The 130,927-nt window shown below is 35.2% G+C and overlaps 5 protein-coding genes across 7 annotated transcripts; 2 read left to right on the top strand and 3 right to left on the bottom strand.

Annotated features, from left to right (window-relative positions):
- Nucleotides 1-5,580: 5,580 nt before the first annotated feature.
- Nucleotides 5,581-66,961, top strand: LOC117333087 (protein yippee-like 1). Of its 3 annotated transcripts, XM_033892216.1 has the most exons (6): nt 5,605-5,679; nt 20,736-20,800; nt 34,664-35,007; nt 42,156-42,199; nt 58,241-58,349; nt 60,399-66,961. In XM_033892216.1, the coding sequence occupies exons 3-6, from the start codon at nt 34,903-34,905 to the stop codon at nt 60,486-60,488; spliced, it is 348 nt and encodes a 115-aa protein (XP_033748107.1). In that variant the 5' UTR covers nt 5,605-5,679; nt 20,736-20,800; nt 34,664-34,902; the 3' UTR covers nt 60,489-66,961. The 3 variants fall into 3 exon arrangements, with proteins under 3 accessions (XP_033748106.1, XP_033748107.1, XP_033748108.1); XM_033892215.1 differs by lacking the exon at nt 20,736-20,800 and having other exon boundaries at nt 5,581-5,679; XM_033892217.1 differs by lacking the exons at nt 5,605-5,679; nt 20,736-20,800 and adding an exon at nt 29,039-29,201.
- Nucleotides 66,962-71,901: 4,940 nt separating this feature from the next.
- Nucleotides 71,902-77,364, bottom strand: LOC117333481 (chitin-binding domain protein cbd-1-like). Its single transcript, XM_033892792.1, has 4 exons — nt 77,194-77,364; nt 73,391-73,541; nt 72,774-72,919; nt 71,902-72,050 (listed from the first exon to the last, which is right to left on the bottom strand). Exons 1-4 carry the CDS (start codon nt 77,234-77,236, stop codon nt 71,965-71,967), a joined length of 426 nt encoding a protein of 141 aa, XP_033748683.1. The 5' UTR covers nt 77,237-77,364; the 3' UTR covers nt 71,902-71,964.
- Nucleotides 77,365-87,305: 9,941 nt separating this feature from the next.
- LOC117333689 (chondroitin proteoglycan 2-like) lies at nt 87,306-90,837 on the bottom strand. The gene is made up of 4 exons (XM_033893109.1): nt 90,661-90,837; nt 89,876-90,023; nt 89,180-89,325; nt 87,306-87,687 (listed from the first exon to the last, which is right to left on the bottom strand). The coding sequence occupies exons 1-4, from the start codon at nt 90,713-90,715 to the stop codon at nt 87,569-87,571; spliced, it is 468 nt and encodes a 155-aa protein (XP_033749000.1). The 5' UTR covers nt 90,716-90,837; the 3' UTR covers nt 87,306-87,568.
- Nucleotides 90,838-93,336: 2,499 nt separating this feature from the next.
- Nucleotides 93,337-95,890, bottom strand: LOC117333021 (chitin-binding domain protein cbd-1-like). The gene is made up of 4 exons (XM_033892134.1): nt 95,747-95,890; nt 95,418-95,565; nt 94,406-94,551; nt 93,337-93,843 (listed from the first exon to the last, which is right to left on the bottom strand). Exons 1-4 carry the CDS (start codon nt 95,790-95,792, stop codon nt 93,758-93,760), a joined length of 426 nt encoding a protein of 141 aa, XP_033748025.1. The 5' UTR covers nt 95,793-95,890; the 3' UTR covers nt 93,337-93,757.
- A 22,512-nt stretch (nt 95,891-118,402) lies between these two features.
- On the top strand, nt 118,403-120,821 carry LOC117332368 (angiopoietin-related protein 2-like). The gene is made up of 2 exons (XM_033891254.1): nt 118,403-118,695; nt 120,194-120,821. Exons 1-2 carry the CDS (start codon nt 118,554-118,556, stop codon nt 120,787-120,789), a joined length of 738 nt encoding a protein of 245 aa, XP_033747145.1. The 5' UTR covers nt 118,403-118,553; the 3' UTR covers nt 120,790-120,821.
- The last annotated feature ends 10,106 nt before the right edge of the window (nt 120,822-130,927 follow it).

Raw genomic sequence — 130,927 nt, forward strand, 5'->3', positions numbered from 1 at the left:
AACCAATACATGTAAATGACAAGGCTATTGGGAATTATGATCCCAACAATAATATGTAGTTTGGATGGTAGGAGTATACATGTATATATATCGACGTCAGAATGATATGTCAAACCACGTGACCTAGTGCCACAGTAACAAGTAAACATCCGACACGATGTATTGGGTCATATATCATGGCAGTAGTCTACACTCATCACGTAGTCCCTACTCAACACTCTATCTCTCAGAGGTGACCGATATGTGATGGTCAGGTCAGTGCGTGTTAATGTTTCCTTCAAATAACTGATTTCGGCCAGACCTAGATATCGGTTAATTTTACACTATATGGTTACCACTGCTTTTACAGACTTCTTGCGCTACAAATCTATATTACGTGTACTCAACACCACACAGGAAGAGGAAGTGAAGCGATATGGCTTTTTGATATTAAATAGTCTTTTTTCTGTATAGAACAGATTCACACGTTTTCGAAGATGAATTACTAAAATAAAACATGTATTGTTCTGTAAAATATAAATAGGAGAAAGTGAGTTGTAAAGATCAGTGGTTCCCTTTTCCAAAACCAAATACCGGTATATATCTACATGCTTGAAATTCAGCCTAGATCCAACACCTTGATAAGCAAGGAGTGTTTTGCAGACACAACTTTTTCAAGTTTTATTCAAACTTTGGGCCATGGGCCCATCAGTACATTAGAACACTATTCTCACATTGGCCGTCCATAGAATGGTTCAGGTACGCGTTCAGATCCAGAATGAATTCCAGACAAAAATCTCACAGATTTTAAAAACGATGCTCCTGACAACAGTTTTATAGGTAAACATATTGTCTACTCAGAACGCTGTAGTTGTTATGTGGCCATGAAAAGAAGACATTGAACATTCCTACTAGAACATTCTTTATGTTTATGGTGCATGTAGGATGTGTCTTTTTTTCTCTCGTGAATTTTCCCGGTCAACCACACCACTTTGGAGTACATATCTCGGTCCGCCAGGAGTACATATCTCGGTCCGTCAGGAGTACATATCTCGGTCCGCCAGGAGTACATATCTCGGTCCGTCAGGAGTACATATCTCGGTCCGCCAGGAGTACATATCTCGGTCCGCCAGGAGTACATATCTCGGTCCGCCAATACGGATGCATATCTCTATGGAAAGAATGTTAACCTCTGCACCAGGCATTTCTCCATCTTTGTACCTCATCACGTTTACAGGCAGGAGTATGCTACCAGACATATTAACGACCATCGATGTCCCCCATATTTCAATAAGATTTTGATGTCGACCATAAAAGTGCCTCATAGTCTACCTGGACGTCTCTTGAGAACCTTGGCTGTGTTTTATTCGTTTGGTTGTTGACATCTGTCATGATAACCGTGTAAATTGGGAACTAGTTTAAGTGTTACCTAACATTGAAAGTCACGCTTAGCTTAATTGAAGGCAGAATAGTTACTTAATTGAAAGTCACACTTCGTTTAATTGAAGGTAGAGGTATTAATTGAAAATCAAGCGTATCAGGTAGCTGTGGTGTCTTTGATTTGATGTTCTTTGAGTTGTAATCAACCAACGAAGTCAATCAGTTTCTGGTAATTTAAAAAAAAAAGACAATGTATCATCATCATATATCAAGAAAAAAGAAAAAAAGTAAATTGCGATATCATCATATTCTATCCTAAGCAGATCCAGACGTCAACTAATCCTCAGCCATTTACTGATCCTCAGCCATACACTGATCCTCAGCCATATACTGATCCTCAGCCATTTACTGATCCTCAGCCATACACTGATCCTCAGCTATATACTGATCCTCAGCCATTTACTGATCCTCAGCCATATACTGATCCTCGGCCATATACTGATCCTCGGCCATATACTGATCCTCAGCCATTTACTAATCCTCAGCCATATACTGATCCTCAGCCATTTACTGATCCTCAGCCATTTTACCAATCTTCAGAAATATGTACCTCGCACCAGGAAATGAATTCTGTTACATTTTATAAGAATGAAAAGACCTACAGAACGGACATTAAGGGTCAAAGAAGTCAGGAAATTAAGATGGAAACCGGTGAAATTGTGTGATAAAAAACTTACGGAAAACGAAAATGGAAATGACAAAATAAAGACGGATGAAAATGCGGAAGGAAGTTGATCAGAAACACAAACAATGGAACCCTGGAGTCTAATAACGGGAACACAACTAGTAATACAAATTAGCTGGTTGTGAGGTCAATACTGAAACAATATCATATACCTGAAGTTAAATTTGAAAGTATGGCACCTGGAGTATTCCAGGCAATACCATGATTGTACGTATCCGCTGCCGTCTGCTGTGGTTTTTTTGAGTCTTTGTAATGTATATCCCATTGTCTTTGTAGATAATGAGACTGTCAAGCAGTAATAAAATGATTATAAAATGTCTAAGTAGCATTTGATGTCTTGCTTGAAAGTTATCATTAACTTAACCTATTGTGTTGGAAGACAGCCGACTAGGTCGACAACTGCCTTCCTGCTAGGTAATAATTGACCTCGTTAGTAGTTAATACCGAAGGTACATCTACGTCAGAACAACTACCTCTCTATAAACACGTTGTTCTATTTGGAAATAATGAAAAATAAATGAAACAATTTCTGTTAAGATGTTTGATAAACCCATATTTGCACTTTTACAATATTTAAATATCAGCCTGTTGTGACGGTAAAATGATCAAACGTCTTTAAAAGATCGTAAAACACACGATTAAAACTTGTATTGTCAGTGACAGAAACAATGAACAGCGTTATAATAAAACTCCATTTTATGGTAAACAGACAGAAATTCAGATTTAAGTACGTAAAACACATCATTTCCTTTTGATTAATTGAAGTACGTCTTTCCATTATTTCAGAAATAAAATTCTTTTTATTATTCAAATCAATACCAGCACATTTCAATGACATCTCGAGTTTGGTTTGTTTTTGTTTAACGTCCTATTAACAGCCAGGGTCATTTAAGGACGTGCCAGGTTTTGGAGGTGGAGGAAAGCCGGAGTACCCGGAGAAAAACCACCGGCCTACGGTCAGTACCTGGCAACTGCCCCACGTAGGTTTCGAACTCGCAACCCAGAGGTGGAGGGCTAGTGATACAGTGTCGGGACACCTTAACCACTCGGCCACCGCGGGAGCATCTCGAGACAAACAATGCTACAAATCTAATTATCAGTTCCACGCCAACAAATTCACTGCATAGAACCAAACATTAACGCAATGTATTCGACTTATCCACAGTATTGGACATAAGGTAGTTCGACATAAGTGAGTTTTACTATAATACTCTGTAATTAACAGCCAGAAAGCGGTTCTCGACGTTATTTCGTTCCGGAGGAATGGAGTCCTCGCCAAAGATATAAGATTGCTAGAGGAAACAATAGTAGCGTTGTAACCGTAAAGGATTGATGGATGGGGTGACATTTTTCCTTCTCCGAGCCGGCCACCTTTCCTATATTAAGTATCAAAAACTGCCATTATATCTAATGCAACATTTATCTTTCGCAGGAAAGTGTTACAGAAAATATGGTGATGTCATCAATATTGATATAGAGTGTGAAATTACATTTTGCTATGGAATTGAAGAAATAATTGTTTTTGAATTTTTTGAATCAGTACCTAATAGAACTAATGGTAAAACCTTAGTTTGTATCCTAATAGAACTAATGGTAAAACCTTAGTTTCAGATACAATAGGGTGTGTATGTTGTTATACCGTTGTTGTTGTTGTTGGTGGGGGGCTGATGTGTGTGACACAGGGGGGGGGGGGGGGGGGTGATGTGTGTGACACAGGGGGCGGGGGGGGGGGGGGGCTGATGTGTGTGACACAGGGGGGGGGGGGGCTGATGTGTGTGACACAGGGGGCGGGGGGGGGGGGGGCTGATGTGTGTGACACGGGGGGGGGGGGGGCTGATGTGTGTGACACGGGGGGGGGGGGGCTGATGTGTGTGACACAGGGGGGGGGGCTGATGTGTGTGACACGGGGGGGGGGGGGGGGGGGGGGGCTGATGTGTGTGACGATCTCTCGGTGAAATTCCAATACTGACTGAACATTGGACACATTTCGAGTAGCCATCCTTCTTCAACAACCTGAACTTTTATATCAAGCTTGTAATGCGATATCTGGCTGACCCAAGAAACTTTGTGGCGATATATGCACAGCCTATAGAAGTCGTACTTGTTGTCGATTTCTTTTATTTTTAATTATTTAACGAGCAGTAGATGTGAAATTATTTTTTTCACATATTGGCATCGTGATATTTGAATTTTCGTTGTTATGATCAGTGCTGTTTGGACTTCTGTATATCAACATTTGACCTCGGTATCTTCTTTATTATTATTTATTTTTAGTTTGTAGGTTTTTTTTTACTTTTAGGTTTGAATTTATTAATTTTTGACAATGGGGAGGGGGAGCGATAATATTTTGTATCGTTTTTGTGTAGCATATTTATCTGATGTAACATTGAGAGGGGTCGGTCCTAGTTTGATGTTAAACCTCTAATATAGAAGGAAGGTTCTCTCCTTAGGCTACATGTACACTGGTGCCTGATGATCCTGATGAGTATACTGTTCTCTCCGTGCTTTGTTTGACATATATATCTATAACTAATAGAGGCAGCACTGTGACAGTATATAGATTTTATATGTCTTTTTCCTCTTTGGTTTCGTTATCAGCTTTGTTAAAGTTAGTCTTCTCGGTGAACATAAAAAAATCATTTTCATTTTTTCGTCCTTTCTTGAAGTTTTCATTCTTGCTTTCTTGATTGTTTCATTTCATCTACCGTAATGATTTCTTCGTCATTTGATTTAAACTTTGTTTTATTTGTCAATTTCCATTTTTGTAGCCTTCCTGTTTCTATTAGAGAGAGCTTGTTTTTTTTTTATACCTCCTGTTTCTGTTAGATTTAAGAGGCATTTTTTTTTTGTTTATAATGAATTTGTCGACATCCATATACAATTGTTACTCTAAATGAATACTTATTTATACCAATATATAATGATTAATGAATACTGGAAACTTAATTAATGGTTGGAAATTGATTTGTGGATATATATTTGTATATAGGGATCCCGTTGGTGATATTAATAATTCAACGGGTGTCCATACTAATTCAATATGATCAATGTTCTAAATGGTGTAGTTACTATAATATATCATTTGTAAAAAAATATTACGCATACTTAAAATAAATGAACACGCTTATAATATAATACATGTCGCGTGTCATTAAGACCTTGTTATTAAGAGTGACACTATCAGAGAGAAAGATTCAGCTGTATCCACGCGCACAGTACACATATAAACGTACACTGTATTGAAATCGCTTATTATACAGATATTTTGTGATTATAATAAGCCTGTCATATATCATGCAGTATCTGGCCAGTTTCAAAGCCATCATAAAGGACGATAGCATAAAGCCTGTGTTTATACAGCTCAACATAATATTATCTTCAACAGATCACGGCCCTTTGTTGACATTTTCACATCGATAGCCCAGCAGTCACATGGCTTTGTTTACGTTGCTGTGAATATCACGTGACTTGTACGTCACCTCATTTCCGCATAGACCGAAGACATAAACACTGGCGACCTCGCAGTCTGAAGAACGGTGCTGGAGGAAGTATTAGCGATCATTTTTTCAGTAACAGTGAGTATTTCATTTGAAATCCCAAAGAATAATATCCAGTGAATTCATCTGTTCAGTTTTAGGTAAGAGCAGACATCTCTGTGTTACATGAACTGCGGAAAATCGCTGCCAACTGCTTTCTTTTTTATCCAAGGAGGCCATATTTTCTGTGTATTGCCAATGATTGAAAGGCGCTAAATGATAATGTCATTTTACCTATTACTTTTAATGATATGTATAAAGACACACGGGGAAATAATGTAAATAATGGTATCGATACGGCATTAGAAAAACGTTTTACTGTTGTTTCCACCAATCATCAGAATAGGGAATACACACTGGTTGATGTGTATGCAGACCTAACGGGACAAAGCCAGCATTTCTTTGTTTTGATCGTAAACATGTGGCACAGGAACAAAGAGTGTCATTCAGTTCACTTTACGGAGACTGACCTAAGGTATACAAAGGACTAGCACATGTTTATCATACATATGGGTCCATATATTTAGTTTATATCCGACACTGGATACTGATGAGGTTAATACATGTAACCTACATGTATGCCTAATGGAAACAGAATGCAGATCAGAAAAATATGAGAATGTATTGATTTTTCATATTTTTTCATATTTCACAGTTAGAGGGTCATTTTAAGCGATGGCTTTGTTCTCTGTGAAACACTGGTATAGAAGAATGAATTTTTCAAGGAATTACATTTTACATGTTTATTGTTGACACTGCATGGTCATTATAATTACCTAGCTTGGATGTTGTAGGATAATATTTGCATGCATTATTATTAGCCTTGTAAAGTCATGAAATCTTTTATCAAAACTGATAGTTTGGGAAAACAAATGTATTTAGCATTTTCATTTTTTTTTTCTAGTACAAATTAGTTTTTTGACATGATATCAGTGATCATAGCAGTGATATATTTATACACTTTATATCTTTGGGACATGGACCATGCAGCAGTCTCAGCATTGAGGTATATCTGCTGTGACCTTCTGTGGTCCTTTGGGTATAATTTGATTGTATTTGAAAGTGCATGGCTCACATCGTTACATATGGTGCATGTAAATTATGTACAAATTCTTCTGGAACAACAGATAAACATGTACAGTTAATGATGCTACCATTTGTGTGTAAACAAATAAATGTATCATGTTTTTTTTTTAACTGTAACGTGATTTAATTATTTGGGGTTTCCAGGTTTGATTTTAGGTATTGCTTTCTTCAGGTGTCAATGTTAAAAACTGTTGGGGACTCTTTGTCATAACTTATTTTCATTCTTTTATATAAATGCGAGTCATCTTCAGTACCTACTTTGTACAAGAAGTCCAAAGTAAGAATCGTGTAGACCTAAAAGCAACTTGTTGATGGAACTTTATAGATCCCTATACAGATTCAGACTAGCTGACTTAATTGATCCTTACCATATATAGATACAGCACTTATACTAGCTGGCACTGCAAGGATGATTGATAAGGTGTTGTGTACATGTCATATGGCTGTAAACTAGGCCAAGGGGTTTCCCCTTTGCTATGTCAGGACAATTCATGTGTATCTCATGTATATGTATGTCTAGATGATGTATGATTCCTAAGTTGTCTATAATATACCTGGTAGGTTAAATCTATCATATTTGTTCTTAAATACCTATACCTGGATACCTGGATATCAGATTTTAGGAACATGAACTGGTATCAAATTAAAAAAAAAAAAAGCATTTTCTTTCCTGAAACCTGAAATTTGAAAATATTTTAAAATGCATTTTGAAGCTTTATAGTATCGCCTCTACATATAAGTTAAAGTGGTATTTTATGTCAACAATGCTGTATTATCACTTTTGGTTCATAAAGCTAGCCTAAGATGTTCTATATGTGTTCTATTGTAAAATGGGTTTGGAACTGTTGAATAAGTATTGGACTCAAAATATCACATTTTCTATAAAAATGCTGAAACCATGTTAGCTATAAATTCCTTCTAAAACTTACCTGCTTAACTCAAAGAAAATAATTATTTTTCATCAGAAGAAACACAGATTGAACATGTAAATTTTATTTGGGGCATGTTTTAATTATGAAAAGTTTAACATGTATTGAAAATCAGAAGAGAACTAGTACTGTTAAGACATGCTGGCACAGGTATAGAGGAAATTTTGCAATTCAACAGAAGATGTGACTGAACTCGTTTTCCTGTTCAATTTAATTCAGATTGGAACTAATGAATATGTTTGATTTTCAATGAAGTAGAAGATAAGGAATTTAAAATCCTGAAAAAAACCTGATTAAGTTTGCTAAATGTATTATAAACAGGATTGAAATCAAATTGAGACCATGAGATTTGATAAAAAATTGAATACCTTCTTAAATGCAAACCAAATTAATTCACATTCTTCTTATTAATCTAATACTCACACACATTCTATTAGGCCACGCCAAATTAATGAGTTGTTCTTTGGGAAATTGGAAAAATAAGAGAGATTTTAAGAGGTGAAGGGTCCTGATGTCGTGCGAGCGATATTTTTTTATTTTTTATTTTTTTAACTTGTATATTAATCCAGATTTCATGTACAAATAACTAAAAAACAATAATTAGCATTTTTAAAAATCCAACAACTATTTATGGATATAATGTTTCTGGATAAAATTATGCTTGTGTCATTTATAAAAAAAAACAAAAACAGAAAAATACCATATAAAAAAGCAGAATATTTGTGAATAAGAGGAATATTTTTGAAGAATTCACAACAAATGTGAAATATTAGATAGTTGACTCAAACAACCCATTTTCCATCCACCCCACAATGATAACTTATATGAAATAGCCATAACAAAATATCATCGAGCTACATTTTCAATCATGTAATGCAGTGAAATGTACAAAATGAGTAATATCATACCTAAACAGAAAAATGGTATCGCGAGTTAAATGAGTTCATCCCACTAGACCTGCAACTAATATTACATGGAAGTCCTGATTTAACAAAGGAAGAAAGCGAAAAAATATGTCTGCACACTCAGCAATATATTCGTGATACAAACACTCCCTCCCTATCAGCTCTAGATCTCTTTCCCTTCCTTTAGTCAAATATGTCCCTTCAATGATATATATGTATATATAACTGATGACAGCGTCTGATCTTTCTCGATTCATATGGCATTTGTGAAACGGATATATCAGAAGGAAAGGAAAGACAATAGTGAAAGCAAAACATGGCATGAGATATGATGAACATTGAACAGCTGAAAGTATGAAATAGTGTAATGTCAACAAATGTCAGCTGAGTCGAGAAAGAATACTCACTCTGTCTAAAACCAATACATGTACTTTAAAACTTTCTTGTTAAAAAATATTAATTATTATTCTTCAAAAATTGTAAATTAAATTGTATATGAAGGAGACTTCTACATTCTCTCCTTTCATTTCCCTCTAATTATCACCCTATCTCTACTCTTCTAAAACTAACATTTTCTAAATAAAATCACTTAAATTTATGTAAATTCTAATGTCATCATGTGTAAATGTTTATGTTGTATACTAGCTGTTTTTGGGAAAGGGCTTTATATAAGTTGGAAAACTAGTGCCTGATCCCTTTGTATATTTATGATACAATAGAATATGTTTAAACTAAACCTAAACAGAACAGAGGAAGTAAATGAACTATAATAATTACTCTTGACTATTGATCATATTACAATGAATTGCAATACTAGATCTCAAAGCGAAATTGTATACATCCTGGAAGATAGACGGAATACAATACTGATTATTATATTAACAAATTTACATTTCAACTCTGCACACCCAGACAGAGCAATGGTTTTATATGATATTTCTATCGATTCAAGTTTCAAAGGCGTAGCTGATATTTTAATCTTCTCCAGATTATCTAATGGCATGTCAGATGCTGCGCTGCTTGATGAATAAATTGTAAAATGTTTCATCATCGTTAGCATCGATGGCCGTGTTAGACATTTGTGCAGCAGCGCCCCTATGTACACTTACTATCAAAACATCCATATTAATTCTAAAAGTACGCTCGAAGTCGGTTTCTTGTATTATTTATTTAGTTGTGGACCTATATTTCGTCTTCCCTTGTGGTTTCTGTCATCAATTTTTTGTTATTATTCATCGGAATAAACGAGACGTTTATATGACTCGTGTTTCAAGCGTCTAGGTGTGTTATAAATGACCGAGAAAAAAGATGGAAGACAAAATTATTTTTTTTTCGGATTTGCCATTTTTTTTCAGAGGTGCGCAGCAAAATTTGTTTTTATTTTTTTCTGGACATGGACATTTTTGAAGTGGGATTCCCGACGAACAACTGATTAATTTGGTGTGGCCTTATTGAACATTTCTTGTAGACTGGAAAGGTATTGGATTATAAAATGTTATTTTAGTACTTTTAGGAATAGTTAAGGTAGATGGAGCCCACAATGGCATTTAAATGAAAGTGGTTCACAAAACTAAGGCCTCATGTGTTATACTGAAGAGTAAAATGGGTGAGATTTTGATCCTGTTGCTAGACTTGGGAGGATGACTATCGGAATTGATTTTAATCAATGACACTTGTTCTGGCAGTCTTTTTTGCAATGAGAAAATATAGGATTTTAACTGGCTGGGAAGTGGTCGTAGAAGATGCATATGCCCAGTATACAGTTTTTCAGAAAGACTGCCCATATATTCAGAAAGACTCTGCCCTATATATAGAAGATGAAGCATAGATGATACCTACACGTATATTTATTATCATGTATATGAATCATGAATTAAGAAAGTACCAGTATGCCCCAATTTTTTGAGAAATTAAGTAGAAGATAATAGATAGTGGTTGTATAAATTTATATTGCAGATACAGGATAGTTGTGCCTCTTGTTGCATTGGGGTATTTATCCTTAAATATTCCTGCGTCCGCTAGTTTAAAATGTGGTATCAAAGTATGGAGATAGCTTATTTGTTAACGACTTTTAGCTTAAAAGCACACTTTTAGAATAAAACATTTAGAAAAAATGAAGAAGGGCTTATTAGTGGGCAGGGGCTTATTTGCGGATAAATACGGTAGACTGTTAGAGGTGGTGGGAGTTGGTAGTTAGAGGGCACTATCTGTACATACACAGATTTCAGTGATTGATTTTCAGGCTCCATAATTAGCTACAGCAGTACATGAGATAAACCCTGGTACCTGTCGGAGGTCGGAGGTCGTTTAGGGATAATCACAGGCTAGCGAAAGTAACCTTGGATGAATGTAAAGGCACTTGTGGGCTATATTTGGATATTTCCCTGTTACTGGGTCAGACCTATTTTGATCACAGGCCTGCTTTTGACATTCATATGTCCTTGTATCGATCAGCTACATATTGAGTAGGCATGTATTCAGGTATGGATAAGTTAATAGTAACTTGAGACCATAAAGTCTTGGATCATGTACAACAGAGTTCCTCCTGGAGCTAATTTTCTGCTAATTTTCTGTTGATTTGTCAAGTATTGTATCACAATCTTGATGAAAAGTCTATGCTTTTTTTTTTTTTTTTTTACAGTTTTGTGTTTACAAACTGAAGATTGCATTGCCCATCCTGAAATTTTTTTGAGAAAAATAACAAATTAAATATTACTAATAATTTTTCAATTCTCACATTACTGATCAAGAAATTTATCTGTAAGGATTTCATTGATTAGATATATATAATTATAGTTATTGTTTTTATGCACTGGGGTGAAAAAAATAACTCTGAAATATATGATTACGATTCCTGATCAGCGGCCTCTACCATATACCTCCTTACACAATAAGCTATTGATCGATAAGAAAAGGTGCCAAATATAGCTTCTGAGTCGTGCTTGTGGGTAAAACAGGAATCAAATATATGGTAATGCTTGTGTAATCAAGTCACCATCTGTCACTGGTGGTGAGGTCGCGGGATACAAGGGTCAGTAGCTCAGGCTATGTAACATCTCTCAAAGTCAAAATATTGATCAAACCTGTCAGTATATATGGACTCACATATATGTCTGCCATTGGTACCAAAATCCAAATATTTTGGGAGGAATTTTGCATTTGAAGGAAAATTTTCAAGCAAAACCTAGTTATTGAGGATGATCTTGCAGTGGTTAAAAAAAAATTCCTGTCAGGGTATCTTATAATGTTACAGTAACAAGGTGACAATAACGATCATTAGATGGATAAAGGAACATCATGCCAGAAAATACTGCCTACTGTTCTGATATGTACAGAAACCTTCTAATCAGTTGTATTACCTAAAACAGACGTCTGGAATCATGGTTGACCCCAAATAGCCGGCTACAAATACAATTTGTGTTATGAAAGGTTTGTGATAGAGAAACCGTATACATTTGGTAATGTTGCTATCCACCGTGGCCATGGAGCAACTCGGTTTCTATGGGTATTAGTCAGTGGTGTCTGATCTAGAGTAATAGCAGAATGCCAATTAAATCTGTTTGGTACTCAAAGTTCAATTTAGATCCGGACTTTCAAGAACTTGATTTGGTTTTGATTCACAATAGGGTTATGTAATTATATTTAGTTGCACAAATTCTAATTGGATGACAGCCAAGTCCTTTTCCTGCAGTCACAATGAGCCTTTCATTAATATATAGGCAATAAACATAATAAAATGTGTGTTCACATTAGTATGGAACTACTTCATTACCTCCTGATGTAAGTAGAACTGGGACATATCTACCACATTGTATACTGTACATCTGAACAGTCACTCCACAATAATAGCATTGTGACAAGCACCTGTGCTAGCTGGCTAGATAAAGTGGCAGTAATGAGTGTATAATTAGTATGTTATATAAAACGTTTTGCTTAATTGATCCTGTAGATTTCAGTTACCTATAAATAGGAGGACATGATTTAGAAAGGATGCTGTAGGTGCTAATAGGTTATTTATATACTGGGACTATTTTGGGTCAACGCCCACTAGCGTTACTTACACCAGTGTGTAGTAATGGAGGATTTTGACCCATAGTGATTTATGCGTGGTCATTTTTGGATGGCCATGGCCAAAGAGCAATGACCTTTTGACAATCACATCTACTCCATAATACCTTCATCTGTGTGAACCCTCCAGGACATGTACAAGGGATATAGATGTAAATAGTGAGTTTGACACAATGGTATCTAAATCCTAGTGCTTATCTCCCAAAGGGGACATCCTTATATTCTGAATGCCCTTTAGTCCAAGGCCTGATGGTTCGAAGGTCTGATAGTCTGAAGACCCATTTAAGTTCAAAGGAGACCCAATAGTTCGAAAATAGGTAAATAGATACATATTAATATGTATTGTATGGTGATGTTGATAAATAGTTTAATGTCAGCATTACTTGAAATTCTTTCTTAAATTGTTTTTGAAAAAAACTTATTTCTAAAAATCTGTAATTAGTTTAAAGGAAGCTTTCGTAGATAAAAAAACATGGTGCGAAAAAAATCAACAGAAATGGTGGGAATAAAAAGAGAAAAAATAATGTGTGGCATTCGCAAGAGTTCTTGGCACGTAGGCAGAAGTAAAAATGGCAAATCACACGTAATGTGTTATTCTTTTCTTATGCTCATGATCACTTGGGAGGCAGTTTTTTTTATCAGATAACGATAAAATTGTGTTGACCAGTCTATTCAAAATAGCACTGTTTTGTGTAATGTTGTAAGGACACATCATCAAAGATTATACTACTGATCCCTGCGCTTTTTGTCACGAAGATTTTTTTCTTTCTGTTTTTAATTTCATTTTTTCTTATATATATTCTGTCATACTCGTGATACAGGTTATGTTCAGTGGGAAACCATTCAGACATGTATATATAGAGGTTACACAACGAGTGGTTGTTGGATATGGAATTTATTTCACACGAGTAAGTTATTTTTTAAAAGTTACAAAAGACACGAGCTTTAGCGAGTGTTTTTTGCAACTTTTAAAAAATAACTTACGAGTGTGAAATAAATTCCATATCCAACAATTTCGAGTCGTGTGACCTGTTTCTACCACAATAATATTGGCTTGAATCAAAGGGAAACGTGGCCAAGTATAATTTCGCGTATGCAAATAAAGTGTACCGGTGACGTCCGGGACCCGGTGATGTGACGTCATTAGATTATTGATGACGTCAATAACAATTGCAGCTTGGGTCAAAGTTCACCGTGTTAGCCAATCGAAATGCGTACAGAGTTTATACCACGTGTGGTATAAACAGATTGTTAATCAACGGCTGTAATGATTAACTGATGGTCTGAGAGTTGAATAACACAGGGTATTGTGGTAGAAAACCATTTATCCACTTTACAGTATTACGTTTGTAAGGACTATATTGGGCCTTAAGATTAATGAGCATTCAGACTATAGGGCTTTCGGAATATAAGGCAGTTAGTTACCTTGCCAATAGGGTGCATTGGTTGAAATGGAATACATGTATTAATATTTGTAGTGGAACTGAAGACTCAGGGCTTAATTGATACCCTAAGTAACCCAAGGATCCGATCCCTAGATCACGTATTATTGACCAACTAGACAAGGGGACTAGTTTCCTGGTGGCCAGGTATAGCTCAATTTGTTAGACTTTCGGTCTATTTCAGTTGTACACTTGTGTGATAATCAAGGCCTGATATATAGTATAATTTATTATTTTCACGTTTTATAACTTTTCTAAAAAAATCAATATTTTAAAAACTTTTTGTCAGAAATTTGTTTTATTCATAGGAATGAATCTCATCAATTATGAAATGCTACACGTACATAACATTAACTTGAATTGATGTATCAACATTGCAGCCTGCTCCAGTTGTATACACAGTTTGTGGGTGACCTAGTAAAGAAACATTAGGGGTCAAAGGTCACTGTTCACGTGTAAACAGATGTCTGTATCCTATATACACCACGATTTTGCTCATCTGAAGTGCTTTAATATTGATTTGAGCAAGATATTGTATACATAAAACCTAGCTCATTAGAATACGTACTGCATGTTAAGAGGATCATCAACATGGTTTTAAATTGTTTTCTGGAAGACTGATTTGTTTTTTTTTTAATGTTCACTAATTAATGAGTTTGTCTTCTAGGTTACATTGTCAAGAGTCTTAAAAATATACTCTGTGGATGTAGAATGCCTGTGTGTCTCAACTCAGTACAGACATGATGCGATATGATGATGTTCATAACTGGAATGGTTGATTCAGATGAGGACCGTCGAGGATCGATAACAATACAAATTTATAGGTGTATTTCTCCTTGGAGCTGAGATTGGCCCAGCCCCACTCCGTCATTCTGTCACTCGTCATTCTGTCACTCGTCATTCTGTCACTCGGTGGCTTTCATTATAATAGAGGATATTACATAATGTCGATGTTCGGCAATTTAAGTTTGAACAGTGAGTGGAGTATTTTTATACTTAATTTGGTTCCAGCTGCTTCGACTTCGATTCTTTATGCAGATGACACTGAATACATTTCAGTCAATGGTATCCCAGAATATCTAGAGAGTGTATATTTCAGTCCATCTTTGAATATGGGTACAGAAATAAATGTTCAAAGATAAAAGATTGAGATGAGGAGAGTAAAATGCTTCTTTTCATTGCTTGACAAATTATTCTGGACATACACACTGTACATATTGGTGCTATATATGTGTATGGGCCCTACACTGTACATATTGGTGCTATATGTGTATGGGCCCTACACTGTACATATTGGTGCTATATGTGTATGGGCCCTACACTGTACATATTGGTGCTATATGTGTATGGGCCCTACACTGTACATATTGGTGCTATATGTGTATGGGCCCTATTTCAAAAGAGTGGAAATGACCCCAATCACTGTAGTATAGCTATTATAGAGGAGTACATATATATATACATATAGATATATATGCTTGAACAATTTGGATCTATGATTTGAAACAAAAAACCCAAAAAAACTAAACAAAATGAATTGTTTAATTTAAGTTGAAAACATGGTATATAATGAACTTGCCTTTCGATTTTCAGCTATTTCAGTACAAAGGAAATATCCATCATTTCAGGGTTTTAAATTGAGATGAAGTGTACATTGTAAATTTGTGGTCTCATTAGTTGAAAAAAGCAGGTAAATCACCCAAAATGGGTTATTCTGTATAAAGCCTGTGAATCCAGAGATGAGCATTGTATGGTTCTTCTACCAATTCTGAAAACACGCTTGGTCTTTTAAATAGATTATAAAATGTCAGGGGGTCAAATTCTGGTGTTAATGTGGTAAGTCTGTCATTGCAAATTGCACTTACATTCTATAGACACAGTACTAGTGATATAACACAATATGATAGATACAGGATTATACACAATAGGGTAGATACAGGATTATACACAATAGGGTAGATACAGGATCATACACCATATGATAGATACAGGATTATACACAATAGGGTAGATACAGGATTATACACAATAGGGTAGATACAGGATCATACACCATATGATAGATACAGGATCATACACAATAGGGTAGATACAGAATTATACACAATAGGGTAGATACAGGATCATACACAATAGGGTAGATACAGGATTATACACAATAGGGTAGATACAGGATTATACACAATATGATAGATACTGGATTATACACAATAGGGTAGATACAGGATTATACACAATATGATAGATACTGGATTATACACCATATGATAGATACAGGATCATACACAATAGGATAGATACAGGATCATACACAATAGGGTAGATACAGGATTATACACAATAGGGTAGATACAGGATTATACACAATATGATAGATACAGGATCATACACAATAGGATAGATACAGGATTATACACAATAGGGTAGATACAGGATCATACACCACATGATAGATACAGGATCATACACCACATGATAGATACAGGATCATACACCACATGATAGATACAGGATCATACACAATAGGATAGATACAGGATCATACACAATAGGGTAGATACAGGATTATACACAATAGGGTAGATACAGGATCATACACCATATGATAGATACAGGATCATACACAATAGGGTAGATACAGGATTATACACAATAGGGTAGATACAGGATTATACACAATAGGATAGATACAGGATTATACACAATAGGGTAGATACAGGATTATACACAATATGATAGATACAGGATCATACACAATAGGGTAGATACAGGTTATACACAATAGGGTAGATACATAGAGGTTACACAACGAGTGGTTGTTGGATATGGAATTTATTTCACACGAGTAAGTTATTTTTTAAAAGTTACAAAAGACACGAGCTTTAGCGAGTGTTTTTTGCAACTTTTAAAAAATAACTTACGAGTGTGAAATAAATTCCATATCCAACAATTTCGAGTCGTGTGACCTGTTTCTACCACAATAATATCGGCTTGAATCAAAGGGAAATGTGGCCAAGTATAATTTCGCGTATGCAAATAAAGTGTACCGGTGACGTCCGGGACCCGGTGATGTGACGTCATTAGATTATTGATGACGTCAATAACAATTGCAGCTTGGGTCAAAGTTCACCGTGTTAGCCAATCGAAATGCGTAGAGAGTTTATACCACGTGTGGTATAAACAGATTGTTAATCAACAGCTGTAATGATTAACTGATGGTCTGAGAGTTGAATAACACGGGGTATTGTGGTAGAAAGGATTATACACAATAGGGTAGATACAGGATCATATACAATAGGGTAGATACAGGATTATACACAATAGGGTAGATACAGGATCATACACCACATGATAGATACAGGATCATACACCACATGATAGATACAGAATCATACACAATAGGGTAGATACAGGATCATACACCATATGATAGATACAGGATCATACACAATAGGGTAGATACAGGATTATACACAATAGGGTAGATACAGGATTATACACAATATGATAGATACAGGATTATACACAATAGGGTAGATACAGGATTATACACAATAGGGTAGATACAGGATCATAATTATACAATATGATAGATACAGGATCATATACAATATGATAGATACTGGATTATACACAATAGGGTAGATACACAATAGGGTATAAATAGAAGTAACAGATAAGTTCCCCTGACCTGTGAGTTTGATAAAGGCTGTTTATATGCTGAAGTGTTTGTTGATAGTTTGGGATTATACATACAATAAAGGTGTTCAGAGGTCACCGAGTGATTCCAATTGTTTGTCTGAATATCAGCTGAGCAACAGCTGTATGAAACTTATCCTAGTATTAAACGTCTTTGTTTGGTAAAGAGCTTATTAGTTTGAGTAGTTAATCATACAGAATGGCTGCTTTAACTAAACACTAGTGGAGGCATTGCACAACAAAGGCAGTGATCAAACAACCAGAGATTAGCATGGGCAGACAAAGGGTAAACATTATAGTCAGCTTTAGATAGAAAATGTAATCCACAAATCTATTTTTATGCTGGCTTGACCCCTGATCTTGACAAACAATACACGAAATGTTGTATAATTATCCGACATACACAGTAGTGTGTGGATGTTTATATTCAGTGTTCCCGTTATAAGACAATGTAGGATATGCCTCAGTCTACAAAATTATTTTATTTCAAGTCTCTAGCTATGTGCGCACTAATATTAGATGTTCATGATCATTGAATTAGCAAATGGATATTACAACATATTTAGATATAATTTGTGATAGAAATTAATATCACCCTAAAACAACCTTAAAGCAAATCATGGGTGGGCGTATTACCAGGCATGCATGGGCTTTGAGAGGTAATATTCCTGTGGATCCCGGATATAACAATGCAACTTTTCAGTGAAATAACACACTCATTGACTTTGTATGTTTGGAAATTTTATTATACAATCTGGAATTCTTTTGTAATTTAGATATAGTCATTTCTTTGTGAGAACTATAGCTATGGTTTTAACTTGTGGGTGATGCCCCTTGATGATGAATACCCCGAGATGCCATCATGTTTACAACACCAAAAGCAAGCTATACATTTCCTTACGTATCTTTGAAACATCATCGATTATTTCAACTTCTGTAGACTTTAAACAAGGTTCTTCTTAATTGAAGTTACAAATTCAATCTCCAGCTGAAATTGAATGTGTAATTTACTGTCACTAAAATGGTATATATTGTATTAAAAAGTAACATTCACATAGATAATGTTTATATATAATATATAGGTTTCCATGGATTTCGGAATAATCAAATATTGGTGAAGCTTCATATAATGTATGCTCAATGTTAGACTTTAGGTCTTGAAACTTACAATTGATATCTTTATTGGAAATTCAGTCTAACTTAATTAAAAGAACTGCTTCCATATCTATAATAATTAAGTGTTGATGTACATATATGTAACTCTTCAGTAAAACAAATTTTGTCATGATCCTGATGGCCAGTGAATTCAGACTACTGACATACTGAATAGTTACATCTGAATGTGGTAGTCACCAGCTACTACAAGGAGACCAATCTGATAAAGACTCTGTTTATGAGGTGATTAATGTCCCTGTCATACTACTGTGAGTTATGCTGTTTATCCAGTAGTATGTCCACACACCACTATGGTCGAAATATATAACCTTGAGACAGGTGTACTACTACTAGACAAACAAATTCTATACAGGTAGAGTTAATTCACAGACAAACAAATTTACAAGTAATTTTACCATCTTTATCCTTAAATCAACCCCCTCCCTTTGTTTAAATGTTTAGTATTAATGTTCGGGGAGGGTTTATTTGTAATTTAGCTTACTATAATAATGTTAAAATTGAAGATTCTTCAAAAATGAAGAACAGGGGCTTAATAATTAAATAGACAGCTAGGGCTTGTTTGCAAATGAATATGGTAACAAAACATTGCAGAAAGAATCTTGGTTAATAGAAAAGTTTAAAAAAGTAGTTTGAGTGACCTTTTCTGTTTTTGCTATATTAACTGTTCAAGTACATTCTGATATAATTATAGACAGGATCTAATTTGTGTGCATATATGCATTTGATATTAGAAAGGGTGATCTAAATATATCATACTAAGTAACATCTGTACTTGATAACTTTGTGTTAAATATTCCTTAATCAGTCAATTTAATTGATGATTAATCATGACATCTTGATAGCCATGATTTTCATGATTCATCTGGTTTCACTCTAAAAAGGGAAACATATATTCCAAGTGCTATAGAGATTCAGAACATATATCTTAGAAGTGTTTAAATTAACAATATAACTCCTTCATTTTACCCTAAACTACATAAAAATGTTTACATATTTTAAAATATCTGCCACATTTTGCTCCTTTTAGACGTTACTGTGACAAGGACAGATTTTAAATTGATTCTCTAGTGTTGAACCATTTATACACTAATAATGATCAATTCAAGATCCATGCAGCAAGATTTAATGAGACACACGAATGTGAGGATGCTATAATGGACTGTTACAGAATCACTGATAATTTGATCATGCAGTTATATAATTATATATGTTATCAGCTGAGATTCTATAGAAATGAAGGCTATCATTTCTTTTAAGCTGTGATCATGATCCTCTAGAAAGTTACAACTGAACTATATAATATTGTATAATGACTACAGAATGCATTTGCTGACCATTATGCTTTACCTTTGCAACACGACTGGGCTGACTACTCCAAGGAATGAAGCAATTATTTAAACATTTTATTTTTCTGAATGTACTAGTTTTCCCTTTTGTAAATAGCCTACCATCATCAGATGGTAAATTGCCCTGTATCTGTGGTCTGTGGTCCATCTGTCATCCCCCCTGTCTGTAGACAATCCTTGTTTTTGCTATTTCTTTAAAAGTACTGGAGGGATATTTCTCAAACTTCTTGTGTAGGTTCCCCTTGCTCCATAGATGTGCCAATCCAATTCAGATTTTTGATCAGAAATACAAAATGGCTGTCAAACTGCCATCTTTTATCATGAGAATTGAAGATTGCTATTTCTTGAAAAGTACTGCATGGAGTGATATTCTTCAAACTTCATGTTGAGGTTTCTCTTAGTCCCTAGTTGTGCCAATTCAATTTGATTTTTATGCCCCTGCAGATGACCCAATACCGTACCTATTCATGTCCAGTTGGGAAATCGAACCTCGGCCGCCTAAATGAACGGTAAGTGTGTTACCACTTTGCCACTCGACCACCATCCAGTGCTTATACAGCTTGATAGACACAGACTGACAGTGACCGACTTCGATTACCTTGTACGATTATCACCATGGAACTATAAAAAAACTATGAAAAATAAAAAGTCTGTCAGATCCTAAAACGTTACCATCATTTATATTGTTCAGCAAATCAATTTGACTTAGTAATTCATTTCCAATTGCCATTAACCTGTATATAATGTACATTCATGAACATTAAATACAGCCAAATAAATACTTAACAAATATTACATGTATCAACCTGATATATATACTGAAATATAATGTATAGAAGTTTTTAATACATAATGTTTGCAAGGGATGGATGCTGAAATGTACCGCGTAATACACACATGAAATATTAACCCCATGGAATTTAACAACTTTATTTTTTTTTATTAACTTCATTAAACAACTTTACAGTATATAACAGCTGATCCAATTAAACTACATGTGAGCTGTCAGAATTAAATTCCCATATATCTGATATAGGTAGGCTAAAATGTTCTGGGGATCGATGCTCTCATACATTTTCCTTAATGGATCACCCGATCTGTGGCTAGGGGTTTCTGGAATATATAACATATCTGTATGGAGTGTCATTGTAACGCTTATTTTATTTCCTGTATATTCTCATTCATTAGTGAAAAATTAAACTTTCATTCTAAAGAAGGTGATGTGAAAAGTTTCATTGCAGTTACTGTGATGTAACCTTGAGATAACTTAGCTCTCCCTGTTGGGTACTGTTTCAGTATCATCTATATATATATATATATCTATATCTTCGGCTCACCAACACATCGTGTATATGATACATTGTGCTAATAAATGTATCATATACACTATGTGTTGGTGATCCGAAGATATAGATTTGAATTTCCTGTCGTAGTTGTACTGAGAGAAATATATATAATATATGTACAATTCGTTTCCATGTATGTAAATACATTGCGATCCAGGTATTCATATCATCTTATGGACGACTTCCACAATGATCATGTCAGGGTATCGGGCTGACCATCACTGCGCCATTGAAGCGTTCTTTCTTAAGAACGCCGATGTGGCGCAGCGGTATAGGCTGCAGGTATTTCTGGCTAGGCGATTGGGTGCCGTAGATTGTGAATTCGAGGCCCGGTCAGGGCACAAATCAAAAAGTTGTCTTCCTTTGTCATTTGTGTTGCTGTTACAAGGTAATGAATTCATAACCGTTTAATTCTGATATCTGATGCAAATAGGCCTGACTGTCTGTCAATGATGAACAAACACTATTGTTAAACAGCAATAGCTCTTGTATTGTTTGTATTGCTGCCATCTTTCCTTCTACAGGAAGTAAGCCATATTTATTGTGATAGTTATATAATATCTTTATGTTTAGATAATGAAAGTACTTTCGGTATCCACAGGCGGGATCTTACTGTCCCCATGCAGTTACTCTAACTGTATCGGCCAGATAGTTAATATATTAATGACCGTTTAGTCTGGAGTTTATGTAGCTGCTGATGATGACCAGCATTTAGGATCTATAGCATAACATACACAGTATGATAATATCTCAAAAAACCAACCCCATAACAGTTGCCTTTGAGAAACATCTGGCTTTAGCTTGATAAAGGAGTGTAGTGATGGCCACACAAATGTGTTGCTATGGTGATACAGATGTGGTGCCATGGTGATAAAGATGTGGTGACATGGTGATACAGATGTGGTGACATGGTGATAAAGATGTGGTGACATGGTGATACAGATGTGGTGACATGGTGATACAGATGTGGTGACATGGTGATACAAATGTGGTGCTATGGTGATACAGATGTGGTGCCATGGTGATACAGATGTGGTGACATGGTGATACAGATGTGGTGCTATGGTGATAAAGATGTGGTGACATGGTGATACAGATGTGGTGACATGGTGATACAGATGTGGTGACATGGTGATACAGATGTGGTGACATGGTGATACAGATGTGGTGACATGGTGATACAGATGTGGTGTCATTGTGATACAGATGTGGTGCAATGGTGATACAGATGTGGTGACATGGTGATACAGATGTGGTGACATGGTGATAAAGATGTGGTGACATGGTGATACAGATGTGGTGACATGGTGATACAGTTGTGGTGCCATGGTGATACAGATGTGGTGACATGGTGATACAGATGTGGTGTCATGGTGATACAGATATTATTCCATTGTGATACAGATGTGGTGTCATGGTGATACAGATGTGGTGACATGGTGATACAGATGTGGTGACATGGTGATACAGTTGTGGTGCCATGGTGATACAGTTGTGGTGTCATGGTGATACAGATGTGGTGACATGGTGATACAGATGTGGTGACATGGTGATACAGATGTGGTGACATGGTGATAAAGATGTGGTGACATGGTGATACAGATATGGTGACATGGTGATACAGATATGGTGATACAGATGTACACGTGGTGCCATGGTGATACAGATGTGGTGCCATTTTGATACAGATGTGAAATAGTGATACAGATGTGGTTCCATGGTGATACAGATGTGGTTCCATGGTGATACAGATGTGGTTCCGTGGTGATACAGATGTGGTGACATGGTGATACAGATATGGTGATACAGATATGGTGATACAGATGTACACGTGGTGCCATGGTGATACAGATGTGGTGCCATTTTGATACAGATGTGGTGAAATAGTGATACAGATGTGGTGCCATTTTGATACAGATGTGGTGAAATAGTGATACAGATGTGGTGCGATGGTGATACAGATGTGATGACATGGTGATACAGATGTGGTGACATGGTGATACAGATATGGTGATACAGATGTGGTGCCATGGTGATACAGATGTGGTGACATGGTGATACAGATATGGTGGTACAGATGTGGTGCCATGGTGATGCAGATGTGGTGCCATGGTGATACAGATGTGGTGACATGGTGATACAGATATGGTGACATGGTGATACAGATGTGGTGACATGGTGATATATGTTTTGGACTTGAGTGCCATGATGATTTGTATACAGGTGTAATGTAGATATACAGGTGTAATGTAGATATACAGGTGTAATGTAGATATACAGGTGTAATGTAGATATACAGGTGTAATGTAGATATACAGGTACAGTGCATTCCGCTTAATCGGGTTGCCTATTTGCGGGGACTTTTTACCCGATTAACCGACTTACCCGATAAGCCGAAATGCACGTCGCCATCTTGGATTTGGTCCGTAATGGTAGTCAGACTTGGGTCGATTTTGGATGAAAATATTTGCGTTATTATTGTTAATAAACGGTGTTTTTGTTTGTGCTTTTACTGATGTCAAATTGTCAGATTACTATTACTAATTGTATAAAAATGTGTGTATTAAAATAACAAAACCTTAATGATTTTCTTATTCGCGGCACAGTACAATCGTAGCACCTCAAATCGGGGGGTCATACATCCCTGTTTCATCCGTGTGTTCCTAATTTGACATACGATCTAAGGACTCGCCGACAATTACATCTAAAATCATTTATGTTTATCATAGAGACATTCTTATGTTCGCTTTGAAGTTTAAAATATTCCATATTATTTCCAATTACCAAAGCACAGAGATCGGAGAAACCGAGTTTATTTAGGTCGTTTCCTGTGGTATAAATTTATACGAACTTGACACTGGCAGTCACTGATAAAACAACACGAAATCCAATGTAATGTTTTTATTAACCAGTTCTAATCCTAACCTGAATAGGAATTATGAGCTAACGTCGGGCGTCTGTCATTTTACTGCTCGCTACTGATTTTTAACTCACCTGTGTATCGGTGTCGTCACATTTCCCCGTGGCGAACCCCTCACTTTGGATTCGCCACATACAGTAAGCGGTGATATCAATCGATCTGTAGCAATATCAGACCCAGGTAAAAACCTATTGTTTTGGTTTTTGCTTCGAAGATTTTACATCCCAGACGTAAAAGTTTAATTGTCTAGTCGCTTAATTATGCTTTTAAAACCCCATTACGTTTTGCCTGCTGCTGACTCTAAAAATAACATTTAATTTTACCCACAATTCTTAGTCGACTTCCTGTTGGGGAAAAACCACACGAGGCAGAATCAACAACAACACAGTTCTGAACATGACAAAACCCCGACATAACATTACCGTTTAAGGTAATATTTAACTGTTTTTTGACATTTGAACCATCAAAATTACACTATTTGTTGATAAATGTCTAAAACTTAAAGAAATACGCGATGACTTTCGTGAAAATCGGAGCATTTCTATTTTTTGTCCCGATTGTTCTATTCGAATAACCGAAAAATACGACTTTTCCAACCCAATTAAACGAATTTTTTTAACATGATTTAAGAGAAAATGGTTTTGGTTTTTGAAATTTTACCCAATTAAACGAAATACCCGATTAAGCGTTACCCGATTAAGTGGAATGCACTGTATATATGATTCAGATGAACATATGTACAATTGTGATGTCTGAAGACTGGTAGAATTTTCAGTTGTAATCTTTTAGTGTGAAGTCATGCATACAATAGTATGTATCTGGTGCTACTTGTAATATGTAGCATACATGCTGGGGACAATGAATAATTTACACATGTTGTATACAGTAAGAGTGTGCGGTTATACCCAAGGGGTCGACACTCTCACAAAATATTTATCCTGCCAGGTAAAATTGTCTTTTAAATTTGAACCTAATGAACTTGCTTGTAAAGAATTTAAGTTAATTGGTACATTGGTAAAAATTGTACCTTGTGTAATACAGTGTACTGAAAAATGTGGGTATTACATGTATCGTCATAGATTCCAATGAGGCATGGTACGTCACATCGAAGACGTTTAATTGTGTCAGTTAATGTTGCAGTCAGAGCCCTTCTTCATTGAACATTATCTAAAAGTAGGTAGATTGGAAGTATCTTAGGTTGGATTTTGTTACATTGTCTCCTGGGTCCATTTAATATTATATCATTTGCCAATAAGATGAATTGTGTCACTCCAGGAGTCATTATCTTATATTTACAGTCTCAACAGTAAGGATCATCTGGCCAGTGGAGTTTTATAAAGTTATCTAATATATAGTGATTTAAAAATGTTCTCAACACAATATAATTAAATTATATGACATGAATATGAGAGTAATTTTTATAATCATTATGAGAGCCACTAAATCTCTACATCAGATCATCTACTAGCTGTTAAGCGACCTCATCACTTAAGCCTCGTCCTACAGATTGTCACGTCTAAACTTGGTCCATAGAGTAGAAATCAGGGGAATCATGCCCTGAAGGCTGAACTGCATGATGGCCTTACGGTACACAGATGATCCATTAAACAGTGGACTAGAGGAATATCCAATTGTCTGGATTTATCTGATATTCACGGGACGAAATGTGTGATATTAATATCCGATTGACTGTACAGCCACCTTGCATTGTGGTATAGAACTGTTGTGGAAGTGCTGTACACTTTGGCTCTCCAGAGTGATAATTACTCTGACGTAGCTGGTGGTACTGTTGATCACGATCCTGGTGCCTACCCAGGATAATGTCAAAGGATTTCCTCAAATAAGCTGTGTCCAGTAGAAATTCAGGGATTATTACACAAGTGTTTAGATATTCTTTTTGATAAAACTAAACATGAGAAACATATTTGGGTAGAAATTGAGAGAATGTGTTGGCTGGAACTCCAGGTAAAACTTATTGTGTAGGTAAATTATAGGTAGACATTGATTTTACACCAGGCCTACTGAGTGGAACAGGACAGTTTACTGTGTACTGGTATGAACCACAAACCATGGCCAAAGAGACATGAACAAGCTCTATGTCAGCTTTATTGGTAAGTCAAATGAGACTTTTCACAGGTTGAATGTAAAATATTCAAATAGATGTCTAGGATTTAGAAAAAAAAATTTGATCTGTTCAAACTTTAACCAGCTAGAGCCTATGTAAGGTGAAAGCAATCAATGTTCATATGTATGGAAAAGAACTAGAGAGGTTATAATATGTTGCAGCGCTGATATTGTCCTATGTTGCAGCCCTATTGATGTTGTCCTAGAATATCATGGTCAGTGTAGTTATATTGTTATCTTACCCTATAAAACACCTGTTATATGATCATGAGCATCTGTGTTTACCTATACATGTACATGTGGTTAATCATTTTACACTGGATATTGAGCTGGTCACTGTTGACAAGGGCGGTTTGTACTAACACTTACAAAACTCTTCATTTTCAATTCTGGCAAGAAAATTAAAATATTCTTTGTCTGCTTCATTAGAACATGCAGTCATTGTAATTGGGGAAGAGTGCATCACATTATTGTCGGCCAAAATAACTAGTTGTCCATAATTTCCAACAAGGCAGTGTTTCTTCCAATCATCATGATGGTATTCAGGAGATAATGTCTTTGCATAAATATCAAATTTTAATCAATCTTTCTTGATAGAAATCTTGTATCAGTTACTTTGATTGACTGTGACCCTTTATATTAGCTGGTAAATCTCTTCTGTCAAGTGTTTCTAAGTTGTGGGTTTGGCCAGCTTCTGACCTTTTCGTGGTTTGGTCCCTGTAAAGACTTTGTTGCCAAGCTTTGTACAAACATGCTGTGTGTGCCTTAATGCATGGGTCATGATACTCAATTCTGAGTTTGAGAATGGTCAATTCAAACAAAAAACAAGGAAAAGTATTGTGGATTTGTTTATTTTATTATTCATAATTTCAGATGAGCAGCTCGTGTAGCTTGATCAGTATAGTTATAGACTGTCAGTCTCGGAGTGATCAGAAGACATTTAGTATCTGGTTCAAATCTCAACATGGCATACACAGTTAAGTTTGGCTGGTCTTAAACATGCATTATATGTAATGATATGATGAGCATGTGACCAGTATGGAAGACCTTGTGTTTACAAGAGAGTAGGAATTATATATAGCTATATTGTTTCTTACATATACATACTGATAGATATAGATAGTGGGCAGGACTGGGAATGTGAAATGTATACACATGTGTATGCACTACAAAACATTGGACTAACAACAAAACAGCCTTAGAAGTCGGACAAGGGTGAAGATTGTACAAGCTGCGGATTATAGATCTGTGTGGTCTACAATGGAGAAAACAAGGCTAGCATATTATACAGATATAAACTGAGGTCTATGTATTTCTGGCAAACACTCTTTTTTGGTCTAAATGGGAACAATAATTTTTCAGGTAAAATTGTCTTTTAAATTTGAACCTAATGAACTTGCTTGTAAAGAATATAAGTTAATTGGTACATTGGTAAAAATTGTACCTTATTGTGTAATACAGTGTACTGAAAAATGTGGGTATTACATGTATCGTCATAGATTCCAATGAGGCATGGTGCGTCACATCAAAGACGTTTAATTGTGTCGGTTAATGTTGCAGTCAGAGCCCTTCTTCATTGAACATTATCTAAAAGTAGGTAGATTGGAAGTATCTTAGGTTGGATTTTGTTACATTGTCTCCTGGGTCCATGTAATATTATATCATTTGCCAATAAGTTGAATTGTGTCACTCCAGGAGTCATTATCTTACAGTCTCAACAGTAAGGATCATCTGGCCAGTGGAGTTTTATAAAGTTATCTAAATATAGTGATTTAAAAATGTTCTCAACACAATATAATTTAATTATATGACATAAATATGAAAGTAATTTTTATAATCATTATGAGAGCCACTAAATCTCTACATCAGATCACCTACTAGCTGTTAAGCGACCTCATCACTTAAGCCTCGTCCTACAGATTGTCACGTCTAAACTTGGTCCATAGAGTAGAAATCAGGGGAATCATGCCCTGAAGGCTGAGCTGCATGATGGCCTTACACAGATGATCCATTAAACAGTGGACTAGAGGAATATCCAATTGTCTAGATTTATCTGATATTCACGGGACGAAATGTGTGATATTAATATCCGATTGACTGTACAGCCACCTTGCATTGTGGTATTAGAACTGTTGTGGAAGTGCTGTACACTTTGGCTCTCCAGAGTGATAATTACTCTGACGTAGCTGGTGGTACTGTTGATCACGATCCTGGTGCCTACCCAGGATAATGTCAAAGGATTTCCTCAAATAAGCTGTGTCCAGTAGAAATTCAGGGATTATTACACAAGTGTTTAGATATTCTTTTTGATAAAACTAAACATGAGAAACATATTTGGGTAGAAATTGAGAGAATGTGTTGGCTGGAACTCCAGGTAAAACTTATTGTGTAGGTAAATTATAGGTAGACATTGATTTTACACCAGGCCTACTGAGTGGAACAGGACAGTTTACTGTGTACTGGTATGAACCACAAACCATGGCCAAAGAGACATGAACAAGCTCTATGTCAGCTTTATTGGTAAGTCAAATGAGACTTTTCACAGGTTGAATGTAAAATATTCAAATAGATGTCTAGGATTTAGAAAAAAAAATTTGATCTGTTTAAACTTTAACCAGCTAGAGCCTATGTAAGGTGAAAGCAATCAATGTTCATATGTATGGAAAAGAACTAGAGAGGTTACTATGTTGCAGCGCTGATATTGTCCTATGTTGCAGCCCTATTGATGTTGTCCTAGAATATCATGGTCAGTGTAGTTCTATTGTTATCTTACCCTATAAAACACCTGTTATATGATTGTGAGCATCTGTGGTTACCTATACATGTACATGTGGTTAATCATTTTACACTGGATATTGAGCTGGTCACTGTTGACAAGGGCGGTTTGTACTAACACTTACAAAACTGTTCATTTTCAATTCTGGCAAGAAAATTAAAATATTCTTTGTCTGCTGATGTGCTAGTATTGTTACCTCTCTTCATTAGAACATGCAGTCATTGTAATTGGGGAAAAGTGCATCACATTATTGTCGGCCAAAATAACTAGTTGTCCATAATTTCCAACAAGGCAGTGTTTCTTCCAATCATCATGATGGTATTCAGGAGATAATGTCTTTGCATAAATATCAAATTTTAATCAATCTTTCTTGATAGAAATCTTGTATCAGTTACTTTGATTCACTGTGACCCTTTATATTAGCTGGTAAATCTCTTCCGTCAAGTGTTTCTAAGTTGTGGGTTTGGCCAGCTTCTGACCTTTTTCGTGGTTTGGTCCCTGTAAAGACTTTGTTGCCAAGCTTTGTACAAACATGCTGTGTGTGCCTTGCATGGGTCATGATACTCAATTCTGAGTTTGAGAATGGTCAATTCAAACAAAAAACAAGGAAAAGTATTGTGGATTTGTTTATTTCATTATTCATAATTTCAGATGAGCAGCTCGTGTAGCTTGATCAGTATAGTTTATAGACTGTCAGTCTCGGAGTGATCAGAAGACATTTAGTATCTGGTTCAAATCTCAACATGGCATACACAGTTAAGTTTGGCTGGTCTTAAACATGCATTATATGTAATGATATGATGAGCATGTGACCAGTATGGAAGACCTTGTGTTTACAAGAGAGTAGGAATTATATATAGCTATATTGTTTCTTACATATACATACTGATAGATATAGATAGTGGGCAGGACTGGGAATGTGAAATGTATACACATGTGTATGCACTACAAAACATTGGACTAACAACAAAACAGCCTTAGAAGTCGGACAAGGGTGAAGATTGTACAAGCTGCGGATTATAGATCTGTGTGGTCTACAATGGAGAAAACAAGGCTAGCATATTATACAGATATAAACTGAGGTCTATGTATTTCTGGCAAACACTCTTGTATAATGAGTCAGTAAACTGGTGTCTAAGCAATAAGTTGGTCAGTTGAAGCCATCAGTTGAAGCATCCTCCCTCCTACTCCATCCTACTATCATTTGAAGCATCCCTCCCTCTAGTTACCCCATCCCACCATCAGTTGAAGCATCTCTCCTTCCTACTCCGTCCCTTGTCATTTGAAGCATCCCTCCCTCTAGTTACCACATCCCACCATCAGTTGAAGCATTCCTACTCCTACCTTATCCCATTGTCATTTGAAGCATCCCTCCCTCTAGTTACCACATCCCACCATCAGTTGAAGCATCCCTCCTTCCTACTCCATCCCTTGTCATTTGAAGCATTCCTCCCTCCAGCTACCCCATCCCGTCATCAGTTGAAGTATCCTTCCCTCCTACCCTATCCCGCTTTCAGTTGAAGCATCTCTCCCTCTAGCTAGCCCATCCTATCATCAGTTGAAGTATCCCTCCCTCCTACCCCATCCCACCATCAGTTGAAGCATCCCTCCCTCCTACCCTATCCCACTTTCATTTGAAGCATCCTTCCCTCTAGTTACCCCATCCCACCATCAGTTAAAGCATCCCTCCTTCCTACTCCATCCCTTGTCATTTGAAGCATTCCTCCCTCCAGCTACCACAACCCACCATCAGTTGAAGCATCCCTAATTCCTAGTCATTTGAAGCATCCCTCCCTCAAGTTACCCCATCTCACCATCAGTTGAAGTATCCTTCCCTCCTACCCCATCCCACCATCAGTTGAAGCATCCCTCCTTCCTACTCCCTCCCTTGTCATTTGAAGCATTCCTCCCTCAAGCTACCCCATCCCACCATCAGTTGAAGTATCCTTCCCTCCTACCCTATCCCGCTTTCATTTGAAGCATCTCTCCCTCTTATAGCTACCCCATCCCACCATCAGTTGAAGTATCCTTCCCTCCTACCCTATCCCGCTTTCAGTTGAAGTATCCCTCCCTCCTACCCCATCCTATCATCAGTTGAAGCATTCCTTCCTCCTACCATAACCCTTTGTCATTGAAGCATCTCTCCCTCTAGCTACCCCATCCTTTCATCAGTTGAAGTATCCCTCCCTCCTACACTATCCCGCTTTCATTTGAAGCATTCCTTCCTTCTCCTATATCCTTCTGTCAGTTTACACATCCCTCCCTCAGTTGTCAATCAGCTAAATTGAAACTACATCCTTCTACATGTATATGATAGCTATTACCATACATGCTGATATTGTTGCACTATTCTACAAGTTTCTTAAATGATTTTCTCCTGCTAATTAAGTCAATACTCCCTTTTACACCTAAACATTCCTGGTAAAGAGAAGGATACTGAGCTACATTGTCTCTGCTCCACACTAATGAAGTATGTTTTTCCATTTGTCTGCAGAAGTATAATATGGCTGCTAATATATATCCTTACCTTTTATCTTGTATAATTTTGGGCAAAATTAAGGCAGTGAGTCGTGTCTGAAGGAGATTTCTTCGGAAAGACATCACAAATCAATAAGTACATATTTATAAAAATAGAATACAGTCAAAATTGTTTTAAGAAACCCTCCAAGCGATACTGGAAAGAGGTCACATATGACAAATGGTCTCTTCATTAAATCACCACTATTCGACAAAAGGCTAAGAAAGACCGTATACAATAATTATGTTCGTTTCATCCAGAAGGTCGTTGAATTCAGGTAGTTGCTAAGGCAATTTTGAGTATGTCTTTTTCACTACCAGTGACACAAATTTTTAAAGACAGTTATAAATAGCTATATAAAATCTAAAAAGAATATTCAATTCATATCTACTATATTTGTAAAAACAGGAAGTTTAATTTCCAAGGCTGAACCTTTTGCAAATGGTCATTTTTGAAAGTCTTACATGCATTGTAATATAAATATTGTAAAGCTGGTTTTAATCATCAGGACATATTTATTTGTGTAAAGTCCGTTATCAATAATTAGGAATGTAGGCAAAACTGTTACTTGTGACTTACAATTATGTGCCATTGATTTTATCACTTAATGCTGATTATAAAAAATGGCCACTGTATGACTTAATGTGACCTTGGTAATATCTATTTGACCTTGGAAAGTCATGATCAGCAGCCACAAGACCTATTGTCTAGCCAACATGGATTGATCTTGATCGCCACTATAGGTTATAGTGAGGGACGTGTGGCCAGATCGTGACTAAGTAGCAGTAGTTCTATAGCAGTCATGCACCTACAATGATGTAAATGACTTACCATATTTGGTATGATACATATCATGTAGACATTGTATTATAAGTCCTTTTAAAGTGTTTTTGTTAAAGTTAGTAGTATCACAGAAGTACTTAACTATCCACCGTTTTATTGTTTTCCTTCCCAGTAAGATTTGGGAATGTCTCTGGTGTAGTAATTCTTTATGTCAGTAAACGCAGACCAGAATTTGTATGGATATGAAAGGCCATCAGTGATGATGGACATTGCTCCGTGTCAATTTTGTGCCATTACCGGCCATACAAAATCATTCAGAGTGCTGGCATTTCTTCTGACCTGTTTTAAAGGGCAAAAGTTATACATATAATAGTGCAAGTCAACCGGAAAACTATGAGCCAGTAATTTAGAAACTTTCATGGACACGAATGATGACCAAACATTGAATTAAAATATTCATAGAAGTTGGATTGTGTTTACAACTCATTGTGAAGTAAAAATAAAAAAAACCTGAGCAAAATAAAATACAGTGTTCTTTGTCTTTTTTATATACCATATTTTACAGTGTATAAGCCATGAGGGGCTATACTAGTGCACTGAAATGGGCAAAAATGGGGAGGGAGGTAGGGGGTGTATATGCATGACCCTATGCAAGAGGGATAATTTCGGCTGTCATCTTAGATTAGAGTTTGGAAGAGGATAGCCCAATCTACATTAAAGATCTATGACTGAAATAGTCTATAAAAATAATTCAATACACTGTTTATACCATTCATATAATTCAATACACTGTTTATACCATTCATATAATTCAATACACTGTTTATACCATTCATATAATTCAATACACTGTTTATACCATTCATATAATTCAATACACTGTTTATACCATTCATATAATTCAATACACTGTTTATACCATTCATATAATTCAATACACCATACCATTCAGATCTTGACAATGAATTACAGCCGACAAGGAAAATCCTAAGTTGTATGGTTTGGAAAATGTATTGTTTTCGGTCACCGCATAATTTGTGAAGCCAAATAGAAATAAGGATTGGAATTCGTTAATGTTATTTGTTCAGTACTGTTTAACACCTTTCCTAGTCGTGATACTGTGAAGCATCATAACAGCATCATTGGTTATTTATTGTTATAAAATATATCCATAATGTGTGCTGTTGTGTAACATTAGTTGATTATAAGTGCTGGTAAGGTTTATCTATTAACCAATGTGGAAATTTTAAAACCATTCATCACACTTACAGTACCAGCTTCTTTGAATTCCATAGGGGATATTGGGTGTGTTAAAAGTTTCAAGCATTACAAGAAGTACATTTGGCTTTTGACAAAATAGTTCCTTGAAACTACACATTTTAAATTGCTCCTTTTTGAGAACCAATTGCATTTTAAAAAATATGCAATATGAGTTTTCACTTAAATTTATGTTAAAATGTAGGTTCTGAAATATGAGTCTCCCTCCCAGAGGAATGTTGGTAACAACCCTGGTAAAATGTATGCCAGTATAGTAGTTAAGCCGAGATTGTAATATACTACCTCTGAAATATTCAGGCATTGTAAGCACCACGTTACCATATGTATGAATCAGATTATCATCCTTTGATTTACCATGTTTGATTGAAAAAATGAAAAGCTGAGAAATTGGAAAATTTATGTTGAGATGGCCAATTGGGCCAAATTCTGATGACTCATTTATGTTGTGGATGAATCACTGTATGACATTTTCTTATTAGGTTCTCCTCCATTTTGTATTCCAAATGTTGGGCTGATTGAACCAAACATGGAATTCATTCACTATATGTATATGTTTGAACCAGGAGAACGTGACACAAGGCATGCTAAGAGAACATGTAGTCAAATTGATTTTTCCTTCCATTACAGAAAGTGTTGGTGTTGAGGTGTAGACCCTGCGTTTAGAAGGTTTGCTGAGACAGAGGAGGCAAACACACCCAGACCCACCTGACAGTGCCAGGAGATAGTTATAGACGCTGTGGTACAGGTGCCACATGAAATCAATTCTCACACTGTTCATTAAGAAGAAGTTAAGAAGAATTGAAAGGTGATAAAAGAAAAAAACACACAACTTTGACAAAAAGTTTTCATGTATTTCATCAAGCAAAATGGTGAAAACATTTCAAGCCTACCTGCCCAACAAATGTCACCGTACCTATAGCTGTGTGCACTGTCGAGCTCATCTGGCTAACCATGATGAGCTGATATCCAAGGTATTTATTGTTTTTGTCACTTATATACATGTATAGTCAAAACCTAATAGGTAAATGTACATATTTGGGAATCCTCATATTTTGTTTATTATCAACCTTTAACAGCTCAATCCAATGATCAACTGTTGTACCCACAATATTTGCTATAGAAAATATAGATATAGAAATTGTAATTAGTGCAATTGTCATTTAGGGCAATGCTGGTTATTGAGAGCAAATAGTGTAGAAATGAGAGTTTTACTGATTCAAATATGATAGTACCAGTACAGATGTTGTATATCAAACAATCTCCTGTATCAGTATGATCAGCTAAAATCCCTCTATTTTAATTAAATGTCTGTTTTAATTAAATGTCCTCTCCTTATATGCACTATCAAATGAGATAACTGATATACCGGCTATCCCAAAGGTTAACTCACTCAGCTGCTATAGCACTGAAAGGATTGAAATGTCAGAAAACAAAGGAGTCAAATAAAATGATAATGGTAAAAATAGACAGTACAACAGGTAAATTTGTTATATAATGGGCAGCAAATTTCCTTCAGGAACATACACTATTGAACTGTTGGCTATAGGATCCGATTTGTAGGAGTGCTGGCCAATACTACTACATATTTAGCTCTTCGTCATATAAAATCAGCCAATTTGTGATTCTTTATTCAACAGCACATTTATCCAATTTATTTAGTTCCCTGCTTCAAAGAACAGCAAGCATCAATTCCTGAATATTAAATATTGCGTATGATATAAATATTGTTGGAAACAATTACGTGCAATTGTTGCAAGGATTGTTTTATTCCCTTAGGATTTCATTTCTTCAGTATATTGTTGTATATGTAATTCCTCAGTTCTGAAGTGAGTATAGTTTGTGGCTCTAAGTCTCCACTACCCTTGTGTATGTAGTTTGTGGGTCTGAGGACCTAAGTCTCCACTACCCTTGTGTATGTAGTTTGTGGGTCTGAGGACCTAAGTCTCCACTACCCTTGTGTATGTAGTTTGTGGGTCTGAGGACCTAAGTCTCCACTACCCTTGTGTATGTAGTTTGTGGGTCTGAGGACCTAAGTCTCCACTACCCTTGTGTATGTAGTTTGTGGGTCTGAGGACCTAAGTCTCCACTACCCTTGTGTATGTAGTTTGTGGGTCTGAGGATCTAAGTCTCCACTACCCTTGTGTATGTAGTTTGTGGGTCTGAGGATCTACGGTCTCCACTACCCTTGTGTATGTAGTTTGTGGGTCTGAGGATCTAAGTCTCCACTACCCTTGTGTATGTAGTTTGTGGGTCTGAGGATCTAAGTCTCCACTACCCTTGTGTATGTAGTTTGTGGGTCTGAGCATCTACGTCTCCACTACCCTTGTGTATGTAGTTTGTGGGTCTGAGGATCTAAGTCTCCACTACCCTTGTGTATGTAGTTTGTGGGTCTGAGGACCTAAGTCTCCACTACTCTTGTGTAGGTAGTTTGTGGGTCTGAGGACCTAGGTCTCCAGTACCCTTGTGTATGTAGTTTGTGGCTCTAAGTCTCCACTACCCTTGTGTAGGTAGTTTGTGGGTCTGAGGACCTAAGTCTCCACTACCCTTGTGTATGTAGTTTGTGGGTCTGAGGACCTAAGTCTCCACTACCCTTGTGTATGTAGTTTGTGGGTCTGAGGACCTAAGTCTCCACTACTCTTGTGTAGGTAGTTTGTGGGTCTGAGGACCTAGGTCTCCAGTACCCTTGTGTATGTAGTTTGTGGCTCTAAGTCTCCACTACCCTTGTGTATGTAGTTTGTGGCTCTAAGTCTCCACTACCCTTGTGTATGTAGTTTGTGGGTCTGAGGACCTAAGTCTCCACTACCCTTGTGTATGTAGTTTGTGGGTCTGAGGACCTAAGTCTCCACTACCCTTGTGTAGGTAGTTTGTGGGTCTGAGGACCTAAGTCTCCACTACCCTTGTGTATGTAGTTTGTGGGTCTGAGGATCTACGTCTCCACTACCCTTGTGTATGTAGTTTGTGGGTCTGAGGACCTAAGTCTCCACTACCCTTGTGTAGGTAGTTTGTGGGTCTGAGGACCTAAGTCTCCACTACCCTTGTGTAGGTAGTTTGTGGGTCTGAGGACCTAAGTCTCCACTACCCTTGTGTATGTAGTTTGTGGGTCTGAGGACCTAAGTCTCCACTACCCTTGTGTATGTAGTTTGTGGGTCTGAGGATCTACGTCTCCACTACCCTTGTGTATGTAGTTTGTGGGTCTGAGGATCTAAGTCTCCACTACCCTTGTGTATGTAGTTTGTGGGTCTGAGGATCTAAGTCTCCACTACCCTTGTGTAGGTAGTTTGTGGGTATGAGGACCTAAGTCTCCACTACCCTTGTGTATGTAGTTTGTGGGTCTGAGGACCTAAATCTCCACTACCCTTGTGTATGTAGTTTGTGGGTCTGAGGACCTAAGTCTCCACTACCCTTGTGTATGTAGTTTGTGGGTCTGAGGACCTAAGTCTCCACTACCCTTGTGTATGTAGTTTGTGGGTCTGAGGACCTAAATCTCCACTACCCTTGTGTATGTAGTTTGTGGGTCTGAGGACCTAAGTCTCCACTACCCTTTTGTATGTAGTTTGTGGGTCTGAGGACCTAAGTCTCCAGGAGCCTTGTGTAGGTAGTTTATGGGTCTGAGGACCTAAGTCTCCACTACCCTTGTGTATGTAGTTTGTGGCTCTAAGTCTCCACTACCCTTGTGTATGTAGTTTGTGGGTCTGAGGACCTAAGTCTCCACTACCCTTTTGTATGTAGTTTGTGGGTCTGAGGACCTAAGTCTCCAGTAGCCTTGTGTAGGTAGTTTGTGGGTCTAAGTCTCCACTACCCTTGTGTATGTAGTTTGTGGGTCTGAGGATCTAAGTCTCCAGTACCCTTGTGTATGTAGTTTGTGGGTCTGAGGACCTAAGTCTCCACTACCCTTGTGTATGTAGTTTGTGGCTCTAAGTCTCCACTACCCTTGTGTATGTAGTTTGTGAGTCTGAGGACCTAAGTCTCCACTACCCTTGTGTATGTAGTTTGTGGGTCTGAGACCCTTAGTCTCCACTACCCTTGTGTATGTAGTTTGTGAGTCTGAGGACCTAAGTCTCCACTACCCTTGTGTATGTAGTTTGTGGGTCTGAGGACCTAAGTCTCCACTACCCTTGTGTATGTAGTTTGTGGCTCTAAGTCTCCAGTACCCTTGTGTATGTAGTTTGTGGCTCTAAGTCTCCAGTAGCCTTGTGTATGTAGTTTGTGGGTCTGAGGACCTAAGTCTCCAGTACCCTTGTGTATGTAGTTTGTGGCTCTAAGTCTCCAGTAGCCTTGTGTATGTAGTTTGTGGGTCTGAGGACCTAAGTCTCCACTACCCTTGTGTATGTAGTTTGTGGGTCTGAGGACCTAAGTCTCCACTACCCTTGTGTATGTAGTTTGTGGGTCTGAGGACCTAAGTCTCCACTACCCTTGTGTAGGTAGTTTGTGGGTCTGAGGATCTAAGTCTCTACTACCCTTGTGTATGTAGTTTGTGGCTCTAAGTCTCCAGTAGCCTTGTGTATGTAGTTTGTGGGTCTGAGGACCTAAGTCTCCACTACCCTTGTGTATGTAGTTTGTGGGTCTGAGGACCTAAGTCTCTACTACCCTTGTGTATGTAGTTTGTGGCTCTAAGTCTCCACTACCCTTGTGTAGGTAGTTTGTGGGTCTGAGGATCTAAGTCTCTACTACCCTTGTGTATGTAGTTTGTGGCTCTAAGTCTCCAGTAGCCTTGTGTATGTAGTTTGTGGGTCTGAGGACCTAAGTCTCCACTACCCTTGTGTTGGTAGTTTGTGGGTCTGAGGACCTAAGTCTCCAGTAGCCTTGTGTATGTAGTTTGTGGGTCTGAGGATCTAAGTCTCCACTACCCTTGTGTATGTAGTTTGTGACTGTAAATTTTCAGTTTTAGTGCTTGGTAAATTCCATTTTTTAACCTGAAAGCTCTAATGCTATATACAATTTTGATGAACCAGGTCTATGACAATTTAGTATTGTTTTATTCAGTGACATTGGCCATTGAAATTGCAGTTATAATTGTGTAATCAAATTTGTAACTAATTTGGACTAATTTATTTGCAGTGAAAACTTTGTAATTTTCACTTCAAATAGAAGCCTTTAGAAAATTGGAGTTTTAGATTAATTATTTATTGACCCCATGAGGGGTCAACTGTTATTCTATACAAACTTCTTGCTTAATTAAGGAAGTCTTATCCAGCTTACGCCAAGTAGTCATCCAACTCGTTCTCATTCCTGTATTTCATTGTTTACCCATGACAGTTTAATTCACACTTCATTGTTACTGCAGGAAAGTTTTACTAAATACGGCAAATATTTTATGTCTTACCCTAGTGATAACAGTACAGGACTTGCAGGAATTGCTCTAACAGTTTCAGAAAATAACTATTGATCCTGTAATAAACCCACCCACGCCTATGGTAGTTCTGTTAAGATACTAACAAGTGCTAATTCACTGTCCTGTACAAAGCCCATCTTAATTGTATGCCACCTGGGCTCATTACAAGATTAAGGTACAGTAACAGGTATTTCTATAGGAAATGTTCATTTGCGAAACATTTTTGTTCAGTTGCTTCTGACAGATTATGGCTGATATCCTGATAAAATATTACAATTTAAATATAAAACCCAAACCTTGTCTGTATTCATTATGTCTGTCCTAAAATAAAACTGGACCTTTCAAATCAAGACCAGTATATACATGTATCACAAAATAAAAAAAAATCCAAATAGTCTCTATATTCATTGTATTTCATAAAATAAAACTGGACATTTCAAGTAGGACCACCATTTAATACCATAATATACCCGTAGATAAAAAAAATTAAATCTTCTCTATGTTCATTAATGTATTTGTTACAAAAAAAAAATCTTGAGTTTCTCAGTTTCTGTATCTGACTCATAACAAACAGAAACCTGGAGAAGCGCCTCTTGTTTTGGATGGTGTATTGATTAGTCTGAGCCTGGAACTTCCAACAAGATTTAGTTTATACTGCTTCATACTGTATATAGGCAGGCTATTTTTCAAATCTAACCTAATAATTAACATTTTAAAGATTGATGTGAACTCTCTAGTCTGGCTACAGAAGTAGGCCATTGGACGAGATGTTTCAGTGTTATAAAGTACATTTAGTGTAACGTGCCCAAGCTATACTCATCAGTATGATCAAAAGTAGACTGGCCATGCATGCACCAGTCCCTAATTTCGGTAAATAATTGCCTTGCTGAATTCTTTTACTAGATTATCTCCCCTAGTTTCAAAATTTGGGGTCAAATTGATCATGCTTATACTTGAAATAAAAAATTATGAAGTTCAATTATATTCACATTTAAAATTTTCTAGAGACAGGCAGCAGTATAGATCAGAATGCTAAGGTAATTTTTGTGAGATTGTAAGATCTTGATGCTTGAGATAAGATTTCGGAGAGGATTTGTTGCAATTCACCATATGTACTATACTAACTGTATTTAGGGATGGGGTGGGCTGGGTTAGGCTGGGCTGGGGTAGTCTTATATGTTGCTCTAAATTATTGGTCTGCCTGTATATTTTCATTTTTATTTCTCAAAAAGGCCCAAGTATTTATAATTGTTTTTGAAATTCTTTCATTTTCAAATGATAATTCTGAATATTTAATTTCAGTCCCAAACTTGAACTTGAATTTAATGAAGCTAATTGATGAACCTTTTCTGTATTATCACTTTTAATGGGATTTGTTGTAAGTAACTACCAGAAATAAATACAATTTCGACAGAATAGACTCAAATTTAGGTTTCTAAATCTAAATTACACAAATGGACTAGGTTTCTAAGTCAAAATCACTCGGGCACACTTTCCCATTTACGGTTAGATTCTAATTACCGGGGGTAATTCTTACAGGTTGTAAAATGTAGGTCAGACAGAATGGGCTCATAGATCTTAATTGTAAGTGTATGGATTCAAATTTAAATGGATCCTGTTCCTGTTTTTATGTAAAAGTCTAATGTACAAATAATATAATGTAACTGCACATGGAAATTAAATTGACAAAAGATGGATTATCATGATGCCATTGGAACCGAAGAGACTTCCAGCATTTTAATTACTCCAGAAGTGGTATATATATGATTATATGTGGTATGTGGGCATAAGGGAATAAACCCTTTGGAAGTAATCTATTTTCATAATGTTCTTAGTTTCAGTTCAAATTTCACAAAAGTGCCATCATGTTATAATGTTTCCAACATAAATGAAAAAAGTTGTACATTAAATATGGAACACCCATGTGGAATATCTGTATATTTTCATATGCATCCACATTTTTGCAGAGTGTGACATTGTTGTAGGTATAGACAAATAATGGTAAGTTTGATTAGTCATTTTAACTTCATGGCTTGACAGAAACAATACATTTATAGCAGCATCAAGATTGCATAGACTTCTTCTAAGGAAAATCTCACCCTCATCCAAGCATCATCATGTGATGAATGAAAGGGATTCTCTGTAATGAAAGCTTTAGCTATTGGAATCTTTAAGTTCAAGATGATGACGCGACCTCTATTTAGGAGAGTTAACCTATAAAACTTATATTACCAATCATAAAAAGTCACCAGAATGAAAATCTTCAGTTCCAACTTGGCTCAAGCTGTCAGATCTCCATGTATTAAGTATAGAGAACATTTGATGTAAACTTGGAGAGATCTAACTAGACTGTTTTATCAGGCACTTCCTCAAAGACAATATATTTTCCTTGTGACTGTTGTCCCTGATGCCTCATCTACTTTAGATATTGATAGTGTAAATGGATATGGCTGCATTATATGATTCTTACATTCCCTGTCTTACCTCCTTCAGAACAGCTTGCTCCATTACAGTGCAGGCCTCCTAGAAATTCTCTAGAAAATCCGTACATTAATCTGAAATGAAGATGGTATATATATGTACAGTTATCCTATTTATTACAATGGTTTGGTTTGGTGTTTAACAGCTATGGTCATTTAGAGATGGTGTTAATGTTACAAGTATTTTCTACTGTATATGAACATAGAAAAACTCGTAGATTATCATTAGTGTTTAGATAGGTTCAGTTTCTTAAGTTTGTAAATTTGGCTTTATTTATATATTGTCACTGTTCCTTTTCTGTTGCAGTCATTCCAGGGTAGCCAGGGAAGAGCATACCTGTTCAACTCCGTGTAAGTATACATGCATACATTATAACGCTGATTACCAGTACCAGAACTCAAGTCTAGAAGAGCTATGATATAAAATTAAGCTGTACAAATTATCGTTAGATAACATCTGGAGGTTTTTCTGACAATGCTTGCTGGTTGAATACCTTGGCACCTTTGTTTTACTGAAGTGAATTAAGCCACTGACCTTGTCGTGTTAATCACAGATCAAATGGATATGGATATATGTCTGTTCCGTGTGATGAAACAGGAATCTGTACAACCCCATACTGGTGAATGGATACTTTATGAATGATCCAGATTTTGTGCCAAAGCGACAGATTTATAAGTTTATAGAGGGTCATTACGTCTATATAAAAAGCGGTACATCACAATGCTTTGATTATATTTTAAATGTCTTGGGGGCTCAACAATTTTTTTCCCAGTTCAGACATAGGTCCAATTTGGGTCATTAATTAATTTATTTTTGATTTACAAGTGATTAAAAAATCAATTTGAATTTGCTGTTCTATCCAAAAGTTCAAACATTTACCTACATTTAGGTATAATTGTAGAGATAAAGGTTTGAATACTTACAGAAGTGTGCCAATATCTTGTGGGAAATTGTAAGCAATACAATGACACAGCTTTAGTATGATAGCCAGGTACAGTTGGTGGCAGCTGGAGTGTTAGCAAATCTTAGCACTGCTATGGCAAAGAGACAGGTGACAATGAAACCTATTATCATTTAACAGTATTAGGGTACCATCACAACTACTGAAACCTCAGAAATTACACAAATCTGACAATGAGGACAAAAAACTTCCACATAATTTAGTTTCATAGTTTTATTTTATTTTAGAAAATGGAGTCAGCTAGTGCATGCTATTACAGTTCATTGATATTAGGGATAGAAAACAGATATTTGTCATTTTGGAAAACCTACAAATGTAATGCAAAAGACATATATCTATTTATGTCTACTTCCCATATATAGTCATCAAACTTTCAGTTGTCTAGCTGACTCAAAAAGGTCCGCTGTAAATCTATATCTGTCACTAGTCCATATCATGACTGAATGGAAAGTGTAATGTTTAGAGCAATTCTTTGAATAGTCAAACAAACATGTCAACACATGATAGGTAAGGGAAGCAGGGATACTACTATCTAGAGATGGAAAATTCATAACAGATTGGTTGTAACTTGTTGCTATAACAGCTGATGCAGTAGTGATCTTGATGACTTTTCCGATCAACATGGCCTGGAGTGAACCTCTATATTTAAAGACAACAAATATGAGTATGTCTGAAATGGTAAACGTACATGTACATTGTGAGGTCTTTGTAAGCTATTCGGAGAACTATGTTGTTGAATCCCACATGTTTATGATTATGACTTTTCAGATATCGATGTAGGTTGCATTGTATAAATTGTTCAATAATTCCCTAACAACCATGCACATCTTTGTTTTTTGGTTTCTAGTACAAATCTTGTAAACTCCTGAAGAATTCAGTTTATGATGTATGGGATTGATTTCAAAACCCCCTGAGGCAGCAGTTCAGTAACAAAGTGTCTATTTTGTACAAATCTCCTGTCAAATCAATACAAAACACTTTACTTTGGTTTAAAACTCTTCTGTATATATATATTGCAATTGAAAGTTTGTTGTCAGTTCCCTCCATGCTTTGCGGAGAAATCACAATTTATATGACAGATCTCAATGTTTGGGAAGTGAAGACAATATCTGTTAAACAGTTAACATTAAAATGGAATGGCCGAAATGAGAACTTATACAGAGGACAATCTTTGGATGTTGATCTGTATATTGAGTCCTTTCTGATTCATACTTAATCCTCAACAAGACAACAATTTATGTTATGTTCTCTGCTGGGTTTCTACTTGATTGCAATACCAGATAAGGAAATGTGCCCTGTATACATAGCCTGGTAGATATTATATATGTTGTTTATATTGTTCTTAAATATGCCAGGAGCTTTTACAAGAAGTGTTTATATCTGCATGGGACCACAACACAATTTTCACTTGGTGCCTGGCTATTCTCAACTTTGATAGGTGTGTCTATTTTTATACATTTCCACAATTGTGTAATGGGGATGATATAAACAAACCGTACTCCAAACCCCCAGCCACTGTTTCCGGGGTCTGAACTGTTTCCTCCAGTAACCCATGATTGTAAATCTTCTTCATCTTTTAATCCCTCTTACCTTAGTACTTTATAGCCATCTGTTTTGTTTTTATGATATTCTTGGCTATTTTAAGGGATATTTGTAATGAAAAGGGGATTATATATATGAACAGATACTTTAGTTTAATGAAATATTTTGAAATTTACTACCTAATTATAATTACAAATTTAATGAAATATTTTGAAATATACTACCTAATTATAATTAATTCAACAATCCCTAGAGCTCTCATAACAATTCCTAGAACTCTCATAACAATCCCTATAGATACTTTGGAAAGATATGGTCTTATGAATTAATTCTCATATGATTGCAGACAATCAATTTGTCGGATACGACAATACCTTTCCAAAGAAGGCAGTTTGATACTTCCATTTTAAATTTATATTTTTCTTATATCCAACCTGTCACACTGTTATCACATTCCAAAGTAAAATTTTGCGCTGTCAGTGGGACCTGTTCTTTTGGCATCATCACTTGTACTGCAGGCGATTCTTTTCCGGTAAAAAAATACAGTTCGTGAAAATGAACACTTAATCATCAATTTAATTTCAACATTTTAATCGACATATTCCACTGTGAGGATAATCCCTTTTAAACAACAAAACTACGCAAATTGTTGCAAGTTACGATTGCTCAATGAGATTTTTTTTAAATCAGCACAAATTTTCGTGACGATAAAAATACACATACATGCACATATGATGTAATGATGCCAGACAAAACAACATCATTAAGTGATGACGTTAGGACGTCATATCACTACATCAATGGGAATTATGATCATAAGAGAACCTCATTACTTTCTACTTTGTTTGGTTATGTTACATAATGACAATGCAGAGCAAATAGAAATATAATGTTATATAGCTCTGACAAAATGTATAATATATATAGATACCATCATGTCATTCTTACGAATTCAGTATCGTTAGCCTAAGGTGTTGTGTTATATAGCTGAGACACTTTAAATCAACTCTACTTAAGGTGTATAATCAGGCAGAAGTTAGATAAGGGAGGAGGTCTCCTGAGTTCCATAATCATCAAAATAATTATGTAAAAACGAGATGGGGGGGCGGAGAAATATGGGTGATAACATCAGCTGATACAAAGTGGAATACCTATACTGCCAAACACTGGTTATAACTGTAGTCCATGCTAGTACATCTCTACATTGCAGTGAAAATTTGAATTTTACTGAAGATGAAGCTAATTATACATCTGTAAATAAAACTAAAACAACTTTAGTACAAATCTTGGAAATTCGGGCCATGTATGTTAATGTTTGTCACATCATACGATCGTGAAGTGAGATACTGTAGGGTTATAGTCTCCCTCCTGACCAACATTATATACTGGAGTAACAACTTTACAGAACAAATACATCAAAATATATGTATGTTTATAGTTTCGCAGGCAATCGACATTTGGAATCATGTATCATAATCAAGGGCCAGTGATCAATATGTAACATCAAATATTATCATTAAAGTAGTCAAAAAACATGATAATATCATAATGGAACATGTGTCACTTCTCCAGACACAGCAGTCCACATCTTGTTACAATCCGTGGGCACGTTTGTTTATAAATAGAACAGACAGGGTTCATGAATGTAAATTGCGTAACACTATTATTGTTGTTGTGGTTTATAGCGGTTAATATATGCACACACAGCTTTTCCTGTGTGTAGTAGTGCTTACTTACGTGCTTATTCTCACATATCGGGGATATTTTCACCTTCATGTAGATTTACTTGTTTAAGTATTAAAGATTTAACTTATCAGTCACATCAGTAATCAGGTGACACTCTGGTGTGGATAGCATTAATATTATAACCCAGGGGGCCAGGTTGTACCCAGTATCCAAACACTTGGATACACCAGACTTTCATGGTATATTTATAGAGTTATATGGCCCTTTACAAAAGTTCATTGGAATATTCTCTTTATATATACATAATGATTTAATTGTTTCTCAATATTTCACTTATGATATTTCTTTGTGTTTCCCATGGAATTAAAGCTATTAAAATCTCATAAAACCCAACATTATTTCCCATGTTACTCATGGGGTATGCCTAATGCTTCATGTAATTCAGCAGTCAGGCCTCACCACTGCAGTCAATTTACAGAAAAATGTCAAGAAAAGACAGTGTTAATCCAATTTGAACTATATTGATCGGAACAGTGTTGACACAATGGCAAACAGAACTTTAGATTTGACCACTTAGGAGCTGTTAATGGGATCTGTGCCTCCTCATCAAACTAACTAGATATGTATAATAGATTATTGATTGTTGTGTCACCAGAAATGGCGACATGGAGCAATCTGTCTACATTTGGTTGTGTCTACAGGAAACTGTTCAAACAACCAATTGAGTTCCCTTGGGCAAACAATATGCTTCCTTACTGAAAGTGTTTGCTTGCAATGGAATTGCATTTCAGGTCTCCAGCTCCAAGGTCAAGGTCATTGACACTATAAAAGGAAACAGGTTCGGGACAAGATCGCTTCTATTTCTTAAATGGGAAAGTGATTTGTCTGCATGCATGATCATAATCTTGTCAGTTGTAAGCACCTGTGGTCCATTTCTATGGAAAGATAGTTTATTTTGAGAAAAAACAAAAACACTTAACTGAATCACAGCATTCTGAGAAAATTCTGTCTAAATAAAAATTGTATAATAGATTATATAATAAGAATATAAATCATGGGATCTTTTGACCTGAAGCATAGATTATAAACTTAATTGATGTATCCAGCTGTAGTTACGAGCCGAGCCGTAAGTTATAGACATTTGTAGCTTCCTACAGATGCATTTTCATTATGCCATGACCTTTCAAAGCCATGACTAAGAGATTTGTGGCTATATATATGTACAGATATAGGTAACAATATGTCCTATGCCCTATTAGGGCCATAACTTGAAGAGATTTTGTACAGATGTAGGTAATAATATGCTCTGTGTCCCTAAGTATCATGGCCATCAATACCACAAGACCAATGTAACAGCTATTCTTTGATAATTAGAAAAGGATCATTATTACTAATAAGTATATTTTACAATTTTTGCCTTCATTAGCAGAATATGTTTTCAATACATTGATTATGATGGATATCATTATTTGATGACTAAAGAAAGAAAGAATACTGATGCTCTGAAAGCCAAGAACTATTATCAATGTTGTCTGTTTCAGCTTAGTATTCAGAAGGTAGCTTGAACTGTGGTTGATTTCCCATTAAAACCATCTATAACTTGAGTTGATCCCTTGTGTGTATTACACAGTTCCATCAGTGTACACGAGTGTCAGCACTGAATTGGTTAATTGTATGGCACATGCATGGTGGTCACACGAAAAGTCATTCTTCAGTCGAAAAAGTGAGAAGACAGATTGGAATCTGTTAAGGAATTTAGTGTTAGAAGGAATGAGGTAGCATGTCCTTTATCATTACATGTACACAATTCATCCTCTCACATTCTTAACAAATGGAGATATTTTCTTTCGCTGCCCAATCCATTTATATAGTTGAATGGAAATAAATGGATGTTATTTCAGTGATCAATTCTATTTAGCAGCTAACTTAGATTAAAATGTCGCCTATACTGTGTAAAAGTTAGAAACCACTTTACATGCTTTATGTAACTGCTAGTGAGCTACAGAAATAATGACAACTTTATTTCCTGAAGATAAAATACATGGTTAGCCAAAAGCTTTAAATCTTCCACATGGTACTCAAACTGCAAAGCTCAAAGTGTCAGAAGAGTGGGCTTGTATAGTGTGTTACAGAGGGTTTTCACAAAAACAGGCCTCGTAAAGTACACTGTACCATATCTATCCTCAGATAAACCCCTTCTCCTAGTGTGAAAGTTCAACGTAAATTTAGGGGATCAGGGCTAATTAGTCCCCTATGGGTGAAACCGGAGGGACTAAATTGTTTCCTCCTCATCTGTCTATAGTCCATCTCTCTCCGTCTGTCCCCTCAGTTTTCCGCATTTTTCTCAACCATGCTTAAGGTATGTTGGTGAAAGTTGGTATGTAACTTCAGTATGAGTTAAGCTACAGATCAAGTTTGAGTTTTGGGGTCTTTGGGTCAAGGTCACTATTACGATTTTTAGCGGGTGCCGGTAGTGGACATTTATTGCTTTTTGGCATACTGTTTTAAAAATTGATGATTCTGCAAAAATGGAAAAGGGGGCTTAATTTTCGTTAGGGGCATATTTGTGTATTGATACAGTATTGACATCACTTGTAAAACATGGCAAATATATTCCACACACAGTATTTATAGTAGGTATATTCTTCTTGCTTTCCTTGTAAATCTGTAAAACTACTTCAATCAGGCATAAAAAAATATAAAAACTACAGAAAATGCAAAGGTATCATTTCTAAATGTCAATGAAGAGTAATCATTATTTGGAACAAGAGTGACAGGGACGCTCCTAAAATTGAACATGGTTGTTACAGAGCTATATCAGTCGTGGATCTGATTGAGATAATCTGATTCCAAACACAAATTACTGTCTGTGTCAGGATCTGTTAAACTTGTTGTCCATTACTGTATTTGTGAATGAATTGTAAGGGTTCAATAGTAGGCTTTACGAGACAAGACGTCTGTTGTAATGATTTAAATACTGACATCATTCCTAAAGCTGTCGTCTTCCCTAGGCACAGCGACCCTGCTCTAATGGTAAATACAACTTATATATTGAACTGGCAAATGCTTAGGGAATACCATGAAAATGAAATGGATGTTTTAGGTATAACAGCAGCCCTGCTTTTAGTATTGATTGTGGTTAAATTTTCAGCATTGTGCCAAATAATCATGCCAACTGCTTTACTAGATACTACCCCTAGCTCTTTTTTGGTCAAGTTGTGTTTTTCACTTTCTCCATTAAATAACATTTACATATATAACCATACAGTGCAATGAAATAGAATGTCACAGTGAGATGCAGAATGTCAAAATTTATTTCATAATCTGGAAAATTTCCATGTGCAATCTTCCATTTGGTATTCATGTGCATAACTTTTCATATTTTCAATTTTTTTAAATTTTGAAGTGCTTCATATAGCTCAAAATCTAATATACATGTATTTATATTTTTAATTTGTCTTTAATAATACAAGTCTTTTTAAATAGAAAATTCCTGACCATCGATCGCCACTTTAAGGCCAGAAGGGTGTTGGGCCAAAAGGGTTCAAATGGCCAAACATTTTGTTCTTTATCAGAAATCCTAGAATTAAATAAATTTTCAAATTTAGTACATAAATATTTTACAGATATATTGATTATAAAACTATTGCTAGGAGATTAAAGGTGACTTTCTGCCAGTAACATTCCACGGTGGATCTAATGTAGAAGGTAGATTCATGGAGAAACGTATCCATCTTAATGATCTGTGTGATATGTAAATATTAACTCATGTTGTGTTGAAGTGAGTAAAATTTTTAATGAAAGCATGCAGCAATCCATGTTGTGTGGCAGCTAGCTAGCAGATTTCAAGACTGAATTGTTGAGGTCTTTTCTGCAAAATGATTAAGGAAACCAGTTCTAAGATTGCCCAACAGGAACGTTATAAGAAGGTCTTGGCATTCTCATAAAGGTTCCATAGGTCTGTTGAGTGATGGAGAAAATGTTCAGAGAAGTTTCATCACTAAAATTGGACACAGAATGGGAGTTAGTGATTAATATAAGTTTACATATCTTGTTTCACACTTGTTAAATGAATACAGTTTCCCCATTATTGGGTTGTGTTTGATTGTGTTTCTGTATTCCTCATTTTACTGTAATTAGCAATGACTGTGTTCTTTCATTCTTTATATTTGTTTCTCTTATTAATTCTTATTTGGGGGCAACAATAAATTTCAGCATTTAAAGAGGTTTCAAAAATGTAGATTTAGAGCTTTCTGCTGAATTAAGTAATTGTAAAAGTTAGAAGCAGCCAAGGCCTGATTGGTTTGGTTGAGTCATACCCCCACCTCTCCATCAACCAGGGACAAGATTGCATCATGTTGGAGGAAGACAGCTTCAATCTTTTCATTATGAGCAAGAGAAAGGAAATACCAATTTAATCTTCTAAGGCTTATACCTTCTGTGTAGTGCAATATAGAGCTCTAGAATTAGGTGTCATTAGACTTTGATGTTGTAATTCTTCACAAAGATTAAGGATCGTAAATTCTGTGTGACAAGTTCAATTCGATTATGTCATGTACAGTAAAGGTAGCCTTGTTGAAAATACTCAATTGATCTGGCATATTTGATGATGTCATTTAAGCTCTGATTTTAATGACATGGATACTCCTTTGATAGAAATAATCAGTAATATTTTTGTTAGACTAATATGATATATGGTACCTTTTGAGGTATAAAGGTAAATATGAGGTATGTAGGTAAATATGGGGTATGTATAGGTAACATAGGTATGTAGGTAAATATGGGGTATGTAGGTAAATGTGGGGTATGTAGGTAAATGTGGGGTATGTAGGTAAATGTGGGGTATGTAGGTAAATATGGGGTATGTAGGTAAATATGAGGTATGTAGGTAATATGAGGTATGTAGGTAAATATGAGGTATGTATAGGTAAATATGAGGTATGTAGGTAAATATGAGGTATGTAGGTAAATATGAGGTATGTAGGTAAATATGAGGTATGTAGGTAAATGTGGGGTATGTAGGTAAGTGTGGGATATGTAGGTAACTATGGGGTATGTAGATAAATGTGTGCAGATAAACAGTAGTGCAGGAATCAGCCACCAATATTTCTTACCATTTCTTCTTGATGTGTTAAAATTTTGTAATTCATTGTATGCCGAGCTCAGAATTTATATTTTGTTACTAATTTAGCCTTGATGGAAATGACATTGCTCTGACATTTACAAACATAATCTTGTTTTACATCATAAATGTTTATCATTACATCATGAATTCGTTCCATCAATGTCTCATAAATCAAGTCCACTTAAAATGCTCCCTGATATTTAACAATCTAAGTCAAAAAAATAACTGAGAGCTAATAGTAAGGTCATACAACACAGAGAGGTTGTCTTGTCACTGTTATTGTTCTGTTACAGCTTCCTTTTTATGCCCCTCAATGAAAGGGAGGGGCATAAAGTGTTACCCATGTCCCTTCCATCCTGTCGCGTCGAGTCCTGTTAATGTTCCGATTCAATGTAACAAGCTTAATCTCAGGAACTGCTGATGCGATCCTCACCAACTTGTGTTTCGAGGTGTCAGGTGGCAGCGGGTAGGGGTGGAGGTTGGGCGAGGGGCATTTATGTCTTGCAGACATATACATCAGTATTCTAGTTTCCTTCAGGCATAAAATTAATCATGCTTTGTAAATATTACCATCAGTGTCTGTCATTTTGTAGAAATTCTTGACATACCTGTTTAATACAATATTTAGTGTATCATGCAAACAATTTTTTACAGAAAATTTTCAAATTTTTTTTAATTCAATATTTGCTTTAAAAAAACCCAATGTTTTTAACAACTTGCTAAGCAGTTAATAACTGTCAGTAAACATATATGTGCATTAATTGGTTCATATCAAAAATTTATCATATCCTGGTAAGTATAAATGTTAAGTCATCTACTACAACAACGCTGAGGAAGTGAAAACAAATCTTTCGTTTCTGTCAGCTTTTACACCATTGATAAGAAATTGCATTAAGCTCCATTTATCAAAAAATATATATGAAAAATGGTATACATACATGATTAGTACATAAATACAGGCTTGGGTTACTTTGATCCAATGTTTGGTGAAAAACATTTAAATTTTGGTTGAGTTTGAGAATTCAAAAATGAAGGATTCTTCATAAAGATATGGTTGTGTATTTGCTTTAATTAAGTCTGTAGTTCCTATGTTATTGATTACTGTTGGGGTTTTAGTTATTTATTCTAATGTGCCAGTTATTAAAGGTAGCCAATTTGGAGCTATTATAAACCTGTATATACTGTTTGACTAGGTGTGTATGATTTAGGTTTTGATTTTACATTAGTCAGACTGATGTGACTGTAACTATAAGGGCAGGTCCTATGATGTCGTCCATGGCTGATCTGTCATGCAAAACACCTCACTACATATCAATTAAAATGCCATGAATCATACATGTGCATGTTATATAAATGTCCTTGTGGCTTTGATGAGTGGGAGAGTTGGGGTTGATTTTATCAATATTCTCCTCCTCTAGATGCATGATGATGATGATGATGATGATGTATGATTGTTATGATGTATGATGATTATGATTTATGATGATTACGGTCCCTCTCCAACTGTTGAATGTTTGTGGTATAGACCTACTATACTGTAAGAGAACGGAAGTGTGCTTAGGAAAATCCTGAACAATACAAGTTCGTTTTATGGTATTGAGTCGTACGTTAACGATAACAGTTTATGTTTCCGGATATATGATCCCTTCGTTTAAGCAAGTGCGCGCATTTAGATTTCACCATGAGTTTCCGGTCTTGTATTGCCAGTGTCCTGAATAGTGCAGCGGGTGTGTGTATGTAAGTGTTTGACAGTAGTCATGTTTTGTTTATGATCTAGAAATATGTTTTTATGTCTGTTCCTTTTTCTGTCTCTCTTTTCTTTTTCCAACTGTTTCATGGGGGATTTAAAATTAACTTTTGAGGCTTCTATTTTCGATATAACATGAGTATCACTGTGCTATCGGCGAACTGTCAGGGCTTGGGGGATAAAATTAAAAGAAAAGACGTATTCTCCTATTTAAGAGATAAACGGTACAGTATTTACTGTCTTCAAGACACCCATTTCTCGTTTGACCAGGAAAATATTATAAGAAATGAATGGGGATATCAATGTTATTTTAGTTCTTTTAAATCCAATTCACGTGGGGTGGCAATCCTTTTAAACAATAATTTCGAGGCCAAGGTATATAGAGAAAAGTGCGATTTACAGGGTAATTTTCTTGCACTTGATATTGATATTGATGGGTCTAGGACAACTCTTATTTCCGTATATGGTCCAAATCAGGATACCCCAGATTTTTACAATCAAGTAACTGAAATAGTGGATAGTTTTGGAAATGAGAACATTATTATATGTGGGGATTTTAACTTAGTTTTAAAACCATCATTAGATTATGATAATAATTATAGATTTGTAAATAATAGTACTGCGAGGGAAAAGGTATTGGAAATTATTGAAAATACTAATCTAATTGACATTTATAGGGAACACCACCCTGATACTAGGCGCTATACTTGGAGGCGTGCTAATCCATTAAAGCAGGCCAGACTAGATTTTTTTCTTGTCTCCGAATCTCTCTTGTCAAGTGTAAATAAGTCATCAATAGAACCAGGTTATAGGTCTGATCACTCTACCCCTCTATTAACTATAACTTTTAACAAATTTAAGAAAGGGAAAGGTATTTGGAAATTTAACAACTCTTTATTATATGAATCAGACTATCTTGATTTGGTAAAAAAATGTATTGACAGTATTAAATTACAATATTGTCTACCTGTTTATAACCCTGATTCTCTAAATCTTATTCCTGATTGTGATATTCAATTTCTCATAAATGATCAACTTTTTTTAGAAACTTTATTAATGGAAATAAGGGGTAAATCTATTTCATATTCTTCTTACAGGAAAAAGCAGTTAAATCTCAGAGAGGAAAATATTAAGAAATTCATAGCAATTACTGAGGCTGAAACAAATCCTGATCATACACAATTAGATGAGAAAAGAAAAGAATTAGAGTCTATTCGTTTGAAAAAGGTTAGAGGTAGTATCATTAGATCTAGGGCAAAATGGATAGAGGAGGGAGAAAAACCTACTTCTTACTTTTTTAATCTTGAAAACAGAAATTATACTTCCAAAATTATTCCAAAAATACAGACAGAACATGATCATTTTATAACGAAACAAGAAGACATTTTATCAGAGGTACAGTCATTTTATGAAAATTTATATAGATATAGGGAAGTGGAAAATATAGATTTAGAAGCACATCTCCAAAATTGTAACATGTCAAGGTTAAGTAATCATGATTCTGACAGTCTAGAGGGTATTATAACATTTGATGAAGCTGGGAAAACACTAAAAGAGATGAAAAATAATAAAAGTCCAGGGTCTGATGGTTTCACATCTGAGTTTTTTAAAGTATTTTGGAAGTATTTAGGTCATTTTGTTGTTCGATCATTAAATTATGGGTTTTCAGTCAGTCAATGTTCAGTAACTCAAAGACATGGTATAATTACTTGTATTCCCAAGGGAGATAAACCTCGACATTTTTTAAAAAATTGGAGACCCATCACACTGTTAAATATAACTTATAAAATAGCTTCTGGGGTAATCTCACATCGTATAAGAGCAGTTTTGGGTAAAATTATTAATGAGGATCAGACAGGGTTTTTATCAGGTAGATACATAGGGGAAAATATTCGTACGGTCTATGATGTAATGCAGTATGCAGAGGAACACAACATACCAGGAATGTTATTGATGGTAGATTTCGAAAAAGCTTTTGATTCGGTTTCATGGGCGTTCATAGATAAGGTTCTAGGCTATTTTAACTTTGGGAAAGATATAAGGAAATGGATAAATACTCTTCATAATAATGCAAGTGCATCTATAAATCAAGGTGGAAACATATCAAAACATATTAAGATTCAACGTGGATGTCGACAAGGCGATCCAATTGCACCATACATTTTTATTCTCTGTGCCGAAGTTTTAGCTGCAAAAATTAAAAATAATAATCTCATAAAGGGAATTAATATTGAAAATTCTCCTATTCTAAATGTACAGTATGCAGATGATACAGGTTTGATATTGGATGGATCTAAAGAGTCGCTGAGAGAATCTATTTTTGAACTAACTACTTATGCTAAGATATCTGGTCTAAGAATTAATTCTAATAAATCTCAGGTGATATGGATAGGAAGTAGGAAATATAGTGAAGAAACATTTTTGCCTGAAGTAAATCTGTTGTGGGGACAACACAATTTCACTTTCTTAGGGATAGAATTTTCTGTTGATCTGGATAAAATTCCTAAAATGAATTTTGACAAAAAAATTGTAAAACTTAAATCTGTTATTAACTTATGGAAAAGAAGGAATTTGACACCATTAGGTAAGATTAATATTATTAAATCTCTGTTGATTTCACAACTTAACTATTTGTTCATTACTTTGCCAAACCCTTCAGAAAAGATGATTGCCCAGTTAAATTCTCTGATTCTGGATTTTTTATGGAATAGTAAATGTCATAAAATAAAAAAAGATGTTGTTATTCAAGACTATATTGATGGGGGTTTAAAGATGATTGATGTTCATTCTTTTATTGACTCTCTAAAGTTAGGTTGGGTAAGAAGATTATTTCACTCATCTGGTAAGTGGAAATTAATTTTAAATACATATGTTAATTTTAGAAAACTATGTAACTGTGGAAAGGAATATATTGATTTGTGTAGATCCAATTGTAAAAACTTTTTTTGGAGGGATGTGTTTAAATCATTAAATAGGCTTAATAATTCAGATTCTATTAGGCTTCCAAAACCAGACTCAATTTTAAAATCACCCATCTGGTATAATAATGATATCAAGGTAAACAACAAGTATGTTTTTTATCAAAACTGGTTTGATGTGGGCATATTAACAATAAATGATTTAATTAAAGATTCAGATGATTTAGCTTTTCTTTCTTTTGAAGAGTTCAGACATAATTTTCGAACTATAAACACAAATTTTCTCCAATACCATGGACTAGTTTCAGCTATCAAGCGCTTTTTGAAAAAATTTGATTACCTGATTCAAAGACCTCAACAGCCTTTTATACCTTTTCTATTTGACATATTTTTTAAGAGTGAAAAGGGTTCAAAAGATTTTTACAAATGCCTTATTGCGCCAATATCCATACCTACTGGAACAAGAAAATGGAACCAAGAATTCATTATTGATCAAAATAAATGGGCCAAAATATTCAAACTTCCTTTTATAGTTACCAAAAGTTCTAAATTACAGTGGTTCCAAGTGAGAATTATACACCATATTTTGGTAACAAACACGTTCCTTTTTAAAATAAACTTAAGTCCTAGTATTTTATGTAACTTATGTTGTATGGAGCGTGAAACAATAGTGCATTGCTTATGGGAATGCCAAGAGGTTCAGTCACTATTACAGAGATTTGAAGCACTACTTGATATACTTTTAATTCCGTTTGCTTACAATAAAGAATCCTTCCTGTTTGGTATAGTATCACAGTACTGCAGTAATGTTGATAACGAAATTATAATTCTTATCAAGCATTATATTTATAAAACTAGATGTCTCAGCAACTCTTTAAATCTTAATGCGCTTATTAATGTCATCAAAGATCATTTTTCTATTCAACAATACATTAATTACAGTAAAAGTGAGAAAATTAAAAGGCAATTTGAACTCAATTGGAAGAAATGGAAACCTGTTCTAGATTTATAGTCATCTGAAAAAGATAGTTCCTCTTTGCATATATAGCTTTAGGTCCCCAAAGACTGACATCGCCTGTTCTAGCTCCTTTCCATTACTTTTTATTTTTACCATTTAAAGAAATTTTCTCCCATGCTTCAGTCATGTTTATTTTTGTCTGTCTTTGTGTGTGTGCGTTCTATGTGTGATGGTGTGTCCGGTTATGCGTCTGTCTGTGCGTGTGTCTGTTTTGTCTTGTGTGATATGGTGCGTCTATGTGTGTGTCTGTCGGTGTCGAAGTGTGTGTGTGTGTATGTCTGTGTAATGGTGCGTCTGTCTGTGTCTATCTGTCTGTCTTGTCTGTGTGATGGTATGTCTGTCTGCTTCCTTCTCACTCTGTATAAATTTAGGTTAGGTTATGTAGTATGTATGTTAATTAATATGTAAATGATGTAAGTAGATGTGAGGCTTGTGGTTCAAGCTTAAAATGATCGTGATGAAGATGATGTTTTTTGTGTGATGATAAGGATGATGATGTTTTATTGTGATGAAAAAAATGATAATAATTTATGTATGGATAATGATATCATGATAGATGATGATGATGATTAAGTGTGATTGTTTTGATGATGATGATGAATGGATGAAGATGATGATGCTGATATGATGATGATGATGATGTTTGATTATGTATGATGATGATGATGATGATGGTGATGATGGTGGTGATGATGAACCGATGATGATGAGGAGTAAGATGATGATAAAGATGATGATTCTGATATGATGATGATGATGATGTTTGATTATGTATGATGATGATGATGATGATGATGATGAATCATGAGTATAGCTACTGTGGGTGTAAGAGTGAGAATGTGTGTGCATATATGTTTCAAATGTTTTGTATTTATGAAAAAAATCTTGAAAAATAAAAAAATTCAAAAAAATTTATGATGATTTGTAATGACGTTGATGATAATGATGTTTTTTTGTGCGAAATTACTAATTGATATTCAAGATTTTTCACCAATCCTCATCCAAGATGGCTGTCATTGCCTCTTATTGGTCAAAATTAAAATAATAAAAAGCTATTTTGGGATTTAATAATATAAATCTTACATTTAATTATATTATTGTTTGTTACATGTATCACACATCACAGGTCAATTTATAATATTATACTCTATTGTTGTCTACCAAGTCAGGTACAATATAGGAAATTAAACTCTCACCACAGAAAGTTAAGAGTTCATGCAGGTCAGGAACCCCTGTATTTGTTTATAATCTTATCCCAGAGTAAGATAAGGGGATAATTGGTATTGTTTATATCCCAGAGTAAGATAATAGGATAATTGGTATAGATATTGTACATTGTTTTTTTTGTCTGGGAGGTTACTGGCATGCCTGACCAATGTTTATATTTGTTTCAGGGTAAATGTGGAGTGTGGGCCAGCAGAGGAGAGAGTACTACTCACGGGTCTTCATGCTGTGGCCGACATATTCTGTGAATGCTGTAAAACCACCCTAGGGTGGAAATATGTAAGTTTTAAATCCAGAGTGGGGATGGAAATAGTGTTTAGTTGTTAATTATGTATTTGCTATATCCTTGAGGGGTGTGTGTATACCTATATCTATTTCAGATAGAAAAGACAGGAATATAGATCTGTATTGCTCCAAGGTGTAATGATACCTGAGGGCTACAACAGTGGGTTATGAAGAGGTTCCAGACCGTCTGGAGGATACATATGTATATCTATCAAGAATACTCAGAAACATGCATAAAACAACATCCCTGTTTCACATCATGATATATACTTTCATCAGCTTGGATAAGTTTATTTGAATGCTTATGATTAACATGCATTATGCTAATTCATTTATTAGTCATCTACTTTTGAAGGTTATATGTGTGTTTGGGGGGGGGGGGGGGGGGGGGGAAGATCCATCTGTAGTAGGTAATGCCAAAGTTTGTCAGCACTCCATGATCAGTGGCTCATTCCTCTAGGGATTTGGATCAAACTTCACACAGTGATAAAGGACCATATTATCTGGGAAAATGGAGATTCAAGTTTGAGGGATTTGGGGTCAAGGTCACTATAGTATATATATTGCTTTAGCAATGTACCCAGTGTGCTTGTTAGTTTTGAGTCTTGTATTTGTTTATAAGTCATTACATTATTGCCTGTATTATGAATCCATCTTGCCCATGGGGAAGTGATCTGCTGTGACACCTTTAATTTGATGTAACCTAACCCCCACCTCCACCCAATTTTGTGATAATTATGTCCTGTTAAAGTATTATTTGAACAGTATGATAGATTTATGGGATTTAGAATAGAAACTGTTTGTTCTTTAAACTTTATGACACTGGTAGCAAAATTTAGTATGACAATAACAGACGAGCTTTGACCTGACCCAGTTGTACAATGATATAAACAACACCAGCTGATCCCTATGGTACACATCTGTTCATATATGGGTTACTCGTGATAAATATTGTACTACATTTACATATGACACACAGATGTCAGGATAAGTCAGTGTAAACAAACTTATTATTATCAAGGGCTCACTCAGTTGAAAGTACAATGTTTTACAATGAATTTGAAATTGTCAACTCATTCTTCAATCTTGCTTTTTTTGTCTTTCAATTTTTAATCATGATTTATTACTATAAACTTTTAAGTTCCCTTCAAATTTAAACCTTTTTAGAGTTTCAATGTTATACTATAGCTTCCTGAAATTTGTCACAAGATTTTTCATAACAGCTTGGCAGAATTCTTAGACTTAGTTCATAAATCTAATTTGAAATAGTAACTAATGTAATGTGATGGTGTACCTGTATTAAACTGACAGTAATATAATAACATAATGATAAGGAGATACCTATTGATGCTTGATTTGTTTGCGTTATTAACTGTGGATTAATTATAGAGCTAGAGAGAAATAGAGTCGTAGTATATAGCTAGCTATTACCTGTACTATAAGACTACTATTTGAAGTTGGCTTATCGATAGTCAATGGCTTACATTCTGAAACAAAATCTAGAGGTGACTGATTCCTTTCTCATGCATAATTGTTTCAAAATTGCATAAAATAGAAAGGAATCATACATTTATTATTATTTCCAAATTCTACAATTCAAATGAATTACCTCCCTTGTGAGTTATGCATTAGCAAGATACCTGGTAATTGGATATGACATCATGATAATTATGCTGCCATGACCACTTTCCTCCAATTGTCACGTAAATGTGCCAGACAGATCAGGAGAGACAGAGAAATCAAACACTTGGTGGGGTGTGAGATGTTTCTGTCTTGTATAGTAGAAAAAGTCTTCCTTTTCCATTGTATCCCAATCAAATACTCACTGGTGTAGAGATAAATTTAGTTATATAGCATAAACTATTGTATGTTTCTTTATCTGTGTATAAATATTCAATGTACACTGTGTATGTAAACCATGTTTTATAGACACACTATAAATTTTACTTGTAGAGATAGTAGTTGTATTGATATATCTAGAATTGTGACTTTTTAAGATTATTAACAAAAGTGTCGATATTAAATATTGGTTGTTACTTTCAGGAACATGCGTTTGAGTCTAGTCAGAAGTACAAAGAGGGAAAGTTCATCATAGAACTGGCACACATGATAAAGGACAATGGATGGGACTGATAGGTATATAGGGAGGGGTACACCTCCCGTTTGTCTTGTAGTGGGGGAACAAGGACCTATACTATAAGGAATTCCCCATCATAGACTGGCCTCATTGTTCATCAACCTGTGCTAATAGGACCAACGCATATAATCACACAGAACTTGCGACCTCCATGAAGGTCACTTTATGTGAAGGACCTTTCAAATGGTCACTGGATTTTTTTAGAGCTGTGAAAGGTTTTGATGATCTGTTAGAGATATTTTAAGGAAGGCCTTTGAAGACTTTTTTGAGATATTTTAAGGAAGGCCTTTCAAGACTTTGGTGACCTTCGAGGAAAGGTGAGATCAAGGACCTTTGAGAGGAATTCTTGACCTTAACATGTTGATCTTATGAAGAAGTGGCCGCCTTGGATTTTCTCAGATTTGTGGCATCATTGCTAGTAACGCTGTATTATGTTTTCAAGGCAAGACATGTTCCAGCATAAGTGAGCAAGGGCTGAAGTGACCTTGACTGGTGACCTTGTAAAACTCTATGTCACAACTTTTACCTTCAGTGTGGACCATGTCACATTAGTGTGACCCGTCTCACCAGGTGTTTGTGGACCATTCTCACCGGGTGTGTGTGGACCCTTCTAACCGGGTGTGTGGACCCTTCTCACCGGGTGTGTGGGGGCCTTTCTCCTTTCTCACCGGTGTTTGGGGACCTTTTCTCACCGGGTGTATGTGGACCCCTCTCACCGGGTGTATGGACCCTTCTCATCGGTGTGTGTATGGACCCTTCTCACCGGGTGTGTGGGGACCTTTCTCACCGGGTGTGTGGAGCCCTCTCAACGGGTGTGTGGGGTCCTTTCTCACCGGGTGTGTATGGACCCTTCTCACCGGGTGTGTATGGACCTTTCTCACCGGGTGTGTGGGGACCTTTCTCACCGGGTGTGTGGAGCCCTCTCGACGGGTGTGTGGGGTCCTTTCTCACCGGGTGTGTATGGAACCTTCTCATCAGTGTGTGTATGGACCCTTCTCACCGGGTGTGTGGGGACCTTTCTCACCGGATGTGTATGGACCCTTCTCATCGGTGTGTGTATGGACCTTTCTCACCGGGTGTGTGTATGGACCCTTCTCATCGGTGTGTGTGTGGTCCCTTCTCATCAGTGTGTGAACCATCCTCACCGGGTGTGTCAGCACGTCAGTTGATGTCTAACTACATATAAATGTAACATTGAGTAAGCTAGATTTGTATATAGGTATATATTATACACTTGTGTGTAAACATACCTACCATTTTCAAGTCATCAAAAATGTGAGAATGTGTGTGTGCATCACATCAAATCCATAGTTTTGTAGTGCATAGACAGTGATGTTCTATAGATCTCTGCATAGATTTAAAGAAATTTGTTACCAGGAAAACATGGAGCATACTGGTAGACGTTATTTGGAAAATTGAGTTATATTTTTTCTTGTCTCAAGCATATTTAGATTTTGTCTGAGAACCATCATAAAGCTACAATTGTCTTGTTTTTCCTACTTAAGTTGTCTGTCTTTGTTTAGGGATGCTGGTGATTTACAACAATCATACAAAATATTAATATTTGTAATATATAATGTATTTGTGGTAAAACTGAATTCAGTAGAAAATGCAAATTTTAAAAGTGTCAAGATCTGATATGGATTAGATATACTCTATCTTGTTTGCATGTTTTCATGGTAACATCTGTCTTTTTATTCATTATAAAATAACATCTCTAAAATCAGTTTTTATATTAATATGGTTTAAATTGAGGATTATTATGCTGTGATAATGTATTATAAACAAAATTGATCACATGACAATAGGCACAAAATACAACAATCATTAGCAGTGGAATATAACAGTCATATGAGTGAAAACATGTTAAAACATCCTACAGAGGAACTGAAAGGCATTGACCATCAATGTTTGATTCCAATTGGTATTTTGTGTATGTTTGAAAACGAACCAGTGTCTATCATGGTATGTCATCCAGTGTATCATGGTATGCGATGCTTTTTGAATATATTTGTGTTTACTGCCCAGTCTCTGGTAGTTGTCATTAGATTACAGTTAAGCGAGGGAAACGATGTGCTGGTCCAAGTTTCTCCGATGTTTCTGAGCTTATATTTTACCTTAACTTCAGTAATGCTGTGCCTATATAAGGAAATATCATTTAAGTCATAATTGTTTCATAAAACTGAAGCCTGGATGTTACACAAGATTTCTGTAGATATGTTTGGCCTAATGTGTGTGATTTAGTGCTCTCGTTCCTTGGGGCAGTGAGAATCTGTGATATTTATATAATGTGAGTGCATGAGGGAAATATAACAGTTGGTAGGTACCGATCTCGTACTCATGAAATTCTCAGGTATAATACATCTGTTTGCAGGAGGCAAAGTGTTATGATTTTCCAAGAGTTCGTGGGAAAGGGGCATAATTTCATTATAGTTGAGTTTGTTGGGGAGGGGATGTAACTCTAACTGCCATGGAAATTACTAGTGCTAAATATAACTTTGGGACAGCTGTGAAGACACAGTGCTATATTTAGAATGAGAAATTTTATAAATATTAACTTTGGTTATTTAATATAAATTACTATGGTAAATGTATTTCTGATGTATAAATAACTGTCAAAACTATAATGTGAAAGAATATCCATAATAAAAAAAGAAACCAGAGTTTAGGATTTTCTGCTTGGTATAATAATTAACCCTGAAGAATTTTTACTGACTTGATACAATTAGTAAGTCAGAAGAACATCTGTGATGAAAACTAATAAATCACTCCGGAGAAGTGATATAAAAAGCCATATCATGTTTTTATATGTGTTAAGTGTGTTTTAATGTCTTTGTATAAATCATGTGAAGTTAAAAAATCAACAACTAAGATGTTTTAATTACAAAGCTCTTTGTAAAAAGGTGTTTTATGCATTTGAAACTTTTAACAAGTTTTTTTTTCATCTTTTCATTAATGTACTTACTGAGAAGTAATATTTGTGAATCGCTTGATGAACACTGCTAGCTACCATCAGTTTGTGATGTGAGTACATGCAGACATAGAGTATTAACATGATGTGTATAGATCATCATTAGATATGATGGAGTATGATTACTTATGTACAAATGAGTATTTCATCGATCATGTTTGTGGTTTAATGGTTAGTTGTAGCTTGTGTAAAGTGGAAACATTTGTACATGTATATGACATAAACAGTATCTGTTTGAATGGCAATAGAGCTACCGTATTATGTAGAAAAGTTTTGCTAATTAAGAAAACCAAAAATAAAAATTTTATATGTAGAGTGTTAGGAACAGGTTTGGATCTCTGTTTCCAAACATCTATTAACACTTACTCACGATTGCTACATTTCATCATGCCTCAGTTAAAATTTTACACTCTTTGGTAAATAATTAATATAAATTGCCATATTAAGTCAGAAATTTAATGGCGTTCCATTCATCAAAAATAGATTATCTGTATAAGAAGGTTTTTATTTTTCCTATTGTTGTCACAAAAATTAGATACAGAGCTCGAGAATGTAAAACTACTAGAGCAGTTTTAAGATCTTTTGAAGTTCTGACCTTTGATTGATGTTTTAATGTGGTATATAGTGTATGACATATAGTGGTAAAAGTCAGTGGTTAATTACCAAACGATGTAGTGTTTTCAGTGTTTTATAGTGATAAAAATGTATTTTTCAGTGGCTAAAAGTGATATTAATATAGTGTGTTCTTCAGTGACTAAATGTGATATTTGTAGTACGACTGTGTTGATGACAAATTATGTGGTGTACTACTAGTTTAATTGATATCTTACAATCTGTTCATTTCCATATTTTTTTTTGAAGTGCAATAAATATTCTCCCATACAAGCTAAAACATTTGGGGCTCAAACCTTTATCAATCAACATGTTCATTTTTTGTATATAAATTTTCATTAGACAATTTTTCACCGTTTCAGATTGTATGAAAATTTTTTGGAGGATTTGAGAATAGGTGTTGAGATGAAAATGTGACCAGGTCATTCTGAAGACAATTTGTGATAAAAGTTATTTATTTTTCCAGAAAAAGAAAACAATGCTTTCAACGTTTTTCACAATGTATATGTTTTCTATTGTTTTTTTGTAACATCAAGTTATGTAAATATTGCTATATGGTTGCTTTCAGTGTTAATAATTGGTCTTGTTCTTGTATGCTGTATTCATTTACTTCAGACATATTCGATCAAGCCCTATATGTTGTTTACGTTTGTAATATTTATATCTAAATTTAGTTGTTACTATAACAGTACAGGAACGTTGTGTTAGTATCACAGCTACACTTCATCAGATTTAAGTAGATCCTTAACATAAGTTTGTAACCTGAAGTAACATTGTTTAAGTGGGATGTGTTTGAGAAGCATAGAAATCTGTCAACATTGTTTAATGATTTCAATCTATAAAAGAAAAAAAAATCGAACTTTTATCAATATATATGTCAACAATCTCGCTCCATTGGAGTTGCCTCCCTTCCACTGCTTTTATAATGGTCATGGTCACTATATAGTGATAGTATCGGCTAGAACTCATCATTTACTTCACTGGATTATATTCTACCTGAAAAGGAAGTTGCATTTAAATTCACATATTTGAAGGACGGTTCCTTCATATACACAATTAGCCTATATATGTATGTTTATAATTATGGAAACTCAATATTCTCAATATAATATATATAATATTCTGATTAAAGTAAACCAAAGTCTTTCATAAAAGTAAAACATTTGCAACATAACAAAACACTCAAATAGAAAATGAAATAGGAATTAAACATATAATAATAACGTCTGTTATTTACAATTTTCAGTCCATTTCAGACACAGTTTAATGTATATGTCAGAGCTGTAATTGACTATTATTAGGTTATGTTGAACCATGATAATTCTGCTCTTGAAAGTATTTTCAGCTGTGTATTACATAATTTATACCGTCAGTTTGGGTAGTTAATTAGTAATTAATGTTACATTATTAAAATTCAACAAACAATTTATTTTGTTCTTACCCACAGGGTCTTGGCACAAATTCCAAACCTACAGTACATACATATGTATGATATATATATGGACCTTAGTCGGAAATTCAGGCCAAATCTCTGTAGTTTTGCCAATATATTGTTTGATCACCCTACACAACAGCTAATTTACAAACAGTATATTCTTATGCTTTGCTGTCGTTGATGTACAATTAGTGTCCTGTGTTTTACTTACCTAGCAGATGACGTACAATGGTATGTCACGCTTACCTAGCAGATGACGTACTATGGTATGTCACACTTACCTAGTAGATGACATACTATGGTATGTCACACTTACCTAGCAGATATCGTACGATGGTATGTCATACTTACCTAGCAGATGACGTACTATGGTATGTCACACTTACCTAGCAGATGATGTACTATGGTATGTCACACTTACCTAACAGATGACGTACGATGGTATGTCACACTTACCTAGCAGATGACGTACTATGGTATGTCACACTTACCTAGCAGATATTGTACGATGGTATGTCACGCTTACCTAGCAGATGACGTACTATGGTATGTCACACTTACCTAGCAGATATTGTACGATGGTATGTCACGCTTACCTAGCAGATGACGTACGATGGTATGTCACACTTACCTAGCAGATGACGTACGATGGTATGTCACACTTACCTAACAGATGACATACTATGGTATGTCACACTTACCTAGCAGATGACGTACTATGGTATGTCACACTTACCTAGCAGATATTGTACAATGGTATGTCACACTTACCTAGCAGATGACGTACGATGGTATGTCACGCTTGCCTTGTAAATAACATACTATGTCACGCTTGCCTAGCAGATGACGTTTTATATCACTCTTGACTAACTGATGACATACTACATCATGCTTGATGTCACCTGTGTTAATATAAGTCACATGTATGTAGATGATTGTAACTGGTGGTATCTTAGTGGATACTACTATAACAAAGGTCCATGTACCAAAATCACGTCACTTTTCCACTATCACCATTTCATTTTATGATGTTATAAGTCACCAACTTGTTAATCAAGTCTTGTATCTGTTATGATTTAGGTGATGTACATAGGAGATGTATGGATACTTATGTTTTGTTAATGCAATGTTCAATTTTTTGTCTCCAAGTTTTGTTAGTGTTTAACAGAAATGCTTTATTATATTGTTTTGCGTGTTATTGTGATTAGTACTATTTCCCTATGTTGTCTTTCATATTACTTATCGTTAGTACATTGATGTACGGCCATGAGGCCATTGTGGATTGGGTGGACAATCCTTGGTTACCACAGCGGCCCTGTTTGTATGATACTATATATATAGTACCGACCAGGGAACTGTGAGGTAACTGATTTGTATAGTATAACATTAACTTATACATTGTCATGACATTTTAGCTTGACGGCTTGCAATAAATACATTTTAAAACAAAACATTGTCTGGAGGTTATTTTTTACCAAAGAGGAGAATAAACGAGACTGGATTGATAAAGATTTTTTATATGCATTAACCCGTATAACTGATGTTAACCTGCTACCGTATATAACTTATCAACATGCATTGACCCATCAACCTATATAAAGTATTCATATCATTTGACCTATAGAGCTTATTTATGTCTGTTGACCTGTATAATTTATCTACTTGTATTGACCTATGTAATTATTTACGTGCATTGACCTATATTATTTCTTTACGTGCGTGACCCATATAACTGATGTTAACCTATATAACTTACATATATATATTTACGTGCATTGACCTTTATAACGTATTCATGTGCATTGACCTATATAAGTTCTTTACGTGCGTGACCCATATAACTGATGTTGACCTATATACATGTAACTTACATATATATTTACGTGCATTGACCTATATTACTTATTTCTTACATTGACGCATCGACCTTTATATAACTTATTCACATGCGTTTATCTATGTAATTTATCTACGCACGTGACCCATATAAACTGATGTCAACATATACAATTTCATTACATGCATTGACCAATGTCATTTATTTACGTGCATTGAGGCGTCGACCTATATACAGTATAACTTATTTACGTGCATTGACCTATACAACTTATTTACATTATGTATATGCATTGACCTGTACAACTCATTAATGTGTATTGACAAATATCACTTATTACGTGCATTGGCCTTTATAACGTATTCATGTGCATTGACCTATATAAGTTCTTTACGTGCGTGACCCATATAACTGATGTTAATTACCTATATAACTAACATATATGTATTTATGTGCATTGACCTATATTACTTATTTCGTACATTGATGCATCGACCTGTATATAACTACTTGACCCATATAACTGATGTCAACCTTTACAATTTCTTTATGTGCATTGACCAATGTCATTTATTTACGTGCATTGAGGCGTCGACCTATATATAACTTATTTACGTGCATTGACCTATATATCTTATTTACTTGCAATGACCTATATAACCTATTTATATGCATTGACCTATATAACGTATTAACGTGCATTGACCTACAAATGTATATAATTTCTTTACCTGCGAGACCCATGACACTGATGTTGACCTATATAACTTATTTACATGCGTTGACCTATACAACTTATTTACGTGCAATGACCTAAATAACTTATTTACTTGTGTTTATCTATATGATTAATCTACGTGTGTGACCTATATAACTGATGTTAACCTATATAAGTTATTTACGTGCATTGACCTATATAGTGTCTACGTACGTTGACCAATATAACTGACGTTAACCTATATAACTTATTTACGTGCGTTGAACTATATTACTTATTTAAGTGTATTGACCTATATAACTTATTTACGTGCGTTGATTTATATAACTTATTTACGTGTATTGACCTATATAACTTTTTTACGTGAATTGAATTATATAACGTATTTACGTGCATTGACCTATACAACTTATTAACGTGCATTGACCTATAATAACTTATTTACGTGCATTGACCTATATTATTTCTTTACGTGCGTGACCAATATAACTGATGTTAATTACCTATATAACTAACATATATGTATTTACATGCATTGACCTATATAACTTATTTCGTACATTGATGCATCGACCTTTATATAACTTATTCACTTGCGTTTATCTATGTCATTTATCTACGCGCGTGACCCATATACATGTAGCTGATGTCAACCTATACAATTTCTTTACATGCATTGACCAATGTCATTTATTTACGTGCATTGAGGCGTCGACCTATATACAGTATAACTTATTTACGTGCATTGACCTATACAACTTATTAATGTGTATTGACAAATATCACTTATTACGTGCATTGGCCTTTATAACGTATTCATGTGCATTGACCTATATAAGCTCTTTACGTGCGTGACCCATATAACTGATGTTAACCTATATAACTTATTTCGTACATTGACGCATCGACCTGTATATAACTTATTTACGTGCGTTTATCTATGTAATTCATCTACGCGTGTGACCCATATAACTGATGTCAATCTATACAATTTCTTTACGTGCATTGAGGCGTCGACCTATATATAACTTATTTACGTGCATTGACCTATACAACTTATTTATATGCATTGATTTCATACAACTTATTTGCGTGCGTTGACCTATATATCTTATTTACTTGCAATGACCTATATAACCTATTTATATGCATTGACCTATATAACGTATTAACGTGCGTTGACCTATATAATTTCTTCACGTGCGAGACCCATAAAACTGATGTTGACCTATATAACTTATTTACATGCGTTGACCTATACAACTTATTTACGTGCAATGACCTAAATAACTTATTTACTTGTGTTTATCTATATGATTAATCTACTGTGTGACCGATATAACTGATGTTAACCTATATAATTTATTTACGTGCATTGACCTATATAGTGTATTTACGTGCGTTGACCCATATAACTGTTGTTAACCGATATAACTTATTTACGTGCGTTGATTTATATAACTTATTTACGTGCATTTATCTATATAACTGACGTTAACCTATATAAATTATTTACGTGCGTTGACCTATATTACTTATTTACGTGTATTGACCTATATAACTTATTTACGTGCGTTGATTTATATAACTTATTTACGTGTATTGACCTATATAACTTATTTACGTGCGTTGACCTATATAACTTATTTACGTGTATTGACCTATATAACTTTTTTACGTGAATTGACCTATATAACGTGTTAACGTGCATTGACATATATAATTTCTTTACGCGCGTGACCCATTTAACTGATGTTAACCTATTTAACTTATTTACATTCATTAACATGTATAACTTATTTCGTACATTGACGCATCGTCCTGTATATAACATATTTACTGATGTCAACCAATACAATTTCTTAACGTGCATTGACCTATATAATTTATTTACGTGCATTGACCTATATTTTTTTACGTGCGTGACCCATATAACTGCTGTTTACCTATATAACTTGATGTATTTACATGTACTCTACGTACATGGCCAAGATTTCGTACTTTGACGCAACGACCTGTATATAACTTATTAACTTGCGTTTATCTATGTAATTTATCTACGCGCGTGACCCATATAACTGATGTCAATCTATACAATTTCTTTACTTGCATTGCCATATACAATATGTACCATTTATTTATGTGCATTGGGGTGTCGACCTATATGTAACTTATTTACGTGCGTTGACCAATACAACTTTTTTACGTGCGTTGACCTAAACAACTTATTTACTTGACATGACCTATATAACTTATTTACTTGTGTTTATCTAAGTAATTCATCTACGCGCGTGACCCATATAACTGATATTAACCTATACAATTTATTTACGTGCATTGACCTATATAATTTATTCACGTGCATTTAAGCGTCGGTCTAACATAACTTATTTACGTGCGTTGACCTATATAACTTTGTACTTGCGTTGACCAATATAACTGATTTACGTGTGTTGATCTATACAGCTTATTTACTCCAGTATACAACCCCATTGTCGTGTTCGTCTCTATTCTTTTTTTTTAATAAAAAGCTCAAAGCTTTCTTAACAAGCAAACGAAGGCCTGAAGGTTTGAATGGGGAATAGTAGTATAATGTTCCACCTCGGTACTACACAGTATCTGGATACATGTACGATTGTAGTTAATGGTACTACACAGTATCTGGATACATGTACGATTGTAGTTAATGGTACTACACAGTATCTGGATACATGTACGATTGTAGTTAATGGTACTACACAGTATCTGGATACATGTACGATTGTAGTTAATGGTACTACACAGTATCTGGATACATGTACGATTGTAGTTAATGGTACTACACAGTATCTGGATACATGTACGATTGTAGTTAATGGTACTACATGTAAGAATGGTAGTAAGACGATTGGATAAAGGCTAAGCTAAGCAACATCTTGAGCTAGATTAAAACGTTTAAATGATATTAATGAAGTTAAAAAATCCAATATAAACAAGGCAGTTTCACATCCTTATCAATCAGTATTGAAATATTTCAATACTGAATTCGAGGCATGTTAAACTCTTACTTTGTCTTGATAATGTTATATGTATGTAGGGGTTCCTTGTTAACAAACAAAACCAGCTGCTCCTTTTGTAAACAGGAAATAAAATCATATTTGTAGTCGAGGAGCGAGTTATTGGATGCCTTTTATGCATTTACAACTACCTACATTGTACAAGTAAGATATTGATTTTAGACACCGAACAAACACATTTAAAAAAAATAAAATAATGGACTTTCCTCGCGTCCAATCAATTTAAGACTCGATTCGCATTGTTGTAATGACATGTGTGGAACCAAAACAAAACCCCTTTAGTTAGCTGTAACGTGCGGCAAGAGTGATCCTTTTTACAATAATTTAGCCATTTCGGTTAAGTTGATTATGTAAATGCAAATGGAGGCAAACTTATGATGGACGATTTTTTTTCTAATCACATGGATTCCCCATGCCCACGGTTGGACATTTATATATTATTGAATGGGCATTGCGTCTGTATGCATAGTGTGTTTCTTATGCTTTGACTAGTTCGGTAATCGTCCAGTTGAATCTGACACTGGTATAGCCATTTAAAGTTCGTTATGTTTTATTCTATTGTTTAAAAAAATGTTACACAAGCGTTGACGATAAAGAGAAATTATCTAGGAATGTTGTCGGAATTCTCTGCTTTTCATACCAATAAGATACGCCATAGACGTCTTCATGATTGGAAAACAACCATTGATGACTGACCGAATGATCTCATTCTGTGGCTTTTAAAACCAATGCCATCCACGCATGTTCCAGCTTTGTAAAATAAGAACAGAAACACAAGTCGAAGGTACATTTAAGAATTTAATACTTTAGAACATGGACAAATGATGCAATCCTCGATGGTTTCTATGGAGCTGAGCCTTTGGTTCCACATGGTGGGTCAACATTGGCTGGCCAGTCACAGGTCTGTACTACAGGGTTAAAAACGGTGCCTGCAAATAGACATAGCAATGTGTTATTTTTTTTCTTAGTAGTAGGTTAACAGCCATCGACTGTTGAATACAATTTGAATACATAGAAAGTTGAATACAATTTACCTAAATGTTAACCTATGTCTATTTTGTGTATTTTAGGACTCAACCGTGGTACTAACGCCCCAAAGAATTCCTATCTGCAGTGTTCCGAAAAGATTTACAAAACATATATTCAGCATTAGATACATTTTGTACACTATCCGGCGAATGAAACCACACTGCACAGCTGTTTCGTGCTTCTAGGACTCGTCAGTGACACCAGGGACATCATACAGCAGGTTCTAACAGGACTCGTCATTGATGCTAGGGTCGTTATTCAGCTGTTTCGTTATTCTATGACTAGTCAGAGATGTTTTGGGACATCATACAGCTGTTTCGTTATTATATGACTAGTCAGAGATGTTTTGGGACATCATACAGCTGTTTCGTTATTCTATGACTAGTCAGAGATGTTTTGGGACATCATATAGCTGTTTCGTTCTTCTAGGACTCGTCAGTGATACCAGGGACATCATACAGCTGTTTCGATCTTCTAGGACTCGTCAGTGATACCAGGGACATCATACAGCTGTTTCGATCTTCTAGGACTTGTCAATGATGCCAGGGACCACAGATGTAGAAATTCACGAAGAAAGTCAGAAAAATCAAAATGGAACAAAACAAATACACAGATTTACTTACTTCCGGGACAAAAGGTGTGTGCTATAAATTTAGCCTCTACGCATGTGTAAAATGATGAACAGTGCTCAATGGTGTCCGGATATCTGCCGTCGCCTTTCCCGGTGCAGTCCTTTAACACTCCGCATGGTGGAGGGACAACGGTGGCACTGCAATATAAACCAATTAATTTATTTCATGTGGCATTCATATTCAAATATATTATATACTATTGTGAGGATAAATGGATAACATGTGAAATAAACAATTCCCCCGAGTTTTTAGAGTGGCGAAATCCGATGTTCCCCTACTAGGCTAACAGGGGGAACGGAGATCAATGTTTGAAATCCTACCCTTGTACAATTGGACTTTTGATATACATACAAATTCATTACTTCGCTGAGTTGAACATATGATTCATTGACAGTTTTGAAATTCGGGGAGAACATTTGATAGATTTACACCGCTGTAATAACAACAACCACAGAACATAACAAAATTAGCCGTATAAGTTACAGTTTATCGCATCCTTCAAATCGAAATATTGATTTTAACATAAATGCACACTAGCATATCTTTGTATAAATTATGTTTGCCTTGCTCACGCTTTTGAACACGTGCACGTTCAAAAGTACACGTACTTGTCACATTTATTGGTTGCAGCATTGAAGACGCTGCCGATTCCACACTCCACGATACTGTAGACACCAGCCGTACATAAAGCGTATGATTTACAGTTCTTTTCAAAAATACCATCTGGGACTCCTGTACAGTTCTTTGCCAAGCTGGAACCTGGAAAATACGGGAAATAGTAAGTGATCTTATAATTCCTAGTGGCAATTGAATATCTCTACACCGATATGGGAATCGGTGCTAATTCTTAAACACAATTAACACAACTGTAAATAAAATCAACATCCTTACTCTAAAATTGATAAAGTAAAGGGCAGCACATGGACAGAATGTGCAACCAAAATAGTAAATGATCCGTGAATATTGAAATACTAGAGTTCCTTAATGTACTTGGCATAATGACAAATGGAACTGGGATGGTGACAATGGAACTGGGATTGTCACAATGGAGCTGGAATGGTGACAATGGTACTGGGATGGCGACAATAGAACTAGGATGGTGACAATGGAACTGGGATGGTGACAGTGGAACTAGGATGGAAACAATGGAAAAGGGATAGTGACAGTGGAACTGGGATGGTGACAATGGAACTGGGATAGTGAAAATGGATTTGGGATTGTGACAGTGGAACTGGGATGGTGACAGTGGAACTGGGATGGTGATAATGGAACTGGGATGGTGACAGTGGAACTGGGATGGTAACAATGGAACTGGGATGGTGACAGTTGAACCTGATAGCGCACACGTAAATAGAATATAACCCAAGGAGTTCATGTGTCGAAATTTAACCCTTTTTTTTTATTAATCCGATCCTCTCGAAACCATATTTGCTGTTTACCACTAGTTATTGATATTTATTAAAGGTTTTGTGATGCCAGGACAAAATCCTTGAAAATCGAACCAATTGGAACCTATATTTTGGGAAGCATTGGTGTCACTATCTAAAAATGGAAAATGTTATAACGAAACCGACACCATCATGCTTATCATAAAGTTTTGTAGTAAGATGTCACTGTTGGGTGTGCCGTATGTAATGATTGATGTTAATGACTGGTATTGAAGAGTTCTGATGAAATAATAAGTTATTTAAAGGAAACTTTTAACAGATAACCAATCATCAATATGCCTAACAGCTTAAATAATTTTCGTTGCAAGGGAATCTCAGCCAAAAGATGTTTGTTCTCGTGGGTATGTTAATTAGGTCACATGGGTATGTTAATCAGGTCACATGGGTATGTTAATCAGGTCACATGGGTACGTTAATCAGGTCACATGGGTATGTTAATCAGGTCACATGGGTATGTTAATCAGGTCACATGGGTACGTTAATCAGGTCACATGGATACGTTAATCAGGTCACAGGGGTATGTTAATCAGGTCACAGGGGTATGTTAATCAGGTCACATGGGTATGTTTATCAGGTCAAATGGGTAAGTCCACAGTAATATATTTCAACGTTCGCCTTTCTTGGAAAAGGAAAATCTAATAAAAATATGAAGTTGTCCGTTTAGAGTAGGATACGATAGTGTAAAATGTGGAAAGGCCAATTATTTTGATATGAAGAAACTTTTACAGTGTATACTCAAGATCAATCAAATCGGAATCCAAATGATTCCACTTCAACATTATGCAGCATCATATCACCGCTACAACAATATATATCATCTAATTGTGTGAAGAATGGAACTAAAAAGTTTGGACTAAGATTTCGTTTACATGTTGACATTCCCTCTTATCATTGGCAGAGCCATCAATAAAAGGCTGGATGAAAATATCTTGTGAAGTTATAGGATCCCAAAATAAACGAGACATCTACCCAAGCATTTACTGCTAACATCACAGATTACATTACTGAAATATGACAAGATTGTATTTCCTGTTTTGAAAAAAAAGAAGGGATATGTGTTGGTAGAGTTTATCAGTAATGGCATTACTGTTTGCAGAAAAGGATTACATTATAAGACGCTCCATCCACAGACAAAACCACGTTGTCTTAAGTATAGACCTAAGTCTTGTTATTATTTCGGATTTAAAGTTGGTGTCGTTTGAATTGTATATCATCTTCTAAATAAGATAGCTATTAACGTTAAAAGTGTATAAAACCAAATAATTATCTTAACAAGTAATTATAATACGATTGGGAGTCCTAACATTTATTTTTCGTTATTAACACCCCTCCCCCAACCCCGGAATTCCTAACTCTTCTATGAGGTCTTTGATTTGAAATGATACTTCATATCGAAGTTGTTCATGAAATAGGATTGATAATACAATGTACACGCTTTTTACATTGCTGATTCTCTCCAATAAGTCAATGCATATATGAAATCGAGATGGCTAAAACCTTTCGTAATACATAGACTATGTTAAATAACAATGTATAGTACCCAGTACCACCAGTATAAGTACACTCTGTTATATTCCTTATAACGTTTTAAGTATTAATGCTGATGTCTTAAATTTAGCACGGGTAATCAAATACACTGCAGGTAAGCAAGTGTGAATGTCAAATGTGTTAATGCCATTAATTATATATATATGTATATATAGATATAAACGTAAGTTGTGTTTATGAAAGGTGTTATCACTTTCTGACTTTATTATTTACTGTGTACTAGCCTACACGGTGATTAAGTAAGTGTCTATGTGACTCTTGTTCCTATTTCCCTTTACTGTTCATTGTAATAACATGCTTGAACTCAAATTAAACAAAGTTTGAATGGTGTTATTGGATGGATAGTTTATGTTAAAGGGAGATAACCACATAGTCCTATTTATATACTGACGCTAATCTATCAATGCATTCCTAAAATAAGTTCGTGTAACACAGAAATCAGAGAAAAAGCACAGTTGGTAATGGGAGTTGACAGTATAAACACCGTGATTATTTTTGTAATTTGTAGGTACAGAAAAAATACGAACATAATTAACAAATATTGAGTCTGCTTATCTTATTATTGTTTCCTAATTGTTGCTGTATTAACACATATTTATATATATGTAATACATGTAGTAATTTGTCCGGTTAAACAAAAGTGTGTAAACTATATTTTAAGTCTTAACCTTTCAGTACATATCAAAGAAGTAAGATAACGTAAAAGAAACAGTAATTAAACTGCATCGTAAAGTTCGTCCTTACAGAAGACACGTCATTGATGATGATGACCTAGCGGCACAGGGGAAAAATAAAAACTGGTCGAAAAAATGTCGAAATATGAATGGCGAGGCCAAGATAGCACATGACTTGATAAATTTCATTCTTTTCAATACAAAATGTACTGTGTATTTGAATTCAAAGGAAAGTCAAGCACGTATATGTATTCTAAAGCGCGCCACAGTTCCAACATGTTTTTAAAGTTGAAACGAAGGCATGCCTATATCCAATTTATCCTAGCATTGTGTTTTGTCACCTTATGTTTGATTAAGTAATCTTTAAGTCTATCTTAGTACTTTGTTTATTACAGGTTAAACAAAGTACTATATTTTTGATGCAACCTTTAAGATGTTATGCTCCAGATTCGGGTTAACACCACCTCATATTTCTTTGAAATACAAACTTGGAGTCAGCTATACATACATTATCCTCCGCTTACTTTTTTGTACTAAATATTAATTGGGATATGCTTTACGAAATATTGTTTTGTAAGTTGAATTTTGAAATTTGCGGCAAATATAGTTAATGCGCATTGTTAGTTTATGGGGAAGAAAGTGAGAAGGATTGTTAAATAACTGTAGGAAAAAGTAATTCAAATGTTATACAATATAAAAAATACAAGTATCTATTTCAAATTAATGAAGGAAAAGACTTACCGAAAAAGGCAAGAAGCACACATAATCCAATTAACTGTTTCATGACTGCACGTGGGTGATGTTGGAATGGTTGCACGTGCTGGATGTATCGGTGGTGTGACGGTAGTGCGTGTCTGTATCAGTGACACGCTACTTATAAGCGATATGACCTGACCACGACGACCACTGTGACGCGGGTCTTCTCATATCTTGGGATAATTCCTCAGGACCCATGGGCGTCATGTTCAACATACCTCCGGTGCTACCGGCAGTGTAAAGCACGCCCCGACCGACCGGCAGTATCTTCATCTAATGGGGTGGTATCTGTTTAGTTTGGGGTTTACTAATTGGAGTTGTTTACATTTAAGGCCATCAATTAGTTGAATAATGTACAGTTACCAGCCTTGCATAAGATGCTGATAAGATTAGTTACAGGTTATGTAAAGTAATATAAAAAATTATCTTCGTCTTTAAGATTAGATTTTGTGAAAGTGTAGGCGGCAACAATTTATATTTAGTAGTTCGCGTCATCAAAAATAAATTGCGTCATTATTTTCCGATAAGGATCTTTCTGACTCACGAAGAGATACTTCGTAGTTGAGATAATAAGTCAATACGTACTACATTAAAAGACTACACAAAACATAAGTTAATATGACCTTTAAATAGTAAAAACAATAGTACAAATGTATGTCGAGTACAACATTACTTCATACAATTTATGACAGAGAAAAAAGTTGGAACCTAGAAGAGAAAATTAAATGAAAGTGACTGAATCAAAATTTAAACTAAAGACAGCGGACATACTATCCTCTAACCCTATAAATGATTGGTAAAATTTAGATCTTGTTTGATTTCTGTAATAACGTAAAATACTATTAATAAAAAATAGAACTGGCATGCGGGTTAACAACAAACGGTGGGGTCTAAAACTCTACGAATAGAGCTGACTGTGGATATGTAATATACCATTACATATATTTGAATGACAGTTTTGTAGCAACTGTTTAGTCTCTGATAAAGAAAAGAAAAATGAACAATCACAATAATGTTTTTTTAACTTTTATTTTCATGTTTTTAATCTGTCATTATCTAATATTTATCATGATCTAGAAGTGCAGGAAAAGTTATCCTATTTCAATCAAAAAGCTTCTCAGCTTATATAGGATTCCCACTGTAACCACAAACCATTTACAGAGAAACTGTTTTATCGTTATTTTAAATTAATCGCTGTTTTGAATATCTTTTTAACGTCTAGATTTCAAGAACATAAGAATGGAAAAGCAAACTATGTTTTTGCAACAAAGCAAATGGTGGCACAAAAAGATTCCTCATGTCAATTTCCAGAACAATCGGTTCATTAGTTCCTGACCATGTTGTTCCCCTTATCTTTAACTGCTACATCGCTGGTTAATATTATTACAAGCTCAGAATATACGTAATAGGTGTTCTTTTTATTTAAAATATTTATTATTCAAATGGTTAATCCATTCCCAATGTTATGTATTTATTATGTGTATGTATTGTTATGCTATTATCAATGAATTTCCGTGATCACGTTTGTCGGCCTCTGTGATGCTGGCTTTACTATAAACAATAGTTGACGAGTTGTTCATTGTTTGTGTGTGGATACATTAATCACTCATATCATTTAACAATCTATTAGATTTCTTTAACGATCTATTAGATTTCTTTAACAATCTATTAGATTTCTTTAACAATCTATTAGATTTCTTTTAACAATCTATTTGATTTCTTTTAACAATCTATTAGATTTCTTTAACGATCTATTAGATGTCATTTACAATCTATTAGATTTCGTTAACAATCTATTAAGATTTCTTTAACAATCGATGATATTTCTTTAACAATCTATTAGATTCTTAACAATCTATTAGATTTCGTTAACAATCTATTAGAATTGTCATTAACATCTATTAGATTTCTTTAAAACAATCTATTAGATTTCTTAAACAATGCTATTGATTTGTAATTTTCTTTTAAAACAAGCTATTAGATATTCTTTAACACTATTAAGATTGAGGCCTTTAACAATCTATTATATTTCTTTAACATCTATTAGAATTCTTAACAATATATTAGATTTCTTTAACATCTATTAGATTTGCTTTAACAATCTATTAGATGTCATTTACAATCTATTAGAATTTCTTTAACAATCTATTAGATTTCGTTAATCAATCTAGTAGATTTCGTTAACAATCTATTAGATTCTTTAAATCAATCTATTAGATTTCTTTAACAATCTATTAGAATGTCATTTAACAATCTATTAGATTCGTTGAACAATCTATTAGATTCTTTTAACAATCTATTAGATTTCATTTAACAATCTATTAGATTTCTTTTAACAATCTATTAGATTTCTTTAACAATCTATTAGATATCTTTAACAATCTATTAGATATCTTTAACAATCTATTGGATTTCTTTAACAATCTATTATATTTCTTTTAACAATCTATTAGATTTCTTTAACAATCTATTAGATTTCTTTAACAATCTATTAGATTTCTTTTAACAATCTATTAGATTTCATTTAACAATCTATTAGATTTCATTTAACAATCTATTAGATATCTTTAACAATCTATTAGATTTCTTTTAACAATCTATTAGATTTCTTTAACAATCTATTAGATTTCTTTAACAATCTATTACATTTCTTTAACAATCTATTACATTTCTTTAACAATCTATTGGATATCTTTAACAATCTATTAGATTTCTTTTAACAATCTATTAGATTTCTTTTAACAATCTATTAGATTTCTTTAACAATCTATTAGATATCTTTAACAATCTATTAGATTTCTTTAACAATCTATTAGATTTCTTTAACAATCTATTAGATTTCTTTAACAATCTATTAGATTTCTTTTAACAATCTATTAGATTTCTTTAACAATCTATTAGATTGTTGTATTTTCTTAACTTCCTATCGGGATATTAACATTGTATGGCCTAAGCATTTCATGAATGGTGAAATAAGTATTTTTGTTGACTATTCAGCGTTGAATTGTAAACTTCATTTATTTTACAAATCACTTTGGATAAAAGCATGCCAGATGTCTTACTGTAGGGGAGCCGAAGTATCTGGAGAAAACTCACGAGGTCGGGCAAGTGATCTCCATTACTTTTCACGTCCGATTGGGGAATCGAACCCCGGCCGCCTGGATGGAAGACACTTGTTTTCGCTGTACCACCCAATCATTGTTTCTGTTATTATGTTGGAAGATACTGTTGATGCCTTTTGTACTTTTAGTTTGTTTTCGTAATGTTGTACGTCCTATTCACACAATGAGGCCATTTAATATATATCACTAATAACGTGTCATCACTAATCGAACACCACACTTGGACACGGTAGAATGACACTCCACCAGGTAACAGTAAACTGAGATCAGGCGAACAGTTCTTGCCGTCAGTTCTGCTCATCAAGCAGACATGAACAAGCACTTTTTTATAGACTTTGGTTTATCTCGGATAGAGGACTGAACCAAAAGCCTTCCTCACTATGGCCAACGCACAACTAAAGGCTTAAGTTGGAGAAGCGTGCACGTCTTCATGGAGACATTAACAGAAAAAATGTTCCTTAGAAAGAAACAAAAGAAAGACCGCAAATATGGTTACGTCTTATGAATAATATGCATTGAGGATAGAAAGACAGCAAATATTACCTTTAGGGCATACCATCCTCCAGAATTTAGTTTAGACTGGTTTCCTTCAACCTGAATATCACGTTTATATAAATTCAATATAATAATTTATTTAATCAGGTGGGTACTGCTCATCCGCATGTCATGTTTTTCATTTCTTTCGGTCTGTTGTAAGAATACTGAGGCATTTAGCATCACTGAGTCCAAATTCACTTTATTGTATGTAATTATGAATTTGAATTGATAGATGCTAATATCTAGGGTGGCTGTTGTATAATCCTTAGGCACTGCATACCATTGATGTTGGGGTAGAATTGTATACCTATCCTTAGAGGTATTCACGAAACTTCGCTAGCCCGGCATTTGATAAAAGACAAAATATCAAACTTTGGGTAAGAAGCTTTAAATAGCAGCTGAAGTATTTTACTTCATATGTAGGTCAAAGTTAATATACCATTGAATGTGACCATACAGTGCTACAATACTACTTTAGCTCATTACTTTCAACGTAAAATTTGAAAATAAAAGTTCAAAAAATAGAGCTAGCGATAATTATTAATTTTTAGTGATTCTTCAGAGGTTATGTAAAATAAAAAAGTGATTATGTCATATTTCAATATCATTAAATGTATAATTTAGACTTTTCAATAAACAGGGTCAGGTGACAATCATCGCATCGTCATACAAACCCAAAGTCATTATTTCGAAGGGTTAATATACCTACCAAGATTTATTTTAACATTTAGAATTTCCTGACTTCTCTGTCTGAATGTCCACATCACTTGCTGACGAGGAAGAACGAAACAATGTTGATTTTGGACACTTACTTTACTGCTAATTATATCCTAAAGTGATATTAACTTGTATATCGTTGGTTATTCCTGGGGTGTCGAAATCCCAGCTTTTGTCCTTATGTTTACAATAATGAACATGCTTTAAGAGGATAATGTGAAGATCGTCTTTTACCAGGTGTCCAGATGAAACGCAATTTTACGGCTATATGAATCCAGCAAGTTGAAATATTGGATTTTAAGTAACTATATAAAGGGGTTACATTAGTTTGGTGTTGAGAACACATATAGTAGGCTAGTTTCGACAGGTTTCTGTTGTCAGACAACATTCTGATCTGTTGTAGGCAAATGTCGCTATAGAATACCGACTACTGAATCTATGTGGCTATTTGACAGATAGGTGATGAGTGTATGGTATCGCTAGTTCCCGACATATTTGACAAAATCCCTATTATAGTCCATGGCATAGAGAGGATGCCACTTCGATGTGTGTCGAATAAAAAATAATACATTGAGTTCTGAACACAACAGTGCTGAAGATTTTAAGTGTCAGGGCATCCCTGATACTCCAGTACTTATGTTTAATTTCGCTCTCTGCACTCCTAGAATGTGTCTTGCAAAGTCGAAGGTTCAGTCATTGCCACCGGTTAAAAAGAACAAAACGACTACCGATAATGTGAACTTATGATGTACATCAAACGAATGTCGAGGTCGCCATGATGTCGTTAAATTGACTGGATGTGATAAAAAGAAATACAACAGCTTTACGATTTGTCAGTTTTTGTCGTGTTGCTAGTAAATATAAATAAAACAAGAAAAGAGGACGAAATTATATAAGAAAGTGCCTTATCGGGAAAACTATGGTTAAAATTGAGGTCATCATGTTAAATAGATAATGTAAGCATTCTCGTATGAAAAGTTTTGCAGTTCCAAAACTACCAAAGTGATGGCGGCCACACAAAAGGTAGAATTAAATTAATTGATACTTAAATCCGGTAAGTCTTGCTACTCATTTTACCAAAGGGCGAATTATTTTCTCGTATACATCACATTATTATGCATACCTGAAACCGCTAGACGTCACGAGAAAATAATTCGGCCGATAGGAATTGTGTTTACACTAGATACAGCACGCGGAGAATATTGACCACCGCTCAGGACACATGTACAGACCACAACAACAAATGTCATGTGGTGTAAATATACTCAGTACAAACCGTCAACAACTACATACTGACACCTGACTTACTACAGTGGATACATCTTTTGCAACATTTCTTAAGAAATTCGGTTTTTCGTTCCGACATATGACTGTATTGCTGGTATACTCGGACTAAATGCTGGTTTCTTCAGTACAGTATTAATTGTATAACAAAGATTAACGCCCCGAACCGATTTTGACCAAACTAGAAGGAAGGAATCCTTCTGGTGAATGTGTCTCAGTGCCGCATCATAGGTATAACATCATAAAACCATTCGTTGGCTGTCTTTTACTGCCAAGAGTTTGTGTAATGCACCTTCAACAATTTTATTATACTTCACAACAATTCTATTATACTTCACAACAATTCTATTATACTTCACAACAATTCTATTATACTTCACAATTCTATTATACTTCACAACAATTCTATTATACTTCACAACAATTCTATTATACTTCACGACAATTCTATTATACTTCACAACAATTCTATTATACTTCACAACAATTCTATTATACTTCACGACAATTCTATTATACTTCACAACAATTCTATTATACTTCACAACAATTCTATTATACTTCACAACAATTCTATTATACTTCACCACAATTATATTATACTTCACAACAATTCTATTATACTTCACAACAACTCTATTATACTTCACAACAATTCTATTATGCTTCACCACAATTATATTATACTTCACGACAATTCTATTATACTTCACAACAACTCTATTATACTTCACAACAATTCTATTATACTTCACAACAATTATATTATACTTCACCACAATTCTATTATACGTCACAACAATTCTATTATACTTCACAACAACTCTATTATACTTCACAACAATTCTATTATGCTTCACCACAATTATATTATACTTCACGACAAATATATTATACTTCCATTTGTCAGCTGACTGTTACTACCTGTTACTAATTTTTGTATTTCGGAGAATATTGTCAGTCTCATAATCGATGGCTGACTTGACCGTTTGTACAGGGGTGGGTTTTTAATTTTCTCGGTTAAATAGTAATTATCTTAAATTAAATCTTTCGACAATATAAACACTTCCACTGTTTCCTCTTTACTTGTTTATGTAATGATATGTAGTAATGTTAAATAGATATTTACGTGTTTACGGAATGAAATGTAGTAATGTTAAATAGACCTTTACATACTGTTGTGTAGATTATCGTTATCAAGGCGTATAATAAAATGAAGCATTTAATATGACCGAGATGACATGGTCGGAGATCCAGACACGGTCGAGTGTCAGTTCAGACTCGTGACAAAGCGAGTATTGTCTTATTAAATCATTATCCGGTTAAAACCTATCATGAAGTATCCAAGACCACTAAAAATAAACAGCACATGGTCCGTTGGATTAAAAGCAATGATTTCATGCATCTTAATACATATACATTCGTGTTGACGTAATGTTTAATTTGTTATTCCAGTTTATCACCTTCATGTGAAACTCGCCTTCAATAAATTCAATACTAAGTGAACAGTCATGTTAGAGTACTAGTGTCTATATCAACTCCGTTACATGCATTCTGTCCTTAAATCTCCTCATTTTGTCTTTTCGGGTTTGAAATTTGGGTATTCTGGTAAAAACTTTTTGCATAGTTTATTATCCCCATTTCACTTTCAAAGAAGTATGTAGAGAATTAGGATACATTGTCTGGTAAGGATATAAGCTAAAATCACATAATTTCTACTACACTAGTAATGTTTCTTTTTTACCTTTTCTGATGACTTCATCCTCAACAGAATGTTACTAGGCCTATGTATACGACATACTTATTACATTTCGGCCATTCTATGTTAACTTTAACACTATCGAACCCTACATTTATAGCAGTAACTTTCGGATGTACCACATCTGTACAGTAAACAACAGTTGGATGATTTAATTGTGTAATCTAGAGTCAATGATTTATATAAGAGGTTTCGTTTTTCATGAGTAGGACCTGGTGATGTTTCGCTGGTTTCTTTTACATTTGTAAACAAATTAAAATATTTAACACTTTACGTTTGGTGTAGAGAGGAACCAAGATGGAGATAAAACAAACATTAAATGTAAAATGGTATAATCTCACTCAAAACAGTACATTGTATTGGTGGTAATCACAGTTAAAGGAGCAGCTAAGATTAGTGGAGTTTGTAGGGAAATACTCAATAATTGTTCCACACGGAGATATAGGTGACATATATAGGGACAGAATGGTTGAATACCCAACCTTAGAAACATGGCACGAAGGGAGAAGTCTTCGCCATTTTGTTGTATTAGATTCCGACACCAGCGACATGGTTGATTTACTGACACAGTATAAGGCAGTTGTTCTAATCACGATATTATATCTACACTATAAAACATATCAACGAGCAGTGAACACGCATATCTCCACACCAGGAACTAGAATACTTCTCAATGAGGAGGCACGGTGGTCAAGTGGTAGGACGCTAGGCTATGAGACCGAAGGGTCGCTAGTTAGAGTCCCGACAATGTGGTCTAGTGGTAGGACGCTAGGCTATGAGACCGAAGGGTCGCTAGTTAGAGTCCCGACAAATGGTAGGACGCTAGGCTATGTGACCGAAGGGTCGCTAGTTCGAGTCCCGACAAGTGGTAGGACGCTAGGCTATGTGACCGAAGGGTCACTAGTTCGAGTCCCGACAAGTGGTAGGACACAAGGCTATGTGACCGAAGGGTCGCTAGTTCGAGTCCCGACAAGGTGGTCTAGTGGTAGGACGCTAGACTATGAGACCGAAGGGTCGCTACATATGTATTTCACAAATCCCGGCAATGGCGCTGTTCACTCCTTTGTTTTAGTCGAACCAGCTGCAAATGAGCAAGTAGTAGGACAGTGCTAGGAAAGCCGTCTGTAAGTTGTTAGCGCCTAAATGGCAGTTCCAGCTGTAGGCTCCCCAGGGAGCTGAGAAAGACATGTTGCTAAAGGCCCAATAACCAGATATTAATTTGAGAGGCGACATTGTACTTGTGATATAGCAGCATACAAAACTCAATAACCAGATATTAATTTGAGAGGCGACATTGTACCTGTGATATAGTGGCATACAAAACTCAATAACCAGATACTAATTGGAGAGGCGACATTGTACCTGTGATATAGTGGCATACAAAACTCAATAACCAGATACTAATTGGAGAGGCGACATTGTACCTGTGATATAGCGGCATACAAAACTCAATAACCAGATACTAATTGGAGAGGCGACATTGTACCTGTGATATAGCAGCATACAAAACTCAATAACCAGATACTAATTGGAGAGGCGACATTGTACCTGTGATATAGCAGCATACAAAACTCCAAATTATTTATCATTATTATTATAATTATCATGATGTCGACAAAAAATACCTCTGATTGCCTTCTCCAACCGACATCTTTTGAACTCGTGTTTTGTTATTTTTAGCAAAGTAGAAGGCTACGATAGCCGAAAAACGAGTTGACAAATCAATGTTTTGTATACACAATTTGTTCGTACATATTTTATGTCAAAAACCTTCTATTGACTACAGAATTTTGACACAAAATGAGTAGCACACATTTGTGTACAGATAAGTCTACTGATCTTTAGTGATAGGGTTTTAATAAAAGATACTACGTAACTAGTTTGTGGACGAAAACGTGCCACTACTTACACTGTTTAGCAAGTCCGTTTTCGCTACCACATACAATGTAATACTTCAAGATCGTACAAATAGCTACAGTTTCCAGGATAAATTACAATGTGTACACTTTGACAGCGTTCTTGCAATCAATAATTTCATTGCTATGATACAGTAACGAAGAATGAAGTCGTCTTTATATTGATCTGCCATAGTGTCGTGTGTAGAACATGTTTTGGGGCCATTGTCTATTTTAACAATACCTAGACACGACATACATTGAAACACAACTATACAATTTTTAATTAAATGATATTTTATTCGTGAACATTAAATACGTGTCACTGTATCGATTTATCTTTGTGACCAATACAGAGATAAGCACAGATCACGTGGTACATACAAAGCATAAATACGTCATCCTGTTCTCTCGATCAAGTCACAAACACAGACCCTTGCAATGGTATGGGTACACTGAATCATCTTTCGTCATATCAATACTTTTACACTATAATGTTGTTACACGGCTTTCATTACCGATTCTCCTCTCAAACATATTAAACATGGATAACAGAGTGGTGAAATACGAAATCAAGCCAACTTAACATTTATTCAAGGAGCAAGGTCGATTCTGTATTTTATCGAATTATATGAGATATCTTATATAGCATATGATATATCTTATATATTATATGAGATATCTTATATCGCATATAAGATATCTTATTTAATTTTCTATATAAGATATCTTATATAGCATATGAGATATCTTATATAGTATATAAGATATCTGATACATTGCTTTCTGAAATACAAGATCGACATTGCTCCTTGAATAGATGTTAAGTTGGCTTGCCATAGAAATCACTTATATACGTCTTTATAGAAATCAATTCAAGAGGCATCATTGTCGGGTACAATATACTTTTTCTGTATGACAATTGCTATCCCTGTGGATCGCTGATTGCATTAATGACCGGTAAAAAAAATACGATATACTTTTCATGCATGACGTCTTGCTTTCTAACAATAATGAGAATCAAAATATATCACTATTTAATTTAATTATACAGTCACGTATTCGTCGATAGTCATGGCGAGATCAGTCGCTGGCAGAGTTCCACACGGCTTAGAAACATTAAATCGCCAATCACACACCTGTAATCCTTGGTTAAATACTAACCCTGTGAATAAAACAAAATTGTTATCGTATAAAACAGATAAAAAATGAAAACAAACAGTCAGCATAGAAACTCAAAGAAAAACATGACGCTGGAATGATTATAAAGAAATTCTGAACCGTCACAAGTTACGTGATTCGACATCCCGTGACAAGGTATTGTAACAATTGTACTTAATAAGATGGTGTGAAATACATTAGGTTTTTGACAGCAAAAACAACCAATTCAAGCAAAAGTTGAACAAAAATACAGGTTTACATGGGAAAACATGGAGAACAACACCAGACGTTCCTAAATCGTGAGCGTTTTCTGGATCTAGGTCAAATCTGGGTTCAGTCACATTCTCAGAATGAGGATTACGATGGAGACTACATACATGTACTATGTACATTGAAACTGGTCCATATCAAAATAATGCAAGAAATGAGCGTTTGTGTAAAGTTTGCCACTCTGGTGACATAGAAGATGAATATCACCTTCTCTTAATTTTTCCGAACTTTCAAGCCTTAAGATCAAGATGCATTAAGACTTATTATGTACTTGAAAAGACCATCAGTATTTAAGATGATCCAATTAATTAGTACAACAAACTTTAAAGATTTAACAATGTTATGTAGGTATGTATATGAAGCCACACAATTAAGGGAAAATTGATATAAAGTTTAATTATTTCACAGATTTGTCCATTCTCTATAGTACATTGTTACTTCACTGCTATACTGCAGTGACCGCAAATTTATTGTATTGTATTATATGTTATATGTACTGATGAGCTGTAAAACGTAAAGTCAATAAAATGAATGAATGAACTAAAGCACTAGGCATATCAACAAGCACCAAACACGTCTGAAATCAGACAAACCTGAAATGAGTCGAACACATGCTTACAAATATCTTACAAAATGCTTTTGGAAAGCGTTATTAAGCCGCCTTTCTGTATAAAATGCTGCTATGTCCTCAATATTCCCTAATGCGGGATAGCCGACCTTAAAAGGACACTATGGTTGATCAAACACCGAACTAAACAAATTCTTGTGACATAATTTTATGCAATAAATTGTGCGCTTCATACAACGATATATTTCCCTGTAAGGTAACTACAGGAGCCTTAACTCTGAGACATAAAGAATGCCCAAAGACGTGACTTTTTACCTGCAGGGCACACAGACTGTCCGAAGAAATTCTCTCTCGAAGTCGGGACTTTTGTTGACTCTTACATGTGGAACACAGAATCCTTTTTTCTTTCGGAATGTAATTATGGGAGAATTTCTGAAGAAGACTCAGATTCTTAACCTGCTTGACACAGATAATGTCTCAATAGCTTACCTTTTGGAGTATCACAGATAATTTAAAATAAAAAGAAACCTTCTCTCTCGAAGTCTTGCCTGCGAAACACAGAGATTGAACAAGGGGCTTTTTATGAGGGACACAGATGTAGAAAGACTCGGAACCTTACCTGTGGGACACAGAGATGTAGAAAGACTCTGAATCTTACCTGCGGGACACAATGAATGCCCGAAGAACTGCCCTCTGTTACAGGTATAGTATGACGTACACATCATGTCAATATCAGGGTAGGTTCCATCGTCAAGTGCTGAACACTCCCGGTACGTACCGCAAGGAGGTGGTACATTGAACGCACTGAAACAATTACACAGGGAGGTGGTACATTGAACGCACTGAAACAATTACACAGGTAGGTGGTACATTGAACGCACTGAAACAATTACACAGGGAGGTGGTACATTGAACGCACTGAAACAATTACACAGGTAGGTGGTACATTGAACGCACTGAAACAATTTCACAGGTAGGTTGTACATTGAACGCACTGAAACAATTACACAGGTAGGTGGTACATTGAACGCACTGAAACAATTACACAGGAAGGTGGTACATTGAACGCACTGAAACAATCAACGATGACGTAACAGCGTCGTATTACAATCGTGTGCATGGAATAATGCATATATACGGGTTTCCGTTGTAATGTTATTTTTTCATATTTTTTATTCAAAGGAAAGTTATAGGCACACACATGACCGTTGGAGTCAAATTTTAAACAAGGATGAAGTGAAAAATAACTGGTCATAGTCGCTTTAACGCACAGAGAAAAGAAACCATTAACGATTTGGTTCGTAAATCAATTCAGGAACAAATGTTGGGGGAAAATGGTTAAAACATGTCCTACTCATCACATGTGAATGTGTCCCTGTTGTACGCGGTCCTAGTTATACAAAACATAACTACAGCCGTCCCATTGTCACACTTGGTGTACGATCGACAACCCTGGTCGTACACGCCGTCCTGTTTACCGGTACAATTCAGAGACAACACAACTGTAAATAAACAACGCCCAATGTGAAACTTGCATCATGGTCTTGATTGTGAAAACATCAATATATTCATATTGTTTCACAAAGAAAAAAATAATTAAATCTTATGAAATTGACTAAACTAAATATCCCTAAGGAAAAATTATTAGGAAGATAATACAGTCACAAGGAAAATTATTGGTAAAAAATATCAAATGCCTCCATTGAAACGAACATTTAGTCATAAATGGCACAGACCAACATGGTGATTTGTTAAAAGATAATACATCGCCTCCAGCGTATATAGATTGTCCCTAAATACGTAGGATGACACCTATGGATTACGGAATAATAACGGCGCCGTAAAACCACCGCGTCTTTGGTGGTTGGTAATAAAGAACGCCAACAGTATGCAACGTTTGGTAAACATTTGTAACAGCCTTTTCTTGTTTTCAGTCCGTCATATATAATTTGACGGTGGTGTAGCACCATTTAACTGGGTTCAATCGCTAAATTGCCAAAGCAAGGCTATTTAAATATATAGGTTTTAGCGCTACTGGAAGCGAACGCTGGATACGAGTATTATATCTGGATTCCTCGATGTAAGTTTTTTTGTTTTTGTTTTTTTTTTTATCTTAAAAACAGAAATCTAAAGATTTACCTGGTACCAAAGTGACCAAACTCATACAAATCATAGATATATCCCTCGGTACCATGTTTCGTGTCAATTAACAAACCGTCGTCGTCTGGCTCAGCAATATATAATGATTATGTCTCGTGGCTGGTTATATTATTACCACGGTACATCCCGTCATTAACAGTAGCATTATTGTCCAAACATACGTAAGACCTTATCTTGTACCAGTAATCCGACTCTAGATATGGGTAGAGCGTTGAGACAATATCTGATGTGGTATAGCAGGTGTCAGTTAAGCAGATGTTGCATTTCACAGACATTTCTTCAAATCGAAATACTTCAAATTTTTACTGCACTCATTACTAAATTCACTCGCCGTTTAGGTTAAAACAAGAAATACTACTTCCCGACGTTCTCCATTACCAACTGTGTAATGCTGTACTTGGAGCAGCCTGGAACTGCCAGTGATGTGTCGCTGTCCCCATGGCTGCAATAACGAAGTCATAAATGGCGCTCTGTGGCCTTTACAGCCTTTTTCTTCAGCTTGAAACTATTTATCCTTATAACTAGACATAGAAGGCAATCAAATAGGTTCAATATAAACCAAACACGAATTTCCATAGTAGTCATGATTTAGGACCAATCCGTTAACAAAATGCATCCGTTTTCTCAATTTAATCCGTAATTCTGCTGACCTTGCCTTAAATTTTGGAAGACTAATCCGTAAAGTAAGCACAATCCTTTCCTTTATATGTAAATATTGATGAACAAAACCATCATATTGCTTATAAGCGGATGACATTGGGGAGTCTTTCTGACAATGAAGATACAAATTAGGGTGTTTTGGTTATTCAATATGACTAAAACCTCACAGCAAATCACGCCTCGATGCCGTTCGCCCAACTTTGCGAAATTCTCAGTTATTTTTGAACTAAACAGCGATATATGTGTTGTAATATAAATGTTAGCTATTTCTGACTTTGAACAACTTTATACTTGTCTCGGTCAGAGTGCACTTATAAATAAGTGATTTTGTAGCAGAAAGTGCATACCGACCTTCTGTGATCATCTTGATACGACCATTCCATATCGGGTACACGACAGTGTTAGAGTTCGGCACGTGGTGCCTGATTTGGCTGTATTGTTGTTATATAGATATAACGAAAGGAAAGTCCGGTCAGAGAATTGGTATGTGGTGTGGTTGGAGTTGTGATACAGACCTAACAATACCTATGTCCAGTCAGATAATTGGTATGTGGTGTGGTTGGAGTTGTGATACAGACCTAACAATACCTATGTCCAGTCAGATAATTGGTATGTGGTGTGGTTGGAGTTGTGATACAGACCTAACAATACCTATGTCCAGTCAGATAATTGGTATGTGGTGTGGTTGGAGTTGTGATACAGACCTAACAATACCTACATGTATGTCCAGTCAGATAATTGGTATGTGGTGTGGTTGGAGTTGTGATACAGACCTAACAATACCTATGTCCAGTCAGATAATTGGTATGTGGTGTGGTTGGAGTTGTGATACAGACCTAACGACACTTATGTCCAGTCAGATAATTGGTATGTGGTGTGGTTGGAGTTGTGATACAGACCTAACAATACATATGTCCAGTCAGATAATTGGTATGTGGTGTGGTTGGAGTTGTGATACAGACCTAACAATACCTATGTCCAGTCAGATAATTGGTATGTGATGAGGTTGGAGTTGTGATACAGACCTAACGACACTTATGTCCAGTCAGATAATTGGTATGTGGTGTGGTTGGAGTTGTGATACAGACCTAACGACACTTATGTCCAGTAAGATAATTGGTATGTGGTGTGGTTGGAGTTGTGATACAGACCTAACAATACATATGTCCAGTCAGATAATTGGTATGTGGTGTGGTTGGAGTTGTGATACAGACCTAACAATACCTATGTCCAGTCAGATAATTGGTATGTGGTATGGTTGGAGTTGTGATACAGACCTAACGACACTTATGTCAGATAATTGGTATGCGGTGTGGTTGGAGTTGTGATACAGACCTAACAATACCTATGTCCGGTCAGATAATTGGTATGCGGTGTGGTTGGAGTTGTGATACAGACCTAACAATACCTATGTCCAGTCAGATAATTGGTATGTGGTGTGGTTGGAGTTGTGATACAGAACTAACAATACAGATGTCCAGTCAGATAATTGGTATGTGGTGTGGTTGGAGTTGTGATACAGACCTAACAATACCTATGTCCAGTCAGATAATTGGTATGTGGTATGGTTGGAGTTGTGATACAGACCTAACAACACCTTTGTCCAGTCAGATAATTGGTATGTGGTGTGGTTGGAGTTGTGATACAGACCTAACAATACAGATGTCCAGTCAGATAATTGGTATGTGGTGTGGTTGGAGTTATGATACAGACCTAACGACACTTATGTCCAGTCAGAAAAAATATATGTTATGGTATGAACATTTGTTCTGTAAGCAGCCACTGGAGATACGAACATTGACCTAGTTGGATTGAATCAATTTTTTAATTTTACGTAGTTGTAAAAGTCATAACATCATAATGCTACATACATCTATAAAAGTGGCCAAACATCAGTTTAGTTATTCCATCCATACTGACACGAAATAGATTGTTTATTTTGCGTGTGGAACTCAGTGAGACACGTAGCATAATATACTAACAAAGCTAGGAGTTAAATAACATTTTATTTCAAATTAAAACAATAATAGTTTAATACAATTAGATTTTAATGTGTGAAGAAAACGTTCATGTTGATTGCATAATTTTATAAAGAGGAATTCGACACTAGTAAGGTTACAATAAGGATATTTACATAGATGAGATATTTGATTACGACAATTTTCTGATTTGGAATTAGCACCACAGGTTCAGGAGAATTTAGCCTGACGTCCCAGATACGTAAAATTTGACTTGGTATCACAGGTTAGGGAGAATTTAGCCTGACGTCCCAGATACGTAGAATTTGACTTGGTATCACAGGTTAAGGAGAATTTAGCCTGACGTCCCAGATACGTAAAATTTGACTTGGCACCACAGGTTAAGGAGAATTTAGCCTGATTCCACAGTTAAGTAGAATTTGACTCGGCACCACAGGTTAGGGAGAACTTGGTCGAATGCCACAGGGGCTGTGCACGTTCTGAAACCAGTCACAAACTTGTAAATCCTTGTTGAATATAAGACCTGGAAATCAATAAGGTAAAAAATTAATCTTTCAGGTGTTAACTTGTCTACAACTATATGAAAATGAATACATGTATTTTCAAATTGAATCTGCGACCATAACAGTGATAAACATGGCTGTAGTCATGGGCTTTACTGTTCCATCAATATTAAAACATAAAGTACAGAATGACACATTCTACGGCAACAGCAGCAAAAACTAATTATTATTTCAATCTTAAATTATCTTGTCCATTACTGCAAAAGTCTATAATATAACTACCGCTCAAAGTTGTTATTATACATAGTTTACAATGGCGACCTGTCTATAAAGGACACAGTGACCTTCACAGACAGGTTTGATTGTGGTGTGGGTTGAATACACCTTAAATAATTACCGCTCTACAACAAAAGTCTATATTTACCTGTAGGACACGGGTTATGGCCCATGAACCTTCCATTAGCGCATGTGAAGTAATACTGACAGTTCCGTTCAATATTTACCTGTAGGACACGGGTTATGGCCCATGAACCTTCCGTAAGCACATGTGAAGTAATACTGGCAGTTCCGTTCTATATTTACCTGTAGGACACGGGTTATGGCCCATGAACCTTCCGTAAGCACATGTGAAGTAATACTGGCAGTTCCGTTCAATATCCGGGTATTTCCCGTCGTCCTTACCATCACAGTCACGGTATGTACCACACGGCTCTTTAACATTTAGGGCACTGAGGAAATAAAGACGTTATACTGGGTATTACTGTATCGATATCTCCACACTATCTATCTTTTAATGTTCATTAAACGTGATGTCACTTTAATTACATTAGATAACCATAGTTACAATCAATGAATTAATTATAATATAGTCGTAAGATGTGATCAAATGGAACTTTTGCCTTATCTCTTAAAAAACATAGTACTTTTTCCCGATAAAGCATAAAACCTTGCTAGCCAGTCAGTATTTTAAACCACAATGCATCCGCGACATGACATATCAGTTGAAAGCCGCTATGAAATTGTAATTCTCTGTTGTTGTTGCATCATTTTAACTCAGCATCGTCCATATATTGCCTAAATAGTAAACATAACTTTAACAATAGGCCAACCATAAGCCAACCCAGGCCCAACACTGCCAGGATGTTTTATTTCCCGCTACGTTTTCAATACATTGTAACTATATGCATAGGTGACATATTCATAATACCAATCAATCACGGAATCGTTAGATTAACCAACCAGTTTTATCAGACTCCCATGGTAACCATACATATTGAGGCTGTGATGTATACTATCTATACGCCTCACCATCAGACAGTACTACCAAAGGCGATCACCTCCGGAGACATGACCTTTCTACTGTACTTGGCAGGTGATGTCGCCAACGAGTACATGTACATCTGTATACGATCAGTTTAAAACTCAACTATGATGTATTTAATCACATAGATTTGGGATATTTCCTATAACTTTCGCTTTCCGATATTGTTGCTGTATTTGAAGAATGTTACGTTATTTAACATTTTATGGGGGAAAAAAGGAAAAAAAAGGAAGAAATGACAGAACGATTTAGTAATGTTAGCGGGATACTTGCCTGTCACAACTACCCGTGTCAATATTAACTACTTCCGGTGGATGACACTCTACCGTCGCCGCAGTTCCCGATGTGCACCTGGTAAACACGTGACATCCAACTTCATACAATCCGTCATGGCGTCCTGTACAGTCAAACGACTCAGCAACTACAAAATCACATTCAAATAATTATGATTGAATAATTAAACGAGTCACCGACTATAAAATGAAATGTCAAGATAATACATAGCGAAAATTCGAGTGATTTGTAATTAAAATGTTATTTATATTACTCAACAACTTAAACTGTTATTTATATTACTCAACAACCAACTGCGGACTACATACCTGGAATGATGACCGATAAAAGAAGAAAAATCACACAGAAAGTCATGACTAAATAACAGATATGGTTTCTCTGTGGTGATGACTAAATGAATGGGACGAGAACACGACATTTATATGATGTTTACGATACACCAAACCCTGAGTAAATAACGAATTACTTAAACAAATACAACCGCCCATGTACAGAAGCTTGACAAGGCTGTTCACCAAAACAGCAAACAATTTATGACACTGAGTGCTGTTCAACTGTACATCATCCGTCCCTATGGTTAAAGTATTCTTACTAACAGTAACATTACCTACGAAACGTACGGGATTTATTTTAATATTATTACACCAAACGATGATTTAGACTCGATGTGTAATTAGGCGAACCCAATTTTATTTGTTTGTTGTTCATTGGATAATTTCAATGGGACATTGAATTTTTTATTAATTTAAATACATGCATCTTGCTTTAGGTGAAGGTTTACAAAGACTCGCTAATGTATTTAGACTGGTGAAGGTTTACAAAGACTCGCTAATGTATTTTGACTGGTGAAGGTTTACAAAGACTCGCTAATGTATTCTGGCTGGTGAAGGTTTACAAAGACTCACTGATGTATTTTGACTGGTGAAGGTTTACAAAGACTCGCTAATGTAATTTGGCTGGTGAAGGTTTACAAAGACTCACTGATGTAATTTGGCTGGTGAAGGTTTACACTCGCTAATGTAATTTGGCTGGTCAAGGTTTACAAAGACTAACTAATGTATTCTGGCTGGTGAAGGTTTACACAGACTCGCTAATGTATTTTTGCTGGTGAAGGTTTACAAAGACTCACTGATGTAATTTGGCTGGTGAAGGTTTACAAAGACTAACTAATGTATTCTGGCTGGTGACGGTTTACAAAGACCCGCTGATGTATTCTGGCTGGTGAAGGTTTACAAAGACTCGCTAATGTAATTTGGCTGGTGAAGGTTTACAAAGACTCACTGATGTAATTTGGCTGGTGAAGATTTACAAAGACTTGCTAATGTAATTTGGCTGGTGAAGGTTTACAAAGACTCACTGATGTAATTTGGCTGGTGAAGGTTTACAAAGACTCGCTAATGTAATTTGGCTGGTCAAGGTTTACAAAGACTAACTAATGTATTCTGGCTGGTGAAGGTTTACAAAGACTCGCTAATGTATTTTTGCTGGTGAAGGTTTACAAAGACTCGCTGATGTAATTTGGCTGGTCAAGGTTTACAAAGACTCGCTGATGTAATTTGGCTGGTGAAGGTTTACAAAGACTCGCTGATGTAATTTGGACTGTTGATAATATGAATAATATTTCAAAATACGAGTCTTAACATCTTTTTCTTCGTGCAATACTTTAATAACATTTTATTTTATAGTCCTGGATACCTAAAGGTGCTGTATTGTATTACATTATATTAGATTTGTTGGTCGTGAAATGTCTATCACCGGTACTAGTGCTGACTTGGGATACTAATCAGACTATTGTACTCCAAATCTTTATCAATATAATTACCAAACCTTTTTCAATACCACTGTTTCTATGATATCCAATTAATAATTCTCTATAAAAAGCATTTGTTCTTCGCGTGAGATTGAGTTTGGTTAATGAGTAACAACTCAATAATTCCTGTAGTTTTAGGAGCTTCCATTAATCTAAAGCAACGAATAATAGTTTAATGCTACACTTCATCATTATCTGTGTAAAGTGTAATAGTTTAATGTCACACTTCATCATTATCTGTGTAAAGTGTAATAGTTTAATGTCACACTTCATCATTATCTGTGTAAAGTGTAATAATTTAATGTCACACTTCATCATTATCTGTGTAAAGTGTAATAGTTTAATGTCACACTTCATCATTATCTGTGTAAAGTGTAATAGTTTAATGTCACACTTCATCATTATCTGTGTAAAGTGTAATAGTTTAATGTCACACTTCATCATTATCGGTGTAAAGTGTAATAGTTTAATGTCACACTTCATCATTATCTGTGTAAAGTGTAATAGTTTAATGTCACACTTCATCATTATCTGTGTAAAGTGTAATAGTTTAATGTCACACTTCATCAATATCTGTGTTAAGTGTAATAGTTTAATGTCACACTTCATCATTATCGGTGTAAAGTGTTGTAGTTTAATGTCACACTTCATCATTATCTGTGTAGAGTGTAATAGTGTAATGTCACACTTCATCATTATCTGTGTAAAGTGTAATAGTTTAATGTCATACTTCATCATTATCTGTGTAAAGTGTAATAGTTTAATGTCACACTTCATCATTATCTGTGTAAAGTGTAATAGTTTAATGTCACACTTCATCATTATCGGTGTAAAGTGTAATAGTTTAATGTCACACTTCATCATTATCTGTGTAAAGTGTAATAGTTTAATGTCACACTTCATCATTATCTGTGTAAAGTGTAATAGTTTAATGTCACACTTCATCATTATCTGTGTAAAGTGTAATAGTTTAATGTCACACTTCATCATTATCGGTGTAAAGTGTAATAGTTTAATGTCACACTTCATCATTATCTGTGTAAAGTGTAATAGTTTAATGTCACACTTCATCATTATCTGTGTAAAGTGTAATAGTGTAATGTCACACTTCATCATTATCTGTGTAAAGTGTAATAGTTTAATGTCACACTTCATCATTATCTGTGTAAAGTGTTATAGTTTAATGTCACACTTCATCATTATCTGTGTAAAGTGTAATGGTTTTATGTCACACTTCATCATTATCTGTGTAAAGTGTAATAGTTTAATGTCACACTTCATCATTATCTGTGTAAAATGTAATAGTTTACTGTCACACTTCATCATTATCTGTGTAAAGTGTCATAGTTTAATGTCACACTTCATCATTATCTGTGTAAAGTGTTGTAGTTTAATGTCAAACTTTACATTATCTGTGTAAAGTGTAATAGTTTAATGTCACACTTCATCATTATTTGTGTAGAGTGTAATAGTTTAATGTCACACTTCATCATTATCTGTGTAAAGTGTAATTGTTTAATGTCACACTTCATCATTATCTGTGTAAAGTGTAATAGTTTAATGTCACACTTCATCATTATTTGTGTAAAGTGTGATAGTTTAATGTCACACTTCATCATTATCTGTGTAAAGTGTAATGGTTTAATGTCACACTTCATCATTATCTGTGTAAAGTGTAATAGTTTAATGTCGCACTTCATCATTATCTGTGTAAAGTGTCTGTGTAATAGTTTAATGTCACACTTCATCATTATCTGTGTAAAGTGTAATAGTTTATTGTCACACTTCATCATTATCTGTGTAAAGTGTAATAGTTTAATGTCACACTTCATCATTATCTGTGTAAAGTGTAATAGTTTAATGTCACACTTCATCATTATCTGTGTAAAGTGTAATGATTTAATGTCACACTTCATCATTATCTGTGTAAAGTGTAATAGTTTAATGTCACACCTCATCATTATCTGTGTAAGTGTAATAGTTTAATGTCACACCTCATCATTATCTGTGTAAAGTGTAATAGTTTAATATCACAATTCATCATTATCTGTGTAAAGTGTAATAGTTTAATTCTACACTTCATCGTTATCTGTGTAAAGTGTAATAGTTTAATGCTACACTTCATCATTATCTGTGTAAAGTGTAATAGTTTAATGTCACACTTCATCATTATCTGTGTAAAGTGTAATAGTTTAATGTCACACTTCATCATTATCTGTGTAAAGTGTAATAGTTTAATGTCACACTTCATCATTATCTGTGTAAAGTGTAATAGTTTAATGCTACACTTCATCATTATCTGTGTAAAGTGTAATAGTTTAATGTCACACTTCATCATTATCTGTGTAAAGTGTAATAGTTTAATGTCACACTTCATCATTATCTGTGTAAAGTGTAATAGTTTAATGTCACACTTCATCATTATCTGTGTAAAGTGTAATAGTTTAATGTCACACTTCATCATTATCTGTGTAAAGTGTAATAGTTTAATGTCACACTTCATCATTATCTGTGTAAAGTGTAATAGTTTGATGTCACACTTCACCATCATCTGTGTAAAGTGTAATGGTTTAATGTCACACTTCATCATTATCTGTGTAAAGTGTAATAGTTCAATGTCACACTTCATCATTATCTGTGTAAAGTGTAATAGTTTAATGTCACACTTCGTCAATATCTGTGTAAAGTGTAATAGTTCAATGTGACATTCATCATTATCTGTGTAAAGTGTAATAGTTTAATGTCACACTTCATCATTATCTGTGTAAAGTGTAATAGTTTAATGTCACACTTCATCATTATCTGTGTAAAGTGTAATAGTTTAATGTCACACTTCATCATTATCTGTGTAAAGTGTAATAGTTTAATGTCACATTCCATCATTATCTGTGTAAAGTGTAATAGTTTAATGTCACACTTCATCATTATCTGTGTAAAGTGTAATAGTTTAATGTCACACTTCATCATTATCTGTGTAAAGTGTAATAGTTTAATGTCACACTTCATCATTATCTGTGTAGCAATAGTTTAATGTCAAACTTCATCATTATCTGTGTAAAGTGTAATAGTTTAATGTCACACTTCATCATTATCTGTGTAAAGTGTAATAGTTTAATGTCACACTTCATCATTATCTGTGTAAAGTGTAATGGTTTAATGTCACACTTCATCATCATCTGTGTAAAGTGTAATAGTTTAATGTCACACTTCATCATTATCTGTGTAAAGTGTAATAGTTTAATGTCACACTTCATCATTATCTGTGTAAAGTGTAATAGTTTGATGTGACACTTCATCATTATCTGTGTAAAGTGTTATAGTTTGATGTCACACTTCATCATCATCTGTGTAAAGTGTAATAGTTTAATGTCACACTTCATCATTATCTGTGTAAAGTGTAATAGTTTACTGTCACACTTCATCATTATCTGTGTAATAGTTTAATGTCACACTTCATCATTATCTGTGTAAAGTGTAATAGTTTAATGTCACACTTCATCATTATCTGTGTAAAGTGTAATAGTTTAATGTCACATTCATCATTATCTGTGTAAAGTGTAATAGTTTAATGTCACACTTCATCATTATCTGTGTAAAGTGTAATGGTTTAATGTCACACTTCATCATTATCTGTGTAAAGTGTAATGGTTTTAATGTCACACTTCATCATTATCTGTGTAGAGTGTAATAGTTTAATGTCACACTTCATCATTATCTGTGTAGAGTGTAATAGTTTAATGTCACACTTCATCATTATCTGTGTAAAGTGTAATGGTTTAATGTCACACTTCATCATTATCTGTGTAGAGTGTAATAGTTTAATGTCACACTTCATCATTATCTATGTAGAGTGTAACAGTTTAATGTCACACTTCATCATTATCTCTGTAAAGTGTAATAGTTTAATGTCACACTTCATCATTATCTGTGTAAAGTGTAATAGTTTAATGTCACACTTCATCATTATCTGTGTAAAGTGTAATAGTTTAATGTCACACTTCATCATTATCTATGTAGAGTGTAATGGTTTAATGTCACACTTCATCATTATCTGTGTAAAGTGTAATAGTTTAATGTCACACTTCATCATTATCTGTGTAAAGTGTAATAGTTTAATGTCACACTTCATCATTATCTATGTAGAGTGTAACAGTTTAATGTCACACTTCATCATTATCTGTGTAAAGTGTAATAGTTTAATGTCACACTTCATCATTATCTGTGTAAAGTGTAATGGTTTAATGTCACACTTCATCATTATCTGTGTAAGATTAACTTTATATTCAACGTGTTACTTGTTCATAATATAAAAAAAATATATCAATTCAAAAACGTAGGCAAACAACAGAACAGTCAATGACGTTTTTGGTTGTATTTTACTAACTGTCACATGACGTGGGTGTCTTATTCATGGTTTTCATTCATAGATTAAGAGTTTCATGAAAGACTATTAAAATAATTGAAAATTACCCTCATTAATATATGATTTAAGTATCTGCATGCGGTCACTACAAACCTTTCGGTCTGTGATTTGAACACATATCCTTTGAGAAGGCTATGATTTCTGACCCCAATCAGGGATGAGTCAGCGTAGGGTATCCACGGTTGATTGCCCTACTCTACTTACACGCTTCACTTAACCCTGGATAACCGACGATGATGAGGAGTGAAAGTTATTAAAATGATTAAATGCCTGCTAGACTGAATGGGTTGAACACAACATCCATATATTGTGATGTGATGTGATGTGATGTGATGTGATGTGATTCACATGATATTTCAGTAACTGTTCTGATATTATAAAATGACCCCTTTAGTTGACCCACTTCAGGTAAGCAAAGTATTAAAGCGATCTTAATGTGTTGTTACGACTAAAAAGTCTGCCAGCCAGCCAACCCCGAAATGGGGCCAACGAGACCACGTGCGTCCCTAGGTATGTCCACACAAGGCAAGACATATAAAACCAAAGGCATGCGGGGATACATCATCTGCGGCTTTCATGTCCCATATTCAGAGGATAAAATGGCAATCATTATGGCACATCCACGAGATGTTCTGATAACATTTTTGCGATATTTCCGATGATCTTTTTTGTTGACTATGTCCTCTTGTGCTGGCGAAGTTTTGAGTTTGAAGATTACACTACTGGTTAGACTGGTAGTCTTGTTATCAGTTAGCGGTGGTTCACTGCTCGTTTCCTATACCTTCAATATCATTTATTTGTATCAGTAATATTACAAGTGATGTCTGATTCACGGATGATACAATAAGAGTAACCTCCCTTCATCCAACATTTAATCAGCTCAAAATAAGATTACCTCTTTCTTTACACCTTTCTAACAGCATAACGTTCTGGTGACATACTGATAGGTGTTTTTGTGAAGGAATCTGCGACAAAAACTACAAAAGAATAAAACAAACTACACCATACGGTTGTTATGTCCTTCTAACGACGAAATTTAGGGGCAATATCCCCGTGTACATCCCCCTCAGCCAGGGGTTGCTAAAGTGTTACAACCGGGGACCGCGTTTGAAAACTAGGTCAGGTAAGAAAACATTACCTCATCGCTTCTTAATGATTTTTATTTCTCCTTTTTTTTTATCCGTTTTAGGCTAGTTTCTTAAATTGAGCTTAATAATCTTACCCCGAGGGTTGAGACCCCCCGTCTCACTCCCAAGGGGTTGAAAGATTATTTTTCTCCTACCCTGTTTACTCTCTTATATATGTAAAGTTGACGTTACATTAATGCAACGGAACGTTGACGTTATCCAATTTGTCGACGTGACGCCAGTGGATTGTTGCCACGACGTCATACAATTGTTGCAAAGAGCACGCGTAGCTTGTCTCAGCCTAGGGTGAGATAAGAAAATCTCATACCGGTAAAATTGCGGATATCTCTGTCTAGGCTAAGAGAAAGGAAATCTCACCCCGGCTAAGTTGCAGATATCCCTGTTCAGGATAAGAGAAAGGGGAATCTCAACCCTCGGGGTATGGTTCTTAGGCTGCCAAATACTCTGTAAGTCTCGTGTTTGGAAATTTAAGAACCTTCCCCATCTCGGGTTGAGATTCAGGGGTGAATGATTATAAGGTATGGTAATTGTACGTTTTCGTGTCAACTTTTGATAGTTTAGACAAAGATTGTTAATATCTCTCTGCCTCGTTTTTACTACTTATAAACCATTTTCTGTTTCTTTGTGTTTAAAAAATTGTATACATCTCTGTCCTTTTTTTCCTTAAATCTCAGATTTTGCCGACGATCGATTTCCACAAATTATTTTACATAATGATTGGCCCCTTCTCACTCTTTCTCCGCTACATCACTCTATCTTTGTTCTCTTCTCTCACATCACTCTGTCTTTGTTCTCTTCTCTCACATAAATCTGATCTTTTCGGCATTGTCTCTGTGGCCATACCTGACCATCCAATCATCTCACCACTCTCTTTACGGCATTGTCTCGGTGACCATACCTGACCATCCAATCATCTCGCCTCTCTCTTTACGACACTGTCTCTGTGGCCATACCTGACCATCCAATCATCTCGCCTCTCTCTTTACGACACTGTCTCTGTGGCCATACCTGACCATCCAATCATCTCACTACTCTCTTTACGGCATTGTCTCTGTGGCCATACCTGACCATCCAATCATCTCACCTCTCTCTTTACGGCAATGTCTCTGTGGCCATACCTGACCATCCAATCATCTCACTACTCTCTTTACGGCATTGTCTCTGTGGCCATACCTGACCATCCAATCATCTCACCTCTCTCTTTACGGCAATGTCTCTGTGGCCATACCTGACCATCCAATCATCTCACCTCTCTCTTTACGACACTGTCTCTGTGGCCATACCTGACCATCCAATCATCTCACCTCTCTCTTTACGACACTGTCTCTGTGGCCATACCTGACCATCCAATCATCTCACCACTCTCTTTACGGCATTGTCTCTGTGGCCATACCTGACCATCCAATAATCGCACTACTCTCTCTACCACATTGTCTCTGTGGCCATACCTGACTATCCAATCATCTCGCCTCTCTCTTTACGGCATGGTCTCTGTGGCCATACCTGACCATCCAATCATCTCGCCTCTCTCTTTACGGCATTGTCTCTGTGGCCATACCTGACCATCCAATCATCTCACCACTCTCGTTACGGCATTGTGTCTGTGGCCATACCTGACCATCCAATCATCTCACAACTCTATTTACGGCATTGTCTCTGTAGCCATACCTGATCATCCAATCATCTCGCCTCTCTCTTTTCGGCATTGTCTCTGTGGCCATACCTGACCATCCAATCATCTCACAACTCTATTTACGGCATTGTCTCTGTGGCCATACCTGATCATCCAATCATCTCACTACTCTCTTTACGGCATTGTCTATCCATCCAACCATCATCCTTATAATATAACCGAGTACCGCCGTCTGCTGGTGATCCAGAGAGATAACACCAAGAAGTGGCAATTATCATTTGACTTGTCATCCCTACGAAAGTGTTTACACGGAATGAACGGGATAACCTTGATCATTTGTTATCGATGTATCTAGATGTTTCGCCCTCTTTAGTACAGTTCATAAATTAATGACGATTCGAACAGCAAATGAAGGATTGGAATCGCATTGTTCAGCATTACTTTATCATATTCCAACAGCACCTGTGTGTGTATCGACAGCCAACATAATGATCTGGTTATGGAGACATGTAAATAGATCAGTTCAATATTTACCATAAGCACGGATACTTGTAGTTCTAGACAAATAAAAGAGCTGATGCTCACCCATTATTTAACTACACCACGATAAAAGACCATTGCGTACTTGCCTTCCATTTGAACAATTTGGTATTTACAGAACAATGTAAAGACCTGGTCCTATCCTCCTTGTATCAAGGGTCTCGATGTAAATCTATAGGGTTTTCATACATGTTGTCCCCGCTTTATTTTGAGCTAGAACTATTGTTGGTATTATGTCGGTATTACCTGTTGTTTTACGTATACGACGACCACCACGTGACCTTATTATACTGATGTTAACCCGGTTATATTACCAGGTATGTCTTAACACATCAACATTTACCTGATATCTCCTAAGTCAGAAATGATCCTGTACACTGTATGTGACCTAGATTTATGAGGCGGGTATCCTTGATGAAGAAGAAAATACCAACTCTTCCTCATCATCCGGTCTTATTCTCCTCGTACTTTTTCAGGAATCTCTATACAAATCTTATTTTTGTATAATCAATGTTTAGTTTGAATCTTGACTTCGTTATTATGCCAGTCATTTTTGTTGTTTTAAGGTATAACGTCTTCTTAATCTAAACATAAATTTGGTAAAGTGTGAACTAATTTTCTGTACAATCAGCATTTTATCACGTCAGTAATGTTAGCTATGGAAGCTGTCTTTCAGCAACATATATTTAAGACTATAAATATATGAAATGAAGCAACTGCGGTATTTCGACACAGTATTGTAGTAAATTTGGTCTTTGAACAAATCATTATATTTTTTCGGATCTTTATCTCAACTCGGGCGAGATTAGTAATGACAGTAAAAATATGCCTTGTGGTACTATTTTCTCCATTATTCCCACATTGTTCATCATACAACTGGTCGGTATAGTGTTATCAGATAGATAGTGCATGCTGTTGGAACCTGTAACATAGTAGAATAGATAATTAATGTAGATATGCTTCCAATATACACGACATTGAGTTATAATGTCCGTTAGAGGCATGTCTGGCTATTTAATTACCAACTGTTTTACGCTCTATCGATAACTAACTACATTATACTATAATATCAATAAACGCACACCTACATTTCATGTAAAATTGAAAAACTTCAAACATTTCCTATCAGTTTAAAACCCATTTGTTACTAAATGGATATTTGTTTTTCTAACAGGATGTTAATATGATTATTCATAGCACACTATTGATTAATTGATGATTGACACATGGCCTGGTTTTTTACCTCATTGTTTTGTTAATGAATACAATACCCTAACTATTAACGATTGTTATTAATTCCTACTCGATAACTTTTAACAATTTCTATTAATTCCTCGGTAACCCTTAACAATTTCTATTAATTCCTCGGTTACCTTTAACAATTGTCATTAATTCCTCGGTTACCTTTAACAATTTCCATTAATTCCTCGGTAACATTTAACAATTGTCTTTAATTCCTCGGTAACATTTAACAATTGTCATTAATCCATCGGTAACCTTTAACAATTGTCATTAATTCCTCGGTAAACTTTAACAATTGTCATTAATTCCTCGGTAACCTTTAACAATTGTCATTAATCCATCGGTAACCTTTAACAATTGTCATTAATTCCTCGGTAACCTTTAACAATTGTCATTAATTCCTCGGTAACCTTTAACAATTGATATTAATTCCTCGGTAACCTTTAACAATTGTCATTAATTCCTCGGTAACCTTTAACAATTGTCATTAATTCCTCGGTAACCTTTAACAATTGATATTAATCCATCAGTAACCTTTAACAATTGTCATTAATTCCTCGGTAACCTTTAACAATTGTCATTAATCCATCGGTAACCTTTAACAATTGCCATTAATCCATCGGTAACCTTTTTACAATTGATATTAATTCCTCGGTAACCTTTTTACAATTGATATTAATTCCTCGGTAACCTTTAACAATTGTCATAAATTACTCGGTAACCTTTAACAATTGTCATTAATCCATCGGTTACCTTTAACAATTGCCATTAATTCCTCGGTAACCTTTAACAATTGTCATTAATTCCTCGGTAACCTTTAACAATTGTCATTAATTCCTCGGTAACATTTAACAATTGTCATTAATTCCTCGGTAACCTTTAACAATTGTCATTAATTCCTCAGTAACATTTAACAATTGTCATTAATTCCTCAGTAACATTTAACAATTGTCATTAATTCCTCGGTAACATTTAACAATTGTCATAATTCGTCGGTAACCTTTAACAATTGTCATTAATTCCTCGGTGACCTTTAACAATTGTCATTAATTCCTCGGTGACCTTTAACAATTGCCATTAATTCCTCGGTAACCTTTAACAATTGCTTTTAATTCCTCTGTAAATTTCGGTGTGTTTATATCGTGCTTCATATTTGATTGAGAAAAATACAGGAATTGTATAAGTTAGTTCCATATATGATAATGAATACTTAGATGTATATGTGCCACCTTAACAGAGAATTTCAGGATGTATGTGCAAAGGTATCCCTTCAAATACACACAAATAAAAACTTTCCATTATGTCAGTTTTGAAAATGTAAACACTTCAATTGTATTTATGAAACAGCATAAATGAATAAAAAATACCCTGTCATACCTGATAAATGATATAATATTGAATTGTATGAGGTATGTAAGTTTCAACAAAACACACATACATCATCACTTAGTTGAAATAAACATTTGTATGTGTTATTAATGAAGCTGCATTGTCCTCTTTTAATATGAAATATATCAAAAACTCATCAGTACAATAAAATGTCCTAATTACACCCTTCCATGTTTGAGAGTATATTGGAACACATGTTGTATATAACACCATACCTTTTAAAAGTCCCCTCTTCTAATGAGGAAATGGAATCTAACTAATAACCATATGATGTATACTGAAATGTATACTTATATCTATACTAAAATGTATGCTAAAATATTTACTGAAATGAATAATAAAATTTATACTAAAATGTATACTAAAATTTATGCTAAAATGTAACCTAAGATGCATACTAAAATATTTACTAAAATGTACCCCAAAATGTAAACTTAAATATATACTAAAATGTTTACTAAAATGTATGCAAAAACAAATACTTAATTGTATGCTAAAATGTATACTAAATTGTATGCTAAAATGTTTGTATACTAAAATGTAAAATAAATTGGTATGCTGAATTATATACTTGAATATATGCTACAATGTATACTAATATCTAGATTGGGAAACTAAATGATACATTTTACGTGATTCAGTATAACATGAAGTTAGGTGTCAGGTTGCTTCATACTCTACAATGTAACTGTTCGATAGCTTGACCGGAATGTCCTTATTATTGATCGATCAACAAGTCGATATTATTCCACTTCGCTAATATGTCGATACATAGTGATGCCATGTTTACAGACGGAAATGGTAGTCTTTCCACCTGAATGAGAATGAGAACATTCCCTTTTCCCACCTCGGGAAACCTATATATGTATCTATGCCAGTTATTCTCATTTCTCTTAAACGTCGCTGTCACGTAATGTAACAGAAATAACAGAATACGTGTTGTACATAACCTCTTTTCGAGAGGTGTAGAAACCAAGGAATTCGTCAAAATCGAAAACTGTTCAAACAAAAGTTTTTACCGTTGTTGTTTTTACCGTTGTTTTTACCGTTATTGTTTTACCGTTGTTGTTTTTACCGGTGTTGATTTTACCATTATTTTTTTAACAGTTGTTTTTTTAACCGTTGTTTTTTTAACCGTTGTTGTTTTTACCGTTGTTTTTTTAACCGTTGTTGTTTTTACCGTTGTTTTTTTAACTGTTGTTGTTTTTACTGATGTTATTTTTACCGTTGTTGTTTTTACAGTTGTTGTTTTACCGTTGTTGTTTTTACCGTGTTGTTTTTACTGTGTTGTTTTTACCGGTGTTGTTTTACCGGTGTTTTTACCGGTGTAGTAACTAATTATTATTCAGCGAGGTTAGCATTCTGCTATAACCCCGCCACGTGCACACTACCTTATTATTTGTCAACACGGTATTTGCGACTTTCACTTATCTGTACCCATATCATCGCTGTTGTATCAACATAAACATATTCTATTAATGTAACCGTGTTTACAATATCAATACCTACTTCAGAGTGTATAAACTCAGCAGTTATTGACCTTTGTAAATATCCGAGGTTTGTTGGGCAACTAGATAACGGCTGGTAATTCTGGTCTGTATACAATGTAATTATGTTTATTTTTATTGTTTACAAACTGTTATGTAAACCGAACAATTGTCTTCCACCTGTGCACGTGTCAAATACACGTTGTTTTACACGTGCTTAGCCATGCATCGTCTCATGTGTTATATCAACGAAGAAATGACGTCGTAAAATGGATATTTGATAGCGGAACGATGTCTACCGCCAGAATATTGAATACATAAGATACGCTAATGAGAGTAAACCATTTTTGAACAAACTTCCGGGCCATAGTAAACATAACATAAAATCTGTCTTTTTCGCTCATTCATAAATGTTTTCTTTGTCTATTTCCACTTGATATATACTCGACTATTGTATTGTTCTTATCAACTTCTATTAACTAAGTACTCAGTGTTTAGGAACTTTCACATGTGCACGTGTAAATTACACGTTGTTTTACACGTGTTTATTAACGAGTGAATTATATCAACCGCTAAAATATTGACTACATGGGAGAGTTAACGGAATTAAACCAGTTTTGAACAAACTTCCGGTCCGCCATAGTAAACAGTACATACACCCTCCCTTTGTCTGATCATTTCAAATGTGTCCTTTGTCAATTTCCGCTGGATATATACTCGACTATGGTATTGTTTTAACAATATACGTGTCAATATGTAACCAATATCAAGGTAAAAGAATCTTAATCATTTTAATCAATTGGACATGTGTTTACATGCCGGATGTCTCCATACAAATCTACATTTTACTCGTACATTGCCCTCGTTATGCCGATTTTGAGATGGAATTATGACTTTCCTTGAATGTCGATATTTTCTTGTTTGGTCAAAGTTGATGTAGACATGGGTGATGATTCTGACCGGTTCTAACCCTAATATTTCTCTCATGTTCCCTAGCTATTCATCATCGATTTAGAATAATTTTCCGCTTCTAGACTTCTTCATTTCCATCGATTTCATTTGTCAAAAAGCATCCAACCGGCAATGTAAACAAGACATTATCCAAATGAGTGTTTTGGTGTCTTTTTTTCCCAGAAATACCTTGCACTAAAAGGTTTACGGATGACTGACATTACAATTCGGCCATTCGTAACCAATTAACGTTTTAACTGAATGTAATGGTATACACCTGGCCTAACCTTTTATTTACATTTTGTATATATACTGAGTACCAACAGGTCAATAAATCTTCATCCACGCATGATTATTACCTGCAATCGGTTCATTGATGAATCATTTAAGTAAATCAAGCAAGAAAAATGGAACCAGAGAAAAAAGATATTTGAATCTAAGAAGAAATCATGGAAACGAGGATTTAAAATAATGTATATTTGTAAAGCTACTGTCTCCATAGCACAACTCGCAAGATGCTGTTGTCTTTCTCGCTAAATTTCATTACTTTCCAATATCCTCTCTGACAAATGTTTACTTTGAGCGAAGTTTGAGCTTTCGCCTCTGAGAGGAAGGCTATCAGTCATATTTCCACACATACCAAACCTGTTAGAATGGCAATCGGTGTTCCCTGTTTAACATTCTACAATGAAGGGAATACTCATGGAACATAAATGGTCCATATTGGTATCAGTATAATGGGCCGGTAGAGATGTCATGGTTGTGACATGACTTTTCAGTATCGGTATAATGGGCCGGTAGAGATGTCATGGTTGTGACATGACTTTTCAGTATCGGTATAATGGGCCGGTAGAGATGTCATGGTTGTGACATGACTTTTCAGTATCGGTATAATGGGCCCTTACACATGTCATGGTTGTGACATGACTTTTCAGTATCGGTATAATGGGCCGGTAGAGATGTCATGGTTGTGACATGACTTTTCAGTATCAGTATAATGGGCCGGTAGAGAAGTCATGGTTGTGACATGACTTTTCCGTATCAGTATAATGGGCCGGTAGAGATGTCATGGTTGTGACATGACTTTTCAGTATCGGTATAATGGGCCGGTAGAGATGTCATGGTTGTGACATGACTTTTCAGTATCGGTATAATGGGCCGGTAGAGATGTCATGGTTGTGACATGACTTTTCAGTATCGGTATAATGGGCCGGTAGAGATGTCATGGTTGTGACATGACTTTTCAGTATCGGTATAATGGGCCGGTAGAGATGTCATGGTTGTGACATGACTTTTCAGTATCGGTATAATGGGCCGGTAGAGATGTCATGGTTGTGACATGACTTTTCAGTATCGGTATAATGGGCCGGTAGAGATGTCATGGTTGTGACATGACTTTTCAGTATCGGTAGAATGGGCCGGTAGAGATGTCATGGTTGTGACATGACTTTTCAGTATCGGTATAATGGACCGGTAGAGATGTCATGGTTGGTATAATGGGCCGGTAGAGATGTCATGGTTGGTATAATGGACCGGTAGAGATGTCATGGTTGTGACATGACCACCGTCCTACGGTCAGTACCAGTCAACATTCTCACATGGGTTTCGAACTCGCGACGCAGAGGTGGAGGGCTAATGATAAACGCCGTGAATCCTTAACCACTCAGACACTGCGGTCCCTGTCACGTTCACTGGTCCATCGCTTTAAAATATCGAATATAAACATTTGTTCCTGTGTCCGTAAAATTGTGTCCTGCGGATTTTTTTCGAAATGCATTCAACCTCTGTTCCAATTGTTAAACTTTGATTACTGTGCCAGAATTATTTCACGTACATAATAGAACGATTCTTCTTACCAAATACATGTATACTGGTATCTTGATAGAGTAAAGTAGAGATGAAGACAGTATGACATGAATTGTATGATTTTTGTGTTACTCGACATGAAAGGAGACAAAGTATACAACCTAATCAATATGTATACTTACATTGTATGTCGTACTGCATGTAAATTACTGCGAGTTTCTCTGGGTTGTATTTACCCACCCTTACTGAAGCATGAAACAGTTAACTTAAATATTTACTTTGGTGTATAGATTCACTGATACTGCTATGTAAACATAAAACTATAATATGCATAATCACAACCTGGACACAGAAAGACAATTTCCAACCATGTTGCATTTAAATGACAAAACAGACTACAGTCGTGTAGAATAAATCAATGAGAACAGAATAGTTAAATGCTATTCATCGGTACATAACATCCATACAATAGGAGATGATAGACTTTGGAAAATAAAATTAAAAAATGTAATCTTTATTTATTTCCCTTTTTCGTGACATTATTGATAGATGAAGTAGAAAACGCTCTATTTTCTGGAACACCTGGTCTTAATCTCATTATACAGCGGTTTCCTTGAAAAACTTTATTTTTGGTTATATTTTGCCCTCGTTTAAACGATTTTGAGTGTGAACGATGGTATCGTTATTATGTCGGAATCATCTGTTGCTTTACGTTATGTTATTATCGTCCTGGGGATAGTTAGGCCTACATGAGAAATAGAGGATATCTAACAGTGTCTTCACTAACACCAAATATAGTTCACTCGTGTGGCTAATATTTTGAAATTACTGAATAAACAGATATATATCCTCTATCTATTACAATTTTACCAGTGAAATATCGAAAATTATTCATTCTTTAAAAGTGATATTTTTCATGAGTGCGTAGATAATGTAAGATATTTGTCAACGGCTCACAAATGTACGCCAAATCGTGACGTTACGCATTCTTTCTTGCATTACTTTTCCCAATTATCATTTATAAGCAGTGTTCTGATTGGTCAAATCAGAAAGAAAAAGTGATTTATTAGAAAGAATAATTTTCGATATTTAACCCTTATTATCATGACGTTGTGAGGGGGTATCTAACCCTTATTATTATGACGTTGTGATGGGGTAGTTTAACCTTGGAAACGGCCAAGTGAGTTTATTTCATTTTCTCTCCATGGATACGACGGATATGAAAGAATGGTAGAACTAATGTTGGCTGATCAGATACGGTCATCAGAGTTGTGTTCTAGATTCTCTGTCTGTTATCATTAACTCTATAAAAAAATCACCTCAAATAAAGGCTTTATTAGAAATATGTGTCTCTAAGAGAAACTTGTTGTGCTTTACAAACATCATACAACAGAAACAGAGCTATGCAGAGTAGATGGCACTTCTGTCACATATAGAACTTACCAGGTGTGTCATTAAATTCTAGAATTATCAAATTGATTTAAAAACGTAACATGATCATTCTTGTTTCTGCAACAAACAGCTGTGGAAAGCCTTGATTGTGAAGAATTGCCATTACACTGTTTTCGAGATAGATCGTACAGTTGGCATTACAGACAAAACTTTATTTAGAATTATAATATGAAGAAAACTAATAAGGGCCAAGACATGTATGTACTACTTTGAACCGCACATAAAAAATAGCGATGGCTGCGATTCTTGAACGTAAAAGTCGTGCGCAATAAAAGTGGTATTTGCCTTCTCGTGGGTCAGTAGTTTAGTATCCATGCAAGAAACTGTCAGTGTAAAGTTTTACAGAGACGAATGTCTCTACAGTCTACATGAAAAAGATTGTAAGTACAGGACTGAATTGCGTACAGCCTATGTAATATTGTACATACATTTTTAAACAAGGGAAGCCTGTACACATTGTCACCTCGCCTTTTCATCAGACCTTATTCCCTATCATTTCCCTTGTTTCCTTTTCTGATAGAAATGCTTTCTGAGAGAGCATGCGTCCAGAAATACACAAGGCTCTACAATATACCAAAGGGAGGTTAATGTAATGGGTTGTGAGTACGTTCCTGTCAAGAGGAAACATTGAGGGACTGTTATAGAAAATTTCAAACTATTTTTTTTTATTTATGACACTTATGCATTGCCCTCGTCTAAGTTCCCGATGTTTGATATTACCTAATATGCCAAATGTGAAGTTTTATTGATTGTGACACCGGTCGAGGGTATACATATTGAAACGATCTGCTATAAAGTTACGAATTTAATTAAATTACGGGGTAGATAATCTTCCCTTGTTATATTTTTCCTATATTGATTATCTAGACTTAATTTATGGCTCTCCTTGCCCCTTGCGTTAAGGACACGTATTGAAGGATGACAAATCACAATTATGTATTCTCAATGACAACGACAAGATTTAATTCTCATAAACATATAAAGTGTAGAGAATTACATACATACAAAATTGTACAGGACATATGATATAATACATCGATACATTTGTTAAGCAAGAGATTATATTAAATATTGTTGAGTCGTATACTTATTTGCTTAATTAATTTCAATTCATCCTCTACTACAAAATTCAAAAGGGTATTAGATTTGAATGTACCGGGCCTTTGATAATAGTATCTGGATATATATATTTTTCTGTTTAATGATATTTGTTGATCGCTACAATTAAATAAATAATGGAACTCGTCTCCAATTTCATTCAGGTTGCACAGACTACAGATTCTATTTTCTCTTGGGAATTTATTCCATCTTCCGTATTCAATTGGTAATTTAATGTTACAAGTTCGAAATTTACAATAGGAATCAGCTAGCTTATGAGGGAGGTCAAGTAGATATTTTTCTAGAACTAAGTAATGCTTATACATTCTGTAATTGGTCCCTTTCGGAGAATTGAAAATATCATTTTTCCAATAACAAATGAACATGTTTTTAGGGTATGAAAAGCAGTACTTTTAAGCAACGTATATAAGTAAATTCATGTTTTTCCAAAACATTTAATACATTACATTCGTCAAAAATATTTTTGATCTTGTTTGACCATTGTGTATTATAATTTCTTGATATTTGGAAAAGTTTGTTACTCAATTTTTTATGAGCTGAATCTATCATTTTGGCCCCAAATCCAATCATACGAACTTATACTTAATTTATACTTAATGGAAACCTTCCCAATTCTCCATACATGTATATCATATTCATTCTTTAGTATACTTGTACAGTACATTATCCTTTGTATAGGTTGTCGGGTGGCATCTCAATAACGCACTTGTTTTACATCTAGACGACAGGGGTGCGACTCGATCGACGTGAGAAGGTATTGGGGACCTGTCCGACCTTTCTGTTTTTCCGATACTCTGGTTTCCTCCTAAGTAAGACCCCTCGCTCGTAATAGTAGCTGTACAGACGAAATGGGATCGGGGCGTGAGAAACACCATAAAGCATCTGACTGCTGTCTCGTAATTAACACACAAATAATCCATGGACAAATTAATATAGTTCGTATATTCGTGTACATTTTCGTAAATGCAAAACATGTATTTCTACCCTGCAGACCATCGTGCCATGAATCACATCGAAGCCAATGACAGCTGAGATCTTCAGTTCTGTCGAAAGCTAAACCAAACGCAGAAACATAAATGGATTAAAACTGGGTAGACTACCTGGTTCTTATGAAAAAGGCTTGTCGATAATGCATGATAATTAAATACAGCAATGAGAAAAATAAAACATTCAGAAATGCCATGAATATCGGCGGTGAATTCAACCATCCCGAACGAATAATGTCAATAGCAACCCAAGCTCAGCTAATCATTGACCAGTATCGACCGTACCCTGAATAAAACAGGGGATGTCAGAGGTATGAAGCACTGTCTAGACTCTCGTGTGTAATTCTACACCTAGTAATATATGTGTCGCCGATAAAAATGTCTATCTTATGGATAACAGCTATATGTTTTCTTCAATGGACCCGTAAGTATGGTATTATTAATAGTATAAAGGTAGAAATTTAAAAAAAGAAGATATTATATATATCCAATACCGTAGATTTAAATGTTGATAATGTTCTTACCTATACATGTGTACTTTGGGACACAGAGGCGTTATATGAACTTTACAACTCTTGAATAGTCTAATAGCATGTCAATGTTTACAACTCTAGAATAGTCTAATATCATGTCAATGTTTACAACTCTTGAATAGTCTAATAGCATATCAATGTTTACAACTCTAGAATAGTCTAATATCATGTCAATGTTTACAACTCTAAATAGTCTAATAGCATGTCAATGTTTACAACTCTAAATAGTCTAATAGCATGTCAATGTTTACAACTCTAGAATAGTCTAATATCATGTCAATGTTTACAACTCTAGAATAGTCTAATAGCATGTCAATGTTTACAACTCTAAATAGTCTAATAGCATGTCAATGTTTACAACTCTAGAATAGTCTAATAGCATGTCAATGTTTACAACTCTAAATAGTCTAATAGCATGTTAATGTTCCCAACTCCAGAATAGTCCAACAGCATGTCAATGTTTACAACTCTAGAATAGTCTAATATCATGTCAATGTTTACAACTCTAAATAGTCTAATATCATGTCAATGTTTACAACTCCAGAATAGTCCAACAGCATGTCAATGTTTACAACTCTAGAATAGTCTAATATCATGTCAATGTTTACAACTCTAGAATAGTCTAATATCATGTCAATGTTTACAACTCTAGAATAGTCTAATAGCATGTTAATGTTCCCAACTCCAGAATAGTCCAACAGCATGTCAATGTTTACAACTCTAGAATAGTCTAATAGCATGTCAATGTTTACAACTCTAAATAGTCTAATAGCATGTTAATGTTTACAACTCTAGAATAGTCTAATATCATGTCAATGTTTACAACTCTAGAATAGTCTAATAGCATGTCAATGTTTACAACTCTAAATAGTCTAATAGCATGTCAATGTTTACAACTCTAGAATAGTCTAATATCATGTCAATGTTTACAACTCTAGAATAGTCTAATAGCATGTCAATGTTTACAACTCTAGAATAGTCTAATATCATGTCAATGTTTACAACTCTAGAATAGTCTAATATCATGTCAATGTTTACAACTCTAAATAGTCTAATAGCATGTCAATGTTTACAACTCTAGAATAGTCTAATATCATGTCAATGTTTACAACTCTAGAATAGTCTAATATCATGTCAATGTTTACAACTCTAGAATAGTCTAATAGCATGTCAATGTTTACAACTCTAAATAGTCTAATAGCATGTCAATGTTTACAACTCTAGAATAGTCTAATATCATGTCAATGTTTACAACTCTAGAATAGTCTAATAGCATGTCAATGTTTACAACTCTTGGATAGTCTAATAGCATGTCAATGTTCCCAACTCCAGAATAGTCCAACAGCATGTCAATGTTTACAACTCTTGGATAGTCTAATAGCATGTCAATGTTTGAATGAGTTTCAAGCTGTGTCTATCTGTGTAGAAATGACCGTACTACTAGGACTCAATCAAAAAGTATTCGACTTTTTCAGGTTTCGGGCAATAGTAACGAAACTGTTATAGCAAGAAAAGTGTAATACAGTATACTGATGTCCCATTAATTGATTCTGTGAATACATTGATGGAAAAGTGGAAGCTTTAATGCAATTATAAAGATAATCTTTCCACTTAACATTACTATCAGCGATAAGCATGTTTGTCCAAACTATCAATTTTGATCATGATACGTGAATCAAGACCCTCATCAATTCTTGTACCAAGATATATCTACTACAATTAACGTTCACTATAGTGTATCTTAGGATGAGTTAATGATACTGAAACATAAAACGATATGATTTTTTTTTAAACATATCGCAAATCTTAATGTGACCGTTTGAAGCATGACAGAATTTTGGAGAATTTCTACACTTTATTGATGAGCATTTGTATTTGATTGATTGATATAATTCAATGCATATTGGTGTCACTCTGTCACTTTTATCAGACAAATGACCAGCGAAGCAAGTGTTCATTGAGGTGATACATCAGTGCTAATTACGCTTCACGTGTCACTGCACACACGCTTCGCTGATCATCTGTCTGATGGAGGTGACAGTATGGAGTCACCGAATTGGAACTTATAACTCAAACACTGGTTGTGACAAACGTTAATCTAATTAGATTTCGAAATTCCAAAGACATGCATTATTGTGTGCCTCAGCACGTAACACTTAGCTTGATGTTTGATGTCTTGGGTATGAATTCCGAACATTAACCTACGCTTCCATTTTTACCGATATCGTCAACGTTTACTCATCAAAAATGAAAAATTGGGATAAAAAAAGTTTTACTTACTTCAGAAAGAGGCCACAAACTCACCAGTTTAACAATTTGACTTAAAAAGGTCCCTCTCACTATCATTAGAAGTCTTAATAGTTGTCTTAAAATTTCCTTGTTTGTACATGAGGTATTTTAAAGTGATTTGTTCTTTGCAGACTCTTCCTCAGCGACGAACCGTTCTGGTTGGAAACGAATTCTTTCGGCATCAAATCGCGACTTTGAATCACCTAATGTGACGACAACGTGCTCTGATGTACAGAAATGTGTGATAGCTTGTCACAGAACGGGCTATTCAGAATCACTAACCTTTCATACCGAAACCAACACGTGCATGTGTTATGACGTTGATAAGTCAAACGAAACATTACACGACTTCCAGTCGAAACAGGGAGTTTTGTTCTACAGCAGGAATAGCAATACGGGATCGCAAAATTCCATCATCGCCATGACATACAATTCAGTTACAAAGACACGTATGTATTAATTTTACCTTAAATGTGTGACTCTATATCTTAACTATCCATAGCTGATAAAAACCCTATAGGGAACAACCAACCAATTGAAAAAATATATTTTTGAAACAGCCCCTGTGTATAGAACGTTGAGCCAAGGATAAAATGTCTGGCAGCCACTGATTGGCCAGTATGTTATGAAGTGAGAAAATAGATATGTAGCCTGATAGGTAACTATCAATAAGAAATGTTGATATAAATTTCCTAAGTCCGATTGTTTTTTTTCTCCAAAAGTTCACGTAATAATAGTAAACAGGTAAACATTTAAGATTTTTGAGAATTTTTACTGCGAAATTCACCTATTTTCAAAATGGCTACCCTGGAGAAAATTTGAGCTGAATTACCCAACTTTTCTTTTTGATTAGGTGTTATATCAGACCCTAAACTTTTGTTATAAACCATAATCGTCATATTCAATTCAAGAATTTGAATGAAATAATCCAAAACGTTAACACTAAGGTCGATGGGAAAACAATTGGTTGGTTGGTCTCTATATCATTCATTATGCAGAGTGTCGCTGGAGTAGTTATTTTCTGGCCGATTTGAAAATCGTAACCCCAAACTCAACCGGAACACACAAACAGATACAGATTGTGATAAATACTTCCAGTTACTCTTTTCCAGGGCTCGCTTTCATGAAACCATTATCATGATCAATCAAGAAATATGTGTTCAGATCAATTTTCGTTAAACTCAATTAAATTTTGAAGAAGCTGTTTAGAGAAAATGTAGACAATGAAAATAATATTAAACTTTAATTCTTTCCAAAATTCTTTCAAAACCGAAAGTATTTTAAAACAAACACAAGACGTGTATTTGCGAATGAATACGATTTCATGAATACGGTCTCAGGAGTGTATGACGTCATCACATCGCTCTTCGTGGCTAACTTAATTGGATATCACATCCTTGCAGTCAATATGTTTACATACTATCGCTCTGCGTTAGATATAGTACATATTTCTCGGATGGGGCAGAATAAACATATAGTTTTCATGAATGCAAAGAACGTTTGCAATCAACATAGCTGCAATGAAAATGACACCAACAGGAAGAGGTCTTAAAGTGTAACACGGAAGATAAATTAGTATTCTCTTTACACTCTTTACCTCTACACCCTAGGGATCTATAGTGTAACACGGAAGATGACAGCATGTATATACTCTTTACACTGTTTACTGTTCAACATTCGTACGATGTAAAAATTCTTTTCTGACGTTTTTCATAAAAACCGTTCCAAGAAATTAGAAATTGTTGAGACACAAGTAACAAATACGGTAAATGTGTTGACTTATTAGAGCCATTTTTCGCTCTTTTGCTTTTCCGACCCGCATCAGAGACGGGGCTGTTCTACTTTTGTTAGGAGCAATTTTGGTATAGGGAAATTTCAAAGGTGCCAGTTAGTATGTATTTCTAATGATCACAAATCATACAAATATGCTTTCACTTTGCCTTGTAGCGTGTTTGGAGCTGCTGGACTCTGGCTATACAAAAGACGGTATATACGAGATGACGACAGAGACGGGGTTAGTGTTTCAGGTTGTATGTAACATGACGGCTGGAGGCTGGACGGTACTTCAACATCGCGTCAACAACACCGAAGTGTTCAGTCGTACGTACCAGGAGTATGTAGACGGATTTGGTTCGCTTCGAGGAGAATTCTGGTTTGGATTGGAATATATCTATATCATGACAAGACAGGCCCGGTCTGTCAAGTTCGACTTGCTAAAAGATACAAATAAATGGTTGTTACTACAATACAGTTCCTTCACCATAGATGATGCTACTGCATTTTATAAACTTCACGTGTCTGGGCACGTGGCGTCAGCCGGGATGTGTACTTATACATTTACATATAACGACGGTATGGCGTTTCACGCCAAGGACAGAGACAGATCAAACTGCGCCTCTAACCGTAAGGGAGGTTGGTGGTTTAAAGGTTGCACTTGGCTCAATATCAACGGTGGCTACGGCTTACGGAATACCATGGCAACAATGGGAGAATATTGTAGTGGTTACAACTATTTCAAGGAGACTGTTATGAGCATACGATAGCCATATTGCTATGTTCATCGCAGAATACAATTTCTTCTTCATCTTTAACAACAACAACAACGACAACGACGACGACGACGACGACAACAACAACAACAACAACGACGACGACGACAACAACAACAACAACGTCGTTGTTGGAAATTTTAGGATTTAAAACACTTTAGTTTTTTTATGCTTCTTATGAGGATAAAATGCTTCTTGCATTACATTGCGTACAAACGGTTCAAACATTACCATGCCAACACCCGTTGTTTATACGGTTATTGATTAACCTCGTGTTGTACAAAGAATACAGCTAGTATGATCTTGGTAAATACGATATTTCACGAATGATCCGTGATACTGTACGCTCATACATTGTATGTTGTGATGGAAACCTTTAACGCCAGAACTACCCAGGATCTGAAGTTTACTGTCCATTTGTGATGTCACAATTTGGGTGACTTTTTGTTGCTTCTGCAATCATTACTTGGAAGTTAAACATTTAAACATGTATTTTCAATGTCTACCATAGTTTATACATGTCATCATAATTTTGTATACCGTCGTCTACTTCAAAGAGCTTTATTTTCGCTTGTGATCTGGCGATTTGGGAAATACAATTACAGAGTATTTAACGCACCAACCAATTCATAGCACTTAATATCTATATAGGACGAAATATTTATAAAGCTATTATAGATGTACATGTGAGTGTGTGGATTTTATCCTAGGGAATTGGAATTTACAAAGAAATGATTTCACGCGAAAGAAAAACAAATGAAGTGTGTTTTTGATGTTTGAACTGATTTTTTTTCAGGTGGCTTACATTTTCGCGATTTTACCTACTTGCTGAAGTCTAACGGGCGTATTTATCTAGCCAAGACTAAGTTATATCAAACATCGAATCGCTAGGATAATCAACCTCATAAATAAATTCTAAAATTTGATAACGATATGTATCATCCATAACAGATATATCCAACAAAGAATCAATCGCAATAAAAACCTGTTAAAATTTGTAAAGATGTCGAATCAGTGCTATTAATAGCCAGGGTCGTTCAAGGACGTGCCAGGTTTTGGAGGTGGGGGAATGCCGGAGTACCCGGAGAAAAACCACCGGCCTACGGTCAGTACCTGGCAACTGCCCCACGTAGGTTTCGAACTCGCAACTCAGAGGTGGAGGGCTAGTGATAAAGTGTCGGGACACCTTAACAACTCGGCTACCGCGGCCCCGCTAAGAAAACAGAAACAAATGGTAAAAATATTTACTATATCTTTCATTTTGATAAGACATCGTTTTAATAGTCAATACTAAATTTTGTGAAGTATGCGAGGCATGGGGTATTGAGCAGTCAACTTTGCCTCCATAGAAGAATTAGGCCATTATCCTGTTCGATCCTAGATTATAACCAAGTTTGCCATTACTTATCGAGGACTGTCTATAATGATACCAATAATCTAATTTCCCACGAAATATCTCAAAATAAAATCATTATTTAATTTAGATGATTTAGATATAAAACTTTCATCATCTATCGACATAAACAAAATAAAATACAACATAAAATCTAGCGTCATTTCAATAAACACCAGCAAATATTCCTAGATGACAGCAATACATTATTTTGTTAAAAAAAAACAAAAAAAAAAAACAAAAAAAACAAAACTTGATATGTGGTTACCAGAGGGAATTAAATTTTGATATATATGATTTCAATCTCAGAAGTCTTTTCACAAAAGTTATGCAATGCAAAGGTCAGAAATTAACACCAGCCTATTGTGTATCGATATGTGTTGTGATAACAATTGAGAAATATAAATGTTTAAGTATAATATAGGTAATACAAATCGCTAAGTCACGGAACGGCATGATTTGGGTATATAACAACGTTACAAACCGAACACTTAATAATGACGTGACAACTGAAGTATACATATACTTAACTATGTCGGGCACATAAATCAGGTCATCCAAATGTATCACTCAAAACCGTTACACGGCAAATATCAACAACGTGGATTGATCCAAGTGCCAGATTATTGCCTCTCCACTATTGTCAGTTTGAAAGCCGTTATTTATTTAAATCACTACTAACCAATGTTGTATTTACGGTTTTATATATAATGTTTAATCAATCAGAACCGAGCATTACATTGTACACAATAATCTCTTTATAGCTCCAGTCTTTTGTATGAAGTACCTGTCACATATCGGATGCTTTGAAAATATCAATTTACTTTTCGTAAAAAAGCCTGCTTGTCAATATAAAAAATATCTCATATTTCAAAATACATAATCAAGCCATGGAAGCATATTTGTGTACTGGTTGTGGCTTCGACGACGGCCATTGTGTGGAGGCATCAGATATATGATATAATAACGTGGTACATAGTCACAATGTTGATCGTTACAACATGTAACGTTAGAATGCATCTGCATGGTTACATTGTACATAGCTACAATGTATCCACCACGTTTTATATGGTAACAATGTTCCTGCTTTGATGGGTTTATTAATCATTGAATAACTACGATCATTTTGAGGCGGGGTCTCTCTTTTTTTAAACCTGTTCTGTATTATGAGAATTGTATATATGTTTATGTAAAAAATAAATTACATGATGGATGTAATGTATATGAACGTCTTTAAAACTCGCAATATAATAAAGATCGGCAGCTGTATTGTGAGCAGAAACCTCCCTGGTTAAAGGAAATGAAAACAGGTATTGTCAATTGAAATGATCGAATATTCCAGGCACGGTTAATGTAAATAGGAAATCCAGTGATATTGTACTAGCCTGTTAATCACTATTCCGGTGCAATGGAACAGATGTAACTTGATCAAATGTTAATAGGAGTCATGGCTATCCAAGGGACATTTAATGTATTAAGCTGTCTGTTAATGTCGGAAATCATGCGTAAAATGTCAGTTAATATCGGAAATCATGCGTAAAATGTCTGTTAATATCGGAAATCATGCGTAAAATGTCTGTTAATATCGGAAATCATGCGTAAAATGTCTGTTAATATCGGAAATCATGCGTAAAATGTCTGTTAATATCGGAAAATCATGCGTAAAATGCAAGTTTCAGGAGAAGGCAGAAAGTTCATGCGGATCACAAATGTTGCTCAAAATAACCATGCCGTTATGCTCACAAGTGCATAAACTCGTAGTGTTAGCATGTCTTTGACCGGATTTTATTTAAAAAAAAACCATACACATATCGATTCCCTATTAACCTTGAAATGCTGTTAATTGCACAGATATGGCGCATAGGGAGACATTTAAAAAATGTCCATATTAGATACTTTTAACACATCTGAGCACAGTAAGACAAATGTTTGCGAGACAAATAGTTAAAACACTGGAGTTTGGGGCTATTTTCAGAAATCTGCAAATTTTAACACAAACTCGGCGGTTGAACTATTTTTCCTAAAACGGGCTCTTGCTTTGTTCAGAGTTCTTCATAGTATCTAATGAGAACGTTTTTGATTATTGAAATGCCCCTATATGGCATAATTGTTTTATATTATTCACAGCCGCCATTTGCATTTCAATGACAAAAATGATATATGTTTATGTTTTTATAAAATCAAATCCGGTGAAATAAATGCTCATAATACCTGGTATAGACACATGTGAGCTTAACGGCATGATTATTTAGCGCAATACACGAGATCACACGAGATTACTGTATTCTCCTGAAATTTATCTTTTACGTGTATTTCCCAGAAATGTACAGGCAGCTTGATAAATAAAATGTCAACAAAAAGACCTATGGTTAGACATAATATATTTATATGTACTAACAATTGATCTAATTACTTATTTATTGTAACAGAATAGTGATTTATAGGCTGGTAAAATAGCACTTAATTTGCTATTTACATGAACCCGATTCTATGGGAAAGACATTTTAATGTCTATGTGGCGGTTTTCATTTAATGTATTGTCATGTTGTGATCCATGCATATCTTTGATGATTTCATTAGTAAATGCTTTTGTCGGCCTCTGATGGTTGCTTCATTCACTACAGCTGATGAGTTGGTCCATATGTCTTTGCATAAAAGGCAGCTAAGCATTAAGTTTATTCGACACATCGCAAACACCAAACCAAGAATTACATTATTTTTTCTTAAACTTATCTTTTTAGTTTTTATATATGTGAGAATTATGCTCCGAACCGTTCCAATTGGACATTGGACATTATTTAAAAAGAAAAAAGAACTAGGAGTTCTGTGCCCTTTGGAGCAATGGTCATCTGATTGGTCGATGGCTTTTAAGGGGTCCCAAAACACCAAGTATTTTAGCAAGACCCTTATATCAGGCAGCCATAATAAATATTATTATTATATTTGTACCCGTGTTAAAATGCTGAACAAAGAATATTTGAACACCCAACCATAACATACCACATGGTTTTTGAGCGGTTTCTATTGGGATAAATCCTCATTTGTTTATTTGTTTTTTTATTACAGGTGAATAAAAGTGACACATAACATGTATCTTGCATATTGTATTCTCATGTTATGCAATCAATGAATATCTTGATCATTTCAGTAACAAATGTCTGTGGACCTCTGTGATGATTGCCTTACCAAAGCTGTTTATTTATGTCTTGCTATTGTGTAAATGCATACACAATCTATTTGGTAACTTAAATTGATCAATAAAAATATAAAACCCAACTGCCGTGTTGATTCTATCTTTTTAAATGCATATTTATATATATACATGTATATATGAAAGCGATTTTAAATACGAATTTAGCGAGAAGCGTGAACAGCACCATACAGCTTTTTCGTCCCTCTTCAACTCATTGGTAGAGTTTGGAAACAATCGTGTGTACGATTTAATCAATTTACATATACATGTATATACTAGTCCATATATATTGTTGTCAATGAATATATATATACCTTACAGGACGAGGAATGTGACCATTATGTTGAAGTCGGCCCATTCCAATGTATATTTAGTAAATAATTAAGTCCATTAAAAACATTTTTGTAATTTATCAACTCCAACTATTTTAAAATTATCTACGCTATTTATATGGATAGTAAATTAAAAAAAAATGAAAACTAGAAATGTTAAGAAGTGGCCATCAGGAAATGTCATAGGGAAATATTATTTTTTGATTTACCAAGATCTACGTTGTCCATGTGGGTAATTAACTTCGTGGATTCGTTGTCAACGTACATGTTCTCATTGTGAAGAATGGAAACGTTGTCTTACTTTTAATTTACAAAACAATACCAAAAAAGGGCATCAGGATTGTAGCGCGAAATTTATCATAAAAATGAAAATCGTTAGCATTACAATTTAGAACTGCAATAATTTTGAATGATTATATGTATCTATTTTATGAAAAATACTACGTGTATATTGCGCCTAGGCTTATTCTCCTTGTACCTTTTTAAGGGTCACCATACAAGTATCCATGGTTTTTTCTTAATACTTTCCCCTCGTTGTATCAATTTTGTGTTAGAATCACCATTTCGTTGATGTGTTTTATACCTTCATTTGGATGAGGCGTAACTAATTTCATGAATGATTTAATTGCATGCTTATTAACCATTCGATACCTACCTTTGATGTCTGCGTCTATGTAGTTGGTAATAGAGTAACTTAAGCGGTACGTATACATATACATGTATAATATTCCTGTCCATTGAAGGGCGAGGCTACGACCTAGCTCATACATCATATATGTAACCATTTCCATCAACGCACCATCAAATTATGACTCCAAGAGATGCGTACGCAGAATCACATCAATAAGGAATAAAGATGGAATGATTAAATTTCTATCTCGCATCTCTTATCGTTATGGATGTTTGACAATCTGAACGACTGTTAATTCTATATTGTGTATGAGTGGCTCTCTTTGGTGATCCTTCTGAAGTTTCTTCTTTCTATTCCCTTATATGGGAATCGGTAAAATATCTGCCTCTATGTGTTTGTTTCTTGATATCATATGTCATGTTTGTCTCAGATGTCTTATCCATGGATAATATCAAGTCGATTAGGCATATTTAGAAAAAAAGGTATTTCATGTTAAGTCTGTACAGCTGAACATCAGTTTACCCCAAGTGAAAAAATGTCGTCATAAGTCATAACATTAATTAGAAAAGTAAAAATGACCTTACACTGTCCTATCATTTTATCTTTAAATAAATCGATGATGTGCTGCATTAAGTGAAGTAAAGATTATTGGTCATGTCGATCAAATGTTACAATACATAAAGTGAAAACAATGGCACGACAAAATGCTTATCTCTATATAAACGTGATGACTTAAATCTTCCTTTTGTTTAGTCGCAAAATTTACTCAAATTAATAGTAAAATATAGGAAGAGATACAGTAACACTTGAACAAGTACCGAGAATGACATTCCGTCACAGAAAGTAAGGCCAAAGACCAAGTACCGAGAATGACATTCCGTCACAGAAAGTAAGGCCAAAGACCAAGTACCGAGAATGACATTCCGTCACAGAAAGTAACGCCAAAGCCATATAAGTAATATGTACACATAATCATACATATGAAATATTTCATGAACAGGTCATTCAATGTTTAATTTATCAGCACGAGATTCCTGTCTACGGAACAAGCCCATGTTTGATTATTTTTCTCACATACTTACAAACAATAATTGTAAGGTCCCATGAAATGTACATCGAGAATGATGACGTTATAAATGCGACGTGGTTACGCTACATAAATTGGTGATGCTATCATTTTGCGCCGTGGATACGCTACATAAATTGATAACGTTACGTTCTCCCTATCCCGCATGCTATCGATTTATCCCATCCCTAGCAACCACAGGATCAACCTGTGAAGTATGTGAGAATGAATCGTCTTCTCGAATAATTCTCCAGATGAAATTTAATTAAAATCCCTTTATTTATTTTTATTTAAAGATGGAAGATATTATGAAGAAAGATTATCTACTAGTAAAAATCTATTTTTTTCTATTGGGCCTCGGCGCTCCTTCCCCATTAGAACAAGACCACCGTTTATACAACTTTATGTCTTCTCCAAAGAATGTTATCCAATACTAAAGTTTGACACTATAATAACGTCAGTGATCAACACCTTTGTTTTCTTTTGATCGAGATTGACATGGCGGTTGTCGTTAATGAAGACGACCTTTACCTTTTTATGCTCATTCATTTGGGTGTTTCAACAAATTTGACTCCTATGACCTTGAATATAGATCAAGGTCAAACATCAGATTAAATCCTCGAAACCAACATGCAAAAAAGTACATTAGGGCTTAATACCTCAGTCACGCTCTTACAGTATAACAATACTCACTAACGAAAAAAAAAGTATAAAAAAGAGTATTCATTTGAAGAGTAGTATGTCATCTTGGTAAAGTACAAGCTGATTTGTACTGATACTGTTTCATTCGCTACTCAGTTTGACGAGTGTGTGTTGGTGAAGCTACATAAGTGGAAAATCAACTGTTGAAACACGAAATAATAGGAAGATGGAATTTATTTACCCCCCCCCCCCCCCCCCATTTAAGTTTAAGAAGTTTTGAACAGACAATTAGGTACAACAGTAAGAATACCGTTTCATATGTGACTACATTTATGGCGGAATTTTTCAAGACTGGTAAAAATAACTTCAGCGTCATATAAAAATATCCATGATGTGTTTCTTTAAATGATAATAAATGGTTACCGTGTCGATCCTATTTATTGGTACCCCTGAACTTGACATTACCACAATCTTTATTGGCAACGTAACTAACAAAGACAGCTGAAGGGGAATATTAAAAACAACAGAGAATATCGGCATAATAACGAAACCACAGTTCAGACTCAACATAGATTCAACAATGGTAAAATATGAACAAAAAATATACATTTGACTCCTAAACAACTACAAAATAAGACCAAATGTTCCGGGAGAGTTGACGTTTTTCTGTTTTGCAATGTTTTAGGACCTGTTCAGCTTATATGGATAGCATGTGTTCTACAAAAACAACATTTGGCCAGCTATGAGCGGACCTTTTAACTTCTTTTGGAACTTGAAATGGAGACAGCAGCTATGAATATAATTACACAGATATGGCTTATAGGGGTGGGAGGGCTAAATTATTGAAGACGATCAAATTGGGTACCATTAAGACTTCTAAACATAGTAAGTTAGTTTGAAGGACGAATAGTGAAAATGTGCAGTTTGGGGATTTGGAGTTTCAGAAATCTGCATTTTTACAACACGGCGGTTGGACTAGTTTTCCTAAAAAAAACTTCTTCTTGTTATGTTTTGAGTGTGAAACTCCAACAGCATTTCAAGGACAGAACAGAATGAATGTGTGTTCGTCGCGTTTTAAAGAGGTATATCCGGTAAAGCAATGTCTCTATCGCAGCTTATTGACTCATGTGAGCATAATGAAATAACACTTCATTAGTCTTGCAATTTCCGCTCTTCTATGATACTATACGATACACTGCAATACAAGATAAAACAAAACACTATTGGAGGTCATCACAGCATGACCTTGGAGCTTCAAATATAAGCCAATGAAAACTGGTCAATGACGTCATTAGTCAGTCTATGACAAAGAGTCTTATACGATCTCCTTTGTTTTTACGACTTAATTCAGCGCTTGATTTGAAATGCGCAACATTTCACCAACATTATTTGTGTACAGTCTTATTAACAATGGTAATATAAAAAAAAAGTTGCTTATGAGTGCTAAATTGAAAGAAGAGCGTTTATAAAATGTCTCGTCGACAGGACTGATTGTATAGCAGTGTTGCAAACTGGATTTGGAAGATAGCTACCGTACATGTTATTCCATTTCAAAGTATTTTTTCATGATGCTGTTCTTTTCATTGTTTATCTCTCGTACGATAAAGGAAATTCTACCATGTTTGCTATGCAACGCCAGTTTTGATTGGTTTAAAACCATGTATTATTTTCCAATAACCCACGCTCGTGCCAATAATACACGCTCGTGAGTCACGACTGTTACAATTTTATATATCTAATATTCACCCATTTCATAAAAGGGTACTATAGCCGAGTGGGCTAATGGGTTAGTCTTTCAATAAACTTTTATCACGACGCGAGTTCGAATCCTACGGAGGCCCCCCTTTTTTTTTCCTTTTTTTTCTTTTTTTTTCTCCTTTTTTTAATTTTCAAAATCAATGCCATATGATAGATGCTCTTGATCGTAGTACTGTTTTGCCTGTATATTTCATCAACAAATAATGCAATACTCAGGAAATAAATTACAAGGTTTTCCCGGGGTTTCTTTGCTGTTTTTCTATTAGAAAGAGGTCGATCTCATAACTAAACAGTACATGGTAGAATAGAAATAATCAACTTTGACTCGTGTATTGCTGCAGGATATACAACTCGGACTCGGATATTTTGCAATTTTAATTAATAACTCAGGCCTGCGGCCTTCGTTATTAATTTAATTGCAAAATATCCTCGTCCTCGTTGTATATCCTGCAACAATACACGAATCATCGTTAATTATTTCTTAAATAACACAGGCAGCACACCTTTGTTTAACTATAAATTCGTTGAGATGTTCTCGGTGACGCCAGAGTTGGCGAAGTCAATTTGTGTACCGTTGCTATCGACCATCGGGATACATCCGAAATGTTACGTAAGCATTTATATTTCCGAAGAATGAAATCATATCGACAATTTCACATGCGACGTGGTGATTGGCTGAGCTCAAATGTCATACTGGGATGACCTGCTACGGGGGTATCGTTAGACCTTGTATTGCAGTGCATCGCAGAGGAGCGGAAATTACAAGTCTAATTATAATTACATTGAATGAAATAAATGCTTTGTATAACATGTGATCCATAAAAGCTGTACAGTATCAATTCTAACATGATTTAGATTTTAAATGCTCCAGCGATTTTGCATTAAATACATAAAAAAAACTACATATCTTATTTCCAATACGATAATTTCCGTGAAAGTTTTATGGTCAAAATCATAATGTCATACAGGAACATGTCCTTGGACGTCATGACGTTTGATATGTGACATTACTCGGATTAATACTAGATTTACGTGGCGAGTGCAGCCGGTAACGCCTACCCTGTTGGAACGGTGGACGTGTAGTTGAAAAATGTATGCATACTCGTTTTTTAAGGAT

This window comes from Pecten maximus, chromosome 8, assembly GCF_902652985.1.
Source record: "Pecten maximus chromosome 8, xPecMax1.1, whole genome shotgun sequence".
NCBI lineage: Eukaryota > Metazoa > Mollusca > Bivalvia > Pectinida > Pectinidae > Pecten > Pecten maximus.

Excerpts from the sequence above, each read along its gene's own strand:
- LOC117333087 (XM_033892215.1), top strand. The coding sequence starts at position 34,903 with ATGGTGAAAACATTTCAAGCCTACCTGCCCAACAAATGTCACCGTACC. Across the intron at positions 35,008-42,155 it reads ATGATGAGCTGATATCCAAG|TCATTCCAGGGTAGCCAGGG; the intron begins GTATTTATTGTT and ends TTTCTGTTGCAG. Across the intron at positions 42,200-58,240 it reads GCATACCTGTTCAACTCCGT|GGTAAATGTGGAGTGTGGGC; the intron begins GTAAGTATACAT and ends TATTTGTTTCAG.
- LOC117333481 (XM_033892792.1), bottom strand. The coding sequence starts at position 77,236 with ATGAAACAGTTAATTGGATTATGTGTGCTTCTTGCCTTTTTCG. Across the intron at positions 73,542-77,193 it reads TGTGCTTCTTGCCTTTTTCG|GTTCCAGCTTGGCAAAGAAC; the intron begins GTAAGTCTTTTC and ends CGTATTTTCCAG. Across the intron at positions 72,051-72,773 it reads ACACACCTTTTGTCCCGGAA|GCACCGTTTTTAACCCTGTA; the intron begins GTAAGTAAATCT and ends GTCTATTTGCAG.
- LOC117333689 (XM_033893109.1), bottom strand. The coding sequence starts at position 90,715 with ATGGTACCGAGGGATATATCTATGATTTGTATGAGTTTGGTCACTTTG. Across the intron at positions 90,024-90,660 it reads TTTGGTCACTTTGGTACCAG|TTGTGTTGTCTCTGAATTGT; the intron begins GTAAATCTTTAG and ends GTTTATTTACAG. Across the intron at positions 89,326-89,875 it reads GACACATTCACATGTGATGA|TGCGTTCAATGTACCACCTC; the intron begins GTAGGACATGTT and ends TAATTGTTTCAG.
- LOC117333021 (XM_033892134.1), bottom strand. The coding sequence starts at position 95,792 with ATGACTTTCTGTGTGATTTTTCTTCTTTTATCGGTCATCATTCCAG. Across the intron at positions 95,566-95,746 it reads TTTATCGGTCATCATTCCAG|TTGCTGAGTCGTTTGACTGT; the intron begins GTATGTAGTCCG and ends GTGATTTTGTAG. Across the intron at positions 93,844-94,405 it reads CCATAACCCGTGTCCTACAG|GTCTTATATTCAACAAGGAT; the intron begins GTAAATATAGAA and ends ATTGATTTCCAG.
- LOC117332368 (XM_033891254.1), top strand. The coding sequence starts at position 118,554 with ATGTGTTATGACGTTGATAAGTCAAACGAAACATTACACGACTTCCAG. Across the intron at positions 118,696-120,193 it reads CAATTCAGTTACAAAGACAC|CGTGTTTGGAGCTGCTGGAC; the intron begins GTATGTATTAAT and ends TTTGCCTTGTAG.